The sequence below is a fragment of the Euleptes europaea genome, chromosome 16 (genome assembly GCF_029931775.1).
Source record: "Euleptes europaea isolate rEulEur1 chromosome 16, rEulEur1.hap1, whole genome shotgun sequence".
Taxonomy (NCBI): Eukaryota; Metazoa; Chordata; class Lepidosauria; order Squamata; family Sphaerodactylidae; genus Euleptes; species Euleptes europaea.
Genome location: NC_079327.1, coordinates 28,581,933 through 28,719,963, shown reverse-complemented (window position 1 = coordinate 28,719,963; position 138,031 = coordinate 28,581,933). Strand labels below are relative to the sequence as shown.

Here is a 138,031-nt window from a genome sequence, read left to right as displayed (position 1 = left end):
GTGGAATAGGAAGGCCTGAGCGCAGCAGCGCTCAGCTCTAGCGGCTTGCTTGGATGAGGGTGAGAGGGGGGAGAGAGAGAAGGGAAGTTTTCCCTGACAATATAACTCTAAACATCAAAGAGAACAGGAAGTGAGGGAGAGGTGTAACCAGAGACGACCTTCTGTGTCCTGTCTATCTTATCTGACTCTCTGGTCAGTTCCCCCCCCCCTCTGAATGTGGAGGCAAGTGACATATTTTCCTACACTTTTGCACAGTGCAATGAATTGATGTTGACATGGAAATCACTTTACAACTGCCCTGAAAAAGCAAATTATGGCCATTCCAGACTAAATGGATAGTGTGAAACGATCCTACGTTCCAAACCCTTTTCATCACATGTAAGCCCGTTTCCATCATCATTTTTTAGGATACATATAGGAAGAACACGCTACATGCAGTCTTCCGGTTAAGTACGATGTAATTATCTTTTTTCCTGAAGAAGAGTTGGTTTTTATATGCTGACTTTCTCTACCACTTAAGGAAGAATCAAACCGGTTTACAATCACCTTCCCTTCCCCTCCCCACAACAGACACCCTGTGAGGTAGGTGAGGCTGAGAGAGCTCTAAGAGAGCTGTGACTAGCCCAAGGTCGCCCAGCTGGCTTCATGTGTAGGAGTGGGGAAACAAATCCAGTTCACCAGATTAGCATCCGCCACTCATGTGGAGGAGTGGGGAATCAAACCCGTTTCTCCAGAATCCACCATTCACAACCACCACTCTTAACCACTACACCACGCCGGCTCTCTGAAAGATGCACCAATGTGTATATTCAGCCGTGGTAAATATGTACCAGAATCTTTAAATTCAAAGTGCTAGTACACATGTACTGAAATTCAATACATGTGTGTTGCTCCTTTCAGGCAAAAAGGTAATTACATGTATTGGGAGGATCACATGTACTGCATTCTCCCCATACACCAGGTAAAACAGTGGCTGAAAGGGGGTTTAGAATGCCCCCCTCCCATCACCCCCACAGTTCTGCTGTCAACCTTTACCTGTTGAACTTTCATTTTCAGGTCTTGATTTACCTTTAGCTCTCTGGTTCCCATTTGCCCATCTGATTCTTACACAGACAGACTTCATTCTCAGTCACAATTTTGTGCTGCGCCTCTGGCACATGCTTTTCTCACCAGTCCTGCCCAAACCCTTCCCTCAGGAAGAGCTTCATCCTGCCACTAGGATTCCTGGGATTGACAGTGCTAAGAGGGTCTATTTATCAATTGAGGGGGGGGGCTATAAAACTGCAGGCAGTAGGCTGGTTTTATTAAGGTTCTTTTTTTCTGTTTTATTCCCTCCGATAATTGTCTGGGATCTACGTTAATGGAAATGTAAATTGGCTGCCACTGTGCTAAATGACAATCAGGTTTTGTTTGACAGAGCTGAAAAGTATCTTATTGAGAGTGTTGGCACCAAACAATCTAAATGCAAATTTAAGTTGAGTTAGGGGAGGGCGTTTTAACGTCCAATGAGATTATTTGATAACACAGGGAGGTGGAATGAGTTTCAAGTTCATAAAAATCATCAATGTAACAGTTCAGCGATAGAATCCCATTTTTCTGTACTATTTTAAATGGGCCAGACCACACTATTCTGCCTTCCTTTTCTATTACAAATAAGGTTTTAAACAAGACCCAGAGACAGAAAAATTTCAGTCATATCCCAACAATTTGCATATGTAAACCCAGGAAATGACAGCAGGCATCATTCATCATTTCTAAGCCGTGTCCCCTTTCCTGTTCTTACTTAAACAAGGGGAGAAAGACAACCCTTCTGTGCACTCAACGTGCTCTACCTCTGAGATTAGTGGATGTTTATTTGCAAAGGCTTTGTCAAATTAGGTTGGCTTTCAAAAGCAAATGTTGACTTACCAAAGAGTCACATGGTTACTAGAAACAACCCATCGGGTTTACTATCTGAATTAAAACAATGTCTGCATCTCATTACACACTTAATCCATCCTATTACATTGTTATCTATACAGTCATCTATACATTGCTGGCCAATTGACAAGAGGGTTGTTGGATTAGGAAGGCAGCTGGTTAGGTAGGAAGTCCATTAGGACAAGGCATTTTGAAGATAGGTAGGATTTGGGTGGTGTTCCTGTCAAAAACAGCTAGAAGTTAAAATACTTTCTGTTTCTTGTTATGAGTCTGAATGTCAAACAAGAAACCTGCTTCCTACCTGTTATGCTTTGTGATTTTGGTCTTTTATGCATGGGAGTTTTACCTGAGGTTCGTTGCTCGCTGGACCCACACTTAAGAACATAAGAAAGGCCCTGCTGGATCAGACCAAGGCCCATCCAGTCCAGCAGTCTGTTCACACAGTGGCCAACCAGGTGCCTCTAGGAAGCCACAAACAAGACTTTCCTGTTGGGAAACTATGCACCAGCAGTCTCCAAGCTCAAATCAAGTCCCCACCCCTTGAAAGGCTGCTTTGTAATTGGCTTACTTGTAGGGCTTACTGTGAGAGAAAATTCCCCCCCAAACCCAATTGCCACATAAAAAAGCATTTTAAGGACAACAAAAACTCGGAGCAATCTGAAGGGAAATGGGGGGGGGGATTCAAGCCTCCATTTTAAAAAACTTTTCTTCTGCTCAGAAAGAGCTCTGAAGAAACAGGAAGCATTTCAGTCCCTGCCTCTGGACATGCTGCTTTGTGATTGGCGTTAGAGAAACCAAGCTTGCATGTCCTGCACTTTGCCTTATGCATGGGGATTTCACCTGGGCTTTGCTCAGGGAAGAAGGAAGAGTTGGGTTAACAAAGGAATGGGAAGACCCGGACATTGCGAGGGCTGGGCATGAGGTCATCTCTAATGGGTGGAAAACACATGCAAAACTCCAAGGAACAACCGAGTCACGCTGGGGGCAATGTGAGTGAAAGTACCCATGCATAAACAACCTTTGTTACTGTAATACTGAGAGGGCTTGTGAAACAGAAAACGAGAAACAACCAAATCACAGATACTACTGAAAGAAACCTGGTTCATCTGCGTGGCTTCTATGCAGTCCCACGGATAAGATTGGTCAGCGTCTAGCAAAATCTAGAGAGAGTGCTCCCCCTCCCCTTGTGGCATGCAATCTTCCCGCCCATTGGTCACATGACCCAAGGGGGAGGGCGCACTCTTCCCTCCAGTTCTCTTTCGGCCGCCACGGAGAGATAACGTGTTAGCTTCTTCTTTAGCCATGGAGTCCAAGAAAGCTCCACTTTTCAAAAAATTTACCTCTTGTGGTACCAAGATGGCGAAGACTGACCCTCACCTTGAGTGCCTCCTTTGTTTGGGGGAAGGCCACATCCCTGCAACTTGATAAGGAATGGGGAAGCACATGCGTGTGTGTGTGTAATCCAAAATAAAGCTGGGAAGGATGGTTTACCTTTAAAATAAATTCCTATTTCTACCTATCAACCTGTTACAGTTAAAAGAAAAGTCCCCTGGGTGAGAGAAAAGCCCTTGAGTAATATATCCAAGGCAGTAGTTGAAATTTTTAAAGCTACCTTGTAAACAAATAAAGCCACTCCGTTGTATGTTTGCCACACAGATAATGTGGAACAATTGTGGACAAGGTCAGTCTAGCAATATTTTCCTCTTTGAATTCTCTACGAAACTGAAACACCATTTTCTGTTAATATGCGCAAGCTGCTTCCAGTAGCTCTATATATGAACTAAAGTCTCATTTTGCCCCCAAAATAATTTCAACATTTTCTGACAAGGTCCAATTGGGACTTTTGTTCATATGTAGAACTGTAGGACAGATATCATTTGAATGCCCACTGACAAATCTGTGAATTATCCTGTGAGATAATTTTTACGCAACTTTAAAACTGCTGTGCATTTGCAAACAAGATGAATGGATGACCAACTAATATTAAACATCAGAAAGGGAACTGATAAAGAAGCCAACTTACATAAACAACTAAAAATAAATGAAATTAATTAGCTGTATTATTTATAGTCTGGCTTTCTAACAGAGACTCAAGGTGAGTCAGTTCAATTAACAAAATCGAGCAATCAGTAACCAATTCTAGAACCAAACAGAAATACCTGAAGCATAGCATGAGTATTAACATGACTCATTAAGTGGTGCGAAAAACATCATAATAGGATCACTACTTACAGTAAGCTATACACAGCAGTATAGACCACAGTCCCTGTGGAAAGCCCTCTTGAATAATTCAGTTTAGCATAGTTTCCGGAAACCAGGACAGTTGCAGACCATCCCATAAGGTGGGAGCCATAAAGGAGAAAGCTCATATATGGATAGTTGTTGATTTAACCCATTTGCAGGTTGGCACCCACAGAAGCCCCTGCTAACAGGAGTGACGTTGTCATGGCAGAGCATAGAGGGAGAGGCAGTCCCGCAGATATGAGGGACCAAGGCCATGAAGGGCTTTATATATGATGCCGAGCTCAACTTAAGGTATTTGGCCAGCTAACAAATGGGCAGCCAATGGAGTGGCTGAAGAATGGGAGAAATATCTGTCTAGCTCCCAATAATGGCCACGCCACAGCATTCTGCACCAACAGGAGTTTCCAAATTGCTTTTGACAGGAGACCAACATACACTGCATTATATCGAGCCTAGTCTCGATATTACTTTGGCTTGGATCCAGGTGGCTAGATCAGTCGTATTGTGTATGGGGCCATCCTATGTGCTAGGCGGAGTTGGCAGAAAGCCTTTTTTGCAGCTGCATTAACATGCTTCTCTAGTAATACAGTTGGATCCAGTATAACCCCAAGGCTTTAACTATCAGCAAGGTCAGGTGAACTCCATCAAAAGTGGGGAGAACAATGTCCTTCAAGACCCCTCCCCACAACAGACACCCTGTGAGGTAGGTGGGGCTGAGAGAGTATGACTAGCCCAAGATCACCCAGCTGGCTTCGTGTGCAGGAGTGGGGGAACAAATCCAGTTCACCAGATTAGCCTCCGCCGCTCATGTGGAGGAGTGGGGAATCAAACCCGGTTCTCCAGATCAGACTCCACCACTCCAAACTACTGCTCTTAACCACTACACCATGCTGGCTCTCACACCACACTGGCTCTCACTTAAAGGTTTGCAGCCTAAAGAGCTATGGTCTATGCCTAGGGTTACCAGGTCCCCCCTCTCAATCAGCGGGAGGTTTTAGGGGGTGGGGCTGGGGGTTTAAGTGCTAAAGCAACTGCAGCGATGCAGAGCTTCCAGAAGTCAACCCGGAAGTGACATAATCGTATCATGCACGAGCACTGCTCTGGAGCAGCCAGGTGGATTGACGGGTAACTGCCCGCCAAAACCACCCACCTGGCAACCCTAGCTAGGCCCTAAAGAACGTTAGTTATGCCTAAGATCTGTAGATATCTTTAGCGATCAAAAAGGTAGTATGTGTAGCCATACATGATGTATAGTGTACATGATGTATAGTGTAGCCATAATGGCTTTTCAGCCTCCTCCTTCCAGGAGCAGTTAAGAATGATTGGAGAATCACCCGAGAATGATTGCAATGACATTTTGTGAAGTGTGAGGGGCTGAAGAGAATTTTGGAGAGAACAAACAACCCACCAACAGTCCTGCACATTGACCTCTTGTGATCCAAACCAAGGAGAGTTCAATTAGTTATGATATACTGACCCCGCTGATTTTTTTTAGGTGCCTAACCACATGAACAAGAAATCACTGCATGCCTGTTCCACTTCAAATTGTGGATAGAGATGACATGTTTAAATGTTCTCAAAGGTTGTTTGTGCATGGAAGTTTTACCTGAGGTTCGTTGCTCGCTGGACCCACACTCTCCTGTTGGGAATCTATGCACCAGCAGTCCCCAAGCTCAAATCAAGAAGCATTTGAGTCCTCGCCCCTTGAAATGCTGCTTTGTAATTGGCTGTAGTGCTTACAGTGAGAGAAAAGCCCCCCCCCCCAAACCCAATTGCCACATAAAAAGCATTTTAAAAAACGGAGCTCTCTAAAAGGAACAGGAGGGGGAGGAACCCAAGCCTCATTTCTAAAATCCTTTCTTCTGCTCAGAAAGAACTCCGAGGAAGCAGGAAGCATTTTAATGCCCGCCCCTTGACATGCTGCTTCGTAATTGGTTCTAGCGCTGTCTGTGAGAGAAATGTCACTCCCCCATGCTTCCATGTCCAGTGCTTTGCCTTATGCATGGGGATTTCACCAGGCTGAGCTCAGGGGAGGAACGGGAAGAATTGGGTTAATAAAGGAATGGGAAGTCCTGGGATTCGTGAGGGCTGGCAGCAAGGTCTTCTCTAATGGATGGAAAACTCATGCATAACTCCAAGAAACAACTGAGACTGACTGGGGGCAAACGTGAGTGAAAGTACCCATGCATAAATGACCAAAGAAAAATCCTGCATTTAGAAAAAAAAATCTGCTAATTTTTAACTTGTGGGGGGGGGGAGGAAAACTATTGAGGAGCACTCAAATATTCCACACCTGCAATCAGTGATAGTCCCAGCCCACAGATGCTTATTAGTTCTACTGAAGAGAGGTTGGGAAGTCCCTCTACCCCCAAAAATCAACAGGCTTTACCCAAAGTACAATATATAATGTTGCTGCTGAAAAGAGGCAAATGACCCATCTCTCCTTCCCCAACACTGTACCTGATTGTTTGTGAAGTGACAAAGAAAGGCTTCATTCAACATCTGAAAGGAACGTGTTCCTTGAAAATGAGATCACCCAACTCAAGCATACAAACAAGCAATAATATGTTCCAAAGAAGTCAGATCCTTCAAAGTGTCACACTTTGCATTCCTCATACAATCTCCCTCTGCGCCACTGGATACAACATCCATATTTCAGACTGGTTTTATTATGGTCTTCTGTACTTGGGAGGTGAAACAAAAAAAGTCAATTAGACCAACCATTGAACTGGGACATACTGTTTGAGTAATGGCCTGAATCGGCAGCCTGCGCAGCTGAGCCGGTCATGAAGCAGCCCAGCCGGCCACTTCAGCCGCCTGTGCCACAACTATTAGCACCAATTTATCATTACAATGGCAGAGAGAAAAGGGGAAGGGAAAACCTAGAAAAGCCTGAAAGAAAAGAACAACCTATACAATAGTTCCAGTGGAGTTTACCCAACCGCAGAATTCTCACCTGCCACCCAATAATTGGATTGAGGTCCAATGGTAATTTCCTCAAGGCTCTGGGGTGCTTGTATTTTTGGACTGCAGAAAACAGTGAGCTTTCAAATGGGCATTCCGGAGATCTCTCGTCAATTTTCGCAGCTAAAGCTCAGTGAAAATTGGTAATGCCAGACAAGCATTCCTGAGACACTACCGATCTTCCCCTGCAATGTGCAAAATGGCTGGGAGTATCATGTAGGGGCTGTGGTGGTGTCCAACAGGCCTGGGAACAATGCTCTGTGTGAAGCGTGTAGTATGTGCCACAGAATATTTGTTACCATGCAGGACCCCGGAGCCAGTAAAGTGAAGTAATTAGCATTAGGTCTGGGGAGATCTGGATTCAAATACCTACTGAGCCATGACGCTCATTGGGTGACCTTGGGGTCTTTCCACTCTCTCAGCGTACACAGCATAAAACAGAAAAAAAGTTCAATGACCTATAGCTGTTATTCTTCAGGCAGCCATCTTTACAGTCACACACACTGTTCTAGTGAAGAAATAATTCCAGACAATTTTAAAGCTCAAGCTCCCCCCCAAAAAAAAATCCACGTTCAAATTCCTTTCCTACAAAGGAATGTTTTGTCTCTCTGCACATACCCTACAGTTACCAACCTCCAGGTGGTGTCTGGGGTCTTCCACAATCGCAACTGATCTCGAGACTATAGATATCCTCCTGGAGAAAATGGCAGCTTTAGAGGGCAAACTCTATGGCGTCACATCCCTGAAGAGTTTGTTTCCTTCCCCAAATTCCACCCTTCCCAGGAACTGCCCCCAAACCTTCAGGGACTTCCCAGCTGGAGCTGGCAACCCTACTGGAAGGGAAGAGTGAGTAGGGTTCCAATTGTTGCATGCAACTCCCTCACAGCAGTTCTGTTAAGAAGGTCCAGTAGTGGGAAGGAGAGCAGGTCGTGTTTCTACATTGATAGCTGCTTGAAGAACATTGTGTGTGTGTGTGTGTGTGTGTGTGTGTTAAGTGCCATCAAGTCGCTTTCGACTCATGGCGACCCTATGAATCAATGTCCTCCAAAATGTCCTATCTTTGACAGCCTTGCTCAGGTCTTGCTAATTGAGGGCTGTGACTTCCTTTATCGAGTCAATCCATCTCTTGTTGGGTCTTCCTCTTTTCCTGCTGCCCTCAACTTTTCCTAGCATGACTGTCTTCTCTAGTGACTCGTCTTCTCATAATGTGGCCAAAATACGATAGCCTCAGTTTAGTCATTTTAGCTTCTAGGGTCAGTTCAGGCTTGATTTGATCTAAAACCCATTTGTTTTTTTGGCAGTCCTCGGTATCCGTAACACTCTCCTCCAACACCATATTTCAAAGGAGTCTACTTTCTTCCTGTCAGCTTTCTTCATTGTCCAGCTTTCACATCCATACATAGTAATAGGGAATATGATGGCATGAATTAACCTAATCTTGGTGGCCAGTGACACATCCTTACACTTCAGAATCTTTTCTAGCTCCTTCATGGCTGCCCTTCCCAGTCTCAATCTCTTTCTGATTTCTTGGCTGCAGTCTCCCTTTTGGTTGATGATGGAGCCAAGGAATAGAAAGTCTTCAACAATTTCAATCTCCTCATTGTCAACCTTAAAGTTGTGTAATTCTCCTGTAGTCATTACTTTTGTCTTCTTGAAGAACTTTACCTGCAGGTAAACCACCCGCTTTTCTTTATCTCTGCGCAGTCCCACAAATACAGGTTAACAAGTTAATGTACCTACTGCATCCCCTTACGAGAAGATGGAACCAAGGGCAGTTTGCCCAGATGCTGCATCTTCCCAAGCATAATCAAAGATGAAAGTCAAGGCCGTTGCTCATGTTGCCCCCACCCCCAGCATACCTCTTGCCAAAGCAGAAATTCCTCTTGTTGAATATATACATGGACCATGTGCCAAAAGCTACTACAGTAACAGACAGCACAACAATTTCAGAGAGTAGCCATGTCGGCCTGGAACAGCTAAATTCAAGTCCACTGACACCTTCGAGAACTACAAGATTTTTGAAGCATGAGCTTTCGAGAGCCAACCGTCCCTTCGACGGATCTGATGAAGGGAGATTTGACTCTCAGAGGCTTATATCCCAAACATCTTGGTCTCTAAGGTGCTACTGAACTCGAATCTAGATAGCACAATGGAAAAAGTAGAGGCTGCCCACCATCCTTATCAGCATTCTTTGGATCGCTATAGCACAGCTACAGATTATAAAATCTTATAAGATGGTTGTACAAAGAGAGGGTCCGTTTGACAGCTGATGCACGAAGTACCCTGTGGCCGACACCTTGAAAGTGAGAGAAAAAGACAGATAAGATGATGTCTTGCATAAAGTGAAAGGCAGACACCACTTTGGTCAGAAAGGTAAGGCTGGGATGAAGCACAACATTGCTCTGAAGAAAAATAGTTAATGGTGGGTTTTGCTTCTGAGCACATGATTTACTTGCATGTTCAGTGGATGTTCAGCTGAAGGAAAGCGCCTTTTTAATAAGAGCAAATTCAAATTACCGTAGCTTTAGGTTCGAAGATTTTACTTAAGGATGTAGAAAGAACAAGCAATAAACTCCAGGAAGCAGTCAACTATCAGATTGAAATCTGAGTCTGATTCCTTTGGGGAGAGGGTGAAAAATAGGGGGTTGTCACGGGGAGAAAAGAAATTACTGAGTCAAGGACTCTGTTTAGCCTGGGACAAAGTCTTTGTCTTGCTCTGCTGATTATGAGGTGGATGGCATGGACCACGTATAGTGTCTCCTCCAAGCATGAACATCGGAGAAAGATTGTGGAGAATTGTAATATTGGGACAACTATACCATGATAATTGTCCAGAGAAGCAGCAGGGATAGAGTGACTCCCAGGTTTCAGACAGTCATTTTAGCCTTGGACACCTTCGAGTAACCAAAGTACCATTGGATTCCCATTTATTTATTGCTGTGAACTAATGTGGCTAAGGAGCCCCGTGGCGCAGAGTGGTAAACTGAAGTACTGCAGTCAAAAGCTCTGCTCACGACCTGAGTTCGATCCCAACGGAAGTTGGTTTCAGGTAGCCGGCTCAAGGTTGACTCAGCCTTCCATCCTTCTAAGGTCGGTAAAATGAGTACCCAGCTTGCTGGAGGTAAAGGGAAGACGACTGGGGAAGGCACTGGCAAACCACTCCGTAAACAAAGTCTGCCTAGGAAACGTTGGGATGTGATGTCACCCCATGGGTCAGGAATGACCCGGTGCTTGCATAGGGGACCTTTACCTTTACTTAATGCGGCTACCCAATATGGAATAAGCATTACTTGGTATCTGAGGCAAATGAAATGGATGCAGAATAGCCACAGCTGCAGCTACAATTATCAAATTGGGATTATTGGTGATAAAGTGGCATTCCAGAATTCAGCTGCAGGACCAAAGGAACTGAACACAACATAGGTGAATGGGTTACACATGAAACAGTTTGTATCATAGGTTATGGACTCACATGGAAGAATCAAAATCATAGCAGTAGAACACCTATGGCAAGCTGAACAGTACATCATATTATACCTATACAAACAATAAAATAGTCTCAAAATATTGGATTTTAAAATGTATCATTACTACAAGAACCTCAGCAACAAAATTGCCCTTTAAAAAAAGTTACTGCACTGTTTCTTAGAAAATTACTTTGTGGCTCATATATCCTCTGATCTTTCAAGATATCTACAGATGTCTCCAATCCCAAAATCTCTAGAATATTCAGTTTGGCTAAAAAAATTTTAATGACACTTATCAGGCAGTAACATTTTATTGACAGATTATGAAAGAATTGGACCAGATTTAGCCAACAATGATAGATTAAAATAGAGACAGGCTCCCTCTGAGAACTATCTTCCTAACTTAATTTGTCTTCTTGTATCACCAAAATAACTTGACCCAGTAGGAGGTTAAAAATTTTTTTGATTTTTATCTAGTGCTCTTCATGAAGAGCAAGCTACATGGAAAATGTTGCCTAGCAACCCAATATCTATTCCAAAGCAGAGCAGAAAAGAAATTGCTTCGTGGGAGCCTCCATTACCTCATCATGACGGACACAGAACCACTCCAGTCTAAGGCTTGAGAGATGTAGTATCTTAGTTACAATATTAAATGCATGCCTCAATGTGACTTAATTTGAACTGGATTCATTTTAATGTTAAATATCCTGATTTTTTTATTCTCGTTTCTGTTTGGATTTTGAAATTATTCCAATATTATCATCTTAATTTCCAGGAAAAAAGAGGGGTAAACATTGAGAAAGCACATGTATTTTAAAAGTTAATTGCCTACAGGCTGTTTCCTGTTTTGACAGACAGGCCATTTATGCTTGGTAATTAGCAGCTCGTTCCAGGCTGAATTGCCCCACATATTTTTTTGAGTTCTTCACGCTGACCATCATTCAGGAAGTGACTGCGAAGCCGACGCATAACCGCTTTGCATTTCTTAAGAGCCCCTTTAACGCAACCTTTGTGTTTGCTCTGCCCCCACTGCGAAGAATCCCCTCAAGGAACCATGCAAAATTACAGCTGCATGTTAGCTATGCACACGGCGGATGCTATGTAAAAAGGAATGAAGGAGCAGGCAAGTGGTGGGGTGTAATTTCTCCTTTTGCATCAGGACAGTGAATAGGCATTTTAAAGGTCGCATTTTAAAAAAAGAGCGTTGAGCAAGCATCAAAATTGACCCTGCATAAATGGCCACAGAGTAGCAAGTGCAATCCTAAACAGGTTTAATCAGAATTAAGCCTTGTTGGGCTCCATGGGGCATACTTCCCAGTAACTGTGTTTAGGATTGTAGCCTGAGCCTGGCAGCTGAATGTCACTTCACACTATAGCAGAAGGAGGTCAAGAATAACCAGGTGTTGGTGGCTTCAGTAGCTTTGTAACGTTCTAAGCACATAAGTACCATTGGCTGTCGGTTACTTGTAGGAGAGACACTTTCTGGCATCAGCAAAAAATATTCTGCTTTTGATCAATCTCAGTCCTCAGTCTTTCTAAACATACCTCAAATCCGTTTCCCTGCCATCACCGTCCTGCATAATCTGTATTGTCGCAGTTGTCCTTACTCATTTTCATGCTTTCTATGTGATCGCCAGGTCTCTTATGTCCAGGTACTAGCTAAACAATCAAGGTGTAGATTTTGGGAATGCTTATAAAAAAACAGGCACACAAAAAGAAATTTTCCAACAATGACAAAACCTTTAAAACATTATAGGTCCGAACTATAAGTCATTCAGGACAGTAGTTTGGATCCTGTGAGGTTTTTGCTCACAATAGAGGAAACAGGCAATTTCCGCTGATTCCTTCTCTTTACTACAGCCCCCAGCAGTGGTGGGTTTTTTTTTTTTTTTGGTTTTTTTTTAAGAAGAATGGAAGATTTCTGGTGATCACAGAGGTAGCTGGAGGGAGAAGGCAAGGAAATATCTGTCTCCATGAATGGGGATTTTATAGGATGCAACCCAGAGATTAAGATGGGGCTGAGATCGCTGTCAGCAGAAGTAGCTCAACAGAGCCAAGTATCCCATTTCAGGTAAGGGACCCTGCAAGAAGAGGCAGGCATCCACATTCCATCTCCTTAGATATATTAGTAGTGGGCATAAACCAGACGTGCCATGTGTATGCTCCCTCTTCGCAATGAATTGCTTTCAATAGATTACATATGTGGATTTTTGTCCTCCACCCCCACTGTTAGGGTTGCCATGTCCCTCTTTGCCACCAGCAGGAAGTTTTTGGGGCGGAGCCTGAGGAGGGCGGGGTTTGGGGAGAGGAGGGATTTCAATGCCATAGAGTCCAGTTGCCAAAGTGGCCATTTTCTCCAAGTGATCTGATCGCTATCGGCTGGAGATCAGTTGTAATAGTAGAAGATCTCCAGCTATTATCTGGAGGTTGGCAACCCTACCCATTGTACATTTTTAGGGTTGCCAAATCCCTCCTTGCCACCAGTGGGAGGTTTTTGGGGAGGAGCCTGAGAAGGGCGGGTTTGGGGAGAGGAGGGACTTCAATGCCATAGAGTCCAGTTGCCAAAGCGGCCATTTTCTCCAGGTGAACTGGTCATTTTCTCCAGGTGAACTGATCTCTATCGGCTGGAGATCAGTTGTAATAGCAGGAGATCTCCAGCTATTACCTGGAGGTTGGCAACACTACCCATTGTACATTTTATTTCATTTCAAACACTGGAAAATATCCCCTCCAGTTGGAGCATTACTCCCAGAATTTTCTGTCTGCTTCCATTTTATAAAATTCCATTTGTTTAAAATTCTTAACATGGGCTTGCATACGGAAAGACTCCTTGAATCACTACAACTGATCATCACTTTGTTCTGACTGCTATAAACACACTATATATATTGAACCTGAAGGTGGCATGAAAATCAATCTTTTCTTGGTAAATGAACCAAAGTTAAATATCTTTTTAGATTTAAAGAATGTAATGATATTTGGATATGTAATACGTGCATAATACAAAGATTAGAGGTAGATTACATAAACCTATTTAATTTTTAAAAGATTATCTAGGACATCTCATGCAAGTTTATACTAACTATTCAACAAAAGTATTCTGAGGATGGCTGCTCAGTGCCATCTACTGGTAAACCGCATGCATAGCTATTTTAAAAACACAGGAAAACAGAAGCCTGCCGCAGGAACATTATTGAAAATCCTACCCAACCCTACTAGCAACAAAAATGTTTTTATAATGTTGTAGACAACCCACCATCTTCATGTTAAATAGTCATTGGGAGTCGCCTATTGAAATTATGTGATACAACTCACCATATTTACATAGGGTTGCCAACCTCCAGGTACTAGCTGGAGATCTCCTGCTATTAGAACTGATCTCCAGCCAATTGAGAACAGTTCACCTGGAGAAAATGGCCGCTTTGGCAATTGGACTCTATGGCATTGAAGTCCCTCCCCTCCCCAAACCCTCCCCTCCTCAGACTCCGCCCCAAAAACCTCCCGCCAGAGGAGAAGAGGGAACTGGCAACCCTATGTTTACAGCCTACCTTTAGGAACTTGAGGCACCAGCTAGTAGCATCTAGCAACACGTTCTCAGTATCTAGACCAGGACGCACCCATCCCTGTGTGCCAGGCTATCAGCACCAGCACAATGCCAGCCAAGACCCAGTGTAGCACTGCCATATTGCACAGGAAACTGACCCTCCTCCAAAGATGGGACTGCTGCCAGGAAGCTGAGCAGCCCCTAGTGCCAATTTATGGCAGCAATCAGGGCTGCTGAGAGCCTCCATCGCCCCCCCCCCCGACAAAGATTCCACCTGGGCCCCTCACCTGACCCTGATCCAAACCAAATATTATAACAAAACAAAGCATTTTGCTTGGTTACCATGAATCCACAGTAGGGTTGCCAACCTGCAGGTACTAGCTGGAGATCTCCTGCTATTATAGCTTTATCTCCAGCCGATAGAGATCTGTTCACCTGGAGAAAATGGCTGCTTTGCCAATTGGACTCTATGGCATTGAAGTCCCTCCCCCTCCCCAAACACTGCCCTCCTCAGGCTCTGCCCCAAAAACCTCCGGCCAGTGGCAAAGAGGAACCTGGCAACCCTAATCCATAGCAATAAAAGAATCAACCTGTGTCCCTCTGTCTATTTATTGCAGGCGCAACTCATCAGAAAATAAAGCTAGGAGACTCAAAATTGGCCACCAGCTTCAGGATTACTGTGGGAGTTCCACGGCCACAATTGAAACGCATGGGAATATCCTGGCTCAGGTGAGACAAAACACCCCCATTGCTATCTGCAATGGAATATTAGGGTCTCTGCTTGTGGTAGGAAAACTCATGAGAAAATAATGCTACATGTTTGAAAACTGTCCATCAACCCCAGAATGATGATAGAAGTTGCAATGCCGAAAATGAAGGGAATTGAAACATCCTGGACCAGGTTATCTTCATGGTAGGCAACATGTATATAAAAGAGCTTTTAAGCAACCTGTCAGGCATCTCTCAGATCCTCAATCGTGGCCAGACCTACCTCACAGGATTGTTGTGAGGATAAAATGGAGGACAGGAGAACAATGCAGCTTTGGTTCCCCATTGAGGAGAAAGATTAGGTATGACATTTGTTATAAATCCAATATTCATTAAAATATTATGTTATTTGTCACATGGCAAAGTAGCCCCAACTTTTCAATTCTAGTAGCAGGAAATCAAGATATTTAGTAGACAAGTTCCCAAGGAGAGACTATAAGGCAGAAAAAGCAGAAGTCCTGTTAACGATGATCAGAATGTATTGAAGTTTAGAAACCAGATAATCTTAACTTTTTGAATTAGGTTTGTGTATGTTCAGATTTGTGGAAATTTTTCAGCCTCTCCTTTTTGTTACACCCAATTTTCCAGTGACAGTAACAGGCAGTCGAGACAAATGTAGCTGATAGTTGTGATGGAGGAAGCCCTTTCTTGAATACAAGTTGGTAGATTGGCTATCCATTGCAGTAAGATGAAGCTAACAAGTCATATCTCAGGAAATAGATAACATGCCCAGGTCTTGCATCCTTTGTCTCTTCGATCACAATCCACTTCTTCCAACTAGTTTCAGAGGGTAGCTGTGTCCGTCTGCAGTACAACAGCTAGTTTGGAGCATTGACTCTCGAAGGTTTACACCCTGAAAATCTTCTTGCTCTCAAAACCAGCTTACATGGCTCTAATTACTGTTATGGGTCTCAGGTGCAAACTCTAATAGCAAGGCTCTGATTGCCTTTCTAGCAAAATAGTCTCAATGACCTGAAACAGGATCCATGATCAGACCACTTTACCCTGAAGGCCCAGATTGATATCCTGCCTCCTCCCTGTTTGGGCGGCGAGCAGATTTACACTCACTCGTGGAGACTCATGGATCCAACTGGATTCCAGAGTGCTCTTTGGGATCCAATTCCCCCTGGCAGTTCCTTAGGTAAGCTGGTGGAGGATTGGCATGGCCAACCCTCCGAAGCCCCAATGCCCTCTTCACCCCTCGTCTCAACTGAGCTCCGTGGTATACTGCGGAGCTCTGGGTTAGAAATGGGAGCTTGGACAGCTAGAGCAAGTTTGGCGTCGAAGTCGCAGCGAAGCTACAAGAGCTCATTGAAGGGGGCGTGTTGAGACAGAATCCATCTTGTCTCCTTCTAACTTGTAATTTTCCTTCAGAGGCCCAGTGCTGCTTTTTGGTTTCACAGGTGTCTTATCTTTAGGCCTAGCCAAGGTCGTTTTCCTAGGCTAAATTTAATTAGCTTATGTGATGCAGCTGAGAAAGGAGATGAGAAGGGGACCGGCTCATCTTCTTCTGGGAATGCAGGACCAGCCTGAATCGGCCTGTGCCATCCAGAAGCTTTGGGCCAGACACCCTCATGATTGGATGCTAGGGGTCACCTGTTACTGGCCTGTTCTTCCTGAAGTTTAGCTCATCAGAAGTTAATTTACCCTTCCCTCCTCCCCACCTTTTCATCCCGTTATACTACTTGTCAAACTCTTGCCATCCTCAAGAAACCTCAAGCCTTAACTACTAGCTATGCTATGAAGAAGAAGAGTTGGTTTTTATATGCCGACTTTCTCCACCACTTAAGGGAGACTCAAACCGGCTTACAATCACCTTCCCTTCCCCTCCCCACAACAGACACCCTGTGAGGTAGGTGGGGTTGAGAGAGCTCTTACAGATCTGTAACTTGCCTAAGGTCACCCAGCTGGCTTTGTGTGTAGGAGTGAAGAAACCAATCCGGTTCACAAAATTAGCGGCTGCTGCTCATGTGGAGGAGTGGGGAATCAAACCTGGTTCTCCAGATCAGAGTCCACCATTCCAAACCACTGCTCTTAACCACTACACCACGCTGGCTCCTCCACACTGGCACATCTTTAAGTAGTTAGCTAGTCAGATTTATTTTCAGGGTGTATTTGCCACAGACCTGCAACATGTGTTTTTAAACCTTTTGCTTAATTTTTATTTTCAATAAAGCTTTCTTTGCTATTATGGGTGAGTCACTGGTCCAAACCCCAAGCCGCTTGGTTGCGTTACAAGGGAGAAACATGATCTCTGTTTCCACAGAATCAGCAGAATATTCACAACTATTTTAAACTATCAGTTGCTTTAAGTAGTATGACAACTTTAAAAGTTATGGTTACATTTACATTGCAATTCTGTGCAAGGTTACTCAAAAGCAAGTCCCACTGAGATCAAAACACTCCCCAGTAAATGTAGATAGGAGTGCAGTATTTGAGTCTGTTTTCAGTTATTTTAAAGCCAACAATTTGGTTTTAGTCAGCAAAGTCATAAAACTGGAAGGAGGCCTGAACCCAGGGAATTTTATGTATGACATTAAAAGTGAATTTAAATTGTCAGGGCACTCATTAAAACTGGGCATTGCTTTTTAATTCCCAATCTCCATTTTATGGGCAACATACAACGAAAAACTGCTCAAGCAGAAGACCCTGGCTATCAATATGCAGTTTCGAGTGACAGCTACACTTGCATGAATATTGCGGCACTGAAGGTAACCATGATCCATTTTAATTAGAAAGCTTAGCATTATCACAAAACTAGAAAGTGCATTTATATAAAAGTACTGTCAGGGGGAAAAAAGTAAGTGGTTATTTAAACAGGTTTACATATTTCATACAATTCAGTAAATGCTTCAAAGGTAACATTAAATGGTGTATAGTAAACATATTCCAAAGGGTTCTTCAAAACCATTACAATATATGTTCACTGAATACTTCTGTACTACAGCATTCATAAGTGGAATGAACATGCTCAATGGCACCATGATCTCTGGCACTGCACTTGAAGTGCATGGCAACTTGGCCAGGAGTACAATCTTAAGTGCACATCAATAGCTGCTCTAAAAAAGTCCATTTAAATATAATTAATGCAACGTCAACCTATAATATGGATTATTGATTACACAGTTTAATATATTTTTCCTTTGTTAAGCAGTGGTCAGTTTTCAAGTTAGCCTGTATTATGAAAAAGGGGGGGAAATCCAAGTTCTCATAGATCGCGCCGAGCAAGTTCTTCTTGTAACTTCAGCTTCACATAAAGCCAGAGCTGAAATACACACAGGAAAAAAAAGCGTATTAGTTGTTCTTTTCTCTGTGAAAGAAAAGCTGTTTAGAGTACAGGGGTTTTGGTCTTCAAGAAATCCATTTTACTTTGATAAAAGCCTGCTGACTCAAACGTTCATAAATATGAGACAGAGTTCATAAAGGCTGTACCACTTCAGACTGCAGGTAGGGTTTACACGTTTGAATGCATCCCCACCAATCCAAAATTCAATTTCACACGGTTTTAGTTTTACCTATGGTATAATGAGCTAGCTTTCCACGTGAGAAAAGCAATCCATTCTGAAGTGGAAGAGGGCTGTACAGCATACCATTCTCCTGATCTGAATCCATTCTGATATACGCCATCACCTTCTCCCCACCCATAATTGAGGGCATTCTTGGAAATATACTCACTTTCACATACATTTTAGCCATAGTAAGTAGCAACTCTATAGTTGTATAAATTATACTCTATGTAGTTTTAAAAAACAATTTGTAATGCAAAACCAACAAAAATGTCAGTTTACAACATGGAACATAAAAAAAGGTTGCATCATTGAATTTTTCATTCCAGTATTGTACAAATAAAATTCAGTGTTCTGAAGAAACTGTTTATTCTCTCTTTACGATGTTAGTTGACACCCTCTAAACTATTTTAATCAACAACAGAAATCTTATTTTTCCAGTTAGTCATTGGCTGTGTGTACAAGGTTTATAACCAACTCCATATTACAACTTTCTATTTCCTTTTTAAGTTGTTAGGAACTGTGTTTCAGGCGCATAAGGCATATATAACCTCCACAGAGGCTTCAATATAACTGAGTTTTGTCTTGAGCCTGACAGACAATTTATTCCTTAATCATTAATGGGATTTTGAGGAGAACTGTGGGCTGATCCAGCCGGCTTTTTCACTCAGTGTCACCAAATTCTCCTCCTCACTCCAGCCCCCATCTACTAGTCTTTAACCCATGCAGGTTCTATGATTCCCACATTAGCCTTGTTGGTGGTTGGGGGGGGGGGAAACTACCATCTTCCCATTTTCACCAGCAGAAAAAGTTGGGTGGATCCAACCCAGGGAGCTCAACAGGTTCCACATCCCATTACACAAATCACAAGGTTGTTCACAGATCTGCAGTATTTTCTGCCATGACTAGAAAATGAAGAACTCTGCTGTAAACTTCAGTAACGTTACTAGGAATGAAAAAAAGCTGCAAAATCGACAAGCGTTAAAGACATCATTAGTTCAGGATCAATTCTGTTTTCTGCATCTTTGAAGACTAACGTACCCTAACCACGTAACATTTGTACATTGCTTCCAAATACTATTTGTTGTATTCCCTGTGAGTGAGTCTTTCCCTTTCTAACTTCTCTCTCTCTCTTGCTTCCTGTATATTCACAACTTCCTGATCTCTCACATCAAAACACAGGAGCTCAAGTCGAAAACCTTGATCCCTTAAGGGGGGGAAAAATAAAAGAGAGTTCTCATAAAAAGCACTTGAAAATAACAAGATTATCTCAAACAATTCAAAACAGAATGACTGTCAATCAAACTTACCCTGCATGTTAATACTGCCGAAAAAGGTTGGTCTGAATTGAAAAGAGGTTTTTACTATTAAATCCAAAACCATATGGACTAGACTACTTACTTCTTGCGATCCTTATCTTTTTTTAAAGTAACAGTGGGTGTAGAGACAAGTGCCTGCCCTTGCAGTATGTCTGAGGCAGCTTTTCTTTTATGGAATGCCATAATTTCTTCTTCCAGGAGCTTTCTTTTCTCTTCCACTTTCATCCTCTCTTCTTGGTGAAGCCGTTTCAGGTGTTCAAACTTCACCTGCAGCTATTAAAAGTAGTGCAAAACAATTTCAATTCTGCCACAAGGTGGTAGTGTATCATTGAATTCACTTGGGGAAACTATAAAGACTAATTTCCAAATATTTCTGTACTGAATTCATAAATTATTGATGTTCACACAAAAGTGTAGCATAACCTTTTCATAAGCCTCATGCCTTAAATGGATGTTATGGCAAACAGAATTGAATTTTTATTAAGCCTTATATAAGACCATAAGAAGAACCCTGCTGGATCATACCAGTGGTCCATTAAGCCCAGCATATTGCCTCACACAGAGACCAAGCCCTTGCCCTGGTAGTCAGAGGTGTGCTGCAGGTGTATATGGAGGTCCTCTTTACTTACCGTGGCTAGTAGCCACCAATAGACCTATTCTCTAAGAGAGGGAATATATGTAAGGAATATCCCATAACATAAGAACATAAGAAAGGCCCTGCTGGATCAGAACAAGGCCCATCAAGTCCAGCAGTCTGTTCACACAATGGCCAACCGGGTGCCTCTAGGAAGCCACAAACAAGAAGACTGCAGCAGCACCATCCTGCCTGTGTTCCACCGCACCCAAAATAATAGGCATGCTCCTCTGATACTAGAGAGAATAGGTATGCAGCATGACTACTATCCATTCTAACTAATAGCCATGAATACCCCTCTCCTCCATGAATATGTCCACTCCCCTCTTAAAGCCCTCTAATAAACCTCCCATTCTTTGGTAAATGGGAAAGATGGCAATGCTCTAAAAGATTTCTGGTCCCCATCAATCTATTTTTCCTTGCGAATGAAACCGTGACGGTGGGTCAACAATTTACAGCCAGATAAGGGAAGTTCTTGTTAGATCTTCTGTCAAACCTTGACTTCATTCATCAGGACGTACAGGTTTGTACTGTTAACTATAACCTATTCCACAACAAAATGCTATGGGGCCTTTAAAAATATGAAAAAATCTCATCCTCGTGAACCAAACAAGAGCCTGCTGATTTCAGGGAAACTTTTTCGGAATTAAACAGATGCACCTATCCATTTCTTTTGCTTTGTATTTTCACAGAAAATAGCAAGAAAGATGTTGCATCATTGGAAAAAAATTTCCTACGTGCTACAATACCAAGTTGAAGTGCCAAGTGCAAGGGTTACAGTTTCCCACCACAGCAAATGGCATAGAAGAAAAGGTGGACAGATTTCTGACAGCACTGTGGTAAGGAAATCAATGTTTTAATGAAACTATTAACTGAAGTGCTCTCTGTCAATCACATGAATCTTTGTTAGCCAAAAGTGAGTGGCTGCAGCTACTACCTAAAACACAGCTTCTCTCTCCAGCAGAAGAAACAGCAAATATAGTTGGCCCTAAGAACCCTTTTGGCCGTAAGAACACTTTCTCAGGAGTAAGTTCCACTGAATAAAATTGGATTTACTTCAGCATAGGCCTGCTTAGCATTGCTCCCACAGTGCCAGCTGTGTATGCTGATCTTTACACCCCCTGCAAGATTATTCTTTGAAATTTTTACTGTTAAATAAATATTATTGAATCTGTCCCCAATAAACCCAAAGAGAGCACGAAAGGAAGCACGCTTACCTCTCGCTCAGCTTCTTTCAGCAACGCTTCCTTCTCTTTGACCCTCTGCACAAATGTCTGCCTCATCTCTTCTTCTTTTCGCTGCAATTCCCCGAGAAATTCGTGCCGCTTAGCTTCATAAGTTTCCTGTAGGCTAGAGGCCATAAAATGTAAACAACCTTTATCGTATGATAAAGGGGGGCAATAGCAAACAGCTCCTGTCACATTACACTCATATACCAGCTTTTGCAGATTTTAATTTTAAGGTCTTTGAAAAAGCTTCAGCTGAGATGTTCTGTCACCCGTAACAACTTCGGGTTGCAAGTTCAATCGCCAGTTAAAAGGATCAAACAGTAGGCTATGTGAAAGGGCTCTGCCTGAGACCCTGGAGAGCAGCTGCTAGTCAGAGTAGCTGATAGCGACCTCGATAAGATTAATAGTTTGGCGGTATAAGGGAGCTTCATATCTGTTCATGACATAACTATGCAAGGACTGTAAGTGATCAGAAATAATGTGCATATTGCAGCACATGATGCACATGGTGCACTTTACCTTCTCAAAAGTCATCAGTAATAGGAATCAAGAAACTTGTTCCAATTTCTTTACTGCTCCCTATTTTTATTTTGCCATCAAGTCACAGCGGACTTATGGCGGGTGGCTCCATAGGATTTTCAAGGCAAGAGACATTAAGAGATGGTTTGTCATTGACTGCCTCCGCATTATGCCTCTGGTATTTCTTGGGGGTCTCCCATCCAAATACTTGCCAGGGGCGATGCTGAGAGTGTGTGACTAGCCCAAGGTCACCCAGCAAGTTTCCGTGGCAGAGTGGGGATTCGAACCTGGGTTTCCCAGATCCTAATTCAACACACCCCTCAGTTTGCAAGATCTGAGCAAGGCTGTCAAAGATAGGACATTTTGGAGGACATTGATTCATAGGGTCACCATGAGTCGGAAGCGACTTGACGGCACTGAACACACAAAGTCTGACACTTTAACCATTATACCATGCTGGCTTTCATTCTCTATTGGTATACTGAAACTCTGAATTCCCTCTAACCATTGCTATACCTAAAATATTTGAAAAGTTATTATCTTAAAACATTTGTTATACATAGGTGGCTCCATAAAGCTCTTCACATAATGCTGTCCATGGGAGCTTTTGCAGGTTGCGCGGGGATTTCCACTTCAGGCTACATATAAGCTCAGAAAACATACAGGATTGCCATGATTCTTTTTTCAATGCATTTTGTGGATAAAATTGCCCACATCTGCCACCACCTAGATGCCACAGTTGGTTCATTCCATCTCAAGAGGCTACTGGGGCACAGGCTAGTCCTAGATGTATGGGTGACTTTCACTTGGCGAGGCCTGCTTAGAAGCACGCAGCCAGTCACATCCAGCCTTTATCTTTGCCTCCACAGCTGATACTATCTAGGTGTGCTGAGCCGAGTGAGTCTGGGAAGTAATAAACATCTCTTTGAGGAAGGGTGGTGTTATGACTACTTCAAAAGGCATGGAGGTCAGACCCCTCTCGAAAAACGTGTCCCTGGACCTGAATGACCTAATAATTACTGCCCTGTGGCCAACATTCCATTCTTGGGTAAGATGGTCAAGTGACTGATAGCTATGCAGCCTTAGGCGGTGTCTTGGGAGGTGGATTATCTAGATATGTTTCAATCTGGATGCAGATGTGGATTTTGGATAGAAATATCCTTGGTTGCCCTGACTTGATGGTCTTCACTGGTAAGCTACATCCATGTTGATTCTCCAGGTATCCAAAGCTGCCAAGAGATTCATTAACCAAGATATCCTTTTGAAGAAGCTGTCTAGGTTAGAAGTGAGGAGCACCATGCAGAATTTGGTTTTAGTTGGTTTTAGCTTTCTTGACCAATACTTTTAGCACAACGCACAAGACAGGCTTTCATGAGGAGAAGACGCCTTCTGATCTAACCCTTACTATTTAGTACTACCAAGGATCTAAATCTTTTATCAAGGAAGTCTCTTCACACATTTCACCATATGACGAATTATACAGGATTCAGCCAGTTGGTACACTGATCACCGGAACACAATACGAGCAGAGGAACCAAGTACTCAACTTTTACTATTGTAAGCGCCTTCGTCCACAAACTTGGCCCTAGCCCGCCATCGTGCCCTAAGAGTCAGGTCTTCCTTCAGGCGTCAGAAATGGGCAGGGAGGACCCAGGCTGAGTCACCACTGGTCTTTCCATTCTTTCCCGAGGATCACTCAGTCCTTCCTCAGGCTCAGTGCTTCACTTTTTTACCTCCTGTATTGACAGGACTGCTAAAGGTTGCTTTGATGCAGCAGGCATCTCAGGTGCTGTGGAAGATCTCTTCCTTTTACTGCCCTTCCCAGCCTGGCTCCACCCTCTCCTTCCCGTCTGGACTAATCATACCCCCCCACTTGTCTATCTTCCCAGCCACCTGGTTCTGGCCTGGGCTGATTGCATTTCCTGCCCCAAGTGGTCCTAGTTAGTCCTCTCCTGGCTCGCTCTGGGTGATACACAAGTTTGCTTAGTATTGTTTGCTGCTCTCCTGGCACCAGCCGATGATGTCTTCAGCTAGGGCTGGGAAGCTGCTCCATGCTCTGTCTGCTGTCGGAACCAGCACTCATCCCTGCTCTTTGTCAGGAGAGTGTGCTGTGGCCCACAGCCCTGGCTCCATCAGCTGCTCTCCTTTCTCAGGATGCAGTTGTGAACAAAAAAATAGCACTGATGACTAAATGGAAGCTACGCAAGCAATATACATACATGCAGCAATAAATGAATGGTATCTCAAGCCACAATTGTACTGTGTATTTTTAATTTAAAAAACAAAACAAAATAGGGTACACTACGTATTTATATGCTCTTCAAGAATCGTAACTGACTTGTATGTAGGGTTGCAACAGCTAATACATAAGAGTGCATAAACTACACAAGCCAAAACGCAGCATCAAGTTTGGCAATACACAAACTGAAAATAGGATCAAATAGCAAGGTGCGTAACGTTGCAACCCTACATACAAGTCAGTTACGATTCTTGAAGAGCATATAAATATACACACGTAGTATCAGTTGTGTGTTTATGCAACTTGCATAATAAAGGGAGGGAGAATCAGATTTGGTAGACCAAGCACACTGCATGGGTATCATGTGATTACAGTCAGAGCCCTTGATCCTGCAAGCACCTACTTGGAAGGAAGTTCCTCTAGGGTTGTTACTGCACTTGTATTCCCAGCGATGTATTGAGTTTGAAAATGTTATAAAAAATACTGTTCACACTTTGTTTGGCCCCTTTAGCTGTGAAGACGTCTTCCAACCATTTATAAGCCGTGGTATCCAAAAACCCTTTTAAAGCGATGTTTTTAATAACATTTTCAAACTCTTAATACATCGCTGGAAATACAATGTGTGGTAACCCCCTAGCTTAGCATTTTAATCCTTAATAATGACTTGACATTTAAACTGTGATAGGCTTGCAGGGGTATTAAGGAACACAACTTGTCCAAAAGCGTGCCAGAACACGTCCAGTTCCATGAGAATGATGAATGCAGCTCATACTAACATAAATTCTATTTAATATTCGTGCATTTGGAGACCACCTGACTGGCTACTTCATCTGAACAGCCTTAGCTATAACCTCACTAGAAGGCTGACCGAGTTTTCTGAGAATTACAGTGATAGCTCAAAGACTTTGGAGTTGATGCCCTTCTGTATTGAAGCCATCATTTTGTAATTTGCCGGGCTTTCTAATATTCTTATCTACATCCCAATTTGTATCCTTTTGTCTGATCTTAAGGGCAGAGTGTTAAAGCTTCCTCTCAGATTGTTAGAGGTGCCCTTCCTTTCTGGCACATTGACCGTTTTAAAATGCTCGCTCAGCTGCCACCAGGGCAAAGTCGGTTTCTAGTTTGGGAAGCACTTCTGAACCAAGCAAACAATGAATTTGCTGACCCTAAAAAGTTGAAACGTTGAAAGAGGATTTCAGTCTCGCTGCAGTAAATACAAAGGCAGACGCTGGCACTGTTCCCAGTCTTCCACTCAGGGCAGTGTCAAACAGGAAAGGTGTCTTTTCATTTGGAAAACATTTTCAGCAGCTAAAAACAAAAGCAACTCTGCTATTAAGAAGCTACCAATTCTTCTGTGCCACAACGCTCAGTATAATGTAGTGTTACAGTTTGGCTTTCTTAATTCACCCATGGTCATGTCCTTTCTCCACATCAAGAGTGATCAGTCTCCATGCTCATCAACTTATTTTACCCCTCCTAGAGAAAGATCATGAAATCAGTTACAGCTTCTTCACCCTCTGGCTACCGAACAGGTTGCGGGACTACAGCTTCCTCCCCAAATGGAAGCTTTCTCTCGGATTGTCATCTATCGATCTGGAAGTTGGACTCACTGCCAGCTGCTCTGTATTGACAGGACTGCTAAAGGTTGCTTTGATGCAGTAGGCATCTCAAGTACTGTGGAAGATCATCAATTAAAAAGGAAGGGTTGACTATCAGATTAACTGATATGTGCAAGGTCAATACACAGCGAAGTCTTTTAGCTTTTGTTTAGGGTGATTTAAGCTCAGAACTGGTGCTGGAATCATGGCATTATTAGGTCACGGAAACCCAGTCAGTTCTTAAAAAACAGAATTAAAATATCCATTACCAGACACCAAATTTGTCCAGACTACACTATAAAATTACCTACCTTCCTCTATGAGCCGTCTTTGGGCTATCTGTATAAGGTTTTTGTACTGGGACCCTAAAAACAAAGGTGTAAATTCATCAAGTTCTGCTACTGCTCAAAGAGCCCAATTTAATATTATTCTTACTCGCTACTGATATGGGATGCTTGGTGCTATTCAAGTACTGACATTTACGATTTCCCCAGTTCAAATTAATTCCCTACAGAAATTTCCCCAGTTCAAATTAATTCCCTACAGAAATGTAATACTATTAAAAAAACCCACATATTTCATCTTTAACTTTTTGGTTTGTGGTTTAGTACATACCAATGATGTGTACCTCATAGGACTGTTGTGAGGATAGAAGTGAGAGACAGTGTACACTTTGAACCCTTAAGCACAGGACAGGACAAAAATATGATAAATATCTCAAAAAGGCACGGGAGCATCTGACTAGGCAAGCAGAAGGGTAGGATTTCTCCTCTCTTACCTCCCATTTTATGATATGCTTTGGAAGATGAAGCTTTTCAATCCCTTCCCAAAATGTCATTTTATAATTATACTTATTATGGATAACTGCCCCTTTTTTATACTTATTTTCAGCAACAAAATAAATATTTGTTATACAATGTGTGAACAAACATGAATTTGCAATATTTTGGCATCATTGGGTGCTCCTGGATTATGCCTCAACTACTTTCTATGTAATAATCGGCATTTTAAATACTCAAGATATAATCACAATTAAATCTTGTTCCTACCTGAATTGTTTTTTTACAAGAACAAGTATATAAACTATTCCAACTCTGAATCCAACCTAAGTAAAAATACTGATTAAGCACTGAAAAAAATGATGTCCAAAAATAAGAACAAAGCAACCCATCAAATGGGTAATGGTAATTAAAATTTTAAACTCAATTGTGGGAGGGTTAGGATTAGGCCACAGATATTTGAAAAGAATACGGAAATCAGATAAAAAATCAGATAAAAAACAGAAACTCAGCTTTAGATCAGGAAACCTGGATAACAACTTGTACTTTTGTCTCTCAACACAATGTAATACTACAGATTTCCTGTGCAAACATTATACAATTATGCAAACATAATTACATACCCAATTCATAAAACTGCTTCAGGGAAACATCCACAAAAGCTGTCTTGGCAACTGAATCCTATGCTGAAAGTAGCCCTGACTAATTGCTGCCTCTTCTCCTGAGCAATTTCTTACATGTGCACAAGAACTCATTCCAAATGGATGCAAACCTTAATAGTGACGCTGTCTTATTTTGAAGTGAATTAGGAAACAAGCCTAGTCCCACCTAAGGCCATTTAGCCAGTGAATGACAGAATGTGTGATATACTCCACCCACACTATTTCCTAAATTACTGCCCACATATGGAAAGCTAACACAAAAAAGAAGGCACCAGAGAACTACTTCATACTGCACTTCATTTACAGAAATAAACCCCACTATACTTTTAGGGTTTTCCAAGTCCACTTCTAAATAAATGATAACCAGATCTGTGGAATGAGCAGGGGGTGGCTATATTGTCTGTTCAACAGAAATTAAAGCTATTCAGCAAACTTGCTGGAGCCCAAATGGCTGTGACCAGCAACTGCACAGCACAAAAAGGCAGCTGCTGATTTTTTAACCATTTTAACTTGAAGGCTGGGGCAGTTGCTTTAGGTTTTCTCTCTTTTCAAGCAATTAGAAGAAGAAGAAGAGTTTGTTTTTATATGCCGACTTTCTCTACCACTTAAGGGAGACTGAAACTGGCTTACAATCACCTTCCCTTCCCCACAACAGACACCCTGTGAGGTAGGTGAGGCTGAGAGAGCTCTAACAGAGCTGTGACTAGCCCAAGGACACCCAGCTGGCTTCATGTGTAGGGGTGGGGAAACAAATCCAGTTCACCAAATTAGTGTCCGCCGCTCATGTGGAGGAGTGGGGAATCAAACTTGGTTCTCCATATCAGAGTCCGCCACTTTTAACTACACCACGCTGACCCCCAATTACTATATAGTTACCCTAAGCAGTTGTCATAAACACTATCAAGTCAGCCACCCTTTCCCTATCGGCATTGGACACGTTAGGTCTTTTAAATGAATCCTAAGATTTTAATCATATCCACATTGTGCTCCGCTGAACATACAACTTTTCAAACGATAGAAGCTCGCATCTAAAACCAAACCCATTTTGGGTTATTTAACAGATATCGCTACAGAACACACTTCCTAATAGCCCTTTATCTAACAGTGAAGGCATCACCTCCGCGTGGGTAAGCAAATGCACACACCAGGGCCATCCACAGCGATGACTGAAGATTTCCCCAAAAATCTGACTTTAAAAAGGAACCGTCTGGAGGTTAAAATCATGCACATGGGAATGAAGCTTTTGAAAGATTCCACCAGGACTTAATTTCCACTCCAGCACAAACCTGAGACCAGACCAGTCAACCAAACAAGTTCCACTGACTGGACACTACTGTACTACCACATAATGGACCCATAAGCACCTTCTTATATCAAAAGGTCACCACTACATTTACTTACTCCACTACATTCATTTACACACATCACATTTACCACTACATTCATTTATACACTTTTAGTTACCACCGTGAGCACACAACACAGCTCACTGTCAACGGCTAAGCACTATGTTACAAGTGTAACCATTCCAGTTCATTGGATAGTGAATCACACCGTAAGGAGTTACCATCATTCTTGGGAATACAAAACCCACACGTCTAAATGGGGAAAAAAGACAAAGCATGATTGGTAATCAGAAATTGCATTTCTGTTGGCAGTTTGCCAGACACAGCTCCCGGATCAGAACTGTTCATCATATTGCCAGTGGTCTACGGCCCATCCTGGATAATGGAACTTCTGTCTCAAAAGCCTTGAATGGTTGGCCTTTCCTTGCTTAAAAAAGGTAAAGGTCCCCTGGGCAAGAACCGGGTCATTCCTGACCCATGGGGTGACATCACATCCCGACATTTACTAGGCAGACTATGCTTATGGGGTGGTTTGCCATTGCCTTCCCCAGTCATCTTCCCTTTATCCCCAGCAAGCTGGGTACTCATTTTACCGACCTCAGAAGGATGGAAGGCTGAGTCAACCTTGAACCAGCTACCTGAAACTGACTTCTGTTGGGATCAAACTCAGGTCGTGAGCAGAGCTTCGACTGCAGTTCTGCGGCTTACCACTCTGCGCCACAGGGTTCCTTGCTTACAGACTCCCAATTCAAAAACAGCATCTTGCCAACAACAGCGGACCATCGAATAAAATAATAATAGCAGAGACACAAACTGAGGGACCAGACCTTGCAGGAAAGCCAAATGCGAATTGTCCCCACAACCACTCAGACAATACTATTAACATCAAACACACTACCCAGGGCTCATCATCCAATGTGATACAGGCCATTGTATGTCAATAATGCCTTGTGTGCTCTACACAGAACAATGAGCTTACTTCCCATACACAAGAATAAACCAACATAAATCTCCTAAAAAAAATAGCAATATCCAGAAACCAATGGGAGGAAATGTTTCAATCCCTCAGGAAACATGGTTGCTTAATCTAACAAAATCACCCTTTCTTCAGCATAAAACAGCTAAACTGGAATTCATCATAAAGTCTGATACCATCTCCCAAGGAGATGGGATTGCTCATTCTTTGCAGGTGTTAGCCAGATATTAACAAACCTAGAGAGATCACATTATCGCTAATTACTGCTACCGTGAGTGGTATCTGTACTTTTCTTGATTACATTAGAATTTTACATAATTATGTCCAGTCCTGTATTTCCTGGCCCTTTGACTACCCCATTATATAAATGTCTGCCTAGTTAGAACCACAGAAATGTGATGAACTGGAATCTAGTTCACCATTATCTGATGAAGAGATAGCTACAAACTAGTCTAGGGCAAGAACAAGGCCACTGCCAGCTTCTCTTATGAAGAAACGCCGTTGTACAGGCAACACAAGACTTCCATTCTCCCCTGGTAGGAAGATTTGCTTCGCTTCAAAGCAAAACAATTTTCAGCATGGCCAAGCCATACCCAAACCAATTCCAGAGTTTTCCAACACAGACATGGAGAGCACGGTTAAGGCACAGTTAATGAATCTTAAGGGGGATTCCATGCATAGCAGAATCTTAAGTCAGAACTAAGACATCAAAATGTAGTGAAGGATGCTTTTAAGAGATAATGCAAGTTGCATTGCCGTCATATGAATACCAGGCATCTGATACAGAAAACATCAAGCATGACGGAAAGAAGTGGGTCTATAAACACACAGTAGAGTCATGCACTGAGAAATGCAGCCAATTATATCTCTCTGTGTTTAGCAAGACAACTGCTGCTTCAAGTGTAAATCCTCTCATTGCTAAGAACTGCTGATGTCTGCAACAAATTGCCCAGGCAGCTGTGGAATTTCCTTCCCTGGAGATTAGGTCTTAAGAAAAACTCAGAACAGTATCTGTCAGGAACTATCTTAAGTCTTGGCAAGCCTATCATTGGCCACCCTTCTATAGCATAGGATAAGTTGATGCATGTTTATTAAAACATTTGCTTCTTTTATGCAGCATAACAATAACCGGTATTTCCATCTACAACATGTTCAAAATCCTATCACCGATACCCATCAGTACCTGCAGGGCAAGAAATCTAGCCAGTTAAAAGCGGTGCCAATCTATTTACTCATTGTGTCAGCTCTCTCTGATCTTGAAGGGTATTTGTAGTACAGCTTCTGTTTCAGATGTTAGTAACAGGACAGGAAGAGCAGAAATAAGGAAGCATAAAAGAGAAACATCAGAGAGAAACGTTAGAAAGAGCATAGCTACTTACATTATATGTAAAGACAAAAGAAAAGGAAAAGAAGATAATGCACATGAAGGAAGAACTGGGACTGCCAAAAGGACTTCTGGAAAAAAAAATCAGAAAAGATCTTTAGATCCACCTAACTTGAAAATAAATTAGAATACAAATAAGACGAGTGCTCGGACAGCCTATGATTCACCAGCAACCACCACCCTTTGTGGAAGCCGTTCTTGGCCACAAATTTCTTTTCCAATTGTGTTAGCTACTTACTTATTCCAGAGGCACCAGCGTTGCTGCACAACCACTGAAGGCAACAACAGTTCATTAAGCACACCCTCCAGCACCTGACAAACCAGAGAGAACACAGCCTGCAGGGCAACGTTCAACCCAGCAAGAGACTTGCTTGGCCATTAATCTACCACTTTGGCCAACGGTAAGCTACCTCCCAGCAGATTCAACCTCCTCTATCTCCTGATATCTTTCATTGCCTAGCCACTACTGAAGCGGTGGGCAGGACCACAGACTTAGGATTCAGAAATGAGGTCAATGTTAAAAGTAAAAGGTTATAGCTTTTCTTTAGGTTTTCAGTCATAATTCTGAATGCAAATGTTTCCATTGACAAGTTTTTAAACAATCTATTTTTGACTCGAGCTACTACAAGGAAGAGAATGAATAAATTCTTTCGAAGATGAAATAAAGCAAAGATTCATGGTTTTACCTGACAGGCTGGTTTTCTGGACCTGTGTCTCGGAACCCCATCTCCTCCAATTTGCAACGCCGGTACAGCTCATAATGGCGCATGTGAGTCTGTTCTCTCAGATCTTCCATATTTGTACAAATCAGCATCTCACGGAGCTTCACAAAATCACAGTGATTCTCACTTTCCACTAAGCAATGAAAGAAAATATTATAAGCGTACCATTGACACTTACCTTAAAACTCTGTCCACTCAGGAAGGAAAATGACAAGCATATTTATTTATTTACAACATTTCTATGTCACCTCTCCAGAGAACCTGCCCAAGGTAGCTTACAGTGTAAGCACCTGGTCATTCCTGACCCATGGGGTGACATCATATCCCAACGTTTCCAAGGCAGACTTTGTTTGCGGGGTGGTTTGCCAGTGCCTTCCCCAGTCATCTTCCCTTTACCCCCAGCAAGCTGGGTACTGATTTTACCGACCTTGGAAGGATGGAAGGTTGAGTCAACCTTGAGCCGGCTACCTGAAACCGACTTCCGTCGGGATCAAACCCAGGTTGTGAGCAGAGCTTTTGACTGCAGTACTGCAGCTTAACATTCTGTGCCACGGGGCTCGTAGCTTACAGTGTAAAGCTGTTAAAAATTGACAGACTATTAAAGCCACCATGAAAAACGGCCTAAAATCCACCTTTGAAGTATTCCATTGTTTCTAATGAACTTAAGTCTATACACTTAAGGAATCTGGAAATCTGGTCCCACACCAAGATTTAATCATATTTAATATTACTATGAAAAACAAACAAGCCCAAAAACTAAGGAGCTGTTTAGAACAACAAGCAAGTCGCTATCTGTTTGTGGGATCACCCCGTTTCAGAAAAGGGATGATTAAGGTAAAAGTTTTTCATGTAAACACTAATTAGTCTGTTCAAGTTTTAACTACAGGTAGGTTTGTCAGTGAAAATTATTGCTGAAGAACACTAATTGACTAGAAAACAGACTCATGACACTACCAGCTCTACTGGTTTCACAAGCTACAAATCCAAAACATTATTCGCTTATCACAAATTTGACAAAAATATGCTGTCTTCATTCAAGAATGCCCCAAAACTATGCTTATTAAGGTGTTGCAAAACGTAAAGTTAATCAGTTAAGCAATAGACAGTTAGCCGGATAAAGGATTTGTAATCTGTTGACAACTGAAGGAAACTAATTGTGGATAAAAAAGAATACATATTCACATTTACCTTGCACAATGCCCCAAGGATATTGACGAGCTTTTACTGTTTTGTTTCCAATCTTTATCTCTTCTGTACTCCCAATTACAGCAAATGGCAAATGTCCCTAAGAAACATGAGCTAATAAATACATATTGCTGGTAACCAGAATAATGAAATAAAAAGTTATGAAATACAGCATATAACCTAATTACTATCTAAATATAGTGTAATATATATATAACTCTGTGGTACTATTTGAAAAATTACTGGAGTGGGGGGAGGAATTGACTTACGGTATTCCTATTCCACTCAGTATTGATAGGGAGGTTTTGACATTTTGTGTAATGCTAGGTCAGTTTTCTGATCTTTCTGACTTAACTGAGGAATAGCAGGAAGACTCTCTTCTTGCTTGTTTATAAATACAAACATCCAACTGAAAGTCAAACTTATCAATCAACTTTGACGATGACAAGCTGTGGGGAAAATTGTGGAACATCCCATATATACAAGACTGTACCAGCCAAACCAATCACTACTGCATGGAATGTATATCCTTATGTCCTACAAACATCTCCAAATCCTAAGAAATACATTTGCTGTAGTTTTGAAAGTGCTGCTCAACTGTGTTTCCCCTCTGATTTCTTCTCTAAGCATTAGCTAGTTGATTGCCCCTTTGAAACTGTACCACACCACTTTATGAAACAGCAAAATGAAGAACATGAACATATACACAGGGCACAATCCTTGCAAAAGGAAAATTTAAAAAGGCCTCTGATCTGCACCCCCCCCCATCTTGTTCAAGCAGATGGGCTTCCTCATTGCTTCAGAGAGGCAGCACCCAGGCTGCCGTTTTAGGAATCACCCTTTTCTTCAATAAATACCACCTCACCATTTAAAAATGAAATGAAAATTGAAAGAAGAGCTTAGGAGTGACTGAAGCAGCCCCCCACCCCCAATGACAAAAATAACTGTTCTTAATCAAAGATACATAGACCCATCCCTCACTCAGCAAAAAAGCAACAACAGTAGCACGCAAGCAAACAAATAAAGCTATTTCAACAAGGAAACATAGGCACTACCCTTTCCCAGTGTTCAATTTCCAAATCTTGGGAGGAGTCGAGCCACTCAGTCCACCCCCCCACAGTTTATGCCTATGCTCTACATTTAGAACCTGATGTACTGAGAGGACAGACCATCTGTAGCATAAACCCTTTAAGAGGAACCCTTGGTGAATTTTATAAAAAGAGCATTCAGTTCAGATGTCTCAGAGGAAATTGATAAGCCCTGGGAAGATTCTTTAAGGCTACAGCCTTCAGAAACCAATTCAAACCTCTGTCCTTACATCTGGCAGGCACAGGCTATAGATAAAAACCTGCCGCCTTTCTATGATATTTTCAACAGATATCTATGATTGAATTACATGAATCAATTTTATAAGGCATCAGGGACCACTGGAACTGCATCTTTTCCTTAAAATCAGCTGATACAAATTTAGGAAGATCAGACTTGTAGATTTCCTCTCCCTACTTGGAACAGGTGTATTAATGTTTTTCTATTTCTGATTAAAATTTCCAAGAGTATCTCAAATTTAACAAGATTTTAGTGGCATTAATTTTCATTGGAAACTCTAAAGGAAAATTGTCTCTCAAAACATTTCCTTTAACATTTTAAGTACAATATTTCTGATTTGAAAGAACTAGAATAACGTGGGCATAAAGTTTCCAATTATTTCTTCTACTTATTCCTATGATAAGACCACGTCCCCACCAAGAAATTTCTCTAGAATAACAAAACTAACTTTTATCCAGCTGGACTTGCCCCTATAATACCAAATACCTTCATGATTAATTCATTATAAAACAAACTCCTGGAGAAAGTGTATGTGTGTATGTGTGTGTGTGTATGTATGTGTATGTATATATCTATGTGTATGTATATATATATATATACACATACATACATACATATATACTTTCTTCAGTCTCCAGACTGAAGATATTTGACATTTCTTAATCTCTTTCTTGAAACCAAATTAAATTTCCAAAAGCCTAGTTTAAAATCTCATGATCTCTCCTCATAGTTTTATCTACCCGCGACCAATCCTTTATAGCTGCCAATCTTACTACAGGTTGAGTATCCCTTAACCGGATATCCAAAAAAAACTGAAAACCTGAAGTTTTCAGCTGCCATAAGGTAATTACATCTTTGCTTTCTGATGGTTCAGTGTATACAAAATTATTAAAAATATTGTTTAAAATTACATTCAGGCTATATGTATAAAGTGTATATAAGACATAAATGAACTTCTTGTGTAGACTTGGTTCCCATCCCTAAGATATCTCATTATGTATATGCAAATATTCCAAAATACGGAAAGATCCAAAATATAGAACATTTCTGGTCCCGAGCATTCCAGATAAGGGATACTCTACCTGTACCTGATAGTAATCTGGTTTTGGAAAGGCTCATGCTAAAAGGTCGACCACAACAGCTGTAACAAATGCTAGCCTTTATACACTTTAGAAGAGTCACAAATGATCAGCACAATAATGGCAAACAGTTCACATGCATTGGGAAGACACTATTTGAAGGCTCAAGTAAAGTACTTACATTCATAGTAGCATTGATCTTAGCAATGCCTTCATCATCTGTTGGAAACTGATATATCTGGACTCCATTACTGACCAATTCACTCATTATTTTGATCTTAAATTTCTGAAGTTCGGATTTAGAAATTGCATCAGCTTTGGCTATAATTGGAATAATATTCACCTATTAAAGACATAATTTACAGTATTGTAATTTTTCAGACCACTTTAGGTACAATAGTTCTCACTACTAAACTGAGTATTTTAACTGTTTTGTATGTATTTTAACTCTGCTTTTTAACTCTTTTTAGAGTTCTTTTAATGAGGTATGTTTGGGAGGGGGGTTATGTTAATGGTTTTATAATGTAACTGAGCACACATGTATGTGTTAGCCACCTTGGCAGCCCTTGTAAGAGCAGAAAGGAGGGATATAAATTTTGTAAATAAATAATAAACAAAGACGCAAACTGCTTTTTAAACAGTAGATTACCTATTAAGCAGTGTAAGATGCTACAGAGAAAAGAATGGAAGAAAACCAACTGCGCATGTGGCTTCTATTCAGGTGTCTAGCTTATTTGAATTCTGGTCGATATTAATATCATATTAATATGAAGATTTTAATATAGTTTTAAAAGCAGAACAAGCAAGGACAACTTTAAAATATATCAGTGTTAATTCTACCCAAACTGCACTACCATTAACAAAGACAATTTCATGTTTCTGCAAGAACCTGTTGTTTTGCCTTCTTCATTTACAATACAAATGTATTACAATACACCACCTCTGCAGGACTGACAATGTCTTAGGGCACCTAAAGAAGTCTCTGAAAAATACTTCCAAATATTCATTCTTGATATGGGGGGTACATAATGCAGAAAGTGAAGCTTTATCTTCCTGCCATTCAGTTCAACTTGCAGAGAAGTCTATTTACATTGTTATTTGTAATATATTGTCCATTTCGTAGTTTCCCCATGCTTATAGATATTTCTCTATAAGCAGCTACAAAATCAAACATAAACTCTAAATCTTCCATATCTATTTTTATGCTGGGTTTCTAGCTGACACCATATTGTTTACTATAAGAATGTCTAGTTATGCTGCATGAGAAATTCAAGTTAAGGAGGTTGGTTGACATTGTGCGACTGGGTGGAGGTGAAGGAGAAACTGGAAGGGGCCAAATCCACCCTATTCCTCCAGCCATGACATCTCCCTGTTTTTCTGCTAACTAAGCATTTGATTACAATCTGGACTAATAAAATGTGGGGTTTTTTAACCGTGCCAAAAGCTTGAAGAACTATCAAAACCTATGCTGTGTCTCAAATGAGCTACTGCTTTCAAATCCACCTACTATATTTAATACAAAATTGTACACTGACTAAAATAATTTGTACTTTTTTGAGCAAATCTGTCTGAAGCTTAAAGGCAGCCCATCACAAAAGGAAAGTATCGTTGTTCTCTGTCTCTCTCATTAATTATTCCATGGGTTTAAGCAAGGGCTTATTTCTCTACAACAGTATTAGCTTGCTCTCAGTGATTAAATACTGATTAAAACTTCCAAATATAAGGTTACAGGGTTATTTATAGTGTGGCTTATTTACAGCAGAAAATGATCTCAACACATATCAAAACATAATTTCACAAAACATCTTTATTTAATGTGCTAGTAGTTACCTATTAGATCTTCTTAGAACCACAACAACCAAAAGGGATGGATAATGACGGACAGTGCATTCCTTAATAAAAAACAGAGTTATTGGCTCTGTTTGGAGTCAACTTCTGACTGGTTCAATATTGTATAGGCTATACCACCTAGCTGCAGCTAAGGGTTTGCACCATTACACTCTTCTCCAAAAAACAAAACCAAATATTTTCACATAAAACCGAGACATCGGGGGAAGAGTTCTAGCCAAGCATTTTCACTGGCATGCAAAATTTCTGTGTACTAGGAATTTTGGAAGAGTCGGCATCATGCAAGCAATTATAACCTTGGATTTGAGCTTCCAGCTTGCAGTCTGATATTGTACAATTGAGATGTAGGTTTCTTGTCTCAATGAGAACTATGCCACAGTGAACAGTCAAAAGGACTCCAAACAGGATTGGGGCTATAATGACTGGCAAACAAATTAGGGGTTAACTTTCCTCAGATTATTGCCCTAGAGTTGCATTTACCTATATTTAGAATCATTAATTTATGATAATAAAGTGCAGATTTGGAAAATTCACTGCTTTACATAGAACTAGCTCAAGCACTATGATTTATTAATTTAGAACCTGTGTAACTCTGTCCTTAAAATTACATTTTCACTCCCTCTGAGGAGTACTTGTTTTAGTTAATAATATTTGATCTTAAAACTATGATAAGCAGTTACTTTAATTAGCAAGGAACATCTTGTACTATGAAAGGAGAGCTGGAAAAAATGCTAACGCTCTGCCCAGAACAGCTGCAATATCTAGTAGGATCCACACCAAGCCGTTATAAATATAATGAAGCTGGAAGAAGACAAAGGTCAACAGAGGGACTTGTGAGGGGTTAAGGTGAACTGATCTCTTATCAGCTGGAGATCAGCTGTACTAGCAGGAGATCTCTAGATAGTACTGGGAGGTTGGCAACCCTACTCGTTGGCAGTCATAACCTCAGATGCAGAACAGATAATTCAGCAACCCATGACAGGGCTCTGAGCACACAACACAGCAGGTCATGCACTCTGCCAAACGTAGCCATCTTAAATTAATCCGTTTTTCATTTGGCTGTATTGATACGGCCTCCTGCCACATAGGGGGGGATTGTAAATCCTTAGAAATGTAACCAAATAATAAAAGGTCTCTTGTCTGAAATGGAAACTCTGAGAAACTGCTCCGATACACACCCTGGAAGGTTGATATTAATTCAAATTCCAATAGTCATTAAATCTGTTTGAGCTTTATCTGATTTTAGAGGTCATATGCTTAAAAGCAAACAGCAGACTTCATCAACAGCTGGGACTGCCGCTAAGCAAAAGATAAACTTCAGCATGTGTCTTAGGTCACGGATATGCAGCTTGTTGGTACCAGCTAGTTCCATTTCTTTTCTTACAACCCCTCGCCTCACTGAATGTGAAGTACAATTGTATTAAGCTACAAAACGAACTGGACAGTATAAATGCTGAATGATTGCCATTGTCTTTCACTACAGTGCAGCTTTGAAACATCTGGTATGGGGATAAGGAGATCAGACCACTAGCATGCCTAAAGGCAGTTTATATAGTTGTTCACATTTATTTTGACGATTTATACAATTTAAAAAATTTTTTTTACTTAGGGCATCATCCTAAGCATGCATAGACTCAGAAGGAAGTCCCAATGAGTTTAATGGGATTTATTCTCTAGTAAGTGTGCTTAAGACTTCAGTCTGAGATATGATTTTCAGATTACCTACATGTCTGTAATGGTATTAATATGATGTGGACATGTCCTTAAAAGGCAGAGATATATCTAGGATGTAAATATTCCTAGATTATTGGTGTTGTGATTGATGAATGGATTATTGGTGTTGTGATTGATGAATGGATTATTGGTGTTGTGATTGATGAATGGAAAGGCATCTTCTTCTCCTAAACTACTTTCTCCCTACCAGATGATGTAGTTTCTATCTTTTTGCTATTTTTCTAACTTTTAAAATGTTATTAAACAATTACAGAAAAAAGAAAACCACAATGAGAAATACAATTTGCAACATTACACCAACAGCACAAAAATTCAACACTCCACTGTACAATTACACATCAAATCATATCACAATTACCTATTAGAACCTAGAAATGTTCCAGCTTTAATCCAACCATATCCTAACCAACCTTAACAATCTATAAAGAGCCTCATTACCCTTTTATGTCTCTGCTGTGTTGGACTGAATCCAGTTAAGGCCTGAGCACCATAATTTATCATCACGTTCTACATTTTTTTTGAGCTGCAGGTCTGATCAAGATCTGTAATCCAAAGCCTATTGCACTGTTCACAAACTGTCCCATCCTGTTGATTGTATTTGACTTGCACTATGCAATCTGCCTTGAGTCCCAGTAAAAAAGGCAGACTTTGAATAACGTAAATAAATAAATCACCCTATGACAGAGCTCTGTTCACAATAACCGATTCAAAGTGACCGACTGTATTTAATAAACTTTGGATAAGGACAGCTTGCTTCACCTCCATGATCTGCAATGTTTATTTTTACTGGAATGTTCTTTCAGTCTTACCAGTAACATGATACACCACAAAAGAATTGTAAGTAAGAAAGCAAGTTAAAAAGTCATGCTGAATTTACTTGTATAAAACTACCATATTGGAAAAGATCCTATGTGAAATGTAACAGATAAAGCTATAACAGTGAGGTCGGACTACTTTTTGCTAAAGTTAGTTTAAAAATCTTACCTTGCTATCAAGATTTTTCATGGTTAATAAATCAAGAGTTTTAAGGGAATGCCCCGTGGGAGAAATGCAGTAAAGGCACGCATGGATGCGAGTGTCATGGTAATTATATAAGGAGCGTTTTATTTTCAGCTCTTCCTGGAGATAGGCTTCAAACTGTGCATCTATATAATCCACTATTGGCTGATAGCTGGGAGGAGAAAAGATAGTGTTGAAGCAAGTAAAGAGTTTCATTCGCGTTAACTGCTGTACATAAGCTGCCAGGTGGTTGTAAAATAACAACAGTATAAATCTTATTTTTATGAGCAAGAAATTTACCCGGTTTGTTTGAATGTTGGAAAAAATGTTGTCTTGCAAATATCAGGTTATTTTTCATATCAGGTTATTTTTCATTTCTTCTATCTGGACCTGCTCTATTTCTTTACGAATCAGTTTTATTTCTTTTAAAGTTTTTCTATTGTTTGTTATTTGATGTTGTTTCTCAGATTGTCTCAATTTCTGTTGTAATTCTGCCATTTTCCTTTTTCTTTCTTTCTTTACACTTGCGTTAAGGGCTATAAAACCTCCCCACATATATGCTTTACTGCAGTCCCAAACCATTGTATTGCTTACTTCAAGTGTCTGATTTACACAAAAAAATTCTTTAAGCTCTTTACAACATTTTTCAATATCTGTTTATACAAAATATTTTTGTTTAATCTCCATCAAAACAGACCAGTTCTTGCCCATTTCCATTTCATTTTGCGTTAATTGCTGTACACAAGCTGCCAGGTGGTTGTAAAATAAAAATAGTATAAGATAAATCTTATTTTTAAGGAGTTTCGATCAAAAAACTAATGTGCACGAATGACCCTCTTGGTTAGAATATTGTTATCACAATGCCAAACTTTATAGCCATAAGCCCAAAACAAGAATTTGCAACATAAGAGTTCAAATGGTGCTTTCGTTTCATTCATCCTAGTAACCAGGCATCGTTAACTTTCATGGGACTGTGCTAATTGTTTGGAAGTAAATTACTTCCAAGAAAATGGCCAGGATTCAAAGAATCATTGTTCTGGCCCTGCAAACAAGTTTTTTTTCTTCAAACAGCCAACTGTTGAATGGCCAACTCCCTTTTGAAAATTAGGGACGTTTCAAACACAGATGGCGATTCAATGAAAACAGTCAGCTATTCAAATGAAAAGAGTCAGAAATTTCACTGGCCACATGCAAGCCTTTGAGCAAGCCTGACAGTTATTTTTCAAGAACTGAATTTTTTTAGAAAACTATTAACTTAATGAGTTTACAGATCAACAAATAAAGTCAATTTTACCAACAAGAAACAAATTATGGAAAACCTAACATGGTTTGTTTAAATGTCAATTGAGGCTGCAAATAGATAACATTACATCGGCAGCAAGTGCATTGTGGAAGTGTTCTCACTGTAGCTGCAACCTGTCTACTTGCCAAGACTTGGGCTGGTAGAACTTCCTGTGAGAAAGGAAGCCAGCCTTTAACAGAGTTCACTGGGTGGCTCTTGTCTCAGCCACGAAGAAACTGCCTCCCTTTTCCAAGCTATGTTGGAAACAGTACCAACTTGCTGGCCCAAACACCTCCCAAAAAAGCACCTAATACACTTAAGCAGATTAGCCAGGAAAATACTTGGGAGGGATAGGGAGGGGTCAAGCATCCGTGGCATGCTGAAGGTCCCAAATTCAATCCCTGGAATTTCTAGGTAAAAGGATGAGGAAGTAGGTCACGTGAAAGACATTTAAGTCTTCAGAGAGCTGCTACCTGTCTCAGTAGACAATACTAACTTCGATCGACCAAGTATAAGGCAGTTTCATGCGTACTTTGTAAAGGGGGGGGGGAACCCTCTAAAACAAAGCAGCCTGCCTGTTGCCCCTTCCTCCATTCTCCAATCACTTTGAAATCAGGGATATGTTTCTATATGGGAGCAAAGTTGAGAAAAAGGACACTAAGACTGTCTGACAAGAATCTGCTTGTGGTCCCTGGCCCTAAGAGCGTGCGGCTGTCCTTAACTAGAGCCAGGGCTTTCTCAGCTGAGGACAGCCACAGATACTATCATTACTGACCTCCCCCCCTCCCCGCAGCTCCACCTTCCAACATGAGCCCACAGTTTAGTGATTTACATAACTTTGCTATGGGGTTTGAAGATTTTGTTGCTTCTTTTATTGTTTCATTGGATTGTATGTTATGTTTTAATGATGTCAACAGCCCTGAGCCAGCTTGCTGGGGAGGGCGGGATACAAATTAGAAAAATAAATAAATAACTAAAAGCAGAACTTGCTGCACAACAAGAAACACATACTCACTCCTGTTTATAGGCACATCTATAAAAGCTGAACGACAATATCCATATCAATATCACTACAAGTTTTGATGGCATTTCACTGTGTAATTTCAGATGCAATTACCTGAGTGAGGAGATACCAACCTGTCATCTTTGTTTATCTGGTCACCAAATCCAATTGAACTTATAATGGTCAACTTCAACCTAACGTTGCTTTCCTGAAGCTCGTACGTCTGAGCTTTAAGTCTTACATTTGGCTGGAAGTGTGTTGACGTGCGATCTTCGAAACTGGTATTGAACAAACTATCAATCAAAGTTGATTTCCCAAGTCCTGTCTCGCCTAAAATTACAGAAATAAACATGCATATTTACATGGCAAAATAATCATACAAACTGTATTCTATCATAAAAGAAAATGGCTGTGTTTCTTCTATTAGAAAAATAATTCAACATTTGCTGTAACTTAGGGCCAAACTACAGCAGCATCATGTGCGAGTCAGATCCCCTTCCTTCGGTTCCTCCTGAGCCGCCGGAGTCAGTGGAAAAACCAACAACTAGAGACCAGAGAGCTCGCAGCAGGGCAGGAGGGAAGAATGCATGCCTGCACAAAAACATCGGTGGACAGCAGTTACAGGGAGGAGGAGGAAGAGGAGGAAGAGTTGGTTTTCATATGCTGACTTTCTCTACCACTTAAGGAAGAATCAAACTGGCTTACAATCACCTTCCCCACCCCACAACAGACACCCTGTGAGGTGGGTGGGGCCGAGAGAGAGTGACTGGCCCAAGGTCATCCAGCTGGCTTCATGTGTAGGGAGTGGGAAAACAAATCCAGTTCACCAGATTAGCGCCCGCCGCTCATGTGGAGGGGTGGGGAATCAAACCTGGTTCTCCAGATCAGAATCCACTGCTCCAAACCACCGCTCTTAACCACTACACCAAGCTGGCTCTCGTGCAACTCTGTTTGCATTGTCGGTCCTTCATGCAGTCCCACAATTGGCATTTCGACAGGCGTCTTGAAAGACTGCAGAGCCTGCTGCCACAGGACGGGTTTTAGCTTTGCTGCCCGATCGTTCCTTGCCTTTGGTGTAAATATCTGGCAAGCTTTTGCAGGCTGGGAACGTTGTGGTCCTCCCCCCAGATACAGCAGGCACACGTCATTTTTTGTCAGTCTGGGTGAGTTTTACACTACACCGAGTGCACGTTTTGAACACAAGCTTTTCTGAGCCATAATAAAGACTGCTCTTCACTCCAGAAGGGGAAGAGGCAGTGGCGGGGGGGAGAATTTGACAATGATCTATAGTACATTACCCTTTTCTAAAGTCTGCCTGCTCAGAAGTGATAACATGGTTGGAAGCCTCCCAATCCTCCAACTTGCATAGAGGGAATTTACTACATAGTTTGGCAGCTATGTCCAGCAGACTTATTGGACAATAGTTCTGAGGGACTGCTTTACTGTACGGAAGAGGCCTTAAATATCAACTATGCCAAGACCAAAGTGATTGTCTTTAGGAAAAGGCCTCACAAGTTTAAGTGATCTATAGATAGAACCCCTGTAGAGCAATGCAACACCTTCAAATATCTAGGAGTAATGTGCAGGGTTCAGGGTTCATTTGGCAGTTACTAGAGCCATAGTCTTAAAATCTATAAGGGCTATTCTGAAATTTTACTACACAAAAGGAGGTTTTCTGATTGATCCAGTTCTGAAACTATATCAAAGTAAGGCAATTCCCCAGCTTTTATATAGTGTATAGATTTGGGGTTGGAAAGATGGTCTGGTCACAAAATTTGTTTTTTTTAAAAAAAGATATTTTATTAACATTTTCAGAAAAGAAAAAAACACACAAATTACATATACACACATTCACACCGTTTGTACTCCTTCGGGGAATCTGTCTCTTCATTTCAAATATCCTATACATTATTCTTATAGTCTACTTTTTTAAAAAATAAATTCCTTCTATCCTATATAATAAGTTTTATAAACTAATCTTTATCTCTAACAATCTATCTTTTCTGTTTAACATATTCGAAATAGCATTCCCATTTTTTTGTAAGTCTTCAGTTGTCTTCTCTTTTATCAAACTGGTCAGTCTGGCCATCACCGCAAATTCATCCATTTTTTGATGCCATTTTTCCAAGTCCGGGATATCATCCTGCTTCCAGGATGCTGCCAGTACTAATCTGGCCGCCGTTGTCAAATAGCCAAACAATTGTCCATGATTTCTATCCAAGTTATCAGGTTCAATTCCTAATAGCATAGTTTCTGGGTTCAGAGGGAATTTGATTCCTAAAACTTTCTGCATTTCTTGATGAATTTGTATCCACAATTTCTTAACTTTTTTACATGTCCACCACAAATGTGGTCACAAAATTTGGAATCTATTCAAAATCATTTTATAAAGAGAATTCTAGCTTTACCCAGTGGCACCCCTGCAGCCTTGATGTGAGCAGAACTTGGTTTGCCCTTATTAGGACCCGTGTTTAGGTAGCCTTCTTAAGATTTTGGAGAAAGCAAAGCGATTACACCACCAATTTACACAGCAGGCAATGTTTTAACATGATGCAAAATGATGCTGCCCAGTTAGCTTGCTATAACAACATCCTGCATTGCTACTCCATATTGGATGACACCCAGGGTGTCCCCATGGCAGGTACCAACATTTGTGATTGGGTGTTGAAGTGTGATGCTGCCTCAGACAGGCAATTAATCTCCCATTCCAAATTCTCCCCATGGTTTAAAGAGTTTAAAAGAGATCATGTCAGAGCTTCAGATCTGGTCAGTATCCCCTTCCACAATCTCAGAATAGCTTTCACCTCAATCCTGTTTCAAACCATACCAATGGCTTGCTAGCAGGACTTTATTCCCAAACCCCGTGGGCCTCTCGTCTGTGCATTTGTGGAGCCGCAGTTCCAGTGGATCTAATGCATTATATTCTATTCTTTCCTCTTTATACAGAGCCCAGAACTAAATTTCTTACAGGGCTTCTAAATGACCTAAATCTCTTTTCAGATTCTGAGAAGCTGCTCTTTCTCCTCTCAGATGCCGATCCAGTTGTCTCCTTTAGAGTGTCCCTCTCTGCCTTAGCAGTCAAGAAAATTCGGGCTAAAGCTGCACTTAATCAGGCCATCAAATGCATTAAATTACCAGGATTTTTTAGTCAGACTGCTTTAATGTTATTATTTATTACTAGGTTTTATATGACAGATTGTAATGGCCTTCGGCTGCAGACAATAAACTTTATTGTTTAAATCACTGACCATTATACTCAGTGTGGAGACCCATGAAATTTCAGAGAAGGATGCCCCCAGTAGTGCCCCTTTACCCTTATTATCCATGGTTTCTCTGAATCCCAGACCAGCCCACAGGCTTCATTTATCCAAATTTATACTTTTAATTTAACACCCAAATTTATACTTTCTTCTACTTCTACTTCAAACCCTTCAGTTTCATTTCAGCCCTACTCTCCTCATCATATGGGAAAAGCAGTCAGGCTTCAGTGATTCACAGCAAACTGGTCAACATCAAGAATAAGGTGCCAACTCACCATGAAGCAATTCTACTCTAGAAGAAACAGACCATGGCTAGAAAGCTTCTCCTTTTTTGGAGTTTGGAAATATAGCTCCACTGGCTGTTCCTTGTATTCAGAACACTAAATTTCCTAAATAAATATGAGATGAACCTGATATTGCTCAGCACTGGTCCAAAGCCAACTTGATTAGAAAGACAATCTAAATTGATTGCCACACTTAGAGCAATGTAAAAGAAGGGAGTAATAACTTTATCATATAACACAGCTATAAACAGGCATATCTGTTTTATAACTCACATTACTACAATTACTCACATGGAAAGGTTACTTACCAATACAGAGAATATTGAAGCAGAAACCCTGATGGATTGATTTGTTAACCAATTGATCTGGTAAACTATCAAAACCAACATGACCAGACAAGGATAAGGGTCGACAATTCTGCTGCAGGAAAGGAATACAGGAAATTGGTTTAAGGAATAAGACTGACAAAAAAGTCACAACAGTCAGTGCCAAATCTAGGCAAGATAATGCCCAACATTTTTAACAGTTTGTATTTGGTTTAATTTTTTCATCGAAAGAAAAATCACTGTGGGAAGATAATCTACTAAGGAGGAAGAAAGCACCCACAGTTACTCAGAATTGTGAGGTCAAAGAATTTAAGCTTCTTTCTATGGAGCAGATACTTCCAACTTATTGAGTTCCTGGACTAATTACTAAAGGACAATTCATACCATGGCCTAGGTACCTTAGAAGATTGGGATACACCACTGTACCTTTCTGCCTATTTATTCTAATTCTTCTTTGCACCCCCTTCCATTTTTCCATCCTTAAAATCCCTTTCCCCCTAAATTCTTTATTTTTTCTACCCCTTCAGGATCCTTGTCTTTAGAATCCTTCCTTTTTTTTACCGCCCCGTCTCCCTCTCTAATCTTGTACATTCTTTTCTTTCTCTTTGTCCCTCAGGCTTTCCCCCTCTTTCACACACCATAGACTGCACTCAGATGTCACAAACAAAATCACAATTTGTTTACATTAGAACAAGCCAGAAATTCTCGGGCTTATCATACACACATGCTCTCCTACATCACAGCAAGACTAAACTTCCTTGTTTACCAGGTCTTCAGTTTAAAGTAACTTGTTGTGATGTCTGGATTTGGGCACTTAAACCGCTGTTTGCTTCTTTGGCAAACAAGCTATGATTTTAAAACACAGTTCAATGCAGTTTGCAAGCAAGAAACAAACTGTGATTTGTTAATGTTTATTATATGTACACACACTGTCCTCCTGCAATTAGAGCCCAAAGCCACATAACGGGGTTCCTTGGAGGTTTCCCATCTAAGCACTGAACATACATACAACTGCTTAGCATCAGCAAGGCTGAACTGCAGGAAAACGTGTCCTTCACCCAACAGTGGCCCTCAATCTGGACATCACAACAAGCTGCTGATAGACTGAAAACTTCCTAAACCAGGAAATACTTTATCTCAGTGGAGCATGTGAGGGAAGCAGCACACGAGCCTGAGGGATGGTTTGGTTTGCTCTTATCATGAACCGTGGCTTGTTTGTGACATCTGAGTACAGCCATACAGCCCTGTGGAATGTGGCCACAAGGAAAAGAGAATAAAGTATTCAGGAATTCCTGCTCTATATGTCAGCTTGGAACTGGTCCATTTATGATGACATCTACTGCTAAGTAAAACAACAGTAATCTCCACTAGAAAATGACTGGACATGACAGTAGAAAACACTTCTCACAGCCTACATTTAACATGTGGCTGTCACAGACAAGTACATACACATCTTTAAACACCATCAGGAAACACTACTTTTCCACACATGCATAGAATCATAGAGTTGGAAGGGACCAGGGTCACCTAGTCCAACCCCCTGCACAATGCAGGAAATTAACAACTACCTCCCCCCACATCCCCAGTGACCCCAACCCTTCCCCCGCCATGCATGATCCCACAATCAAAGCACTCCCGACAGATGGCCATCTAGCCTCTGCTTAAAGACCTCCGAAGACGGGGACTCCACCACCCTCCAAGGCAGCACATTCCACCGTCGAACAGCCCTCACCGTCAGAAAGTTCTTCCTAATGTTTAGGAATCGCTTTTCTATTCGTTTAAATCCATTACTCCGTGTCCTAGTCTCTGGAGCAACAGAGAACAAACTTCAGCTGAGACTGGTGTGTGTGAGAGTGAGTTAGTGTGTGAGAGAGAGTGTGGGTGAGGGGTGCTTGGGGCCTGTTGGAGAGGGGTTTCTGAGTGTTTCTCTTTGTTCTTTTGTTTAGTGTGGTTTCCAAAGTGAAGAGGGCACTGTAATTGCTAGGGGTAATTGCTGGCCCTGCCCTCTGCTGTTGGCATTGAGGGGTGGGACTGAGAGTTGTTCATTTAGAAGCCTGCGCTCGCCACAGGCGCGAGCCGAAGGGCGAGAGCACAAGGGCTCTTGGCCTGTGGGTCGTGTCTGGGGGTCTTGAAACAAAGTTTGTATTTGTAGTTTACTCTGAAACCGGGAGTGTCGTGAAGCTTTTAGTACGGTTACCATTGAGGGAGTGTGCAAGAAACCATACCGTGTCTGCAATGAATCAAAGCGGAAAGGCTGGTGAGAGAGTGGAGGCAGTGACGTGTAAGGTTTGTGGAATGTTTGTTTTCCTACCCAAGGGTAACTGCAATTACACATGCAGTAAGTGTAAGTTGGTGGTTCTACTGGAGGAGAAAGTAAGGGGACTTGAAGCACGGTTGTCTACACTGCAGAGTATAAAAGAGGGGGAGGAGTACATGGACCAAACTCTTGAAAACCTCTTGGGAGGACAAGAGGAGGAGGGCCAAATAACTCAGTGTAGGGAGGGGGACCCATCTCAGGAGGAGAATATGTGGGAAAATGTTATCCTCAGAAATAGGAAAGTCAGGAGACATTCCGTTCCTCTGCTGCTTAGCAATCGATTTCAAAACCTCCCTATATTGCTCCCTGGGCAATAATTGTTTAGGATTTCTTTTTTCCCCTTTTTAAAGATGGGGACCACATTTGCCCTCCTCCAGTCTGCTGGAACTTCTCCTGTTCTCCATGAATTCTCAAAGATTGTTGCCAGTGGTTCTGAAATCACTTCAGCCAGTTCTTTTAACACCCTTGGATGCAGTTCGTCCGGCCCCGGAGACTTGAATTCATTAAGAGTAGCCAGGTATTCCTGTACTACCTCAGTGTCTATACTATGCTGTAATTCCCCTATTGCATCCTCTGCTCCATTATTTCCAGGTTGAGGACTATTCCCCTTTTGGGAGAAGACTGATACAAAAAAGGAGTTAAATAATTCTGCCTTTTCTGCCTCTTCTGTTAATAACTCACCATCCTCTCCACACAATGACCCGATCGTTACCTTGATCTTCCTTTTGTTATGGACATAACCAAAAAACCATTTTTTGTTGTTTTTAACTTCCCTGGCTAGCCGGAGCTCATTCTGCACTTTAGCCTTCCTGACTTTCTCCCTACATGTGTTGGCTACTTGTTTGAATTCCTCTTTGTTGATTTCTCCCTTTTTCCATTTTTTGTACATGCCCTTCTTAAATCCGATCTCAACTAAAAGTTCTTTAGTCATCCACCGTGGTTTCTTCAAACCTCTACCTTTTTTCTCCTTGTGGGAATTGATTTAAATTGTGCCTTCAGTATCTCCCTTTTAAGAATTTCCCATCCTTCATGTGTGTGTGTGTAAAGTGCCATCAAGTCACAGCCAACTAATGGCAACCCCTTTTTGGGGTTTTCATGGCAAGAGACTAACAGAGGTGGTTTGCCAGTGCCTTTCTCTGGACAGCAACCCTGGTATTCCTTGGTGGTTTCCCATCCAAATACGAACCAAGGCTGAACCTGCTTAGCTTCTGAGATCTGACGAGATCAGGCTAGCCTGGGCCATCCAGGTCAGGGCTTACATCCTTCATGTACTCCCTTCTCATTTAATATTCTCCCCCACGGGATCACACCAAGTAGTTCCCTAATTTATTGAAATCAGCTTTCTTAAAGTCTAGAGTACATGTTTGACTATTTCTTGCTTCTCCTTTCTGCTGTATAACAAACTCCAGGAGAACATGGTCACTCCCACCTAAAGATCCCACTCCTTCTACCCCATAAACCAAGTCATCATTATTGGTTAAGATCAGATCCAAAATGGCTGTTCCCCTTGTCGCTTCTTCCACTTTTTGGACTATGAAGTTGTCTGCAAGGGAAGTGAGGAATTTGTCAGACCTAGTTGTTTTGACAGAGTTAACCTTGCAACAGATGTCAGGTTAATTGAAATCTCCCATTACTACTACATCTTTCTTTTTTGAATGTTTGGACATCTGTACCAGGAAAGCATCATCTAACGCTTCAGTTTGGGTTGGGGGTCTATAATATACCCCCACAATGACATCACTATTTTTCTCTCCCTTAATTTTCACCCAGATGGTTTCAAGCTGGGTTCCAGTGTTTAAGTCCTGGACCTCCTCGCAGGTGTAATCATCCCTAATATATAATGCTCCCCCTTCCCCCTTCTGATTTGGTCTATTTCTCCGAAATAGGTTATACCCTTGAATTAATACATTCAACTCATGAGACTCGTTTCCATAATGCCTATTATATCATATTTGCTTTTGGCTATTAAAAGTTCTAGTTCATCTTGCTTATTTCCCATGCTCTGTGCATTAGTGTAGAGTATGTATGTATGCTAGTACTAGTATGTTTGCTAGTACTTAAATATGCATGTACAACCATGTACTATGCCTATGCATTAAATGTATATAGGAACCCACAATTTTTAGATAGCCAGTCATTATTTCTAATCACCTACTCCCTTACCTTGGATTTATAGTATGCCCACAACCCTCGAGGGATGCTCTCACTATGCACTTGACTTTGCAGAAGCAGAAACAACAAAAATTACTTGCACAGTGCGGGAAAATAACAATGTACAAAACAGTTCTGAATTATCAATTCATGAGCAGTGAAGCACAGACAACCATCTATCCAGGTTAAAAGATAAAATTAACTGGGCAGAAAAGGTCAAAGTTAACAAGCTGCCACAGATCCCTGCATAGACTCATTTAATTAGCAGACTACCTGGCATAATAGCAATACTAAATCAAGCTTCCCAGCAATCACAACCAGCAACCGAAATAAATTATTGAAGAGGAAGAGTTGGTTTTTATATGCCAATTTTCTTTACCACTTAAGGAAGAATCAAACCGGTTTACAATCACCTTCCCTCCCCCTCCCCACAACAGACATTCTTGTGAGGTAGGCAGGGTTGAGAGAGCGCTAGGAGAACTGTGACTAGCCCAAGGTCACCCAGCAGGCCTCAGATGTAGCAGTGGGGAAACCAACCCAGTTCACCAGATCAGAGTCCACCACTCCAAACCACCGCTCTTAATCACTACACCAGGCTGGCTCTCGAACTAGGATTTCGACTTCAGTTAAACAAAATTTACTCCAACAAACACAGCAAGTGTAAAGTGTAATCTCATATTGATACTTTTCTGGTCTCATGCCCCAAGCGTAGGCAAGCAGAAGAAAAATCCTCTTTGACGTTATTAGACTGTACTTATGCTCTTCTCATCAAACGTTACAGCCCCAAAACTCCTAATTACTACGGATGCAGCATCTCAGACAATAAGTTACTGTGCCTGATCCACAGAGGGATGGTGTAGGGCCATTCTGCCTTGTTTCCTGCTGCTGGAACTGAGAACTAGCAGCAACAATATAGAGAAGGGCCTTAAATCCTCCTGATGCTCCCATTGCTCATTCTCTGGCAATACCACAGGGGTCTTCTTTCCCGTGTATTTCAGGAGTGCTTGTATACGTGCAAGAGCCCCGTGGTGCAGAGTGGTAAGCTGCAGTACTGCAGTCCAAGCTCTGCTCACGACCTGAGTTCGATCCCTGCGGAAGTCGGTTTCAGGTAGCCGGCTCAAGGTTGACTCAGCCTTCCATCCTTCCAAGGTTGGTGAAATGAGGATCCAGCTTGCTGGGGGTAAAGGGAAGATGACTTGGGAAGGCACTGGCAAACCACCCCGTAAACAAAGTCTGCCTCGTAAACGTCGGGATGGGACGTCATCCCATGGGTCAGGAATGACCCAGTGCTTGCACAGGGGACCTTTACCTTTTGTATACGTGCAGTGTCTGAATTAACAGCTCCAGATTATATATCAGATAGATCAACAGGAGTTTCCAGTGAAGGAGGTAACTAGTAAAATTTAACAGCGTATCTAAAAGAATTTTACAGCTCTAATTCTGAGGCTGCGAAGGTGCCAGTACCTTTCCTTTCTCAAAGATTCCCTTGGCCAAAATACTTTTTCCATCTCAAACATATGGATATTATGTTTGTTTATTAAAATATCTATTCCCTGCCCTTCTCACTGTAAAAATGGTTCCATCAAAACTACTGGAACATATAAATAACATTTTTAGGACCAAAGTACTAGGTTCTCCTTCTGTTAAAAGGGCTCCATTGCTTTCTTTCCTTTGAAATACATTAGACTGAATATACTCAGGAGACTAATATGCATGCCAACAGACTACTTTGGATTTCTACCCCAAAAGGTGTTTTTCTTGGTGGAAGCTAAGTTTTTGTGAAAAAATGTGGCTCTAAGTATATACACACCCTGGTAAAAAGCAGTTTTAGTGGCAAACCCTTAAAAATACCTCCAAACGTTCTTCTGAGAGCACATATTTTGTATTTATGTTCCAAATACAATCACAAATAATCACTACGAGAGTAATGCTTAGGGCCTATTCTTGATGCTACTGACAGTATAGTATAGTCAGAATCACTGCATTAACAATGAATAATCTAACTTTACATGATTTAATTTTTTGAGCAATTATTTCAATTTCTGCCTTGCTACACAAGAGTACTGAAATTCACAAAATGCATGTCCGACCAGCTTTCCACCACTGATTCTGATATTAATATCAATGTAATATATTGCCAAGAATGATAATGTACAGTGAATACTTTGTAAAGCTATCGAATTCTTTACTCACTCTCTTTGCATCTTGATTATCATGGGGGGGGTTCGAGTGTGCTCTCATTCCAAAATCAGGTGAATACCGCTGGAAAAAAAGAGAGAGAAAATTAAGAGCACAAAAGACAAATAAAAACCGCAGAATGAGAGAAAGCACCTATTGCTGTACTCATGAAAAATACCAGTAAGTTCTTTTAGAAAACTACTTGTATAAAACAAGCCCTGACGAACTTTCTTTAGATAGAGGAACCAATCTAAAAATTTAGGAGCTAGGCTATTTTTCTCTGAAAGAGAGAGAGGCAGACTGAGCTGGATCTTGGGAGGGGCTGGGGGGAGCAGTTACCCCGGGAGCTGGGAGATGAGGGCCGCCACCATGGGCAAAGGGAGAGGAGGGGCGCCACGGCGGCACAGGCACGGCTGCCCGCCTACCTGCTGCATGCGCAGAACTCAATGAGCGTGTGAGGGTGACTGCTGGCACCACGAGGAGGTGGGCCGGCACGTGGCGCTGCCGAGGTGAGGCTGGCTGCGAGTGAATGCGGCCACCTGCCTGCTTCCCTCCTTCCTTCCCCTGCAACACCAGAACGCCCTGCTGAGCAGCCGCCTCTTCCAGCCCACGCTGGGGCCCTGGGCACAGGAAGGCACTGCAATGGGGAAGGTTTCAGGTGCCCTTTCCAAGGCAAGACGGGGCTGCTGCTGCTGTTGCTGGTAGCCTGGAGGCAGCCTGAGCCAGAACATTCCTTGAGGCAAATGGGGGTCAACGAGGGAAAGAGGCAGAAAAAGGAAGGGGACGTATGAGAGTTCCTTCTTTCCTCCCCTCCCTGTGGTCTCGCAAGCCTCTAGGTAAGGTTGCAATTTGGGGATGGTGCGGAAGGGGGAGTAACAGCTCTCCAAGAACTCGGGGCAATGTTGCCAACTTCCAGGCGGTGCTTGCTGCCTCCTCGGCAGAAGTTCTTGGGGGGTTTCTGGAAATCAGATTCAGTTCCTTCCCTCTCCTCTTGCTTCGGTGTACAAGTGGGGTGCTGAAAGTCGCAATTCCTGTTCCAGGAATGTACTTAAAAAAAAAGAAAAGAAGAAGCCCACACAAGCATCTACTTGCCCGTTGTAAGCGATCTGCTTTGATTTTTGTTTTGCAAGCGTTTTTTTCTTGCAGAGGCACAACTAATGAGCTGTGGAGAAGAGAGGCGTTGTTTACTGCAGCTGTTCAAGCCGGTGACATGTAGGCCACGGCCGGAGAACTCAATCCAATGTATCGTTTGCAGTTGGGGTTCAGTATGCCCCATGCTTTGGAACGCGCTTAGTTTTTCTTCTGACGAATCCAGAGGTTTTAAAATGTGCATCCAGGTGCTGTCCTCACAGTAATGCTGAAGGGTTACCTGGGTGAAGTACTCTGACTTAAGCAGTCTTTACAACAGCCCTGTAAGATAGGTCAGTGTTACTGTCATGACCTATGAGAGATGGCTGGGGCAAAACAGCTTGTAGGCCGCCTAGTGAGTTCATGATTGGAGTGATCCCTGCAGTCCCCTAACTTGCACTGCAAAATAAATTCCTCCAGACAATTGGAAACCATCAGGAACAGCACGGGATGTAGCCCAGAGGCATACAGAGGAAATTGGCTGAAATCACTCTCTTTCCCCCCCTGCTCAAGCTCTACCACAAATGGAGAAATAACTTGCTGGGGAGGGGAGGGGATTCTGCCAATTCTACTTTCTTGATTACCCCACCCCGTGTCACTTCATACAGTTTTCCAAGAGGTGCAGAAGGCAATAGGGAGCTGCAGGGGAAGGGGAAAGTCTGTTAACTTGTCCTGTTCATCAGATCCAACCCATTGGCACACAGGTCTTGGATACCAAGCAAGTACATACAAAGAGATAAACGTTTATTGTTTTTACAACAGCCCTGTAAGGTGGGTCGGTGTTATTGTTATGACATATGAGAGGTGGAAGAGGCAGAACCACTTGTAGGCCACCTTAGCGAGCTCATGATTGGAGTGATAGTTTGCAAAAAGCGTTAGGGCTGCGGACATTTTTAATGGGCTCAGTAGTGGTACCGCTAATGCCCCTTTCATAAACAGCACCCTATCCCTTTATCTCCCGTGTCTGGAAAAGCTCTTCATCCTGTGTCAGCTCTCTCACGGCAGTGGAGCAGGGCTAGTAAAATATATTGCAAACTTGCACAATTTGGTATTTGTGGTCCAGTAATACAGGAGAGAGCCTTTAAGATTGGGCGTGCCTGCTTAACATTGCTGGACGTTACAGGAAGCCTTCAGAAACCCTGAAAGCTGAAAACAGTTCGGTCTTGCCAACCTGGGTTGGGCCAGGCTCGGCCTTGACTTCTGTTTTCCGCATGAGGGTGCAGCTCTGGAATACATGACCAGAGAGTAGATGAAAGCGCCCCCAAGCATCTACGGGGTGCATTTCGTTTTATGCCCTGGCACTGCCCTTCAGGCAAGGGAGGCTGTGGGTTCTTGAAAGCCATGTCCTTCTCAGTGGTTCTGTCACATTCAGCGTGAGCAGCATTGTGGGATTTTTGCCCTGTGACAAGGTACGAATTACCACACCCTACCGGTACAGCAATTATAAGCAAGTTTTTTTTTAAATCCAACTTTCACTTTGTTCTTGAAATGAGATGCTGCTTATTCATGGTGAGTTATCGTGAAGGCCAATATCTTCCTCTTCAGGGACTTGTTGCACTGGGATTTCTTTTGGCATTGAGCCCTGCTCAAAGGGCAAAACCTCGTACATGGAAGACTTTTTTTGAAACTTTGGGGAAATCCTGAAACTCCAATGCCTGGTGGCTGGATTCTGAGGCCTGGTTTACACATGCAGGAGAGGGGAGGGTAGAGAATATTGAAGTGGTAGAGTGAGGCAGGTTGTGGGCCCCGAGTTTTAATGTTCCTTCACTTAAAAAAAAAAAACTCCTGCCAATAGATAGCTAGCACAGCAGGGAGGACGCTGATTTGTGCTGGCTTTCGGTTTGCGGGGAGTTGTTTAACATGGGGGAGCATTTGGAAATGTGAACTTCCATCTTTCTGACATGATGCATTCCATTATTCTAGCCTCCCATTTCCACCTTGTTCTCCAGCGTGTGAAAATGAGGCCTGAGCATCTTGTGGTTATTGGTTATACATAAAAGTACTAGTCTCTATGTCACTATGATGTCAGAATTTCTATAATTGCCTAAACTGTGCTTTGAATCTTTGCAACTGCTGTGGATTCTTTTGGGTGTCAGGCACTTGCCTTGGCTAACCAATAAACACTGCAGTTTTTCTAGAATAAAGAATTTGAATCTATTTTTCTTTTATTTGGGTAATGGGCTCCCTTTGTTAGGAGTTTAAATTTCCCCCATCATGGTGAATTCTCTACCACATTTCAAAATGTAATTATTCATTACCAGTTCATAGAAGTCAACACAATTTATTCTATTGCTTAAAAGAGTTATTGATTATATATGTACGTTACAAACACTGATTATATACATAAAGAAAAATATGCATATAATATAGAAAAGGTGTCATTTTGTCACACACATCCCACACACAAAAAAAGTACATCCAGCACTGGAAACAGATGCCAAGAAGTGAAGCTGATCCCTTAGGGACCCAACTGGGAAAAGGAGCAAAAATAACTCTGCTTATAGTAAGGTTAGAGGTCCTCTCCCAAATGTAATTGGAACGAACTCAATCCTTAATATATTTTTTCTTTAAATAGTTACACATTATATCTTAGTTCATGTGTACATGCATGGTCGTGGGGGAGGGATTTAGTCTTGCCTTTGTCTGACCCCAGCTAAGGATACAGAAGCAGCCTTTCCTCCCAGAGCCAATAAGACTTTCTGCCCATATCAATCAATGAATGGCATCGATGCCCTGTTGGAATTTACAAAAGAACACATGAACACATGAAGCTGCCTTATACGGAATCAGACCCTTGGTCCATCAAAGTCAGTATTGTCTTCTTATACTGGCAACAGCTCTCCAGGGTCTCAGGCAGAGGTCTTTCATATCACCTACTTGCCTAGTCCCTTTCACTGGAGATGCTGGGGATTGAACCTGGGACCTTCTGCATGCCAAGCAGAGGCTCTACCACTGAGCCACAGTCTGAAGAAGCTCATTTTATGCATTTAGCATTACAGGGCAATCCTAAGGGGGGAATGGGCTTCGGAGCCAGCATGACCCTGCGCCAGCGTTAGTGTCACTTGCGCCATGCAAATGGGCACTAATGCTGGCCCCGGGCCACTTATGCCGGTGCTGGGGAGCCTATGGCAAAGGAGGCATTCCCGGGAGCTAGGCTGACACTAGCCATCTCCCTAGGCCCTTTTGCCCTGGGAACTCCCCCTTTTGCCGGCATAGACTTACGCCTGCAAAAATGGTGGCATAGCCTCATGGAACTGCATAGAGCGGTTCCCTGGGGCTTGGGGGAATTTCCCGATCAGCTTGCTCGCCGCGGCACAGCAAACTGGTCAAGAGGTGGTGCGGTTGCGCCGTGGCTGCACCATCCCCAGCCGTGCCAAAACTACCCCCCTTAAGATTGCGCTGCCCACGTAGTGGTTTAGCAGAACTGATAGTCATCTGTTGCTGCAGTTTAGTGGCAACCTTTAAGGCTTTAAAGGAGGTGGAATGATGCTGTTGTCTCCATGCACCTGTGCCCAAATTCCCTTGGACGGTGCACTTCACAGTCCCCCCCCCTTCTCTCCCACCTTCAGGCAAGCAATGCTCTCACCAGCAGCCAGAATGATACTAGCTGCTAGGGCTGAATGGTGGCATAGAGAAACTTTCCTAGAGCCCGTAGCAGCTGGCCTCCACCCTGGGGAGCTGCCACGTCTGTACTTCCGCCTTGATGAGCACCTCCTGTTTGGAGCACTGCCCTGGTGTAAGATCCACTCACAACAGCAGGAATTTCCAGTCTCCTCCCAGACATCCCACAAGACAATAAAGCCTTGCAATAAGATGGGGAGCTTCCTGGTGCATATACAGCATGCCATGGAGGATGCGAAGGGGGAAGGGAGCTGGCCTCCAGCTGGATGAACGAGAGATAAACCAGATGGGAGAGGTGCCACATGGAAATTTCTGCACGTCATAGTAACCAGGATTTGTTGAGCCCTGGGACAACAGGATTGACAATTGCAGAGCCAGGCTTGTGTTTTGGTCAAGAAATAAAGCAGTTTTCCTTTTTTCTACACACTACTCCGCACTGAAACTGACAGGATTATAAAGAGATGCACATGTCTAAGTCACAAAGTCTGGGCAATAGTTGTATTGGATTACCAGCAGATGGTCTGGTACTGCCTTTTAAGACATGTTAACCAGCTTAGGACACAAACAAAAGGTTAACAGCATTACTGAATCGCACACACACACACCAAGGTTCAAACAGATTAAGGTCCCATTTTTACCTTCAACAAGAACCCTCCCAAGTAAGCCTTTTGTTTTATATCTAGAAAATGGTATTCTATCTGTCTATTATACAGTATAAACTGCTTTACCTTTCAATACTGGATCCCACAAAATACCACCTTGCTCTAGATAGACAGACAGACAGAATGTTTATTTGCGGCCCTTGGCCAGATAAAACAAGATACATGGTCTTACCAACAAAGGTTTACAGTCCGAGTCTTAAATCACTTTAAAAAAATAACACCCAAGTTACATCTGCCATTTGGATTAAGAGACTACTCTGTGGCAATGAATTTTCACTGCAGCCGTACAAAATTTTGCTACCTGAGAGGTGATTGAGGGATTATCTCCTTGTAGGAGGTTTTCTATCTTTTCTCTTTCCCTGTCGGGTTCCATTCTCAGTATGAGGGGCTCAATAAACTTAGAACAGGGTATAGTGTAGAAGTTACAATTCAGGAGAACATGTTCAGTGGTTTCTAAATCCCCGGATTTACAGGGACATAGTCTCTCTGCCCTGGGTATCTTCTTGAATTTCCCCTCTAACATAGCAGAGGGAAAGGCTGTGCACCTAGCCAAGGTAAAAGCTCTCCTATATTTGTTTATCTCTAAGTAACAGAGATAGGCTGCTAGTGCAAGGATAAATTTGGAGTGGGGGGAGCCATAAATAGGGGCACTCTTGCTAGATCTACTTGTCGCTCGATATCTTTAACCCTTTGGTTTATAGTTGACTTAGCCCACCTTGCTCTATCTCCATCCTTGCAAAACATCCTTCTAATGTCAAGTTCACAAATTGAAAACAGTTATTTTTTCCTTCCTCATGAAGGAATTGTACCAATGCGTTTGATTTCTCTACAGCAGCGCAGGAGTTAAGTGTAGGAGTTAAGCTAATATTGGGCATAGGAAGGTGTGAGTTCTATTTGCAGACTTTTCCCCTCTAATCAAACATTTTAACTGAAGTAATTGTTGCTATTGGGACATAAAATTAACATTAACTCTTAAATTGCTTTTTCAAAATATAAGTCAAAATAAACACGCTAAATTGTATCGTGCTCAATTTAGGACCTCAGATAATTTTCTATTTCTAGTTTTTTACCCAGAAAACCCACTTCACTGATCCCAGAGGACATTTACAGTACGCCACCAAGGACACTCTCCTGGAAATAAAACCCACTGTGAACAGACCTGCCTAGAACACCACTGTTAATAACACAAATACAATAAAGGCAACCATTTGTATTGGCTCTGCAGAAAAATACAGCAGACAGGAGAAACTTATTTTATTCAGACCAACTTTATCGATGAAAAAAAATAAGATTTTCAGATTGACAGTGTTCCAACTTTATTAGTAAAGAAGATACAACTTGCTCTTTCACAGCTAGCAGCTTGGCAGAACCAAATATGAGAAGAGTGATTCTTTCTGCTACAGAGAGATCATGGAATGCAGTAAACATCTGCAAACAACAGGATGGTATTAGATCGCTAATTGGTTAGATCCAACCATTATTCACTTTACAACAATGATGCAACATTAATATCAAAAGTACCAGGCAGTTTATTTCCCTGAGTTCTTGAAGTACTGCCAAAGAGGATACTTGCAGATGCACATTTTAATCAGGAAACCAAGTGACTCAAAATCTACTTAGAGCTATTTAAATCATCTATCAAGGCTTCTGCAAGCTCGAAAATCGAAATACCCTTGCGACAAATAATCTATAATATTTTTTACCTTCCTTAAGTATTCTGACGGCAAGTGTCACGGCTCACTTTTTATTATTTGTTTTTGTGTTAGAAAGAATAAAAGCCCACATCACGTTTACCAACAGAGATCATTAGCTTGATCTATCATACACACATGTAATAGTTTGCCACAGACTACAGTGACAAACCAATGCAATCCAAATCAGGGTTACACCCTTTTATAGCCACTGAGATCTTGTAAAGCCCTTTTACCGTACTTGAAATACACTCCCCGAACACTATACAATAAAATAGTAGTGCTAACAGTACAATAAAAATCTGTTTGCAACTACATTATAGCTTGAGTCTAAATTTAGATGTCTAGATTAGAAACGTTTGCGCTGTATTGTCCTTTTCAAATTGGCATCAATGAGTCATCTCATGGGTGGAGAGGCTTCAGAGTTGCCAGCAAGACTGAATCAGATCCAAATCTACAACACATGCAAGCTAAATGCTTCCAGAATTCCACTAACAAACATGTCTTGTCCATATTGCACCCCCATTTCAGTGTAGTAAGTTATCCCAGCGCATTTTTCACACCAAAACCACACTCAGTACCGATAGCACACACTTAATTCGAGAAATAACTTTTCACAGAAGACCTCGTGCGATTTATATCATAGTACGTTGTCTACTTGCAAGGGTGACCCCCCTGGAATAGGCATCTACAAATTCACCAGTTGTCCTGTAAGAGCTAAGTGCCCCCAGCCCACTGACAAGAAGGAGTAGATCAAATCCCCACCTTCCCTAACCACATTTGCACTGTGGAAGGAGAAGGAAAGAAACCAGCAGCAGACTTCTTCAAACCTCAGCACAGGTGAGGCAAGAAGAGCCCATGTTTCGCTCCAGTTTTCTGACAGCGCATTCCTGAGCCAAGCTAGCATCCAGGACAAAAGTCTTCAGGAGGCCTGCGCCGGCTAAAGTCCCCACAGCGCTGGAGTCCGGGTGGCCTATGCCATCGTTTGTGACCACAGCGCCACCGTGCAGGCCCGGACGCCGGCAAAGGCCACCATTAGTTGGCCTCCTAAGCCGTTATGGCTTGGGAACGCCCCCCTTTTATTGGGCCGAGATACACCACCTTGGCGCTACAAGAAGGTTTTGGCAGGCCCAAAATCTCCTTTGGAGACAGTATCACTGCGTTGCTTCCAAACAGCGGCGCAGGTATTTCTCTTAGGAATGCACGGTGAGTGTACCAAGAAGGCAAGGGAGAGAAAGGCTCATCCTCTCTCTTCCGATGCAATTTGGAGAAGACAAGAAACAGCGCAAGAAACCTGCGTTGCTGTTTCTTAACTTCTCTATGCCCAGGTACAAAGGTACCCCCTTGCCTCTCTCTAACACTCTCTGTGCATGGGCAATATTAATCTAAGCCAAAATTTGTGGGACCCTGCCACTGAAGAAAATAAGTCAGTCACTTATTTGAGTGCTATCTTTGATCTGGCATTGTCCATTACTGTACAATGAAATGCTGGGCTGCTTTTATTGCTCCTTTTTAAGTGATACTGTGGTCATAACTGATTTTATCAACCACTTGATCAGTTATCAATAGATATTTATAAACTGCCAATCTTATGAAAGCTGGCACATAACTTGTTTAAATGAATATGCTATATAGAATAAAACAGTTGGGGCTGCAATGCTTCTCCCTAGCGTTCGCTTCCTACTGAAAACCATCTTTCTCTAGCTGCTTTTCATTCTAATGGGGAAAAGATAATGGGTACGCTTGCATAAATTTTCCCCAGTGGGAAAAGCAGCTTGGGTGCAACAATTTTCAGCTGAAAAATGGAGAGGGGAAAAAGTTAAGCAGCGCCTCACCCACAATGCCTACTTTCCCCTTCATGTGCAACTTTACGTAGAATTGAGTCCCATTTCATTCAACAGCACTTACTCCCAGGTTAATGCACAGAGGACTGCAGCCGCATTGAATCATTTATAATGTGTAATCTCTGGTCAGATTTACATTCTTTGTGGTTCTACCTTCTACTTTTACTAGCATGTTCCCTCATCTGTCTTGCTCTGATTCGTTCCCACAGACATTCTGGTTCAGGTAAAACACAGGTTGCAGTTGCATCAGAACCACCCCATTATGGTTTGCTTTTGCCCTCTAAAGCAGAATAGGCACTTCAAACTATAGGTTTCCAATTGTAGTTTGCAGCGAACGAACCCAAGATTTGAACCAACAGCCAAACTACGATCTGATTACTGCATCTGAACCAGGCCAATGTATTTGGATAGTCATAATTGTATTTTAAAAGGCAACGAGGGTATACTTTAGCTAAAGTGCCTATATTACATTTACAGAATGGATTCATTCTATCCATTCTGTTTTCAGGTGACTGTGTGTAGGACTGGCAGCCCAGATATGTGCAAGCTAAAACCAGTAATCCCACTGGCTTCAATAGACCTTTCTTGGGAGTAAGTGTATATTAGGTTGCAGCCTTAGAAGTATACATTTAAGCATGCTGACATGCCCATGCAGGTAACCCAAGGCTCTTCAGCTAGTTCAGGCAGTCCCAGTGACTGAACATGGCGCACGTTTATAGTGCACGGAAGCTGAAGATCAGGAAACAGAAGTTTGGCAAAATGAACAAAGCATGAGCAATTACTCCCTGTCCTGTGACTTTAAGACATGGAAATTCTCCCAAACACCATCATGTCTGGGAACGGCAGTAACTTGTAGAAACATTCCATTGGCTTAAAGCTGTAATACGGGAAATTGTCCTAACACCCTATAGATATTTGTGATCTTTAATTTAATTTTCCTTAAATTAATAATAATACCTTTCAAGAAAGGCTGCTATGAAACATTAATTGGAAGTCTTCACACTTTCCTCAATGTATCTACATTATTTATAATGGTCCATAAACCTACTCCCATCCCATGCAACACAGTCCACTCTACTTCTGCACTGCTTGAAAAAGGAAAACTCAGAACATTCCACAGTTTGCATGACAATGAGAATGTTAGAGAGAGAAAAGGGCATCTGAAGCCAAGGAACAGATGGAGAGTGGTTTGTTTATTTTACGGCAAGAGCATAGTGATAATAGGATTAAAGGTGGTTATGCATAGCCCACAAGCAAAACGCAGGATGTGTTCAGAAAAAGCTGCTTTACACAGAGTCGGATTTTAGGTCTCCACCTTTCCTGGAAGCAGCTCTCCAGAGTGTCAGGTCGAGGTCTTTCACATTACCTACTTAAGTGGTCTGACCAGCTACCACAGACTGATCCCGTTGAACCTTCTCCATGCAAATCAGATGCTCTACCACTGAGCTACGGCCCCTACTACAGGGCGAACACGAGAAAACACAGCACAAAACATTATATGATGAGATGCTATTTATAAGCCTCATCTCTGTAAATGAGACAATTTGTATAAATACGCACATTGAGAATGTGTGCTGACTTCATCCATGTAGCATCTGGCATATGCTGTGGAAGTCATGTGGCGGTTTTAGCACATGCCTAAGTCATCACCCACATTTTCTGTGGCATCATAAAGTGAACATAATTTTTGCAAATATTAATGGGTTCCGTTGATAAGTTTGGCATATGTAATAAAGCTGATCATTTCATCGCACCCAGAGTAGCTCTCACAAACAACAGATAAGGAAGGAAATTGTTTCTTGAGTGCATCCTTCAGACTTAGGAGACTCATAATTAAATGCTCCTCCATGCATAAAATGCAAACAAACAGCACTGCACACCAAAACCTCAATGTCATAGAGAAGGACTCTGGCCTGGTTTTCCCCCTGACATCTCATTTTCTATGTGCACATGTTACTGTATGAAAGAGTATTATCAGATCTAAACATTACCATCTTAGCTGCAGGTGTGAGATCTAGATCTGAACAAGAAGCTGACACCCTGATCTTGTATCCGCTTACTCAGAAGCAATCCCCATTATGTTTAATGGGACTTATTCCCAAGTAAATGTGCATGAGATTAAATTATGCTTCTCTAAACCCCCACTAAACACACTAGTTTGGTTGGATGAAATAATACCTAGTGGGGAAAAATAGTAAGGGAATGATGGAAGATACGAACTCAGTCATTTTATTATAGACCAACAGGCAGAAGACATAATAGGAATTAGCTGATGAAGAACTAGAGCAGGGGTCCTCAAACTAAGGCCCGAGGGCCGGATCCGGCCCCCGGAGGGCTTTTGTCTGGCCCGGGGACCAAGGAAGCCAGTCCCCCCTTGCCCCCCTCCCCAGAGCTTTTCTGGGCTTCCTGGCTGTGTACGCACAACTGGAAGCCTCCCTCCCGCCCCAGTCGCCCCCTTCCCTGCTCCCTCTCCAGCCCAAAACCCCTTTCCTGGGCACACAAGGCATCTTGTGCTTCGCGTGCCGCCCGGTCACCCCCTTCCCCCTCTCCCTCCCAGGCCCAAAACCTCCTTTCCTGGGTGCGCGAGGCGTCTTGCTGCCTCGCACGCCGCCCAGTCGCCCCCTTCCTGTCCTGGCGTTCCTGTTTTGGCCACAGTTGGCAGTGTTCTCACGGCTCGGGGCTCTCTCTCCTCCTGGGGGTATCCTTGTGGCCTGGAGGTAATTGTAGGGGCCCCTTGGGGGGGGCTGGGCATATCTCCAGGGAGAAGAAAAAGACTTGTGGCCATTTATGCACAGGAGGTTTTGCCTTGGATTTGCCGCTCTCCAGATGCACATTTTCCCCATCCGAATTCTCAGAACTCAAAAGTAAATCCCCCCCCCCCACCCCAGGGGAGAGTTTGGAGAATTTGGATGGGGGAAATGTGCATCTGGAGAGCGGCAAATCCAAGGCAAACCCTTCCATGAATAAATGGCCTTGGTTTTTACATGCCAACTTTCTCTACCACTAAAGGGAGACTCAAATTGCCTTACAATCCCCTTCCCATACCCTCCCACAACAGACTCCCTGTGAGGCAGGTGGGGCTGAGAGAGCGCTAACAGAGCTGTAACTTGCCCAAGGTCAGCCAGCTGGCTTCGTGAGTAGGGGTGGGGAAACCAACCAGGTTCACCAGATTAGCCTCCGCTTCTCACGTGGAGGAGTGGGGAATCAAACCCGGTTCTCTAGAGTCCCCGCTCCCAACCACCACTCTTAACCACTACAGGGGGAATGACCGGGCTTGTAAGGAGGATGCTTTTCCGGAGAGCCCCCTCGCGCCGCCGCCTCCTCCCCCGAAACAGTCCGGCCCCCAACAGTGTTTGAGGGACAGTGAACTGGCCCCCTGTTTAAAAAGTTTGAGGACCCCTGAACTAGAGCATAGAAGCCTAGAGCTCAACAAGAACAATGAGGGGACTGTATATACTTATTAGAAATCATGGGGTTACAAAAACTTGCATCTTAAGAAAGGAAATGCTCTAGTCCAGGGGTGTCAAACATAAGGCCCGAGGGCCGGATATGGCCCTTTGAGATACCTTATCCGGCCTGCGAGCCAGCTGAGGGGGGCAGCCACCCCTCCATTCTCAATCTGGGCTGGCGAGGCATAGCCCGACCAGACCAAGTGACATTTATGTTGAATCCGGGCCTTGTAACAAATGAGTTTGACACCCCTGCTCTAGTCCACAAAATTCTGCAAGGTTATGACACAACAAAGCTGCTCTCTAAAGGTACAAGAAGGCTCCTTTTCAAAGATAAAAAAAAAAGTTCACAAAGCAACAATTTTGGTGTACTTATAATATGCACAACAAACAGCATAAGGACACTTTGAGAGTATTTAAATATTGCATAAAATGGCGGGGATATGATAAGACCATACCCTGCAGCATGCCCACCAAAATCTTAAAAACTGCTTAATCTGGGAATAAGTTCCATTCTAATCAGCACGATTCACTTCCAAATAAATATATATGGGATCCCGGTTGTTGAACAATCTGCTACGGTTAGTACTACTTTTTGTTTGAGGGAGGCCATAAGGAGACGTTTGGGGGTATCGGTGGGTGGGCATCCTTTATCCGACTCTGCCCCTCGCTTTTAAGAGAAGGGAACTAATTTTTCTTCTTCTCAGAGTGGGAAAACACCCACCTTTACTGGCGACCGCAGGACTGGAAAAAGGCCCTCATGAGCGAGATGGAGGGGGGGTGCCAAAGAGAAAGAGGCGCTTGTAGGATCCCTCCACGAAGAGGCAAGAGGAGACATCTAGTCAGTCATTAAAATACAGCATTTAAATGATAGAATATCAACAAAATAATTAAAATCTCTGACTCTTAAAGTGCTGTGCAGTATATTTAATAGAGTTTAGCTGGGGGGGGGGGGGGAGCTTCGCGCAGCACTCCTAAAGAGTTTTTCCAAGAATCTTGCTACCACCAGTGTTATGTGTGCGTTATTTCCCCTTAATAGGTAGCATTTTTTGATTTATGCCACCACGGCTGCTCGATTGATATATGCAGCTAAATGGAAGACAGTTGAGATACCAGACAAAAAAGACTGGATAAAAAAGATGCTGGAATTGACCGAGTTGGCGAAGCTTCCAGCTTTGATGAATCAGAATGATAGTGAACAATTTTGGGGGGAATGGGAGGCTTGGAGAATGTACTGCGAAAATTATTTTTTAACGGGACCACTTAAAGGACACTCACTGATCTCATCCCTTATTCGCATTTTGTATTTACGACAAAGACAGATTAATTAAAATAATATAGGGATTAGTTCCGTTAGCAAAAGATTGTACAATTTAATTTTAGACGGAGGAGGGAGAGGGGGAAGTCATTTTGATTGTTAAATTAGAAATACTATTTGTCTTTTTATTATTACTATTATATTGTTTTATGGATATATTAAATGAAGAAAAATAATATATATATATATATATATATATATATATATATTATTTTTCTTCATATATATATAATCTTTTTTTAAAAAATAGGTATATATATATATAATCTTTTTTTAAAAAATAGGTAGCGCACTCGGCCCACATCTGTTTGGGCTAGACTATCCTTGAGAAATGGTGGCAGGGTTTTTTTCTGGCGGGAGCGCTTGCAGATGGCAATGCAATGCATCTAGTCAGTTGCAGGGGCAGGGTTGGTTTGTTTTTTGCCTTGAGGGCCAACTGCAGCCCTACAGAATTAAGGGAGCCCCCTTTCCCAATCCATAGGTTCGGGCGCCGCGCTCAGCTCTGCAAGCAGGAGTGAAGCCTGACAGCAGCGCAAGGCTTTCGACGCGCCCAGTCCCAAATGAGTTGAAACGGGTCTCACTCCGGATTCAAGGAGGGAGAGGAGTGTGTGGACCGAAAAGGACCACGGATGCCCCCGGCTCACTCTCTCTCTCTTTCCCCCCCCCCTCTCTCCCTCCCCTCTCTCCCGCGCGGGACTCACCAGCTGCCGCGCCACATCGGAGGAAGCCATGAGAAAAGGGGGAGGGCGACCCCGCGCGCCGAGGGAGGGGGGGGGGAGAGCGAGCCGAGCGCAGGAACTCCAACCCGGCTCCCACCTCAGCAACTGAAACGCAACCGGCGAGAGCCCCGGACGGACAAAAGGGGCGGGGCAAATTCTCAGCCTGCCGATTGGAGAGGGGGGCGGGGCGAGGCGGCTAGCTCGCCGCCCCATTGGCGGAGCGGCGGTGAAACGGGGCGTGGCCCGAGGGGGGGACGTGGGAGGGTCTCCCCCCCCCGACTGAGGGGATAGGGGGCGCTTTTCGTATTGTGGTGGGATGAATTCAGGAAAGTGGGGGGCGGGGCGAGGGGGCTAGCTCGCTGCCCATTGGCGGGGCGGCGGTGAAACGGGGCGTGGCCCGGGGGGTTAGGGACGTGGGATGCTCTCCCCCCCCCCCGACTGAGGGGATACGGGGCGCTTTTCGTATTGTGGTGGGATGAATTCAGGAAAGTGGGGGGCGGGGCGAGGGGGCTAGCTCGCTGCCCATTGGCGGGGCGGGGCCGAAACGGGGCGTGGCCCGGGGGAGGGACGCGGGAGGCCCCTCCCCGCCTGAGGAGACAGGGGGCGCTTTTCGTGTTCTGGCGGGACGAATAGGGGAGAGTGGGGGGGGGAGCGGAGAGACGCTTCGTCCGTTGCCGAGTTTAAAACTCTGTTTCCAGGCGCCGCCTCCTCCTCAGGGTTGGGGCGTCACGTGGGAAGGGGAAGGCGGAGACGCGCGTCTTGCGCGGGGCTATAATGACGGCTGGGCGGGAGGGGAAAAGGGAGACGCCGTGATTTGAGGCCGGCGACGCCGCCGGGGAAGCTCCTCGGGCGGGTTGGCCGCTGAGGCGCGGCGATGCCGTGCCGACGGGAGCGGGTGACTCCGTCCTGAGGGACCCGGGGGGGGTGAGGAGAAGAAGAGGAGACGTCGTGGAGGAGGAGGAGGAGGAGGAGGGGGGGGATGGCCGCGCCGCCGCCGGAGCTGCACCAGGACGCGGTGCTGCGCTTCCTCGCCGAGAGCCGCGGCGGGCGGGCGCGCAACGCGGACCTGTTGGACCACTTCCGCGCCTTCCTCGACTCCCCGGACGCGGAGCGGCGCGCCGCGGCCCGCGCCCGCTTCAAGGAGATGGTCAACGCCGTGGCCGTCGTGAAGCAGGAGCCCGGCTCCGGCGCCAAGTACGTGCAGCTGCGCAAGAAGTACCGCGGCGGCGGCGGCGGCGGCAGACCCGCGGACGACGCCGCCGAGCCGGCCTCGGAGGCCGAGAGGGGGCGCGGCGGCGGCGGGGACGAGGCCTCTGAGGAGCGCCCCTCGCCTTCTCCCCTCAGCGCTGAGGCGGGGGCGCGGCCCCGCGGAGGAGGGCGCGAGGCGGCCGGAGCCGAGGAGGTGGAGGAGGCCCCGCCTGAGGTGGAGGAGGCCCCGGCCGCGCCTCCTCCCGCCCCTCCCCGGGGCGGCCGCGGGAGCTTCCCGAGGGGCTCCCCGCGGGCGAAGCGCGTGGGGGGCGGCTGGGCCCCGCGGCGGGAGCGCGACTCGGACAGCGCCTCGCTGGCCTCGTCGTCGGCCGAGGAGGAGAGCGGCAGCACGGCCTCGTCGTCGTCGGGGGGGGCCTCGGTGGCGCTGGACCCGCTGGAGCACGCCTGGATGCTGTGCGCCTCGGACGGGCGCTGGGAGAGCCTGGAGGCGCTGCTGGGCTGCGAGCCGGCGCTGCTGGGCCGGCGCGACTTCGTGACGGGCTTCAGCTGCCTGCACTGGGCCGCCAAGCAGGGCCGCCACGAGCTGCTGGCCCTGCTGGTCGCCTTCGCGCGCCGCCACCGCCTGCCCGTGGACGTCAACGCGCGCACCAGCGGCGGCTACACCTGCCTGCACCTGGCCGCCATGCACGGCCACCTGGAGGTGGTCAAGCTGCTGGTGGGCGCCTACGACGCCGACGTGGACGTGCGCGACTACAGCGGGCGCAAGGCCGCCCACTACCTGGGCCCGGGCGCCGCCGAGGGGCTGCGCGGCCTGGTGGGGGGCCTGCACGACGAGGAGGGCGGCGGCGGCGCTGGGGCGGCCAACGGCGGCGGCCGCTGGCGGCTCTCCAAGGTGCTCCCCTCCAACCTCATCACCTACAAGCTCTCCCACCTGCACCACGGGGAGGAGGGGGAGCCGGGCGAGGGGCCCGGCGGCGGACAGGGCAAGGGCAAGGAGCTGCACCGAAAGGGCTCGGGCGGGGGCAGCGGCAGGGCCAAGCCCCGGCTCAACAAGATCCGGTTCCGCACCCAGATCATCCACACCACCCCTTCTTTCCGGGGGGAGCCCGAGGAGGAGGAGGAGGAAGGCCAGGAGGAGAAGCCCCTGAAGACGTCCTCCTTCAAGCTTAGACCCAAATCCAATGTTTTTGGATGAAAAAACGGTTCGGATTTGTTGACACCTGGTTGTGGAAGGGTGCGCGACTACCTCCAAGACAGCTTCTTTTTGCCTGTTTGAGGATAGTCTCCTCATGCAGAGCCGTCGGGTGCTAGACTGGTACAGGGCTAAAAATAGGATACACATTTTGAATAGGTTTCTTGAGGCTAATGTTTACTACGGTACGATGGTGGCTGGAGTGGAAGTTCGAATGAATCACTTTAAAATGTGGGTGTTTCGCGTCTGAGCAGTCCCGATTGTTTGAGTTCTGTGTTTAACTTGTGTCGTTAACCTTTTGTACGTTGGTACAGTACAAAGAGCTGCTATTTCTGGAGGTCACACATCTCACTGTGGTTGAAATATGTCGGAGCTGCACCAGATCAGAATCTTGTTGAGATATGACATCATTATGAACTTTTTTCACCTCCGCATCGGTACAAAGATCGTCATTTCCTATGGCTGGCACTTGTTTGCGTGGAGAGCTATTACAATCTCATTAACTCCTTCCTGTGTGTGATATGCAGCCAATACACCAGTTGTCACTTCTACCAAGAACTTGGTCTAAAAAAGCAAAACTATGCATTCACGGCAACCATGTGGGATTGGGAATCCATAATCAAGTTCCTTTAGTTGTATAATGTAGCTGAAAATAATGGGGAGTGGTGATTCCCAGTATGGCTCAGGGCTGCATTGCTAGGAAAGGGGTATTCATTCATTCATTCCCTGTGTCATTCCTTTGTTGAAAATCTCCACCCGTAGGCAGCTTTAGCCTGATAGGGGAAAAACAAGCTCTTGGAGTTACTTGTGTTCCCCCCCTTCCCCAAATACTGGGGTTTAAAACAGCTCAGAGAGATGGTGTGGGAGGAAGAGTTAATCCACCAACCACCTTCAAACGTCACAGCTGATATATATTCCCCCAGCCCATGGCTGCTTTTGCGACTAAATATAGCTCCCAGTTGTGTGTGCTGCTTCTCCCTTACAGAGGAATCAGGTAGAGGAAGCCTTCATGCATGCCAGACCTTTCCTGCATCTGCCAGTTCTCCTTTGCAGGTAGCCCCCTTGAGGTTTTCTTTATCTTGAGGAGAGAAAAAAACTTCAACTCCATGCGAGAACAGGCACTTTATGTGGATAATCATGAATAGATGGGAAAGGTGGAACATCCCCTTCCTTCTTGTGTATTATCCCCTGCGAATGCCCATTTCCCCACTGTTACTATTATGAGACATGATAGCAGGATCCCATTAATTTCCTAGTAACTTCTGATTTTGCCCCAAGGCATGTTTTACCGGAATGCACATGTAAGAGGATTTTTTAAAAATAGCGATATGATATATAGGCTGAGTGTATGACTAAGCCATTAGGAGTCAATTTTAGTGGAATACTGATCGCACCCTAAAGCTTTTTCAAAAGATACATTTTCCTTTATTTTATCCGACTGGATTTTAATTCTTAAATTCTTTATCTGTTGCTTATAATTCCTTGGGGGGCTAGAGCTACAAAGTATACAAATTTAAGCTTAAATATTATGCTGGAGACAGATCAATCCACTGTTCGGTTAAGGTGAAACCAAAATCATTTTGAGTTGTAAGGATGATGTGAATGAAATAGATTTCTTTCAGTGAGTAATTGCATTATACCAGTGGTAATGTGTGGGCAGAAGGACTTCCCTTTTGTCAGTTATGAGAAAGAAAGGTTCTTGCTTGGCAGTGAGATGCCTTGGTAGACAAGGCCTTGGGTCTTAGGTGGTAATTATTGCTTAAGACTCTGCACCCCAAAAAAATCTTGCATACTAAATTTGCGTTATGTAACTATAAACACCTGCCATTTGGGCTTGGCTTGAGGACTAAAGCTAGTCCGTTTAACCATTAATTTGCTTAATAAAGCACTCCCTACACTGAAGGACATTCAGTCAAGGAAAGAATCTTGGGCTAGAAGAGGTGAGCAGGAATGATTCATAGACATAGTATGAAATGTGTTCTGCAGTAGCCTAATGCAGAGTGCTGCGCCTGTAGACAAACTGTGCCCTGTTTACAGTTTGCATGCTTAAATTGGGGATAGGAAACTTATTCTGAGTGTTCGGTCCTGTTATTAGCTACAGTGTGTTTTCCCTGCTAGAGACTTACGTGCGTGTATCCATGAACACGTATATGCTCACATACAACAGTCAGCATGTGGAAATCTAAAATCACATGTTTGGTGAAGTTTGCTACAGAATGTTTTAGAAGTTGTCTTTAAACTTGAGTCAAACTTGGTGAGTAAAAGTCACTAAACAGATTTATTTTCTTTAGGTAGTAAATCTTCCGAATAAAACTTTGTTCGAGAAGTATTGGCAAATGTTGATTCTCACTTGAAACTTAAGATATTTTGTATTTTAGTTTAAAGTTTAAAGAAATGTTAAGAATACTGTCTTAGAAGTCTCTGACATGAAAAGATATTCTCACAGTTCCAAAGTCAGCAATTCTACAAAACCCAAATTACAAACGTGTTTTATTAGCACTTTCTCTTCAAGAATACGGATATTGGGGCTGGTCCTCAGATGCTGCTGATGAGAACATGAAAGTCAAATGCTGCCAAATAAAATTTAAGACTTGCTAAAGCATGTTTCTCAATTAGCGTGTCAGATACTTTGGAGTTGGTAGTTTTACACTGATTTGGAAGTAGCTGGAAAGCTGTTCAAAGACAATGGATATAAATACCTCCACTTCTGAAAGTAGCTGTACCTGTTAGGTTCTGTAAACAGTGAAGCAGATTATGCAAGCCCTTTTACAATGTCACAGCAACTTGCTTTACAGAATTTATGCTGAAAAAATAATGTGCAGGCTGTATGCATTTGTGTCTTTTCTTTAACTCATCCAAAGCCATGCCAACTGGAGTCTGACATGTTTTATCTGCATTGAAGTGAAACTGCTCACAAATGCGCACAACTGGTACAGTCTAAAATCCTTGGTTGATGAAATTAATCATAAAGAAATGAATATACAATCTGCCACACAGCGTAAGTGCTTTTTGACACATAAAAGCTATAGCAAACGTGTAAAGGCATTCTTTTAATTTATAAGCTATAAGTACATGTGCCTTTTGTTAAATTGTGAAAAGACCATTTTGAGCACTTCTGCTCACATGCCAGTATGATGGAGGCCAGCGGCAGCTCCAGCTTTCTGCCCACATGTAACTTATTGTAGCAGCATAGATGTTCCAAAGTATCGGTCTGCACTATAGCACTAGATGCTTAATCTTGTAGCAAATAATATAATTAGACATTTCTGCAGTGCAGAACAGTGTCCAGAGTAGAATATCTTTACACAGATTTCTTTAAAATAACCTGAATATTACCAGCTTTCCTATGTGACCTCCAAGAGGGACATAGTCTACACCATTCTATTTTTAAATGTTGACTATCCACGTATGTAAACTTAGTGATATGATGGACTCAAGGTTGTATTTTTGTAGGTACCGTCTATTGAAATGTTGATCTGTGTCTAAAAACTTGTATACGCCGTTAGTTTCAGTTTGATCAACATAGAGAAATATGTTGTGCTTTAGATTCTTGGAAAGGATTACTTGGTTTTAGTGTAGCAATTTCAGCAACTTTTGTTCACTGAAGGGCTCTGTAATAAACTAGGGATGCCAAGGCTTAGTCATTATTGTGATGTAATGCTTCGTCACAGTATACTTAAAGTACAAAAGCATGTTAATAAAATCAGTAGTAAACGTAAGAGCCTGATTCTAAACGCTCAGCCTGATTCTAAACGCTCAACACTCTGAATGTCTTGGTTTTGTTTTTATATGCAAAGTGCTGCTTCTCCCAGATCTACAAGGGAAGAGGGAATGTCACTTTGAGGTACTGATGTCTTTTGATTTACCAGAAATGTATGTTTGTACACAATACACGTAGACACATTCTTACTAGTAGTATGATCCACAGAAGTCAGATAGACTTCACAAGTCAGTTGCACAATTTGATGATGCTGGATAAACTTGTGATGTTCCACTTCAGTCCCATTCCATGTACTTCCATTATGCACAAAGTAATTCCCCAAACAGGAATCCTGTTTTTTACCTGCTGATTTCACATTCTTTATATGTTCTGCATTTTGTCTTTGTTTCTCATATCAAAAGTGTTTTTAAAAAGGAAACTTTGTACTGGTACTTACGATCTAACTGGTGCATCAAAACTCAATGCGGATAATGTGCAGAACACATGTGGCACAACACAGAAGCACTTCTATCTCAACTGAATAGAGTAGGTGTCCATTTAGCTCGTCCTTTCTGCAGAGACGTAAAAAGAGATTGAGTGTATTCCTACGCACACTTAAAAATGTCCAGCTGAAGTACTAGGAATTTATTTCCCAGTAAACACACATAGGATCAAACTGTAGCTTTTGTTAGCCTGATATCGAATGCTTATGGATGAAGCTGTGTTTCAAACTGTCTTGGCAAAGACCGTTTTTTTAAAAAAACTATGTGCCTGAATGGATAAGTGACTGCTAAACATTTTACTAAAATAAAGTGTCATAGTTTTTCTTTTTATCTGGTTATGGTTTTTCTTTGTGGTCTTGTGACTTGTTTTTATAATAATGACGTACAAACTTCTACTGCTTGAATTGGTTTAAAGGGAGACATTGGTTTGGTTTGTTCTTTATAATAGCCAAAATGTTTGTTAGGCAACTAGTGCTTGACGATATCTTCGGTAGGGCAACCTTGGATATTTCTAGATATCCTTAAAGGGCACGTGAGTGATACTAAATAAAATTATACCCTTTTAAGTCAATTGAAGTCATGGGCTTAGAAAGGTGTTGTTTCTGTTTAGCACTATTAGTCTGAAGTATCACTGTCCTTGTACAGATTTTAAAAATCTCTTTTTCAATTGTACTATGAAGATGAGTCTTCCAGTGGTATGTTTATTTTGAGATTAACAGTTATGAATACAAGGTATGTACTTTGTGTACCAGAAGAACACTGATCTGTTATGTAAAGGTGGTTTATTTATAGGCCACCCTTTCCTGGCCAAAGCCAGGCTCAAAGCGGCTCACAACCTTTTCAAACAATTTAAGACCAATCCATAAATTACATAAAATTTACAACAATAAAACCAGGTGCCTTCAACTATAGCAGCAACAGTATAATAATATAAGCAGCAATAACATTTATACCATTAGCGGGAGCATAGCAGAGGCAGAGAGAGGAGGGAGGGGAGGCCGGCCAGCTTGACATTTGGGATGCTGTGTTCAGTTCTGGCTGCCTGTCTGAAAAGAATAGCATCAAGTTGGAAAAGATGCACAAAAGGGCAAATAAATTGAACAAGGTGTTAGAACAACTTTTATATGGAAAAATGTCAGTTGAGAGAAAAGACAATGGGGGCAGACTATGAGAGGCTTATAAAATCACACATAGTGTAGAGTAAACTTTTCTTCTCATACTGCTAGAACGCAGGGACTCACCTGCATCTAATGGACAGTAGATTCAGGACAGACGTATATTTTATACTGGTGGGATTCACCAGTACAAGATATGGTGAAAGCTACTACTTTAGGCAGCTTTAAAAGTAGATTAGACAAATTTATGGAGAACTGTTCCACTAATGGTTATTTGCCGTGATGGCTAAGTGGGAATTATGTGTTCAGAGGCAGGAAAAATCTTAATGCCAGTTGCTGAGGAACCATTACAAGGGGAGGTTTTGACCTATGTGGGGCTTCTGTAGCATCTCATTGGCCATTTGTGGATTAAATGAACTGTAGCTTTGATCTGGTAGGGATGCTGTTACTATAATTGTTTGTTTCTGGAATATTCATCCTAAGTATCTAGAACTGTTTTCAATGCCCCTGAATGTACAAACAAAAAATACTCATTAATTTCACAATTTGTTTATCTGAGAATAGTATTTACAATGCAGCATTTTACTCTGTGTGCTGGAAGGATTGCCTACCTATTTATATAGATGGGACATGGAGTTTGTATTATAGGGTAATTTTCTATGATGTCTTTTAAATTATTTTGATTTTATTGGTCTGTTTTTAATGATACATTTGGTAAGCTGCCTTAAAGAAAATAGAAAGGCAGGATATAACTTCTGAAGCTAAACACATAGCCCATTTAATGTTTTTAATTAAACTACTAGTTATTGCAATCCAATCCACGACAAAGTCGTGTCATTAAGTCAATTTTCTTCAGTGGGTTTAAGCACACTTAATTGTGAACTGGATTGTGGCCACCAGCCAGCAAGTATAAGATCTATTTGACAGTAAATGCTTTAATTGCTGTAGTAACCACAGTGTTTACTTACGTGTATTTTGAACCAAAAATTAGGCTTTTAAGACACTTGAAAACAGTTTTTTTGGGGTATAAATGACCATTTAATCAGATACATAAAGTGTGTTGCAATTGGCAGATTATACATGCATGACGCAGAGGGAGGAAGAAACAATGGTAAACAGTCTTGTCAAAAGCCAATGAAATGCAAGAAGTACAGCCTGACACAGTGAAAAGTTCAAATGTATATAAGTTCAGTGACCACAACGACACTAATAGGTGATGAATTAATATAGCACATCTAGTAAGATTGTGTTAGCATCTCTTAAGCGCAATGACCATTCAGAATAGCAGTATCTTGCATTCATTTGAACTTTCTACAGAAATTCAGTGTAGCTTTTACAGTTCATTAGCTTTTGACCCCACTATTTATAGTTGTGTCTTTTCTTCTGAATGAACGGATATGTTCATCTTTGTGGCTTCTGTGCAGTCCTGCACTGGAGCGCTCCTAGTCTGCTAGAAAGCTTTGGAAATCTTTCTCTGTGGCTGGCCTGCACATGCGCAGTCCCGATGTGTGCCTGCACTCACTGAACAACAGTTACAGGTAAGTGCAACTCTGATTTGGATATGTAAAAATAACTTCTGGCAACAGAATATACTTCAAGTACGAAGGCACTAGTTCACAAATAAAGTTTGATTGCATTTAACAAAACAAAGGACTGGACTGTTGCTTTCTTGAGCAAGGAAATAAGAAAAAAACACTAACCAAAATATTATAAATTAAGATAGAATTCTTAAGGTGGTACAAAAGGACAATATCCTCATCACTGGTCGAATGGCCTCCCAGTGTGTGAAATGTAAAATACTTTAAAAAAACTTATATCAGTTACCACTGAAGCTCCAGTTCATTCTAATGGAAATTAATCTTTTACTTCACCTCAAAATCTTTCCCATTAAAGCTGTTTTGCTGTGGTGTTGGTCTAGTAGCAAAGTGGCCATGACTCCTGCTTTTGGGAGATTGGATTCCCCACTCCACTCCCTACTTCTTATTTTCTAAAAAGTGTATCTTGTATTTGCCATGTCTCTGTGGTTCAAGAGCTTGTACCAGATAACTGCAGGAAAACATAGAGAATAAGAAGGCCCTGAGGGGGATGAAAGAAAATGTTGGGAATGCAGGCTGTCCCTCAGGATTTTTTAAAATCCTGATTAATATTCAATAGGAGCTTTGTTGGGAAAGTTTTCAGCACCTGGGTTTTGTACGGCCCCTTGTCCTAGAGGTACTGCACATTTTTACTGCTACCTGACTGAAGAGAGCTGCATTGTTAAACTGCAAGAAGCAAAAGGGTAAATCTTGAAGATGTTCAGGAATTATTTTAAATAGAAAATCCGCAAGTCTCAGGTAGCCAATGCAGTCTGAACCATGCTAGCTCTTCAAGGAATTTTATGACTTTTCTGAGAAGTGCTCATTTTTTTCCCTTTAGTTCTGCCTGAAATAGCCATAGGAATTTCACAACACATCATGACTCAGCTCAAACCCAACCCCCTTCTGACTATATATTACTCTTCCTACACACTTGACACTGAGAGACACTGTCCTTCAGTGTTACTCCTCTGAAGATGCCTGCTACAGCTGCTGGCAGGAAAGAAAATACCAAGACCACGATCACACAGCCCGGATAGCCTACAAGAACCGACATCATACAAGATTATAAGGTTCTGTTAAATCCTTGCTGGGTGCCTCTGTCACTTCCCCTCTTGTCTCTTAGGATTGTACTTGCTAGCAACCTTCTTTAATTTAGTTTTGTGATCAGAATAACTCTCAGGCCATTTATTCAGGGCTGTTTCTCCGCGGTTGCCCCCGCCGACTGCTTCAGGGCTTCCTTTTGATTATGCATGCCTTTCTTGACAGAGGTTGCCCCACACGTTTCCGCGCATTTTGCCTGCATTCTCCGGATTCTAGCTAAAACAGCATCCGGAAAACACAGGCAAAATGCTCGGAAACACACAGGGAGAGTGAGGCAACTTCTGATGGTCGGGAAAGGCATGCATAATCAAAAGGAAGCCCCGAAGCAGTCAGTGGGGTGATCGCGAGGGAAACAGCCCTGCATAAATGGCCTCAGCTTTGAATAGGAAGCAAAGTGTACATCACTAAGAAGCTGGAAATATTCCACAGGAACAACTGTCAAACAACTGTGGAAAAACACAAGCTGTGCTTAAGTTCCCAAAGAAAAGCATTGCTGGTGTGTTGCAAACCCAAGCAGGGCATATAGAGAACACGTAAACAAACAGTCAGTTGAATGTGTTGATTGCAATTGTTTACTGCTCAGAAATCCTTAGTCCCAGGGTATGGTCTGAAGGCACATAAAGCAGCTTCCTTGATAAAATGGTCTAGGGCTCTTCACAGTATCTGGGGGAGAGACCCCCCTGAAAACTCAGTGCAGGCCACCATAGGTTCTGTGATGGAAGCAAGGCATGATATGAATTTGACTAATGAGAATTAAAAAGGTAAACCCTGTGCAAGCACTGGGTTATTACTGACCCATAGAGTGATGTCACATCATGAGCCCTGTGGTGCAGAGTGGTAAGCTGCAGTGCTGCAGTCCAAGCTCTGCTCACGACCTGAGTTAGATCCTGATGGAAGTTGGTTTCAGGTAACCAGCTCAAGGTTCACTCAGCCTTCCATCCTTCCAAGGTTGGTAAAATGAGTACCCAGCTTGCTGGGAGTAAAGTGTAGACCACTGGGGAAGGCAATGGCAAACTACCCCATAAACATAGTCTGTCTAGTAAACATCGTCGTAATGAGAATAAAACACCGCACTTTTTATAAATGTTGTAAACTCAAACATTATAGTTGATGCCCTGGGACTCACCCTCTCAGAGGGCCCCCATTTTGATCCCTGTACACAAGCACACCTTAGTATTGGCCTAGCAACAAAAAATGGAATCTGGATAAAACTGATATCAAAAGGACAATGAGTCATGCTGAGGGCATGTAAGGAATGTGAAGACAGCTCCATTAATCATGTTCAATCTCTGGTGTGAGTCAACCAAAGGGCCTTTTCCCCCAAAGACCTAAGAGGTCCTCTCCCTGATAATCTGGATTTATGTAACAACCCAAATAATCAAGACAACGAGCAATGGGGCAGCTCCAGGTATTTTCTCCTTATCTTAAGGACTGGACAGGAAGATCTCTCTCCCTATTCTATCATGTACACACGAACACATGAAGCTGCCTTATACTGAATCAGACCCTTGGTCCATCAAAGTCAATATTGTCTACTCAGACCGGCAGCAGCTATCCAGGGTCTCAGGCAGAGATCTTTCACATCACCTACTTGCCTCATCCCTTTAACTGGAGAAGCCAGGGATTGAACCCTGGGACCTTCTGCATGCCATGCAGAGGCTCTACCATTGAACCCCAGCCCCTCCCCAAATACTCAGCCACCAAGGAACACTTCTTGATACTTTTACCTTTAATGCAAAAGAAGAAAACCCCTCCACAGTGCACACATAAAAAAAAACCCTTTTCAAATTAGCTCAAATTTCTCCTTAGCAAAAATGTATAAAAGAGTTATTTCTCAGCCCATCCAAAGTGTAGTTGGTTTTGGATTCCAACCTGCTACCCCAACTGTATGGTTGGTTGGCTTCTCTGCTTTCCCACCCCATTCTGCTGTGCTTCTCCAGTCTGGACAACTTCCCTCTTTGGAGTTGCCCTGCCCTCTTCAGGAAGCAGGCTTGTATATCTTCGATTCTCCCCCTTTATTTCCTTCCTTAGTAGCAGGTAGTTTGTTAGGGAAGGAGTTTAAACTGTGTTCGTACTTGACATATGCATTTATTTCTTTTCTGTGGCATCTCTATTTTTATTTTTCTGGTTTAACTTGGTTCTTTTCAGTTAATTCAATAAATTTATTTTCTTGTTTAAGAAGCTTATTCCCCTTCATTTCTTTTCAAGTGTTGGTCTGTATCTTGACCCTGGTATACACAGGGTTAAGAGCTTGGTAATTAATACCCCATAATACACGTATTTTCTCCTTGTTAGCAGAAGGGTGCTTTTGCTAGCTACAGGGGCTGTACGTTTAATAGTGATTTGGGTAACACAGTATTCATCGTCATGGCCTCTGTGCGCTCCCACAAAGGAACTGTACATGTGCGGACCAGCCGCGGAGAACTTTCTAGGTGGAAAGCTTCTAGAAGGGATGCTCCCCCCTCCCTTCTGCTTGCGCGCCGCCACAACCAACGGCTCTTCCCACCAAAACAGCCACCTGACAGAGGGGAGGGGGAGCAGCCGTCCCTCAGTTCTCTCTTCCCCACTGTGGAGAGAGGACGCGCGGAGAGCTTCTGCTGGACTTTCCTCACATCATTGTGTGAGGTTTTTTCTCTTTGATTCTTCTCTGTAAGTGTTGTCGGGATCGCAATGGCACTCCAAGGAACATCCTAGGGATTCAGACAAGGACTCTGGTACTACATCGTTGCCTTCACCAGTGTCACCTACTGAAGACATCAAGGCTTACAACGACCAGGTGGTGCAAATGGTGACGGCCTTGGGAATAGTCGTTACTCTCTCAGAACTGAGGAAAGCCGACCCAATGATGGACATACTATATGCTGTGGAAACTGCCCCAATGCAGATTCCGATGGTCAAGGGCATTAGGTCCATTGAAGTGACTAATTGGGCCAAGCCTGCATCTTATGCACCTGTGCCTTATAAGGTGGACAACTTGTATAATGTCCAAGCACAGGATGGCCAGTTTTTGCACCAGCATCCTCAAAATAGTATTTTGGTAGCAGAAACTGCCTTCTAAGGGCAAACCTGGCCCACGCTCTGCCCTCTTGGATAAGGAGGGCAGGAAGTTAGACCTCCTAGATACAAAATTCTACTCGGCAGGATCCTGAGGCCTCCGCATTGCTAGCCATGCTGCATTAATGGCATGATATCAGATGTTGATGTGGGACAAATTCACACAGCTGATTTTGTCCCAGATGACAAAAGGCTAGTTGGTAGGGCAATGCAAGCCAAAGGCTATAGATTGGATTGCCATCAGTTATATGCTGCCCCCCACTCTGCAGATATCACCAGTAAAATTATGGCTTCAGGCGTGCTCCTGCATTGCCATTCTTGGTTGAGGTCATCCAACTTCCTGCCTGAGGCCAAGTCGCTTTTCAAGGATATGGCCTTTGATGAAAAAGCCCTGTTCTGTGAATTGACTGATGATTTCCTTCATAAGTTTAGGAAAGATAAGAGTGATGTCCAAATCCTTAGGGGTGACCCAGTAGACTTCTGCTGCACCTGGAAAATCTACATATCAGCCCAAACAGGGCCTGCCTTACTACCACACAAGGGGCTATTGTTATCACTCTACCCATTACCACCACCAGTCACAGCCCAAATCTATTATGCTCAACATGAGCAGAAAAAGTTTCAGTTCAAAAATAAGGGTAGAAAATCCAACCGCCCTTCTCCTAATGGAGCTCTATCTAAAAAATGTACAGTGTGAGTAGCCCACAATGTACCCTAGGAATCGGCGTTTATGTTTTTTGAACATTTGCACAATTATGTTTCCAAATGGGCCAATGTTACCAAAGATTCTTGGGTTATCTCAGTAATAAAGTATGGCTATTTTTTGGAATGGTGCCTACTTGTGGCCCTCCGTTGTATTCACTTTAGCAGAATCCTCCTGAGTTGTTACAAGAGATCCATGAGATGTTAACCAAAGGGGCTATATCTGAAGTACCTCCTGACCAAGTGGAGGATGGGTTTTTCTTGAGATATTTGGCAAGAGGCCCATCTTAGACCTCTGAGTATTGAACAAGTTTCTGAGGGTTAGATCCTTCAGAATGGTATCGATCCCTGAGATTGCTTTGTTGCTAGTCCCTAACATATAGTTTGCCGTCCTTGATCTTAAGGATGCCTACTTTCATGTATCCATCCATAGTTCATGCAGGAAGTTCTTTTTTTATTGATTTTTTAAATAAGGGATACAGAGAAGAAAAAAGAAGGGGAAAGACAAATAGGGGAAATCTTACAATTCATAGTTTTGCCCATGCCCAAGTTAACGCAAGCCTTTACCACAGTGGTAGGGAATGTCAGGCCCGGGGGCCGTATAAGGCCCGCAAAATCATTTGGTCTGGCCCTTCGTGGGTCCTGGCAGATCTCTAGCTCAGAAGGAACTAAGACTGGTGATCCGCCCCCTCCCTCGGACAGGAATAGCCTCTATTCAAGATGGATGTGAGTTTGTTTCACCGAGAAAAGGAACCTTTTTTCCCCCTTGAAGAGTCGTTAGCTATGGAGCTGCTAAGACCGCCCAAGAATATAGCAGGCTAATTTTTAAGTTGATAAGCTTGTGTGGCCCACGAATGATATTATAAATATCCAAATGGCCCTTGGCAGAAAAAAGGTTCCCCACCCCTGCTTTACCATAACCCCCTTGTATCCACTTCTATAATAATTCTAAAATTAACTAATTTACATATAGAAAGTTCTTAAGATTTACCTGTGATGGCAAACATTATCAGTATAATGTTTTACCATTTGGTTTGGCCACAGTGCCTTGAGACTTTTCTAAGTATGTAGGGGAAGTCATAGGATATCTGGCCACACAAGGGCATACTATTTTTTCACTAGCTTGATGACTAGCTGTTGGTGGCTGTCTCCCCAGAGGCCTTAATTAACAGTGTATTGCCTATTCCACATTTCATTTCAAAATCTTTGGATTGGTGGGAAACGGAACATAACCTAATGGTTAATGTTCCATTCGGTGTCCAGACTCACGACTGGCAGTTGTTCACAGATGTATCTTTAGGAGGCTGGGGGCCCCATTGGGAATGATTTACTGCCAAGGAGAGATGGTCTGATTCAGAGTCCAAATTAATCTGCTAGAATTGAACACTATAAGATACTTTGGGTGCTTTTATACATGCTGAATAATGCACTTTCAATCCCCTTTAGCAATCATTTGCAAGTGGATTTCGCCACATAGAAGAGTCCAGTTTTAAAGTGCACTGAGAGGATTGAAAGTGCATTATTCAGTGCGTGCCTATATGGAATAAAGCAGCATCTTGGTTTACTCATTGAGTCATTTCGAGTCTTTCAAAGGAAAGCAACCCCATGCAGACACAACATTTGCCACTTATAGTTTGTGATAAGTGAGGTTCTTTGTAACCATCAAATAGAAGGTCAGTGCAGTAGGCCATTCTTTGGGGATTCATGTGCCCTATCATTCCTGTCCAAAGAGGAACTGTTCCTAGTGCCACATCCTCCTCTAGCTTAACTTGATGTGTGATGGAATGACATGATAGACCAGGGTTTCCCAACTGTGTTGAACCTGTTGGAATTTTGAAAACAGGTAGCGGGAACCATACCAAAATGGCTGCCTTGGGAGTGTGGAGAGACGAGTCACAAAATGTTTGGAGATTTCAAATCAAGCATTTTCCTAGGATACTTTGGAGAAAAGTGAATGGTCACCAAGAAATATATTTGGTGGGCACCATGTTGGGGATCTATGTGGTAGACATAGACCCTATAGCTCCCATGTTTCAGTGAGTTTTCTATTCAAAGTAAAACCACCATAGGTCAGTCTACTTTTAATATTTACCCTCCTATGGGAGACATTCCTAAATATATTATGTAAAGCCCAACATAGTGAGATGTGCTTAGGCTGAATTTAACTTTTCTTTTGCTCCTTTTAGTTTTAATAATTTGGCACCTGTCACCTTTCACACAACTTTGTGTCATTCTGTTAGCTTGCACAGGTGATGAGGTGTTGCAAGGAGTTTGGTCTGATTTCATAGCTCATCTTTTACAAAGCTTATTTTGCTTATCACCACTATAATCGTTTTGGAAACCTCAGAGGTACAAAGGGTACACAATCCTTCTGCTTCCTGTGGAACTGGCAGGCACAAAGAAAAACCCAGGTGTTGCTAGATGAGATTCAAGAGCAGGTCAGCTTGGGTATAAATATTCAACAATTGTTTGAAGAACAGCTGACTGTAGATTCATCATCGCACACGGAGTAACATTTCACTTAGAGCGGGGCATCCTGTTGTTTCCCATTTTCATTAAAAAAAACTTGACTACAGTTCTAAGTAATTAAAGCAGTCTTCTTTTCTATAATTATTCTGAAAGCATAATTTTGATTAATTTATTAACAAGTATGTATTTTAGAGTGCCTTGGGAATGGTTACAGCAAAGATGTAACATGGAATCTATGAATAGTTAAAGCAGGAAAATGATGACAATTCACTCATTGTAGTCCATCTTTGGGAATTATTACTACACCTACACTCTAAACAAAGGAGGCATTTGTATGTTAACTGAGGTGGGAGGAGATGGTGAACATTGCTACTGGGATCCTCTGGAGGAAGGAGAAAACTTCAACAGGCTGGTCACTGTTCCTTCAGTAACTAATATATCTTTTATGATCCATTGAACGTATCTGAAGACTTGTATTCCACTTTTATTATGAACTCCTTCATGAGGATTTCTTTTCCCATCTACTGATTGAAAACAATATGCAAATATATATATATATCTCTGAACTCTCGAATGAACTACCAAAATTCCTAACTCTGTGGGTGGAGCTCAATATGCTAAGAACCACTAAAAGTGTCCCTCGTGTGTCTACCCTATATTTGAACTGGGGCTTTTATTTTTGTAAACACAGACACACTCAGGTGACACACATTGGGACAAAAATAGCCTTGCTAATGCTGATGGTATCTGAAATGGTAGTAGCTGATCAGAAATAGATCTTGTGGTCATGGTGAACAGCTAAATGCCAACATCATCTCGATGTGCAGTGGTGTTAGAAAAGCTGAACGCTCTGGTACGGGTTGTGAAGGAAGGCATTTGAAAACTAAATGGCCAGTATTGTTAGAGTTATGGGTCTATGGTGTGGCCTAATTTGGAATACCACCTCTGGTCATTGTATCTCAAAAAAGGTATTGTCCAGTTGGAAAAGATACAGAAAGGGACAACCAAAATAACTGGGTGGAGCACCTTCCCTCCATAGGAAGGCTAAGGGCTGTTTAATTTAAAGAAAAGAATAATTGAGGAAGAACATGTTAGAAGTTTATAAAATTATGTTTGGGGCAGGGGAAGAAGATAGATTGCTTTTTCTCCATCCCCCATAATACTAAAACTTGTGAGAATACAATGAAGGAACTGCTACAGGATGTAGCAATTATAGTTAGCCTAGTTGGCTTTACATGGAAATGAGACAAATTCATGGAGAAAAGGAGAAGAAGAAGAAGAGTTGGTTTTTGTATGCTGACTTTCTCTACCACTGAAGGGGGACTCAAACTGGCTTACAATCACCTTCCCTTCCCCTCCCCACAACAGACACCCGTGAGGTAGGTGAGGCTGAGAGAACCCTAATATAGCTGTGACTTGCCCACGGTCACCCAGCCGGCTTCATGTGGAGTGAGGAAACAAATCCAGTTCACCAGATTAGCGTCCACTACTCATGTGGAGGAGTGGGGAATCAAACCCGGTTCTCCAGATTAGACTTCACTGCTCCAAACCACCGTTCTTAACCACTACATCACGCTGGCTCTCTATATCACTAGCTATTAGTCATGATGACTAAATGGAACCTGCATTTGACTAATGGGGGGAGCAATAACAAGTTGGGGGGCCATGATAGGGGGTTCCTTGCCTTGCTTGCATGCCTTCCATGGGCATCTGGTTGGCCATGGAATGAAAGATGGGTACCCAAGGTTGGGTGAAAAGAAAATATATATAAGTCTATGTATAAATACTGAAAGTATAATTTATTGGAAGAGCTATGTAAAAGTTAAAATTATTTAAAAGCATTAAAATAGCACAATGGCATTTCCTGAGGTTGATAACTTTGGTATGTGTTTACAGTTATCAACCTCAGGAAATGCCATTGTGCTATTTTAATACTGACTTTGATGGACCAAGGGTCTGATTCAGTATAAGGGAGCTTCATGTGTTCATGTGTTCAACAATGCAGTTCTTGCAAATGCTTCCAGGAGCGCAGGCAATCCTATGATGAACTTTGGACGAGTGTTTGTGTTACTGCTGTTCAGAAGTTTAACATTCATCCCAGTGATTCACAAGAGGAATCTAATAGCCCGTTCTCGACTGGCTGAGAGTGGAGGGGCACCTCGCCCACACTGCAAAACAAGCCAAAAGCTCTGAGTCAGATTGTGTTGTTACCACAGTAACCTTTTTTTTTTTTAATTGGCTCCACCCAAGCAGTGCAGTAATTTCAGCTGCATGAGCACACCCCTGGCAGGACAGGCATGATGCTACTTGAATGATTTCCTATCAACAAAACTTGAATGGTCTTCTCAAGCACACACGGAAGCACTGCTCAAAAACTCTCAAATCCATTTGTTTAAAAAAAAAAGTTTTTAAAAAAGTTTAAAACCCCCACTAAAGAATTCTAAAAAAGTTAGCAATTAATCAAGAAGGAACCAAATATTATAACACACAACATCCTAAAAATGTCGACTTTTTTCAAGCCCAACTTTCTCTGTTTGCTGAGAATAGTGTTTGCCTGAGAGGTATATTAATATATATATTTCAGAGATCCTGATTTTGATATCATTAACCAGCTTTCCAGCCTCATCTTTGCACCAATGAAACTTCAGCAAAGATAAAGCTGTTGCACATCAGTTAAATCCAACATTTTAGGGGAAATGCCCAGAACAGTCTGTTGAAATTCATTGCCATTCAAGTCCCCCAGATGCCTCTAAATTCCAGCATAGCTTTACAATTATGTATTTTGATGTGTGTCCCAGTTTCCTCAGATGCTTTTTCGTTTCTGACTCTTAAAAGTATTCATACTTAGAAGGGGCTAAGTATACATGGGGAGAGGCTGTGTGGAAGGGCCTAAGCATGGGGTTGGGGGGAAGGGTAACCTTGACTGGGGCTCAGAATGTAGGGCATTCTCATTACCTTAATATGATCTATTTATTAAATAGTTTTCTTTCCTTTCTTGACCCATGAGATAGCACATGTGGTGTGAGATCAGCCATAAAAGGTCCACATTACAGGTTTGTCCTGGGTCTAGAGAAATTATGCTTGGGTCCTAGTCTCAAGTTCTCTCCTTGGCATTTCCTGTTCAGAAAGTCTTTTCTCTTTTATTAGGGGTGCCTTTGCTAATGAGGTCTTATGATCTGGGAAACCCTGACTCCTATTTAACCAGAACTGTATACCTTGTGATCCATGAATCTGAAGGCAGACCACTACACACGTACAGTAATCTCCCTCAACCCAGAGCTGATTCATGTTACAAAATCCACATGGTGGTCTGGGAGTTCCCCGAGTTGGATTTTGACCACAGCACATAGGGGGCTTAAGTCCTTGTCTTGCTTAAGCCCCCAGGGAGCCACTGTCTGCTCTGCTGGGGAACCTTATGTGTAGCCATCAGTACATATAGGTTTCCCCAGTGGGGTGAACAGTTGCTCCCTAGGGTCATTTCAGGTCAGGAAAATGGCATGGGAGGGAAGGCATAACCCCCTCTGCCTCTGCCTCTGCCCACTGTAGTTTCAATCCAGGACAGCCCTCCCATGCACCTGAGAATTGAGTTCCCCTTAGAGAACTCCTGGCACCATCTAATTGAAAGTCTTTGGGGTGGCCACAAGGACTTTGTAATATGCGGATCAACCCTCAATAAATCTATTTTGCTGCCTAGCTGGAGATTCAAAATAAGGGGCTGTCATCAAGCAGGGCTGTGGCTCAATGGTAGAACATCTGCTTGGCATGCAGAAGGTCTCAGGCTCAAACCCCAGCATCTCCAGTTAAAGGGACTAGGCAAGAAGGTGATGTGAAAGACATTTTTGCCTGAGACCCTGGAGAGCCACTGTCGGTCTGAGTAGACAATACTGACTTTGATGGACCAAGGGTCCGGTTCAGTATAAGGCAGCTTCATGTGTTCATCTTCAGGCCACAATGTGTGCCTAATGGGCTGTGTTCAGCTAGTTGAGCAATAGTGGGCAAGCCTGTATTAACCCTATTGATTTCTCTGGGGCAGACGATGTAAACTTGACCACCTAAGGCTTTGCGACCAGTTACAGATGAAGAATGCAAGGACAGTGTTCCTTGGACCCAGTGTTTGAGAAACAGCACAATGTCAGGAACACATTCTTGCAGCTCAAGAATGAATGAGGGGGTGTGGGTTTGCTGCTGCTCAAAGCAAGTCAGAAAATGCTTTAGTGTCTTAGCTGGAAGTTGCAAGTTTTAAAGTACGTATACCAGTCTTGACAGCGTTAATATTGGTTCTTCTCACTCTGTCAGTTGCTGTCTCAGTGAAATTTACAACAAACCCAGTGCTCAAGGATTGATATTTTCAGCTCTGTTCTTTACCACGATTGATTGATTAAACAGTGGAGCTTATTCACCGGAGTCTTCCTATTTCGCAATAGAAGGAAGAACTATCCACCTCTCATTTTTCATTGTGCAACATTTAGTGAAGGCTTCTTTGACTGGGAAAATAGAATTTATCACACTTTAAAAAGGCAGAGAGACTCTCAGGTTGTATTCTGGCAATGTATAGCTCCCCCGTTTTTCATTATGGATATTGTCAGCCTTACTAAGAAGGCTTTCACCATTAAAAAATAATAATAACTATTCTGTTATCTTTCTAACTTAAGCTTGAAATAATGGGTAGCTGTTCTTCAAAATCTGTTATTTCACATATGATGAGGATATTATACAGAAATATTGGGTTGGATTCTATTTGCTTTTCCACTTGATCTTGCCTGATGCCCGTCCTCACTGCAGCCCTTATCCTACATGGCTTCTGTCCATGTGGGTTCCTCAGTGTCAATGTGCATGATTTTGCATGTAGCCAACATGTACACAAATGTTGCATACTAAATATTTTACCAGCTGTAGCAATACATGTCAGAATCTGCTATCTGAGTAGAAGAATCTTCACACATGGGGGCAGTATCAATTGCTATACATAAGACCACAAGAAAGGCCATGCTGGATCAGACCAAGGTCCATCAAGTCCAGCAGTCTGTTCACTCAGTGGCCAACACAGTTTCCTTTATTCATTTGGATGCACTGGGAGATGTATGACAAGGTGTCTCACCACCAGTGGTGGACCTACATTTCTGGGGCCCTGAAGCTTGAACTGTTATGGGGGCCCCTTTGCAACCAGCAACAATAGGGGAACATCCAATAAGGTCCAAAGAGCCTTGCTGCCGTTGCAAAGACCTCAAGGCCCAAATGGCAGCGAACAGGGTGGTGGGGTGGAGTCCTTGAAAATGGGCCATACAGTGATGAAATAAAACTATCGAACTACTAAGCCGTAACCAACGAAGGATCTGAGGATCCAGCTGCCAAAATGTAGGCTATGAATAGGTTCTGGCAATTACAGGGACATTTTGAGGCCATATGAAATGGGTTTTAGAGCATATTCTAAGGTCAATATTAAGCACTTCAACCCATTGGCTTATGATTCTATCGCTAAAAAACTCCATTGGTTTTGTTGAGAAATTCACTCATTAAAAAAAGTTGCTTCGGGGGCACCTCCGGGATTAGGGGCTCTGAAGCTGAAGCTTCATTAGTTTCACAGTAGATCCGCCTCTGCTCACCACTACTCACCTCCTGTTCACAGATCCTGGAACCCCTATGCCAAGCTCTATTTTCTTGTTCCATGCATTCCTGGAGTCTTGTGGAATCCTAAAGTTCCTGCAGTTTTGCCAGATATAGCCCAGTTCAGGGCTTCCAACTCACTCCTGCCACAGTCCTCAGTGAACCTTGACCTCATCAGGTTGCCCCTAATCACTCATCCATGTCACATGCTTGACTCCAGATAAACCAGACCCCTTTCTTATGTCTGTCTGGTACCATCATGGTCCTATTGAATGACATTTTATTATATCCTTGCAGCAAGCAGTCCTCTGTCTTTCCATCACACCCTGCTAATTCTGAGCAGCAGGAAGACACAAGCTAAAGCCCCCTCAATCTACTGTTGCAGCACATGTGCCATCTGGTACGAATAGCAGTTCTGCACAGTAGTCTAGGGTTCTCCAATGGGAAAACCTGGTAAAGACATCCCTTTTCACATTCAAAGGATGCTATTAAGATGTTAATGGTTGAGGATGTGATGTCTAGTGCCATTAGTGTTGATAGTGGCAAATTATAATGTGCATTGTATGATATAAAGGATAAAAAAGATCCTCCCCTTACTTCCAGAGCCCTGAAGGTTCCATATCTCAAGAACCAATGCTAACTTTAAAAGGAAAGAGCAAGAGTCCAGTAGCACCTTAAAGACTAACAAAGATATTTTCTGGCAGGGTATGAGCTTTCGTGAACCACAGCTCACTTCTTCAGATACTGTGGCTCACGAAAGCTCATACCCTGCCAGAAAATATTTCTGTTAGTCTTTAAGGTGCTACTGGACTCTTGCTCTTTTCTACTACTGCAGACGGACTAACACGGCTACCCGCTGTGAATTATTTTAAAAGGAAAGTTGTAGAAGCTAGTAACTTGGAGGAAACACAGTCTCTATTCTTCCAAATAGTTTACAGTCAGAACACAATGGCTGGCAGGTATATGACATCAATAAAAGCCTTATACCCCATGAACATAATACAAATGTTTAAAATGTCATGGGCCAAAAATATCATATTAAAATTATTTCAGAACTCTTTTTTTAATCACATTATACTTGTGGTGTAGTGCCAAGGCTGACAAGCTGACACAGCCAAATGCAGGCAGTAACTTTAACAAATGCACAAATATGTCACATGAAAACAGAAAACTCCCCATGGTAAATGAATAGAACAGATGCTCAGCATCCTCCATGTTTCCCTAGCGGGGGCAGGGACCCATAGGCATCCAACCTGGGAGAAAAGGGGTTGTTTTACTTGGTTCCTTCTCCTCTTGGTCAGCACCTCTCTAGAGAGCTCTGACCTTTGCCCTCCCTGGCCTGGGGATCAGCTCCCTTTTATCCCTCCCCTCTCTGCCCATGCTTTGCCTATATGTGGTCCCCGAGGCCCCCTGGTCAATGGGATCCTCTCAGGGTTTGGGCCAGTCCTTCCAACCCATGAGTGTCAGCCAATATGATGCCCTGGGACTTCCCCATTTCAATCCCTGTACACATGCACATCTTAGCATAGACCTAGCAATGAATAATGGAGTCTGGATCAAACTGATATGAAAATGACAGTGAGTCACGCTGAGGGCATGCGAGGAATGTGAAGACAGCTCTGCCATTAATCATATGCAAGCTATCTCTGGTGGGACTCAACCAAAGGGCCTTTCCCCCCAAGGAAATAAGTGGTCCCCTCACTAATATTTTGGACTTTCATGAAAGTGCCAAATAATCAAGACAATGAGCAATGGGCCAGCCCCAGCTATTTCCTCCTTATTCTAAGGACTGGACAGGAAGACCTCTCTCCCTATTCTATCATGTAAAATATTCAACCACCAAGGAACTCTTCTCCTTGATAATTTTACCTTTAATGCAAAAGAAGAAAATTCCCCTCCACAATGCACACACACCCAAAAACCCTTTTCAAATTAGTTCATCTCCAGAGAGATTGACTTTCCATTACTCCCATATTCCAATGCCAACCCCCTTTCTTCTCCTCAATCTTAGCAAAAATGTATAAAAAGTTATTTCTCAGCCCATGTGTAGCTGATTTTGGATCCCATCCCGCTACTCCAACTGTATGGTTGGCTTCTGTGCTTTTCCACCCCATTCTGCTGCACCTGTCCAGACTGGTCAATTTTACTCCCTCGGAGCTGCCCCTCCCTCTTCAGGAAGCAGGCTTGTATGTCTTTGTTTCTCCCCTTTTATTTCTGCCCTTAGCAGCAGGTAGTTTGTCAGGGAAGGAGTTTAAACTGTGTTTATACTTCACATACTCATTGGCTATTTATGCAGGGTCAATTCTGCTCCTCGCTCAATGCTGATTTTTTTAAATCCGACCTTTAAAATGATTATTCACGGTCCCTATGCAAGAGGAGAAAGTCAAACAAATTCCACCACCCCCACTTGCCTGCTCCTTCGTTTGCATAGCCATTAGCAATAGTCGTTTGCATAGCTAAGCCATGGCTGGTATTCTGCATGCTTCCTTAAGTGAATGCTTCAATGCGGGGGCGGAGCAAATACAAACGATCACGTCAAAGGGGCTCTTAAGAAATGCAAAGCAGCTATGCGCTGGCCTTGAAGTGATGTCTGGAATGACGGTTCACCATGAAGAAATTAAAAAAAAACACGCTGGGCACTTCAGCCTGGAACGCGCTGCTAATTACCAAGCATAAACGGCCGTTTATTTCCTTTCTGTAGCACCTCTATTTTTATGTACCTGATTTAACTTGGTTCTCTTTCTGTTAATTCAATAGTTTTGTTCTTGTTTAAGAAGCATATTCCCCTTCATTTCTTAAGAGTGTTGGTCTGTATCTCAATCCCAGTATACACAGGGTTAAGATTTACACAAAAACAACACAGTGAGGGACCACACTTACCTCTCTTCCAACAGGCACATTCTAGCCCAAAGGTAAGCCTTTGGGGATCCATTGTTTTGACAGAAAAAAAATTGAACACATTCTTAACAAGTGCACACATATTTACAAATGCTCATCTGGGGAGCCAGCGTGGTTTGGAGCAGTGGCTCTGATCTGGAGAACCGGGTTTGATTTCCCACTCCTCCACATGAGCAGCGGAGGCTAACCTGGTGAACTGGATTTGTTTCCCCACTCCTACACACAAAGCCAGCTGGGTGACCTCGGGCTAGTCACAGATCTCTCAGTCCCACCTACCCCACAGGGTGTCTGTTGTGGGGAGGGGAAGGGAAGGTGATTGTAAGCCGGTTTGATTTCAGTCTTCCTTAAGTGGTAGAGAAAGTTGGCATATAAAAACCAACTCCTCCTCCTTCTTCAGCTTCTTCTTAGTCTAGATCATAATCAAAGTCTGCCAGTTTACTTGAGAAGTGAATTTTCTCTTTGCAATTGTGGGAAATGCATCTGATTCTTTGTTTGCTTCTTCTTGAATCACTTGTCAAAGGGGAAGGATGCCCAGTTTAAAAAGCCACTGGACCTTTTCAAAGCATCCTGTTTGTGTGCCAGCAACTGTATCACATCGGGCAGCATCGTACCTTAGGCTAGAGGAAGTTCCTCTAGCCTAAGGAGCCTTCCTCCCCCTTAAGCGGCTCTTCCATTGGAGGAAGTCTCCTTAAGGCGGAGGATGACTTCAAACTTTGTTTAGACGAGGAAACAGGTTATTATCCAGGAATATTTTTTTTGTTCCCGTGCCAGTATTCAAAACCTTGGCAGGTAAGCAGACATTTTGCCAAGCTGCCTACTCTGTATTTATGATAAATACAGATTAGACGATTTAGCCAAATTAACCCTTTCAAATACACTCCTGATACTTGGATGTATTAACAAGTGATTGAACAATTGACTGTATTAATAAAATCTGATTTGATTTGAACACTCCCGATACTTATATAATCAACCTATTTTTCTGCTGCTTGTAGACTATGATGTTAACCAAGTGTGTTTATGATAATGACTTCGCCAAGCAGCTTCTAATTTTGTAAATTATATGTTTTTATGTTACATACCTTTAAAAAATCATTATGAAAGAGCCCAAGCAGCCCCATGGGACATATCCTTTTTCTGTACAAAAGTAGTTGAGGTTTTCACAATTTCTGATTAAAATGAGTATGGAAAACCTGCATTTCTTACATTCCTCAAGAATTAAAACCAAAGAGATAAAAGCCGTAGCCCTCCCTGTACTCTTTGCTTTATTAATTAGTATTGTTATTCAAATTTTTTATCCTGTCCTTCCAGCAGATCACAACATTATATACAGAATTTTAATTGAGACGTTCATGAAGGCCTAGCAACACAGCTCACACAATAGGGTGATGAAGGTTTAACATTGTGAGTTCAATTTCTTTAATCTGGAGAGCACTGAAGCGTGTCCCTCATGCGGCTCAGCGGGACTTAAATATTCTGAACCTTGACTGGGTATCGCCGCATCAGGATTTCTGCTCTGTCCCTCGCTGGAAATGGTTTGGACTGGTTCTCTCAGTGGCTTCACGTAAATGCTGGACACAGTAGAGATAAAAGTGTGCTATCTCACAGAGCTCTCAGCAAATCAAGTCTGCCGCGTCCCTCCAGTGATAGCAAAGGAGACGGAAGGCACATGGTTATTTAGTCCTTTTAAAATATAGGTAAAGGTCCCCTGTGCAAGCACCGGGTCATTCCTGACCCATGGGGTGACGTCACATCCCGACGTTTACTAGGCAGACTTTGTTTGCGGGGTGGTTTGCCAGTGCCTTCCCCAGTCATCTTCCCTTTGCCCCCTGTGCAAGCTAGATACTCATTTTACCGACCTCGGAAGGATGGGAAGCTGAGTCAACCTTGAGCCGGCTACCTGAAACCGACGTCCGTCGGGATCGAACTCACGTTGTGAGCAAAGGGTGGGGGAGGGAGGCAACAGGAACCAGGCCAGTACAAATGTGCTTGGCAACAGCATTCCCTCAGATTCTCTGCTGTTTGAAAGCTGAAGGGAGATGGATGAGCTGGACCCTCTGGAGCAACAGCTGTGGTCGTTGTTAGGATGGTTTCATTTAGGGGCTTTCAGATTCTCTGCCAGTTGGCTACACTTTGTCCTTCGACATGAATGCCACATGTTCTGGGGAGCGCTGTCAGTTTATGCAGTGCACTGGACATACTTATCTGTTTTTATTTTTCCCCGTGTGATCTGAGACCAAAACAGACCAGATGGGAAAGATCCATGATTGGGCTCTTCCAAGGATTTTTTAAAAAAGAGAGAATTAGGAGCCCTTCATGGCTGTTTTCAAGATGGGGAAGGGGCTGATGAGTTGAGAGGGTGAGGAACCCTTTCCTTCCATGCGCCTCTTTCATGCCAACTGCAGCATGTGGTGATGATCTCTGTGTGTGAATTGATCATTGTGTCACAGTAATAATAATTCAGATCACACTAATTACACTGTTTTGCAATTGAGGTAGACCACATGTTCTGCTGCAAGGCATCCACTGTAAAATATTGGTGGGAAGAAATGTAAGTGGCGAACACACATGTGGATGAGGAAGGGCTGTGGCTCAGTGGTAAAGCATCTGCTCGGCATGCAGAAGGTCCCAGTTTCAATCCCCGGCATCTCCGGTTAAAGGGACTAGGCAAGTAGGTGATGTGAAAGACCTCTGCCTGAGACCCTGGAGAGCCCCTGCCAGTCTGAGTAGACAATACTGACTTTGATGGACCAAGGGTCGGATTCAGTGTAAGGCAGCTTCATGTGACCATGCATTTTTGTAGAATATGGTTTCTTGTACTGAGCCCTCAGTACAGGACAGACTGCAATAGCTCCTGTTAATCTCACTTTCCCTGCAGAATTTCAATTAATACGGATGTATTTTTTTTATTAAGGGGGAAAGCCCCAATTCTATCACTCACACATTTTTTAACATGTTCAGATCTTGGTTGATATTTCCTTTTTCCAGGCTTCTGAGCGTCTGTTTGCAGCCTGAATCAAGGTCCCTCCCAACAAAGCAAGGCTGTGCTTGTTTGCATAGCAGATGGAAGCTGTCATACCAGAAATTGTAAAATGGCAAATGAGATTCAATGTGAGTAAGTGTAAAGTGATGCATATTGGGGCAAAAAAATCCCAACTTCACATATACACTGATGGGATCTGTGCTGGCAGCAACAGACCAAAAAAGGGATCTTGGGGTGGTGGTGGACAGCTCAGTGAAGATGTCAACCCAGTGTGCGGCTGCTGTAAAAAAGGCAAATTCCATGCTGGCCATAATTAGACGAGGAATAGAGAATAAAACTGCTGATATCATACTGCCCTTGTACAAACCTATGGTGAGACCACACTTGGAATACTGTGTACAGTTCTGGTCACCACACCTAAAAAAGGATATTGCAGGGCTTGAGAAGGTGCAGAAAAGAGCAACCAAAATGATTAGGGGACTAGAGCAACTGTCCTATGGGGAGCGGTTAAGACGCTTAGGGCTGTTTAGCTTTAGCTTGGAAAGAAGGCTGCTGAGGGGAGACATGATAGAGGTCTATAAAATTATGCATGGTTTGGAGAGAGTGGACAGGAAGAAGCTTTTCTCCCTCTCCCATAATACTAGAACACGGGGTCATCTGCTAAAGCTGGAGGGTGAGAGATTCAAAACAGATAAAAGGAAGTATTTTTTCACACAACGCATAGTTAAATAATGGAACTCCCTGCCCCAGGATGTGGTGATGGCTGCCAGTTTGGAGGGCTTTAAGAGGGGAGTGGACATATTCATGGAGGAGAGGGGTATTCATGGCTGTTAGTTGGAATGGATATTAGTCATGCTGCATACCTATTCTCTCTAGTATCAGAGGAGCATGCCTATTATTTTGGGTGCGGTGGAACACAGGCAGGATGGTGCTGCTGCAGTCGTCTTGTTAGTGGCTTCCTAGAGGCACCTGGTTGGCCACTGTGTGAACAGACTGCTGGACTTGATGGGTCTTGGTCTGATCCAGCAGGGCCTTTCTTATGTTCTTAAATTCCATTATGACGGGGGTTTACTGAAAATGCAGCACATAATAACCAGCTATCATGCCAGCAAATAAATAAAACCACAGGCCAATCTTCTCTATTAGCTATTTAAAGAAAACACCCCCCAAAATCAAGCATTTTCTAAAAAGGAAGTCAGTGTGGAGGGGGGGAAACATTCTTTGAGTTTAATCATAGCCTTTTAAAATGAACGTATTATTCCCAGGGGAGAATTCTGCTTAATTTACCAGCATGCTGTCCCATGCAACTTTTCTAGAATGAAACATTTCTCGATTATCAAGTCTCCTTTGCTCATTCAGATATCCCCCCTTAGGGTTTCCAACCTCCAGCTACTAGCTGAAGATCTCGTGCTATTACAACTGATCTCCAGCCGATACAGATCAGCTCCCCTGCAGAAAATGGCCGCTTTGGCAATTGGACTCTATGGCATTGAAGCCCATCCCCTCTCCAAACTCCACCCTCCTCAGGCTCCTTCCCCAAAACCTCCCGCTGGTGGTGAAGAGGGACCTGGCAATCCTACTTATAAGCCCTGCCCATCTTCCTAGAGTTTTAGAAGGCATCTGGGCTTCCAGCCTCCCCTGGTTAGTGGCTCAGTGGTTGTGGCTCAGTGGTAGAGCGTCTGTTGGCATATAGAAGGTCCCAGGTTAAGTAGCATTTCCAATTCAAAGGATCAGGCAGTACGTGATGTGGTCTGCCTGAGACCCAGGAGAGCCGCAGCCTATCAGAGTAGACAATTCAATTCATTCATACCCCGCCTTTCTTCCTAATGCATACCCAAAGTATCTTACAGCATTCTCCTCTCCTCCATTTTATCCTCACAACAGCCCTGTGAGGTAGGTTAGGTTGAAAGAGAGTATCTGGCCCAAGGTGACCCAGTGAGCTTCCATGGCACAAGAGGAGATTCAAACCCGGGTCTCTGGGATACTACCCTGACACTCTTACCCACTACACCACAATGCTGACCTTGATGGACCAGTGGTCTAATTCAGCAAAAGGCAGCTTCATGTCTGTGTGTCCCACTCTGTCCAGCCTGGCCCATTATTTTCCTGATGGCTGGGCTATGTTGGAGACGGAGCGGCTACCTTAGCAGTTAGCTCTGCTTCCCCTTCTATACTGCAGCTTGGCGCTCTGATCTCAGAGCTCCTTCGGGCTCTTCCCTTCTGTTGCAAGCAGCCTGCCTTCTGAGGCAAGGATTTCCACCAGTGTGATGGATGCCAGGGCTCCTGGGCAAATGTTGCAAAAGTTTATTTGCATATAGGTCCTCAAAGAATGCTTCAGGACAAGGGTGTGCATTGTCAGCCTTGACTGTAAGCATTCCTTTTGACAGACTCCAGGAAGACCAATCAAAGCCAGATGAAGCATGCACAGTGATGCATCTCTGGTGACCGGGCCTGCTGACAACGGCCTTGGATAACTAAGGGTACTATTATGAGCCTGGAGCAGAAGTGTGGGGGAAATAGAAATAAAATATTAATGTGTGTGTATGGGGCCATCAAGTTGCTTCCGACTTATGGTGGCACTATGAATTAATGACTTCCAAGACATCCTATCGTTAACCGCCTTGCTCAGGTCTTGCAAACTGAGGTGTGTGGCTTCCTTGGTTGAGTCAATCCATCTCATGTTGGATCTTCCTCTTTTCCTGCTGCCTTCAACTTTCCCTAGCATTATTGTCTTTTCCTTATTTGTGTGTGCAGGCACAGACAGTATATTTTTACAAGAAATATTTCCCAAATTATTTGCAATTGTTACACATCCTATCCGTTCCTTAAAATTATCTGTTTGATTAGGAGAAAGATATCCCTTACATTTCATAATCCACTCGCCAACTGTAGAACATGGGTCTGATTTCCAATATCTTGCAAATACTAGTCTAGCAGCTGTCGACAGATGTGCAGTTAAATCCCATTTGTCTTTTGGGAATATGGCTGTATAGCTTAGTAGCATGACCTCGGCAGAAAAGAGAAAATTTATATCAAAGCCTTTTTAAAGATAAGTTGTAATAAAGGACCAATAGGTTTGTGCTCTACTTGCAGGTGCAAGTAGTCTGAATTTGGTAATTTACAGAACCAACATTTATCCTGCACATTCCCATAAATGTTAGCTAATTTAAGTGGTGACAGGTGCCATTGATGGTCCATGGCACGTCTACCGGGCACCATGTGCCCCCGCCCATATGACCCTGATCCAAACTTAATATCATATCAAAGGTAATCACTTGGCAGGCTGTTACCATGTCCATCTGTCTGTCAATTATACCTACTAGAAGACCCCTACTGGACTGAACGCTCTGAATGGACAATCAAGATAAAAAAGAAAATTGCCCAGATAGGCATCGACCTGGACTCCCTGCTTCTGTCCAGCGAGAGTTATATCCTGTCTAATAAAACAAAGACTAGTCGATCACGAGTTCCAGCGCAAATTTCCTTTAACGCCGCCAACTTGCTCACCTCAATACTTTGGACTTCCACGTACTTTCGATTTAAACTACTTGGACCGTCTTGATAATCCGAAAGTCTTTATGCAAGCTAGGACTAATTCACTGCCTTCAGCGATCCTCTGTGGCAGATTCCTGAAAACACCTTACGCTGAAAGAGTCTGCAGATGTGGCGCAGGATGTCCTGACTCCCTGTCTCATATTCTTTTGGACTGCCATCTTTATGATTCCCCAAGAGGAAACCTAATAAAACCTATAGTTTTGAACTTCTCCTCAAATACTACGAAGATACTTCACAAACTACTAGCTGATAAGGACCCTGAGATAACCGAAAACGTGGCAAAATTTCTGACTATAGTAGTTAACCGATGGGAATCTATTCGAAAGTAGAATCACAACATTAAGGAATGATTTATATTAATTTTATTTTACTCTAACTTTTATCCTTTTATATACTGCAGATTGCACTATGCCAATAAAGGTATTTGAAATTTGATCTGTCTGTCAATTTGTGACAGGCATAACTCATCTGAAAATAAAACTAGGAATCTTAAAATCAGGTGATCATGGGAGTTCCAGGGCCAAAAATAAACGGAATCAGAATATCCTGGTCCAGGTTATCTCCCCCAAGCTATTTGCAATGGAAGCTGAACAAAAGATCTAACTTCTGTTCCTTATTTATTACCACTAAGGTGGTATAACATTTCATTATCATGCATGTAAAGTGTGTGTGTGTGTGTGGGAAGAATACTTTTACTGCTTTGACAGATTATGGGGAAATATGAACTCCCCCTTCTGTTCATAATATTGGCTGTTACCGCACTAGGTGTTCCCAGCGATGTATTAAGAGTTTGAAACTGTTATAAAAAATACTGTTCGCATTTTGTTTGGCCTCTTTAGCTGTGAAGACATCTTCCAACCATTTTTTAGCCGTGGCATCTAAAAACCCTTTTAAAGCGACGTTTTTAATAGCATTTCCAAACTCTTGATACATCGGTTCTTGTAGGTTATCCGGGCTGTGTAACCGTGGTCTTGGAATTTTCTTTCCTGACGTTTTGCCAGCAACTGTGGCAGGCATCTTCAGAGTAGTAACACTGAAGGACAGTGTCTCTCCACTGTTACTACTCTGAAGATGCCTGCCACAGTTGCTGGCGAAACGTCAGGAAAGAAAATACCAAGACCACGGTTACACAGCCCGGATAACCTACAAGAACCAATGAACTCTGACCGTGAAAGCCTTCGACAATATCTTGATACATCGCTGGGAACACCTAGTGCGGTAACAACCAGAGACAAAGTTTCACTGCTATACTGCTGTTCAATATGTTCTAAGTTGCCAACCACGATAGATGAGAAGGAGATGAGACCAAAACAGAAAAGAAAAATTTGAAGTGGGGACAGAGGAATGGCAGATCATGAAAGGATGAGAGTAAAATGAAGGAGGAGAGAAGTGCAGGAGGAAAAAAGTGTGGAAAAGAGGAAGAGAAATTAAGGAAAAGACAAAAGGTTGTTGCTTTTTGTTTTGTTTTTTGCTACAACACACTAACACAGCTGCTCCTTTGTAATATCTGGATGTGTAGACAAAGCTAGGTGGAACTAAACGATGAGGGAAAACACAGATTGCTGGAGAGAATGACCTTGTTAGGAGGCTGCATCCTGGCAATGACTGTAGCTTGTCCTGGCTGGTCTTGCCTTGCTCCAATGCTGGCTTGGCTGATGGGTTCAGCAGGATCTGAAAAGCAAGGGTTTTCCCTCAGCCTCCTAGTAAAGATTGCAGGAAGGCCCAGCCATCAGAATAACTCCTGTCTACTGTGTTCTGACTTCCCTGCACCCCTAGTGACTGCAGAGTGGAACTGCATTAGAAGTAAAAACAAATAAATACATTACAGGACAATGATTAGCACATTACTTTTGCAGGACAGTACTCAGCTCAAACCCAACCCCTTTCTGACTATATATTACTCTTCTTACACACTTGACACTGAGAGACACTGTCCTTCAGTGTTACTACTCTGAAGATGCCTGCCACAGTTACTGGCGAAACGTCAGGAAAGAAAATTCCAAGACCACGGTTACACAGCCCGGATAACCTACAAGAACCAATGAACTCTGACCGTGAAAGCCTTCGACAATATAAATAAATACATTGAACACATGTTTTGAACACATGAAGCTACTTTATACTGAATCAGACCCTCAGTCCATCAAAGTCAGTATTGTCTACTCAGACCGGCAGTGGCGCTCCAGGGTCACAGGTAAAGGTCTTTCACATCCCCTACTTGCCTAGTCCATTTAGCTGGAGATGCCGGGGATTGAACCTGGGACCTTCTGCATGCCAAGCAGATGCTCTACCACTGAGCCATGGCCCCTCCCCACTCTGGCTTCAGGGGCTTTCTAGCTGACTTGGGTCCAGGGAATTTTGTCCTCCCAGTCCCCTCCTCTCAACAGCCCTGACCCTTGGTATTTGTAAAACTCCTCCAACACCACATTTCAAATGAATCAATTTTCTTTCTGCCATCTTTCACTGTCCGACTTTCACATCCATACATAGCACTGGGGAATACTATAGTATGGATTATCTTGCTCTTGGTCACTGGCGACACATCCTTACACTCCTTCAAGGCTGCCCTTCCCAGTATCGATCTTTTTTCTGATTTCTTGGTTGCAGTCTCCCTTTTGGTTGATGATTGATCCAAGGAATAGAAAGTCTCACTTTCTTCATCATCAGCCTTAAAATTGTGTAATTCCTCAGTAATCATTACTTTTACCTTGATGTTTAGCTGTAATCCTGCTTTGGCATTTTCTGCTTTAACCTTCATCAGTAGTCGTTTCAAGTCTTCACTATTTTCTGCCAGGGATGTGGTGTCATCTGCATACATCGAATTGTTAATCTTCCTTCCACCAGTTTTCACGCCACCTTCGTCTAAATCTAATCCAGCTTTCATTATATGTTATGTATATAGATGGAACAGATATTGATCAGATAAAACATTAATACATGAGGTTAAACACTCTGCCTTCTGTTGAAAGGAAACAGTTGCTAACAATATGTTTCCCCAGATGAAAAGGATTAAGTGAGAACAAAGAAAATCATACCATGAATGGAAAGAAGCGCCACTCCCTATGAGTGGCTTTGGATGGCATAATGTGTGCATTGTTTGTTTCATGTGCACAATGATAGGTGCATTCAGCTTTACAGCCTTTACAAGCTATGTACTGTACATGAATAACTGGGTTGGATCCAGTGGCAGTGGGTTTTTTCTGCATTCCCCTCCTCCCAGCAATCCCAGAATAGTTTTGTAGGGTTGCAGGATCCCTGTGGATTAATAGTCATGCAGGTTGGTGAAGGGGAATCTCCTCCTCCTCCTCCTTTCATCGGTGTAGCTGTGTTTGTGGGAAGAGGGGATTTTGCCCCCTTCTCCCTCTGCAATGCAATCTCCTGCACCCTAGCAGCTATTAGTGACCTCAGGTCTGCTGGGGGAGGGAGAGCAAATGTGACAAAGATCTGCATCCACCAGTACCTTCCACTCACAGATCTCTGGATTCGACCCAATAAAACAACAACTCTGCAACAGAAGATGACTTGCTACATATCACACTCTTAGGGTTGCCTTCCTCCAGGTGGTGACTGGGGATCTCCTGGTTTTACAACTGATTTCCAGACAACTGAGATCAGTTCACCTGGAAAAAATGGCTGATTTGGAAGATGGCATTATACCCCATTGAAGTCCCTCCCCAAACCCCACCCACCTCAGGCTCCACCCACAAAATCTCCACATATTTCCCAACCTGGAGCTGGCAACCCTTTGCTCTCTGAAGATGTCAAAGAGAGAAGGCAAGTCAGCTATACCCCCCACAACACACACAAAGCTGCATCTCTAGCAACTGAACTTGTCTGTAAGGCAAACAAATTACATCATCAGTGTTGTATATTCTTTCCACACATTTTGTTAAACGCACTAAAGGTCATTTAGAGTCAACTCAAGGGCTGTCTTTGGGAAATAGTTTGGGGTGAATTCATGGAAATAAAGAAATATAAAATGTAGACAGCAGCTGTGTTTCATCAAAATAAGAATGCAAAGTTAAAAACCACTAGCTGGTAAATCAATGCATTCCTACTTATATTTTACCCTAATGTTGGAAACAATTTTAAACATTGTTATGTGATATGGGGGAAAAGATTTGTTCTTTCAGAAATGCTAATCCAAAGTATCACCAGCTCATCAAATAAATAGCATGGTTGCTTTCATAAAGGCCAAAGTGATCTATGAAGAGAATGCTGGAAGATGCATAGTGAAGATCTCTCTTGGGCCATCCTCATCTTTCTTGCTCCTCATACAATTCTTTTCTCTGTTTCCCCATGACATTGAGAAGAACATGAAGAAGATGCTTGATCAGAATAGGTATGCTGCTTCTATCTCCCAAGAGCACTGTGCCTGGCTCCCTGGGTGACTTCCTTCTCAGACCGCTGACTCAGCTTAAAACAATATAGCAAAGGAACAGGGGAGGTCTGCTATGTTTAAATCTATGCTGGGATGTGAGGATGAATCTCTGTGGATTTACTGGGGTCAAGGCAAAGTGTGCAGGGTCCGAGATTCACCCTAGGTGCGGCATGCTTATATTTGTGAAATGAATAGAAGAGCCACATGGATGCACCCTCCCATGGGCTAGTGTTTGAGGAGACACTTTGGAACACTGAGGGTGCTTGAGGATGATTAGTAATAATGAGAATCCTTACTTTACATTTACTTCAATTGATTTCCTTCTAATGCTAGCTAGGCATGAGTAAAATCTTATACCATAACTTAGACAAAACTTGTAATATAACTTATAACAAAACTTAGACAGATCCTATTTTCTGGAAGGGGCAATAAGACATCAGTTTTGTTAATTAAAAGGTAAAGGCCCCCTGTGCAAGCACCGGGTCATTCCTGACCCATGGGGTGATGTCACATGCCGACATTTCCTAAGCAGACTTTGTTTGAGGGGTGGTTTGCCAGTGCCTTCCCCAGTCATCTTCCCTTTACCCCCAGCAAGCTGGGTACTCATTTTACCGACCTCGGAAGGATGGAAGGCTGAGTCAACCTTGAGCTACCTGAAACAGATTTCCATCAGGATCGAACTCAGGTTGTGAGCAGAGCTTTTGACTGCAGTACTGCAGCTTACCACTCTGCACCACGGGGCAGTTACCAAACCTTTTTTGACATTACTTTTTTTGTTAGGCCCTCCGCTCTGGTTCATTTTTTACCTTTTGAAGAGGCATTTAAGATTTCTGGAAAAAAATATTACCATTTTACCATGAGCCAGTTCAGCTTTTTCTGAATTCCCCCACTCCATCCCAGAAAGCAGAGATGTTCTGTTTACAATACTGATTATTCTTAGCTCAGTTGCCATGTAGCAAAGCCAAGATAAATCCCTGTGTTGAATCTAGTACAATCTTTTAATTCTTTTGCTGCTGAACCAGCATTTACACACACCACACAAAATTTTTTTTACAAGGAATTGTCATTTCATCACAGCTGACGAGAGCTAGTGCTTCCCTTGCAGAGTATATGTTCATAAAGGCATTTTTAAGGACCTATTTGTGTGTGTGTTAAGTGCCAAGTTGCTTCCGACTCATGGTGACCCGATTAATCAATGTCCTCCAAAATGTCCTGTCTTTGATAGCCTTGCTCAGATCTTGTAATTGAGGGCTGTGGCTTCCTTTATTGAGTACACTGTGCTTTGACCTTAGTTTTATGTCTTCACAAATAAGCTTTGTTAGATAAGCAGTTTGACAGTGACTGGACAAAGCATGTCTGGATATAATGCCATGGCTGGTATGGTTGTACTGCTGTTTTCTGTTAGGCTATTTTTAAAAATGTTCTCAAATGTCTGTGTTAAAATCTCTGATACAGTAACTGTCCAATTGGTTTTTGGGTTGGATTATGTAATATCACCACCCCAAATAAAGATATCTTGGTGTTGACTCTTAAAATGGCCCTTGGGAGATAGAGCCTGTTGGCATTTGGAAGGGGATAAGAGGCAGCCAACATCATGGACATCAGGAAAATAACTGGCTAGCAAAAAAGTTGGGTTGAAGAAATGGACACCATGAGCAGCCGGAATAGCTCAGCTTGCCAGAGCGTGGGACCTAAATAGAGGTGGCTAACATCAGTACTTGGATGGGAGACCACCGAGGAAGCCTAGGGTTGCTATGTGGAGGAATGCAATGGCAAACCACCTCTGTCTCTTGTCTGGAATGCCCCACGGATGGGTTGCCATGAGTCAGTGTGACTTGACAGCACGTTATTCTTCAAACCCTCCTTTCATTGTATGTGGTCGGGAGATCTGTATATTCTAGATAAGTGCCACTGTGAATGTAGCCCACTTTCAGATTTGAGCTCAGTTTCACACTAAATTTCTTGAGCACAAGGAAGAAAATTGTTCTTCCACTTTCTCTGTTTCACTCCTATGATGAAGGAGCTTCTGGTTTACGTACCACACCTGACTTAAAGGAAAGCTCGCTGTGTGGGTAGTGACTCAACACAGTGGCAATAAGTGATCTTTTGTCAACGTGGTAAAGCATTGCTACAGACTTAGAAGGAATACTGGGAGAGAATTTGAGAAATTCTTAGAGAGAAGCAGAAACAAAGCTTAATGCAAATATTTGTGCTAGAAAATGAGCAATCTCAAGTAACTGAAATAATATTAAAGATTCACATGTCAATATTTAATACTAGGAGCCCATGTCAAAATCCAGTCACTTTGAACATTCAAACAAAATTACTCCATTCAAGAGGGGAGGCAAAAGACCAAGGAGTAAAGCAAGAGAGATAAGGCAGCACTAGCTATATCTACATATGCATACAGTTTTGGCAAAAGTCTGATTTTGAAGGAAGGAGTCTAATAATCTAGGCAGCAAATTATTCAGAATAAACCAGACAGTATGTCATGACACTGATATACGGGGTTTAACAGGCTGCACAAAAATTGTTTGAGTCAAAAGCATCTTTGGGGACAAATTCTGGCCCCAGTTATAGGATAAGCAACAAAGTTCCCCCCCCCTTTCCCTCAAAAAATATTATTTTCTTTCTGGGCTTGGAAAAATGAGAGGGGACAAAGGATACTTCAAGTGTGTAACCTGACAGGTTAAAGGGGAGAATGAGCAGTGGTTCACATTTCCAAAAAAAGGAAGAAGAGGGGAAGTATCCAGGTCAGAAAGCAGCGTGTTTGGAGGCAGTCTTGGTTTCATCAAAAGAGCAAGCTTGGACAGGGAAGGGGGGAAAAATCAAAATTTGAACAATCTGACACAAAAACCTTTTCACTGGAAAATACTAATGTGTGCGATGCATGCTTTCTTGGCTACTGCTAAAACAATATGTTTCTTTGGGGCTGAAGGCACACTGATTTATCATTGGAAGACCTTGACTAATTATCTGATTGCTTAAAGCCAGGGTGAGGTAGGCTACTCCCTGAGAAAGCCTTATTTTATTGCAGTCAGGATGATGAAGTTTGACATGGCCCTGCTCACTTTTCTGGTTAGCCGGACTTTGTTGTGGAAATACCCAGAAATACTTTTGCTGGCCCATGTAAAAGAAGACAGGAGAGAAGCTGGTCCCATGGCAAGATGGTGGGGGCAGGCATACAAACCCACATAGAAGCTTTGTTGGCAACAATCTTTAAATGAATGTTGTGTTTAAAAATTACCTTTTCACATCTCCTTTGGAGTCCTATTTTAGACCACTGTTTTTTTAAAAGAAAAGAAAAGAGTGGTGCACGGAACCTTAAATTAGAATGCCATTTGTTCCTGTAATTTTCTTTCCCTGTCAAAGAAAATTAAATTAATTCTTGGGAACCCTTCAAGATTTCTGAATAAAAATTAGATCTATTGACACCAAAGCCTTAGTTGTGTTCTGTTTTAAAGTAATAACAGAAAAAGGTCAATCTAGACAAAACCACATTGTTTTCTGTTGAGACAAAAAAAAAGTTATTTGAATTTAACCCACCCTCATACTGAAATGTCTGTTCCTAGAACGTGGATCAAAATATCCACACAATACGGCTGGGAACAGACAAGGGAGATTTTTGTACAAACATGGGGAAGTTCCAGATTTGCAGAGAAATCTGAAATTAAAACACACACACACATGGAGGGTTAACACCCTCCAGAATCATAGAAGTAATGCTTGCAACTTATTGAGAATGCTAACAAAATCTCACAAGGCCATGTGGTGAGGCCTTGGCAACCATTTGCAGAGTTGCTGTCAATGTACTTTTTTGCCTTGGTGGATGGAGGAAGAGAGGCTGAAAAGTTGATAAAATAGCAAGAAAGGAAGGAAGGAAAGAAGCAGGGAAAGGGAGAGGGAGAAAGGGGATTAAGAGGAAGAGGAAGCAAAAAAGGGTAGGTGGGTGAGATAGAAGAAACGGGGATAAACTGGGGGGGAAGCTGAAGATGATGGGGACAGCTAAATAAATTTATGTAGCTTGCTTGTTGAATATTTCACATACATAGAAGCCAGCATTTTTAAAGTACTCCACAGTTTGAAATCATCAGATAAAATGGGATGTGAACTTTTCTGGTTTGTTTTAACTTAATTGATAAAAACTCAGGGTAAAACAAAAGTCACCATACTTAAAAATTAGTGTAGGATTCTGAAAGAGGACATAATCTTTCTCAACAAACTCCATGCAGTTGTGTGAGGATTTATTAGCAATTTCCAAGAAGTTGTTACATAATCAGGGATGAACACTGTTGTTTTAGGGGATAATGGGCGAAAACGCACGGTCGCTTTAGCCTCCTTTCTTCCCTGTTCTAGCCAGGATTCAGCCAGGATTGAACGTTCGTGCTTTCGATCCTGGCTGAATCCTGGCTAGAACAAGGAAGAAAGGAGGCTAAAGCGACCGTGCGTTTTTGCCCGATGACTCATGATCATCATGCGGAATTAACATTTGGTTCACATCAGAAAGTAATCCCAGGGCATTTCAGACACCAGCTCTTTCATTGTCACCCTATTTCCAGAGGCCCTATAACATTGGTTATGTTATTACACTTATATCCCTCCCACAAGAAGCCTTCAAATTGGTTGTAGATATACAACTGAGTGGCCTGTTCCGCCAACTTTGTTGAGTTCTATGACCTGATCCTAAACTTTACTGCAGCAGAGTGACACAAAATCAGGAATAAATATCTCAGCATAAGCCAATCCTTTGCTTTAGTGGTGAGATCTGATGTTCCCCCTGTACCACAGTTGCTTCCATGCCCCAGAGTAATGCTGTTGTGCCATGCAAGGGGGCAGAGAGTCAGAATAAACAGAGTGCATGCAAAAGAGCCTCACTTGTCCCATACTTTGTGGAAAAACTGTGGGCCACCACAAAGACCTTTAGCAATGAGGGAAAGGAGAAGGACTGAGCTGAGTAAATGAATTCCAGTTGGGTCTGTTATCACAAAACCAAGAGTCATGTTGTGATACCGTGAAGAGGTTTATTGCAAAATGAGATTTTGTGGACTAGAGCCCACTTTCTCAAACACATTAAGTGAATTGCCAGTAAGCAAGATTTCTTTACCCAGGGAGAGGGAAAACAAAATTGTGAAAAATGAGTAAATAGGCCTAGTAGGGTTTTGCATAGAAACATCATAAAGTGTGCCCCCAGCAGTAGCACAACGGGGCTGTATATTAATGAAGGATTTGTAAGCTGCAAGGACCCCCAGGGGACGCAGTGCCATCTCTGCACTGAGCCACATGGAACACACCCCCTCCTCAGAAGCACGTTCTACTACGCTGTCCATTATATTAAGAGGTTCGTTCGAAGTTTATCTCCCCCTGGCTTAGTCGGCATTCCGACCATTCAGGTCAGGAGCATACTAAAATGTTGCTTATAGACAAAAATCCACAGGTTACATTAGGAACGGCTACGTTTTGTGCAGCGGCCTGTAAAATTCGTCAGATGCCGCTGAGAACACCAGCATGTCAATAATTTTAATGGGTAGTTTATATAGTTTATATAGTTTGCAAAGAGTACAAACAGCTTTTTACTATTTGTATTAACCTGGGGCTAGAGCGTAACACTAAGGGTTTTGATGGTAAATTGTGAAGAGCTGTGCTGGTCTACGACTGTTTTTTAATAAAGATTGATTGATTGAATAGCCACCCTCCTCAGAATCCTTGTCAGTACGGTTTGGGGCCATCTACTGTCAACATAAGACAGCACATTTTGCATTCATCACAGCATCTCCATCCTAAGACTGTGATGGAAGATTGGTAATTGGCTTGTGTCAGGAGAAGCATGAGTAAGTTTGGCATATTTCCCCCCCTCCATTAGTACTTTTAACCCCGTTAGACACTACAAGTAGCCGGAAGGTGAAAGATGAACATAAAACCTTGGTTTGTAACATAAAATTCCATGAATTAGACCAATGGTTCCCAAAGTGGGCAGTACCACCCCCTGGGGGGCGGTGGGATTACCTAGGGGGGCACTAAGAGGCAAGGGAGCAGCAGGGGGGCACTAGAGGTGGGCCCCTCCAACTGTGTTGTTCACTAATTTACAATAGATCAGGCTATGGCACCATGCTGGCAAAATTAGGGGGAACTATCAGAATTTCCCCCCCAGACTTTGAAGAGCTGGTACCACTGGATCAAGTTCATCAGTTCTGTTGAATAAATTTCAACTAAAAAGTTTTAATTTGATTTTGAATAGATGTGCAATTAATTGTTACTGTTTTGAAATGTTATTGTTCTTATCTTCTTTAGGGAGTCATGCAAACCCCTATTTTGAATCATGCTTTGGATAGGATAGGGTAGGGGGTGCTGGGGTTGAGTTTGTGGCCCCAAGGGGACAGTGGCCCGAAAAAGTTTGGGGACCACTGGATTAGACCTTACAAGATTTCCACTTGCACAAGATTCCACTCCCCCACTTCTGTGCATTATATTTACAAGGATCATCCAGTCCTGAGCTGAGGATTCCTGGGGTCAGAGGGGGCTGTTAGAGAAGGTGGGGAAAAATGCAGGCAGTTCTTAGGATACAACCTCATATCTACCTCAAGAAGTATTGCTTCATGTATTTATCAGAAATGAAGTCAGCTTGTGTGGATTAGGTTTAAGAAACTCTGGCCTCTTTAGATAACACTGTTACAAGTAAAGTGGGGTCGGCGGCAGCTGAACATTCTTAAGTGTTCTGCTCTGGCATCGCCTGTCTGGAAATTCCTTTGCAACAAACTCCCACAGATTGGCAAAATGTTTGCTACTTTGAACTTCCTTAGCATAGATATTTTTTTTAACAAATTAAATGGCAGCTGTGAGGAAATTACCATCTCAGCTGAAGACCAATTTGAAATATTTTATCTAATTGACCCAAGTGATTAACTGACGGTTGTTCTTTGAAATCGATGATACAACCTCCACCAACTTTAGCACAGTTTGATCAAGGCAGCATTGACAGGAGCCTGGAATTGTATGTGGCTGCAAGCTCTACACCGGTGGTTCCCAAAGTGGGCAGTACCACCCCCTGGGGGGCGGTGGAATTACCTAGGGGGACACTAAGAGGCAAGGGGGCAGTTGGGGGCACTAGAAGTGGGCCCCTTCAAGGGTATTGGTGCACAGGGTAGGGGGTGCTGGTTTGTGGAACCAAGGGGGCAGTGGCTCGAAAAGTTTGGGAACCACTGCTCTACACCATGAAGACTCATGCTCTCAACCCCCATTTTCAAAGCGTGCATAAACGAGAAGCACGGCAGTCTTTTACAATTCCTGGAACACGTTTAACATATCAGTGCTTCAGAAAGGAGAGTATACTGCAGAAGGAGTTCCATAATTTGCAGGTGGAAGGTTATACTGAAAAATGTTTATTAACTATTCTCTCACTCCATTTCTACCCATTCTAAGACAAATGTGTGTGTTTTAAACAAATGGATTGAAGACCGAACTGTAGAGTGCTGACACAGTCCTGCTTTCCAGTTTATCCTGTGAAAACAGAGACGGGCCAGAAGACTTCAGCAAACCTTAACAATGGTAGTGCAGCTGCTGTGTTGGCACGCATGGGCACTATGGCAGCATCCACCAGTGGGTTTCCTGAGGCCAATTTGCTTCTTCTCCAAAGCAACTCTTTCTCAGAACAAAGAGTCAATCCTGATTTTCCTCTTCCTCGTTGGAGCAGGAGGTCCTTCAAAAGAACCCAGGAAGCATCACCTTCCTCAGAAACTATTTCTTTCATAGTAGGAGGATGCTCGGCTTGCAACTGCCCAACATTTTGGCCTGGATCCTATGAAAGAGTTCTGCACATAGATAGTCTCTGCAGTGCAGTGTGATTCTTTTTCCGCAAAAAAAAACTTCCATTTGTACAAGGGCCCACTGAAAACCATTTAAGTTTTAGCAGAAGAGAATTTAGGGTTGCCAGCTGGTGTGGAGAAAAATGTCCTGTCCTTTCAAAAGAGGCCTTGGCGTGTGTGTGAAGTGTCCTTAGGTCACAGCCAACTTGTGGCAACCCCATAGGGTTTTCAACGCAAGCGATATTCAGAAGAGGTTGGCTATTGCTCGCCTCTGTGTCGCAACCCTGGTCTTCCTTGGTACTATCTTATCCAAATACTAAGCAGAGCTGACCTTGCTTAACTTCCAAGCTCAGAGGAGACTGAGCTAGCTTGGGCCATCTAGGTAAGGGCAATAGAGGCTTAATGTGTGGAAATGGGAATGTTGAAGGTTTTTCTGGCATGAAGTAAATAACTTCACCTGATAAATGTCTCATTAATGCTCTATTAAAGGGACAGGACATTTTTCTTCAGGCCAGTTGGCAACTCCATTTAGAACTTAGTGGCAACATTAAACTTGCTTAATATGACAGAGAAAAATGCATATGGTATGGATGTAGGGTTGCCAACTGCCAGGTAGTAGCAGGAGATCTCCTGCTAATTCAACTGATCTCCAGCCAATAGAGATCAGATCACCTGGAGAAAAATGAAGCTTGGATTTCTCCCCCCCCCTTTCAGTTTGCTTCATTTTTTTGTTTTGTTCTTAAAATGCTTTTTTATGCAGCAATTGGATTTTGGGGAGAATTTTCTCTCACAGTAAGCTCTACAAAGAAAGCAAATTACAAAGCAGCATCTAAAGGCGTGGGGACTTGATTTGAGCTTGGAGACTGCTGGTGCATAAATTCCCAGCAGGAACGCGTGGGTCCAGAGAGCAATGAAGCTCAGGTAAAACTCCCATGCATAAACAACCTTTGTCACCTTTTACAGTCCTTTCTTCCTTCCTATTTCTCTGACCCTCTTTCTCTCTCAAGTTGTGTCCTCAGCCCCTCACCTCATGCTTCTTCTCTGGCAAGCTTCCTGGCATACTAAAGGCTTTGGGAGGACAGAGAGGTTGAGGTGATAACACTGGAAGTTTTGTGCAGGGTGGGAAGGAGTTAAGCTCTGGGCAATTCACAAGAAGTCCAAAGCAGTGACTGCAGCTTAAACAGTAATGGGTGCCTGAGCTTGCAGATCACCTTAATCACTTTAATTAAAGGCGTGCTTGAAATTAATCCACAACAGCTCCACCACCATCAGGAAGTGCCTATGTGTGCAGAGGGACCCTCACCATGACAACTGGCATGTAAGAGTCAAGGAAAGACACTTTATGCTCTCCCAAGGAAACCCACCCCACCCTTCTACCACCAATCATATCCACAGCATCTTGTCTCCCGCTCCATTGTGCTTATAGACTCCAGTACTGGCTGTAACGGGATGATGGTAACTTGCAGAAAGTAACTGAGGTAATCCACCAAAATTTATTTCAATTGGATAAACATCAGTAAGCTCAAGCAATCACACTATTACACTTATTTACACAAAAGGAAGTCTAGGTGTCCCCCACCCCGTGTGTGTGTGCTATCAACAAAAAGAGAGGGGCAGCTTCCTTTTAGGTAAATACAGTACCTGGATATTTTCTTGGCATTGATTCTCCACTTTGAACTTTCCATTTAGTTGCTTTTTATTTTGAAAATATGCACGGGGAGGCTTAAGGGTTCCTATGGTAGCCATTTTATCATAGCATCCACTACCCTATCTTGAAGGTGCGTATAGGCTCAACATCATGACACATACCAATTCTCTCCAGGATCAGAGGAACATGCCCATTATATTAGGTGCTTTGGAACACAGGCTATCCTGCTGCTGCAGTTGTCCTATGCTACTGCAGTTGTCTTGTTTGTGGGCTTCCTAGAGGCACCTGGTTGGCCACTGTCTGAAGAGACTGTTGGAATTGATGGTCTGATACAGCATGGCCTCTTTTATGTTGTTAACATTATTGGGGATCCCTGTGTGCTTAAAACTATATAAAGCCATCAAGATGCACTGGCTGCAGAATGGCCATGGAATTACCAAGTTACCATAAATTTCGTAACAAAATTTGGGAACTCTTGGAAAGTAACACTCTCTCTGCCTAATGCACACCACAGGCTGAAAACTTCCCACTTGAGATATACAAATGTAAGGAAGACATTTATCATCTGTCATCTCATTGGTTATATTCATTCATTCATTTGTTTATTACGGTCAAAGACCAGTTTTTACAAAAAGAGATATCATAATAATTAAAACAGAATGTCTGATATTTGCTCAATAAATCGTAAATTTAGTTACAACAGCTCTTAGTAAAATAGCCTGTTTGACGTAAAAGTCATTTTAACAGCTTCTTCTGCCTTATCGCACATGCCCTAGCACAGAATCTCGCAACCTGATAGGTAATATCTTTAACAGAATCATCTAATAATAAAGTGGTATAGCGAACTCTGTCTCTATCTGGGAAGCTAGACAAAATTGGATCAATGAGCGTTTTGCGTATGTCTTGATAAAATGGGCAGTGTAATAGCACATGTTCAACCGTTTCCACCATTCCAGATTGGCATGGACAGAGGCGGAATTAGTAAGGGAGGCTGGCATACCTCCCGTCAAGAAGAGCAGATGGAAGAGCATTAAAACATGCTAAGGTGAAGGCTCTCCGATGTTTAGGGTGTTCTAAGGTATTGAGATAATTTGGAGTGGCCGAAATTTTTTTATGGTTCTCCACTACTGGGACCGAGTAAGCCCTTGATCTGTCATCTTGAAGGGCAATGTCCCAAAGCCTCTGTTTGACTATTGTTTTTGCTCCTTGATAGCCAAGATTTAAAAGAGTTGTACTTGATAAACCTAAATGTTAGAGTTTGTCCTCGGTTAGATTAATCCATCTTGAGGAGAAATTATCTGCAAAGATTAGGGGAATTAAACCAGATGAGGATAATTTAATCTTTAACCAATAAGAAATGGCATGGTACCAGGCATCTCACGTAACAGACTCTGGAAAAAATTAGAATCTTCTACTTTAGATCGGAGACTGCTTGTTCTCATACGTACACTTCATGAGAATAATCATTTGGCAGTGAGATGTAACATCCATGGCCATTTATCACACAAGATACTAGTTAAAAGAGGAGTGAAGCAAGGATGTATTTTAGCTCCACTGCTCTTTAATTTTATGTAAACTCTATGGTACAATGCCTATCTAACCCTAATTTCCACCCACCCAACATGGCAAACAGACCAATCTCCACACTCTTGTATGCGGATGACACAGTAATCTTAGCGCATACAGAGGTAGGACTTAGAAGAGCCCTTAGAGCTTTGGCGTTTTACTGCAGAGGAGCACTTATTATTGGTTATGTGAATTTTTAAGACAGAACGTTTAGACAGCAAAACTGATATTTTAGTTTTGTAAGTTTACACATATGAATTTATGTTTTAAATTCAAAGGGGGCTTGAACCTATAACTTCTGCTAGGTGAGGTCTTGCTACAGAAGTTCTTTCCTCTAGAGCAAGAATCCTTATTTTGTGGAAGTGATAATATCCAGTACCATTTTTATATCCCTTAGACTGCTTTTTGGAGGGCTTTTAGGAAAGCTATAGTGACAGTATGGATTCCTCAGAAGTATCTGTACCACACTTCATTCTCCTTGTGATTATAAAACCTTATTTCTCTACAGCACTGTACACCTATAGTAATCCAAGCAGCACCTATTTATAGCATTGTCATGGAAGAATCCAGTTATGTAGGTTTTGTTTACTTCTGCAAGGACAAATATTCTTGTGCATTTCAATCACATGCCTCATCTATGACAAAACAAAATGCAGATCGTATGCCTTCTTATGTAAGGGATCACTGTGACCTCTGGGAATTCAAGCCGTTTAAGTTTACATAAAGACAATGGGTCTGTTTTCTATTAAACCCAGATGCTGTTTCATTCTTCTCAATCCCAACTAGAATGAGACTGATGAGGGTGTAAGCAGTCAAACCCCTCCTGCTGCTAAGGGGTGCTACAAAGCATGGGGGCCATACTGGCATAAGAGTAAGACACTGCTCTCCTCAAAACGGATGCCTCTCAGTTTTGGGATCCATCTTGCGTGTCAAGCCTTGGCAGGAAGGTGTGCCTGGCTAGATAAGGGGAGGCAGCTAAAACACCCCTAAGGTGTTTTAATTAGCGCTCCGAGTAGACCATTACTGACCCTATCTGCACCCATCCCTGCAATCAAGCAGTATTCAGAATAACCTAGGCATTCCCTTGGGTGCTGATGACTCATCAAGCCTCTCCTATCTTTTTGTTGGAACCCTGGAAAAGCAGTCAATTCTTTGTCTCTGGCTTTCCTGCCAGCTTACCTCATACCACTCCAGGACCCATTTTGGGGTATAAATATTGGTTCTTTGGGCATTCGTAGTGTGTATGTTCTGAATCTGTGCGCATGCCCCCACATGCATGTGAGCTTTTTCCTTTGCTCCTGGAAACGCTGGTTGTTTTCCTCTTCAGAGCTGTTTTCCCTGGACGTCCCTTCAAGACTAGTAACTATCACCCATCCCTGAAACCCTATCCAACTTCCTCCATTTTCTCTTAGTCAGCTCTTGTATGCTTTGTGTGTGTATGTTCATTGCTTAATATATTTCTTGTTTTACTATTTTTATTCTTTAATAAAAACAATATTAATTACACAACTGTCTGATCATTTGAGTTTTCACCCAGGAGTATCCTGGTTAGATACAGGTTATCAACCTCAATTAACCGTTACCTCTTGCTATCTCCAGCGAATTCCCCAAACAAAAGTGGAGACTATGTACTTAGTGTAACAAGGGTTCCTGCAATTATTTTTATAGTTGCACATTTTATGCCAGCAACCAGGTAGAAATTTTTTTAACAATCCTTTAAAGGCAGGTAACTACTTGATTAATCTGAAAAATTGCTCATCTGTTTGGCAGCATAAGCAACTGTGATATAAACTTCAAAGAAACTTCCAGCTGCTTTCATTTTTTGTGTACCTGCTGAGCTAGCACTAACAAACTCAGTTTCATCCAGACATACAAATCTTTTCCATCGATACCAATGGAATTTAACAAAGCCTTTCTATGCATGGATTATACTAATAGTTTCAGGACCCTATTATCACACATACTGCATTCAAAAAGTCTACTGAAGGCAGGCCTGCTCGAGCGCAGTCCCATATGTGAGCTGCAGTGAAGGGACTGAAGATGAATGATACTTACTCTATTCATCATTATTTGAGTTAAAACAAACTAATGAAACATTAACCCATAAAAATTAACAATCCCAAATGAAACTTTTTATTGTTAAAAGAGTAAAAAAATGTATTTAAAATGTACTTTTCCTGTGATGTAAAGAAGCATACAGGGCACAGCACATATGCATTTAAGTAATACATCCGACATTAATCTAGCTATTTCACACTTATTAATTTGAGCTTGATATGAAGATGGAAGCACTACTACTTCAAAAATCTAAGCAAACAATTCACTGAGGAGAGAACTGGGATTTCTCCCCAATAAATACTTAAACATTATTACAATTTACAATTCCAGCAATCTAATACTTCATGCAAAATTTAAACAGATTACCATCTGATGACATTTAACTACTTCATAAAAGAGCTTGCTAAATATTTTGCAAATACAAAATTAAGCATTGTACAGTTGAACTAGATGGACAAGGCCAAGCATCTGCTTTTCTAGCTTCATATTTTAAATTTGTAAAGAGTTTACTTTCTTGGTTTAAAAATTGTGACAACTGGATACAAGCTTATTAATGTAGTGAAGCTTGAAGTCTGTTACTATATCTGCTTCCTAAATATAATGGTCACCATCTTATATGTGGTCAAGCATGCCAGTGTTCATTAATCAATGGTTTAAGCATGCTTAAAATGTTCTTAGATTGTGCCCAGTGAATTTAGGATGATTAACATATCTCTTTGTAGTAACAGCAGCTTCTTTTCACTTTGTTATATAAGCTCCAAAGTACAATGCAACACGTTTGGAGGCTTCTCAACATCTAAAACAAAAATCACTGATTTGGTTCATTAAGTGGCTCAGTAAGCGATTCATTCAATGGTTCGGTGCCATCCACGGGTATCTTACTGGCCTCTTCACTGGGACCGCTCTGGCTAGGTGGCTCTGTTGTTTCTAGCTGTTTCTTGTTGGCCTCTTCATTATGACGGCTTTGACAATGGGTCAAATGTTTCTTAAAGCCTCTGGGGAAGTTTGACTCAAAACTGCAGCGCGGACATTTAAGCAGACTCTGGCCATGAGCAGCGACATGATTTTTCAGGTGAGATTCCAAGAGAAAAGCCTTCCCACAAATATCACACTTGAACGGGCTTTGGACATTGTGCTTATTAACCAAGTGATGCAACACGGCACCTTTTTTCATCGCTCGACAGCAACAAATTTTACAATAGTATTTGCCTTTGCCACGTTTCATGTATTTTGCTATTTCTTCTTCGGAGATAAAAGCTTCCTTCTCTTCCGTAAACTGCAGCACGCACTGAGGCTGTGTTGTAGTAGTTGCATCAGTCTTAGTCTCTTTACTGAGATCAGATGATTCTGCATCAAACTGCTCTTGATCACTGAGGGATTCCTGCTCTTTCACCTCTGATGTATCCATCTCAGTGTTTCCACTGTCGCTATTCAGGTCTGCATTAGAAGTTTCCTGGTTTTCTTTCTTGGGTTTCTTCTTTGGACAAGTATACAAAGCATCTTCTACAGGTTCCTTATTTTGCACAGGCTGTTCTTTTGGAGCCAACAGGGCACTGAAAGGATTCTCACCTTCTGGATTTTCAGTTAAGAAATCTTTATTACTAGACTCAGTACAGGCCTGCAACTCTGAAAAATCAGGAGCAGAAGGCTGGCTAAACTCAGAGACAGTTGTTTTGTTGACTTCAGAGGAAATAAGAGGCATGGATTTGAGGACATCAGAACCGAGGACCTGCTTCTGATCAGAAGGCACAGAAGGGGAAGGTTTCTGGAGTTCAGGAGAAAGAGAACATTTTGGAGGCTCTGTGAAGAAAGTCTGCCTTTGTTTCTCAGGAGAACCAGGAGGTGGCTTCTGGGGTTCAGCAAAGGCAGCAAGTTTCTGGATTTCAGAAGTTACAGGTTTCAACACTTCATGAGAAAGAACAGGCGGTTTCTGAGATTCTGAGAAAGGAACATGCTCCTGCCTTTCAGGAGAAACAGCAATATGTTTCTGGGGTTCTGTGAAGAAGGCATGTTTTGGGGCTTCAGGAGAAACAGGAGTAGGTCTGTGAGATTCAGAAAACAGGGCATGTTTTTGCACTTCAGGAAAAGACATATGCGTTTCATGGAAGAAAGGTCGCTTTTGTATCTCAGCGGCAACAGGAGGAACAGATTTTTTAGGCTCAGGAAACAGGGGCCGTTTTCGGGGTTCAGAAAACAAAGCACGCTTCTGAAGGTCTGGGGACACAAAAGTAGCAGATTTCTGAGTCTCTGGAAAGAAAGTAGATTTTCGAGGCTCAGAAGAAAATTTCCAGGGATCAGGAGACACGGAAGGAGTTGGTTTACGTTGTTCGGGAAAGAAGGAAGGCTTCCAAAGATCAGATGACATAGGAGGACCAGGCTTTCTAAGCTCAGCTGGCATGGGAGGAGGGGGAGGTTGTGGTTGTGGTGATGGCCTCCAGGTATCAGGAGACAAAACAGGTTTCCAGCCTTCGGGATAAACTGAAGAGATGGGTTTCCAAGGTTCTGAGGAAGCAAGACTAGATTTCTGGGTCTCTGGTAAGGAGCTAGATTTCCAAGGGTCTGCCACAAACTTCTGAGGCTCTGCAGACATCATACCAGCCGGCCTTCGGGACTCTAAGGCAGGCCTTCTGGACTCAAGCGACATAGATGAGGAAGGTTTTGAAGACCAAGGGGAGATATTAATAGAAGACTTCTGTTGCTCATGAGAGGTACTAGGGGCAGGCCTCCAGGGATCTGGAATATTGGAAGGCCTCCAGGGATCTGCAGAAAGTGCTGTTTCTGCTTTCCACGGCTCAGGGGAAAGTGCTGAAGTGGGTCTCCGCATCTGAGGAATATGCCTGCGGGATTCTGAGGGCAGAGTAGTGGCAAGCTTCTTTGGTTCAGGGGACACAGCCGGAGAGTGTCTGCGGGGCTCGGGAGATGCAGCTGGAGAAAATTTCTGTGGTTCGGATGGAGCCACAGGCGGAGAGGAAGGCAGTGCAGACTTCTGAAGTTCTGGGGATACAGGTGGAATTAGTTTCTGCGGCTCCAGGGAAACAAGTGTTGTAGGCTTCTCTGGCTCTGGGGCAGAGATGTGTTGTTCTACCTGTACCGCAAGGAGGGGCTTCTGTGCCTCAGTGTATATAGCTGCGGCAGATTTCTGTGTCTCTGGGGACATAGTGGATACAGGCTTTGGTGGCTCTGAGGACTCGGTTAGGGCTGGTTTCTGTAGTTCTGGAGACAAAGACGGAATCTGTTTCAGTGGCTCTGATGACAGTAGTGGAACAGGTTTTGGCGGTTCTGGAGCTAGTAAAGAGATAGGTTTCTGTGGCTCTGGGCCCGCAGCTGGAACAACTTTCTGTTGCTCCACAGATGTAACTGGAATGGGCTTTTGCAGCTTGGGAGATAAACGAATATCAGACTTGAGGGGTTCAGCAGGAGCAAGCTTCTGAGGCTCAGGAGACATGGAGGGTTTTTGTGACTCTGGAGACACAGAAGGCTTTGGAGGCTCCACAGAGATAGCTTTTTTCAGGGATTCTGTGTCTAACAAATCTTTCCGCTCTTCATTCCATTTGTCTGGCATGGCATGTTGTGCTGTAATGTGATAATAAACATTACTATACATCTTGCTGGTAAAAAAGCATTTGTGGCAATGGAATAATTTTGCGCTTTTCTGGTAAAAAATCAGTTTCCCCAATCCAGCAGTATCCATTTCATCACAAAACTCAGGGTGGATAGTACCCATATGTATCTGTATATTCTCATAGTCGGAGCCTCTGAAATTGCAGTGATCACATTCTAAGCTGTCTGCTGGTTTACGCAGAATCTTCAACATGTCCATTTTTCTCTCAGCTTGCATCACACTGCACATGATTCCAAATGTGTAAACTTCAGTATTCCTGAAATAAATGTTAAAATAATTAAGCTCATAAAATATAGAAATATTTATTCTTATTAATGTAAAATTTGGATTAAGCCATCAAGTTACATACACACAAGCACACTGGATCAATTGTAGAACTAAAACGAGCTCTTTCACCCAATTGTATGACTGTTTGCACAAAGCTTTTCTGAATTAAAATCTCTTCATGGTTTACAGTGCTATCAGTTCTGTTTAAGGCAATTTAAGCTGTTTACCCGTCCCAGCTGGATCTTTCTGTTGCAGAAGGACTAACAAAATAAACTATCTGTAGAGAAAGAGCAGCTAGTTCATAGTCATGTTTTTTCAAGGTACCAAAAATAGCCCGATGTACATCCAACTGACACCAATGGTAACGATCAGAATTAGGCTTAAATGGGCCCTTTGGGACTGCTATTATTTGTTCTTCATTCTGACAAGTAAACAGGTTGAATGTTTCTATTAGTGAAAACAGAAGAGTATCACCATAAGTCAGCTGTGACTTGACTGCAAAATAAAAAATAGAAACGTAGAACTAGTCCTACCACCTGTACAATGCAGGAAATTCACAGCTACCCTCCACTTCCCCCAGTGACCCCTGCTCTATGTCCAGTGGCATGATCACTTTGTAGTGATATTAATTTCAGCCATGTTACTAATAGTTCTAAAAGTTCCAATATGGTCAAATAGACAGGACAACAGGTAATTATGTATGCTATTCAACAACCGGGGACCAAGATTTGAACAACTGTTGAAGAAGAAGAGTTGGTCTTTATATGCTGACTTTCTCTGCCACTTAAGGAAGAATCAAACCAGCTTACAATCACCTTCCCTTCCCCTCTCCACAACAGACACCCTGTGAGGTAGGTGGGGCTGGGAGAGGGTGACTAGCCCAAAGTCACCCAGCTGGCTTCATGTGTAGAAGTGGGGAAACAAACCCAGTTCTCCAGATCAGTGTCCACCACTCCAAACCACCACTCTTAACCACTACACCACGCTGGCTCTCCACACTGGCTATTGGTCAGTGGCTAACACACATTCTTCAGCAAGATGCTGATGTACGTGTGGCATTTAAGCAAGATAGTCTTGAATAAGACAGATTACCTATAGCCATTTAAGTCCAGATACAGTTTTGGTTTTGGAATGGAAATAACCTTGCATACCTGGATTGACAATGATTAGTGGTTCTCCTGAACCTCTGAGATCTTTTTGGTACCATCAAACATTACTAGATTAGTTGAGTTGGAGATCAGGGGCACTGCACTACAGTCTCTTCTCCCCAGGAGATGGTATTACGGGATTACTGCTCAATCCTCTGGACATTTATGTATGCAGCTCTGAAGGTTTCTATTCTGTCTTTCAGGCCATTTAAATATCTATATGAGGTGACTGAGGATGATCATCTGAAGATCTGAAGTAAGGTGCTATCAGTATGCTGTCACCCAGCTTATTGTCCATAACAGCTCATTCAAACAGGTCTGTGGAAGTCTGGAAAAGATAATTGGCCAATAAAGCAACGCTCAACGTAAACAAGCCTGAGGCACTGTTGGTCAATAGTAGAGCTACTCAGGGAACTGTTTGCACTCCCCTTCTGAAAGAGCAGGTTTACAGCTCTAGATCACTGTGTGATCCAAGCCTATATTTGAATCTCAGATTTTCAATGTACCACATAGTTACTTTTTCCAACTTCAGCTGGTCTGCCAGTTGTGGCTGTCCCCTGAGAAGCAAGGTTTGGCTATGGCAATCTGATCAAGCCACATTAGATTCCTGTAATGTGCTGTACATGGAAATGCCTTTGAAGAATACTAAGAGGCTTCAACTTATACAAAATGCTACAGCTGGCTTACTTTCAGGAGCTGTTCATAGAGAATATTTCTTCCCTGTATTGAAAGAGTTCCCTGTCAGAAATTGGCTGACCAATTTGCTTCGAGGTACCATTCTTGCTTTTAAAGCCCTAAACAGATTAGCATCAGAACACCTGGTCTATACTGTCCTATATCACTAAACTCAGGGTTGACAGGCTGAGCCTGGGGTGGAAAGGTTGGGGGCAGGGACGTTGGGGGGGGGGAGTGATACATTGTTGATGCAGAATAACGCTAGAAACTCTATGATAACAATTCCTAGAGTTTTGTAAATACACACACACACACACACACTACACCTATTCTCCAAAAAGTCCTCAGAAGATTGGAGGAATAGTATACTTCCTTTCCTATTGTAGATCTTGAATCTGAAACCTTGGATAGTTCCCAGATTCTGTGCAGCTGCGAGTCTACTGAGATACTGTGTTGATCCAGTGACACATATTTGTTTTTAATATATATTTTAATGGAAGATTGTGTGTGTTTCTATATATATATATATATGTTTTTTCTGCTGATCCATGACCGTTATATATTATTTGGTCCATGCCCATAATAAATTATTGATTGATTCTCAGAACTACCCTACATCAGTTCTGGGTTTCCCCTGGAAATAACTTAGCATCACCACTACAGCAGGAGACTTCCCACCAGACAGGGAGGCCTGGCAACCCTAACCATGCCCAGCATTAAGATCTTCTCAAGCTCTGATCCACTCCCATCACTTGCAGAAAGAGGAGTGCATTTGGGGAGGGGTGATACCTCGCCACCGTGAGGTAATGGTGAGGTAGAGAGCTAGATTGGTATAGTAGTTAAAAGCAGTGGTTTGGAGCGGTGGAGTCTGATCTGGAGAACCAGGTTTGCTTCCCCACTCCTCCACATGAGCAGTGGACACTAATCTGGTGAACTGGATTTGTTTTCCCACTCTTACACATGAAGCCAGCTGGGTGACCTTGGGCTAGTCACACTCTCTCAGTCCCACCTACCTCACAGGATGTCTGTTGTGGGGAGGGGAAGGGAAGCTGGTTTGATTCTTCTTTAAGTGGTGGGGAAAGTAGGCATATAAAAAACAGCTCTTCTTTTTTTTCTTCGCCTCAAAATCTTTGCCTGAAAATGCCTCTCTCGAGGTTCATTTGATGCCTAATATATTATTGTTTATGCTCCAAAAAATTATATTTGCATGTGCCTTTGGCTGAATTTATTCCTGGCCATCTTCCTCTCTGATTTTATGTGTTCTGTTTTATCTGGTATTGCCTGTATGGCTTTTATACACATAATAGCACTTACTGCTGCTTTTATATTATCGTACTGATTTTAAGTCATTGTTTTTACCGCTGTTGCTTTAGTTAACCACACAATAATAAATCAACAACAAAATGTGTTGTACATTGTTTAAAAAATTTCTAATCTGCCTTGTGAAGTTCTCTGGAGAGGCAGCTAACAACAAATATATAAAAATTAAAATATTACTGGTTCCATCTATAAGTGTGTGTTCCACCAAATTACATATCAAATACAACTCCAGAGATGGTCTCACTACCTCTTCTGTCACTTATAAGGCTAGCAGTATCGATGCCACAATTTTTGTAAGATGCTTAAATAGCTAAATTGTGTGAGATAAATTACTAGGCTTAGACTCCTGGACAAATTCCTTAAATAAATATCTTGCCTTGTGACAGACATTTTTTTGGAAAGACAAAACACAAAGTTTAAAAATGCCCACATCTATCAAGATCCTAGGTTAGCTATCTATCCTGTATGCTTTAAGGATGGCCCATCAGAGAGTGAGCTGGCTGAATAAATTCCTGTGCCTTACAGAGCAACATTTTAGGTGTACAAGAATCCCCTGTACAGACTACATGTCCACACACACACACCCCGCCAGCTGGGCCTAACCGTATGATCTCAAAGCCGGGGATCTCATATTTTCCCCAAATCTGTTTTAGGAACCTGCCCTGCCATTTTAATATTCTAAGTGGTTTTAGTAAAAATTGAAGCTTTCTAGTAGATTTAGATCACATCAGTAAAGTGTTTACATCCATAACCAAGCATAGCAACAAGTATTTACTTCGTTTTTATACATAATAGTAACATAACTTAGAAATATTAGCTTAGTTTGATCTCCTGTATGTTTCCGAATACCTGTAACTTGTAGCAGGCTAAAAACACCTTTCAGGAAATAAAGAACTGTGATTAAACAAAGAAGATGTAATATTCAAACATATGTTTCCGTTCTGACCAACTGGGATAAAATCTTCACGCATTCGAGAATGCAATTAGTACTAACAGAATCAAGATCAGCTGGATCAACTCTATGACCAACGCTTAACAGCATCACTTTAATAATGTAATAGAATAATAGCCTGGAGCATGCTGTTGTTATTAACTGCATGTAACTCACATCCTTTCAGCTGTAACTTCCCTTCTCAGGGAGATTTGTCTACCCCTTTTGATTATTGGCTTCCACCCCGGGAGGGGTGGGATATAAATCAAATAAATAAATAAATAGAAAATGAAGAATTTTCTGTTGTGTCTGGCATTCTCTTGCTGACCCTCCTTCTTGTTTGATTTTTTTTATTATGAAGGGTTTTCAGTAGCTGATTTTTAATGTCTTTTTAATTGTTTGCCATCATGAGGGCCCCAATTGGGTGGAAAGGCAGCATACAAAGGTTTTTAATCAATCAATCTCTATAGACTTCCCATTTTATAAAAAAACAAGTTGCACATGGACATTGTTTCCAACAGGTTGTTGCAGCTACTTTAAGACTTTAACAGAAGCTGCTGTTTTTTTATCAGCATCAGCATGGCGTAGTGGTTAAAGTGTAGGGCTAGTATCTGGAAGACCCAGGTTCAGATCCTCACTCTCAGCCTAACCTACCCAACAGGTTTGTTGTGAGGATAAAATGGAGGAGAGGAGAATGATGTAAGCTGCTTTGGGTCCCCACTGGAGTAAAAGGCAGGATATAAATAAAAACTAATAATAAACCATTATTGTCAGGAGATTATGGCTATTTACTGAACTGGTATTAGTTTCCAGAAAAGGCTAATGGTTGAACAATCTGATTAGAAAAATGGTTGAACAATCTGATTAGTTAAACCATCACTGCTGACCTAAACATGTGAGGGCCTGGTGGGGAGACCAGAAACGGGGGGGGGGGGGGGGCTCTGTATTTTCTGAGGCCTTTTTTCACTTTTTCTAATGGAAAAATTGGGACATTTAGGGGAGCAATGAAAATAAAAACACCTTCCTATGAAATATATTCTCTTTTTGAGTTAGAAAACATCTTACAAAGCGTTTCACTCATTCCAAATGTATAGTATGAAAAAATCTTACGATTTTCTCAGTTTTTCCAGTGGAAGAACTGGGAAATTACAGGGAACACGGAGGGGGAGGAGCCCTCTTATAACTGTAGACATATATAATATTGTTTACATGTCAATAATTTTGGTCACAAACATTAAAGCAACAATGTTTTAACGCTAATACGTTTAAAAGTTCTGTGCTTTCAATGTTATCAAATTAGGTTAATATCCACTAGGGTTGCCAACCTCCAGGTATTAGCTGGAGAACTCCTGCTATTACAACTGATCTCTAGCCGATAGAGATCAGTTCACCTGGAGAAAATGGGAGCTTTGGCGTTTGGACTCTATGGCATAGAAATCCCTCCCCACCCCAAACCTCACCCTCCTTAGGCTCCACCCCAAAAACCTCCCGCCGGTGGCGAAGAGGGACTTAGCAGCCCTAATATCCACACATGCTGGCAGCCCTGTTGTGACTCTATGAGAAAGCTTCTGTGCAAACTATGCACTTTCTTTTACTTACTAGAGAATTTGTCCAACTTTTCGTCTTTCCTGCCTCTCAGATGGCAAAAAAAGATACACGCGCTATGGAAGTATACGGTATAGTAGAGGTTGCAACTCTTTCTCAAGTGTTGGACATACCAGCAATTTTTCCTTATGCAAAAGGAAGGTTCAATTCCATAAACATGCCAATCGGCTTTGAAACGGGGGTGGGGGATGGGAGTCAGAACAGAATCCAATTGGCCAAGCTAACTGAATTCCTACATGGAAAAGATATGGAAGAATTTAAAAAAAACTTGGGCAAAGGCCGCCACATATTGGGATAAACTGGCAAAAATGGATTTTACTAATTTAATTAGTGAGTTAGAGAAACTAGTTTTAATATTTTTATATCTTATTGTTAATAGATACTTTTAAAACTGTTAAGACACTTCTTCGGAAGTCGGGTCATGGGTCGCTTTTTTAAGGTGGGTGGAGGGTTGAAGGGGTATCTTTTCTGATTTTTATAATTTTTTAATCATAAATGTATGAGTAAGGATAGATACTCTTGTTTTTTTGTTATTTCTTTTATTGTTTTTGTTTGTTTTTGTTTTATGTTATAAAAATTAATGTGTGTATATATATATATATATATATATATATATATATATATATATATATAAATTAATATTTTATATCTTATTATTAATAGATACTTTTAAAACTGTTAAGACACTTCTTCGGAAGTCGGGTGATGGGTCGCTTTTTTAAGGTGGGTGGAGGGTTGAAGGGGTATTTTTTCTGATTTTTATAATTTTTTAATCATAAACGTACGAGTAAGGATAGAGAGATACTCTTTTGTTTTTTATGTTATTTCTTTCATTGTTTTTGTTTGTTTTATGTTATAATTAATATATATAACATAACAAAAACAAACAAAAACAATAAAATTTATATAAATAAACAAACATAAATAAATATAAACAAGAACAGAAGCCAATGAGGGCTTATATTTTTAACAAGCGTAGACCCCGTGTGCTCCTTACGGGTCTACGCTTGTTAAATATATAACCCGCTTTAGGCGTCCGCCCTAACGCAACCGAGGAGCGAGCCTGCAAGCCGTGCGCGCCCCCGACGCCGGAAAGGAACGCGGAGCGCCCGCTAACCGCGCACGCGCAGTCACGCTCTGCCACGGAACGGGGCGGGAGCTGGCCAGCCTCGCGGACGCGCGGGAAACCGGGGACGTGGGGGGGAGGGGAGGAACAGACAGTGATCGGCCCCTCGTCTTTAATCCGAAAGCGCCTCCTCCCCCCCCCCCGGGTCCTGTCTCCGTGAAATTCATACGACTGTACGTTTATGGCGCAAAAAAAGGACAGGCGAAACGGCAAATACGTACCCGAGAGTGGGGGAAAAAATCGTACGGAGACGCTCCCGCTGGGGCGCTTCACTTAACAATGGCGGCGGTTTCCCACAGCTGAAGTGGAACGGGTGGGGGGCGGGGACAAGGGGAACGGTGGAAGAGACAAAGAGGGGCGCGCGCGGCGACAGACCCGCTTTTTTATTGGCTCGCGGCCTCCGAAGGGGGCTACTCAGAGCGGCTCCTCCGTGTTTGGTCCCGCCCCCCCCGTTGTAGAAGTTGGCGCAGGCGCAAGGGGGCGGGGAGGAATGTCGTTGGGAGACGTAACGGAAGGGGACGAGGCGGTTGGGGGAGCGCTGGTGCCGCTAGGTGGCGCAACGCCCCCTCCGCCCAGTCGCTTCCGACTGTTGGGGCCGTTTGTGCACGGGCGGTTTTGCCTGGGAATTGGCTGCTCTCTAGATGCACATTTTCCCCATTCAAATTCTCAAAACTCTGCATGGAGGCTGATTGTTGAGTTTTGAGAATTTGAATGGGGAAAATGTGCATCTAGAGAGCGGCAAGATCTCCTGTGCATAAATCGCCATGGCGACCCTATGCATCAATGCCCTCCAAAATGTCCTAGCTTAGACAGGCTTGCTCAGATCTTGCAAACTGAGGGCTGTGGCTACCTTTATTGAGTCAATCCATCTCTTGTTGGGCCTTCCTCTTTTCCTGCTGCCCTCAACTTTTTCTTGTGTTACTGTCTTTTCTTGTCTTCTCATAATGTGACCAAAGTACACATGAACACATGAAGCTGCCTTCTACTGAATCAGACCCTCGGTCCATCAAGTCAATCTTGTCTACTCAGACCGGCAGCGGCTCTCCAGGGTCTCAGGCGGAGGTGTTTCACATCACCTGCTTTCCTAGTCCCTTGAACTGGAGATGCCGGGGATTGAACCTGGGACCTTCTGCATGCCAAGCAGATGCTCTACCACTGAGCCACGGCCCCTCCTCAAATGACTAAACTGATAGCCTCAGTTTAGTCATTTTAGCTTCTAGGGTCAGTTCAGGCTTGATTTGATCTATAACCCACTGGTTTGTTTGTTTTTGGCAGTCCACGGTATCCGTAACACTCTCCTCCAACACCACATTTCAAAGGAATCTACTTTTTCCTATCAGCTTTCTTCAATGTCCAGCTTTCACACCCATACACAGTAATAGGGAATACAATGGCATGAATTAACTTGATCTTGGTGGCCAGTGACCCATCCTTACACTTCAGAATCTTTTCTAGCTCCTTCATGGCTGCCCTTCCCAGTCTCAGTCTCCTTCTGATTTCCCTCCATAGACAGGATCATTTACGCCGTAACTTCTCTCTGAAGAAGTGAGCTGTGGCTCACGGAAGCTCATACCCAGCCAGAAAATATTTTTGTTAGTCTTTAAGGTGCTACTGGACTCTTGCTCTTTTCTCTCTGATGGGGTGAGCCTGTGCCTGGGTTGTAGAACGGAGATCAGCTTCCCACATCAAACCAGGCTCAAACCTCAGTCCACCAAAATACAATGCAAATAAGAAGAATGGTTGAGCTAAGATCAACAATATTTATAAATCGATAAGATTTATGGTTCTATAAAGAGTTCAAAATGTATTACAAGTAGGTAAAGGTCAAGCACCGGGTCATTACTGACCCATGGGGTGATGTACACATCCCAATGTTTACTAGGCAGACTGTGTTTACGGGGTGGTTTGCCATTGCCTTCCCCAGTCATCTACATTTTACCCCCAGCAAGCTGGGTATTACAAGTAGACATATGGAACTGTGTTCTAGTCAAAACGAATATTAGTCATGATGCATACCTATTCTGTCCAGGATCAGAGGAGCATGCCTATTATATTTGGAACACAGGCAGAATAATGCTGCTGCAGTCATTTTGTTTGGGCTTCCTAGAGGCACTTGGTTGGCCGCTGTGTGATCAGACTGCGGGACTTGATCTGATCTGGCCCTTGATCTGATCCAGCATAGGTTTTCTTATGTTCTTATGCTCTAAGTGAAAGTTTGTTTGGTTTGAAAATAATGAGGGTTTTTTCTTCCATTTTAAAAATGAATTTGTATGAATTTATGTAGTGTAGTGTACGGGAAAAAATTGATTTTGTAATTACATAATAAAAAGGAGAACAAAGTTATCCGCCATACTAACTGACTCCTAATTATGTGCTACCAAAAGCACATGAGAAAAGCTCCAAGTAGAGTCTCCAAAATCTTTGCAAGATTATAGCTGATTGTAAGTAATAGTAATAATAGTTTAATACGGTCCAAGACCAACAATAAAAACTTTTAAAAACTTTTACTTTATAACTGATTGTAAACTTGGACTTGCGTGATTGCCTATTCCTCCATATCGCCCCCCCCAACACTGTACACATAGAAAATCAGGGGGAGAGTGTTAGTCTAGCCTTTCCTTGACCTAGTTTTCTATGGATACCTAGGTTCGTTTTGTGAGAGTGTATTCGATCATGCACACTGGTGCCCCCATCTGCAGTATGATGTGGTACAGACCAAAGAGAGCCTTACCACCAGCGTGAGATCTCAGGAGAGGGCACCAGTATTTTTCAAACTTCTAACCTCGGAAATAATCACATTTATACACCTGCTGAAAAATCTGTGAGCTTTAGCCACAGCAGCCCAGTGTTTTGCTGTGGAATCTGTGGAATGACCTGGGACACACACTTAGTTGATGCAGGGTCTCACAGTCCCCTTTTGCAAACTTTCAGGAAGTTTGGTCACAATACAGATCTTATTGGTGCTGGTTTTGATGTTTCAAGCCCTAAATGGCTTTGGCTCAAGGTACTTCACTGTATTGTAAAGTTTGTATCATTTTATCATTGGGTTATTCCTGTTTTCTTGGGAAGACTCTTGCATCTTTGACCACTGTATGATGGGCAACTAATAAAGGTCTCTCATCACTCATAATTGGCAATTCTACTGATGAGTGCACAGAAGATAATTAGTTTTTAAATGTTTGGCCATGTCAAATGCTAATTTTCTGATTTTAATTTACACACATAATATGCATATCTAGATATAACAGTACATTTTGTGTTATTTATTTTAACTACAATGATTGTTCAAAGTGATGTTTGCTGCCATCTAGTGCCTGTTGACTGAAAAGCAGCAGTAAAATTACTCTTGAAGAGTGATGTTTGTAGGGGAGAAAATTAAACATATTTTTTCTATCTCTAGGTATACATAATAAATAATGTCTATGGCATAAGCATTATTTTCTTTAACCAATCAATATCTTCTACCAACTCTGGAAATAAAACCAGAAGGCTATAAAACTTGTATGCTATATTGTTGATTTCATGCCAAAAGCAAAATCTTAAATTGTGCTGCTGTCTCTTGTCTGTTCATTGGGAGACTTGCTGTGATGTATTAAAAATCACACAGGTGCATGCCTGCAATGGCGTGGGGTGTCACCGAGGTGCAGACCCGAGCACAGGGTGTCTTGGGTGACCTATCCTGCTCTTTATGACCCCTGCTCCAGCTGCAGCCACCTCCTCACTGCAGCTGGCGCCTCAACCTATCCAAAGGGGTTGCCCTCGCCAGGGTGGGCACCCCTTTGACCACCAAAGTCACCGTTGATAACCTGCCGCCGCCCCCACCCAGCTTTGGCCCTTCCTCTTCCCCCCAGCCTCCACCCAGCCTGCTTTGCTGTCTGACATTTCAAAGGTGACCAGGGTTTTGGGGGTTGCATCTGCAGCATGGGATGGGGAATTGGGACCGGCAAGGCGTGTGCCGTCACAGGTCCATCCTATCCCCCTGTTGGCTCCTGCTGTGTGCAGGGCTAGTGGTGTTGGCCTGCCACAGTCCCCTGTTGTGTGGCTGGGGCAACCCACCTGCCCCCAACTCTCTTCCGCCCCTCCTCGGCCTCTGCTGCACTCCCCGTGTGGGGACGGAGCATTCCTCCCTCCTCCTTTGCCTAGTCCCACCCTTCCCCCTCCCTTCCCTCTGACCCTGGTGGGTGTGGGGGTGTGCCCATCCCATGAGATGCTTTGCCTAGTCCCACCCTTCCCCTGTCCTCAAGTGCCCTCTCTCTGGCCCTGGTGAGTGTGGAGGCATGCCCACCCCATGAGATGCTTTGCCTAGTCCCACTCTCTGCCCCACCCTCCCCAATGCGGCAGCTCTGCAGCCCTCTGATGGCCACATCCCTCCATGCCAGCCTGGTCCCCGGCTCTGCCCCCTCCACCCTGGCGCACCCACGTCGGTGTCTGCCTCACTGTTATTTTATTTAAATTGCCAAATTTACCGAGTTAGCCATAGCACAGCAAATGTCTTAGGAAGCGGCTCAGCTATGCCATTGCTGCGCTATCCACAACTGCGGCGCAAGTACCCCCCTCAGGATTGGGCGGAGGGTCAAGCTGTAAGTTCAGATAGCCATTAGCTTTAAGCTGCAGCTGCTATCCAGACTTTTCTGGAACGGGTTAGAGTTTGACAGTCCCTGGTGACTTCTGTGTTCTCTGATTGCTTCAAAGCTGACTGGTGTGGGATGGGAGACAGACTTAAGAGAGTAAGAGGGTCAGAAAAAGGGAAGAAAGGAATGTGAAAGTGCATAAAAGGAGGGAAGGTGAAGGAAGAAAAGGAACACAAAAAGGGATGAGGAAGGAGTGTTAAAAGAGTCAGGGAATCATAGAATCATAGAGTTAGAAGGGACCACCAGGGCCATCAAGTCCAACCCCCTGCACAATGCAGGAAATTCACAACTACCTCCTCCCTCCACACCCCTAGTGACCAGAAGATGGCCAAGATGCCCTCCCTCTCATCATCTGCCTAAGGTCAAAGAATCAGCATTGCTGACAGATGGCCATCTAACCTTTTCTTAAAAACCTCCAGGGAAGGAGAGCTTACCACATCCCGAGGAAGCCTGTTCCACTGAGGAACCGCTCTAACTGTTAGAAAATTCTTCCTAATGTCTAGACGGAAACTCTTTTGATTAAATTTCAACCCGTTGGTTCTGGTCCGACCTTCTTGAGCAACAGAAAACAACTCGGCACCCTCCTCTATATGACAGCCCTTCAAGTACTTGAACATGGTTATCATATCCCCACTCAGTCTTCTCCTCTTCAGGCTAAACATACCTAGCTCCTTCAACCTTTCCTCATAGGACTTGGGAGTATGTAGCAAGCAGACATCAGGAAACTGATTCATGGGTCTACACCGGGGATCAGTGGACTAGAACATGCCCTAAAAGCATTCTTGTTTCACCCATTTATTGTTATTTTTTCAGTTCCAACGGTTCTTATTTCACCTTTTAAAATATTTTTTATTCTATCAGATAAGGGTAGCAATTAAGTGGTCTAATGGAGGCATACCATATTATCATATTCTTTTATTTAAATATTTTAATATGCTTTTTGTAGAAACTGAGAGCAGTTAACCTAGTAAAACAACCAACTTTGGCACAGAGTGGTAAGCCGCAGTATTGCAGTCAAAAGCTCTGTTCACGACCTGAGTTTGATCCCGACAGAAGTCGGTTTCAGGTAGCCGGCTCAAGGTTGACTCAGCCTTCCATCCTTCCGAGGTCAGTAAAATGAGTACCCAGCTTGCTGGGGGTAAAGTGTAGATGACTGAGGAAGGCACTGGCAAACCACCCCATAAACATAGTCTGCCTAGTAAACGTCGGGATGTGACATCACCCCATGGGTCAGGAGGACTACCTTTACTTTTATGAGACTGCCATGGTACTCATGGGTGTCATATTGGTGAATCACTGCCTTAATGACTTGTAGCTGCTTTGTGCTATATATATCATACCTGCTTTGGCAGGAGCTGAAGGAACCCGTTTGGCTTTGGGATTGTAATTAGCAGAAGTGAGAGTTTTTGAAGCTAAGTAAATTGGGGGCGCGGGGAGGAAACGACTACTGCATCTTTAAAACTAATATTGACTTCTGGGTGCTTGTTTGCTGCTCCTCTGTGTATTTATAAATGAATAAATATTACAGAAATGCTGTAAGCCTGAAATACTGTTTCTTCTTCCAAGGTGAAATTTTTACTGTTCAGGTGTGCAAAATATCACTGAAGTTAATGGGAGTTGCTCCCTCCCTTCCCCCATACATGCATAGGATCAGGCAGTTAGCATATTGTTCCTTACTATTGACTAACTGATGTCGTTGTCAACATTGCACACCTGAATCCTATTGGGTGAAGAAACTGACCTCAAGAATGCAAACACTAATGGGACGAGGTGAGCTCAAGCCCTCTTCATATAAAGTCCATAGAAACAACTTCGAGAGTCTGATTTCAGTAGCAAACTGCGAACCAGCAAGGAAAACCAAAATGACCTCCCTACTGCAGGATAAACTGTATGAAGTTCAAATGCAGGCACCTCCCCCTAGCAAAGACTTTCATCACTTGACCATTACAAAAAAGGAGGTAAAAAGAATTGGTCTCTTATTATTTTGGGGGTTGAATGGGGGAAAGCTGTACCTGGTGAGCTTGTGCCTTTCGTGCAGCTTTTGAAGACAGAGGGGGGAAAGGTAGCAATCCTAAATTGTGGGTTGTGTAGGCAGCCCAGAGATTTGCCTTCCTGCGACTGTATTCATAAAAGGGGGGTAGGAACATACTAGTCTCTCTTTAAGCAGTGTAATTAATTCCTATGCAAGTCCAGTTTGAAAGTAAGCTCTCAATTCCTGTTTTAAGTCTAGGTTGACAAGGCTGTTGACAAAAAGAAAACGGAACAGCATGCACAACCTGATTCATTCTTTTAAATACTGATGCTCCAGGTTATCTGGAAGTCATGGAGAATCTCTTTTCGACCTAATCAAGAAAGGATTTGCCCAAGAGAAGTGAAGAAACTCCATAAAGATTGTGTCTTGGATGAGCAATTACACAGCAAGTATTGACTGGCCCCAAAAAAATTCCATCAAACTTTGTATTTCTAGTCTCATAGGGTTTGTGCTTCCATAAGTCACTGTACTACATTTACTTGATCTTTCGTATGTTTTCTCAAAATAAGTACTGCTGAGTTCAGTGGGGCTTATTTCCTTGAAACAGCTCAATCATACTTATATATACTTGGAAGCAAGTTATATAATGTTAAGTATAGTTTACTCCCAAGGAAGTATGCCCAGGACTGCAGACTTTGATGATCACTTTTGGGAGCTCCAATGCTAGCCATACTTCCTTCAGAGTGATTGATGAAATATACACAGAATTAGGCTCTACATCTTCGTTTTGGTTTTTTCCATTAATAAATAATACTTGGCTGTGATCCTGAGCACATTTGAAAACATGTTTGTTCCACTAAAATAACTGAGGCTTGCTTCGGTAAACTCAATGAGGTTTACTGAACGAAATCATCAAAAATAGTGGCAATACTAGAGAAAGGCATGACTGAGCATGCATTTTCTTCAAGCAGATGCCTGAATTATCTATCAAAATTGTAAGATTCTCAGCAGACCTGATTGTTCCTTTCCTGCAGCCAGACTGAGAATGTGTGTGAGAGAGTAGAAGGCAGTTACTATAGCTTAAACCTAGAGAATAATCTACAGGACATTAGCTATCATGAAGCTATAGATTTGTGTATGTACAGCATGACTACATGATTTTTTAAATTTTATAATGTGCCCACAATCCTGTGTCAAAATACCAAAGGTGCCAGCAGGCTCAAAAATGTTGGGGACCCCAGCTGTAATGAATATTCCCAGAGCAATGTCTTAGATTTCCATATACCTATTTTCATCTGTTTTCATTGTATTCCAGAAAAAAAATAAAAAGGTTCCATATTTGTTTGTTTGTTTGTTTAAAACGTTTCTATCTCACCTTTCCACCCAAAGCAGTGAAAATGAAAACATTAAAACATTAAAAATATTAAGGCAGTATTTAAAAATAAGGTGCATATAAAATATTTAAGCAATTAAATTAAAACATATAGACATACAAACACAACCATGGAGGAGGGCTGGTAAGAGTTACTGGGAGTATACCAAACTAAAAAAAAAAAGTCTTCACCTGCTAGCAGAAGACAATGACAGAGGGAGACAGACAGATCTCCCCGGGGAGGGAGTTCTAAAGGTGTGTCACTATGAGCGAGGACACCCTTTCTCAGGTTGCCAATATTCTAGCCTCAGATGGCATGAGGACCTGAAGTAGACCTTAAAAAATGACCAGAGTAGATGGGTAGGTTCACATGGGTGAAAGGGATCCTTCAGGTATGCTGGCCCTAAACACCTTGAATTGAACCTGGAAGCAAATTGGGAGTGAGTATAGATGGAACAGCACTGGAGTGATATGGTCTTTATGACCTATTCTAGTCAATATTCTGACTGTAGCATTCTGTACCAACTGTAGTTTTCGGACAGTCTTCAAGGGCGGCTCCACATTGAGCTCATTGCAGTAATCCAATCTCGAGGTGTACAGAAATCACATGCTGGCAGAATTATGTCAGTATCGATGGTAGCATCTGCATACCATTCTGCTGGCATTGCAATTACATAAGTATTACATTCCCAGTACTGGCATATCTTGAATGTTCACTGGCATAGGGGACTTTGCTCCTTTCCAGATGGTATAGCTAGAGCATACAATCACTAGTTGATTTATTTTAAAATTGGGGGTGCCATTTCTAAGTGGTGAAAACAGATTTAATTAGAACTGCAAGTTAAGGGTTCTGGTTTATTGTAAAAAGGAAAGAAAAGAAATTTTTAAAATTTGACATGCATTGTATGGTCACCTTTATTGTATTGCAAGTTATCCAACTTGCTTCATTATATCAAAAAGGCACCGATAGCAAAGATTTGGTAATATGCAGGTATATTTAGCATTAATTGATTAGTTAAACATTTTAACTGGTTGATACCCTCATTTTAATGGAAGCTGGACTACACCCTGCTAATGCTGTGGTGATTGACTATATAGACAGCATGTCTTAAGTTATAAGGAACTGATATAATGGCAGCCTTCTTCACGGTGCACTGAATTCTTACATTGTCGCAAGTGGAGTTTTAGGGAAACAATTGACACAAATAGTGCAGTACCAAAGCAAGACGTATATTCACGGCATAGGGTTAGTTTAATCTCCTTCTGTTTCATTTGTTTTTAAAGCGGTCATTCACGCTTTAGAATTAGCTGTTTGTTCTGGTTATGTACTTAATGAATAGGGCTAGACCACATGATGGGGTAGCTATGGAGAAATCCATTTGTCATTCCAAATACTTTCAGTACAAACAGCAAGCTAAGTCCTTCTGATAAATATGATAATTATCCTTTAGGTCAATTTTATTTATATTTGGGATCTGAAAAGCTTTCAGAGCAGAAAGGGCCGTGGTGTATGAAAAGGAAATGCCTTGTACCTAACTGGTAAGAGACAACAATGTGCCTTTCATTGGCTTGCCTAGGCAACTCAGAATTAGTATTCTGCTTAATAATTACCATGGCAGCTTGCCCTCTCCCGTGCACTAAGTCACCCATTCTTACTATGGTAATGTAATTCATTGGGATGGCTTTGGGTTGTTTGGAAAGGCCTAGGTATTGAACACCGCAGAGAGGGGGAGCAGAGAACAGGCAATTCTGACGGGAGATTTGCATGACCATGTGTTCCCACCATAGCTTGATGTTTTGCAATCCACTTTTGTGTCTGGTGGCATAGCTGCTGAACTTTGGTTGAAATAATTGAGTTCTGTACTGGAGTCTGTTGATTTTATGGTTGGCAGAGGCCCCATTATGAGGGTACTTTCCCCCCAAAATATATTCCTCTTACCAGAAGTAGGGTTGCCAGGCTGAGCCTGGCAACCAGCAGGAGACTGGGGGGGGGGGGACAGGGACATGGAGTGGCTGTTGGTGAGACATCATTTCCAGGAAAAATCTGGTAGTGATGTCACTAGGGTTACCAGTTCTGGGTTGGAAAATACCCGGAGATTTTGGGGGTGGAGCCTGAGGAGGGTGGGGTTTGGGGAGGGACCTCAGCAGGGCATAATGTCTTAGGGTCCACCTTCCAAAGCAGCCATTTTCTCCAGGTAAACTGATCTCTGTCGCCTGGAGATCTCCAGCAATTACCTGGAGGTTGGCAACAATAGATGTCACACATCTCTAGGAATTGCCAGAAACTCTATGGTACAACCTGAGTTTTCTGCAGAAGTGGGCAGAAAAACCCTGCAGCTGTCACATTAGCTGACCAGACTTTCAAAATTAAGCTACTAAAAGCTGGGGTTTTCCTGGTCACACTAATACTCATATTTGGTTTTCTAATGTAAGTGCTTGACTAGACATAACCCTGAAAAGTGATATTAAACTTCCATCCTCTTGCTTTCATTTTAGCTAGGCTTCTGCTTCCCTTAGTGATTTTGTTCAAATAATACAAAAAAGTAGGTAGTCATATTGGTCCATAGCAAAGTCCAAGAACAAAAAACATGTTATCAAGACCAACTAAAATAAGACATCCTAACTGTGAGGATTTTCCATGATGTAAGCATTGTTAGAAGCAGGTGGGATGTTTTGGTGCATTGTTTCTGGTTTTCTTCCACACATACATATAGTGGAGATTTTGCATTCTCCAACAGACCTTTAAAACCACAATATAAAGTTTTTAAAATGTAAATATACCATGTTAAAGGCTGAGGTATGTAAATACATTGTTTGCTTTAGAGTTAGAAATCCTGTTAATGTTCAACACTATTTTTTTAATCATCTGTACTTTTGACTGTACTGGTGGCTGAGTTGATTTAGGTGCATACAAGTTCTTCATATCTGCCAGTAAATGAAGGTGATTCCTTCTTTGCAGCATCTCAGTTCTGATGGCTTTTCATACTACCTCATTTAAGACGCATTTGCCTCTATATTTTTCCC

The 138,031-nt window shown here is 42.7% G+C and overlaps 4 protein-coding genes across 5 annotated transcripts in view; 2 read left to right on the top strand and 2 right to left on the bottom strand.

The window, feature by feature from the left end:
* Window positions 1-17,929: 17,929 nt before the first annotated feature.
* SEPTIN10 (septin 10) lies at window positions 17,930-67,257 on the bottom strand. Of its 2 annotated transcripts, none has more exons than XM_056861837.1 (11): window positions 67,207-67,257; window positions 52,808-52,876; window positions 46,129-46,240; window positions 42,411-42,606; window positions 39,977-40,163; window positions 35,592-35,753; window positions 33,009-33,105; window positions 31,785-31,953; window positions 21,584-21,716; window positions 19,815-20,005; window positions 17,930-18,172 (listed from the first exon to the last, which is right to left on the bottom strand). In XM_056861837.1, the coding sequence occupies exons 1-11, from the start codon at window positions 67,234-67,236 to the stop codon at window positions 18,157-18,159; spliced, it is 1,362 nt and encodes a 453-aa protein (XP_056717815.1). In that variant the 5' UTR covers window positions 67,237-67,257; the 3' UTR covers window positions 17,930-18,156. The 2 variants fall into 2 exon arrangements, with proteins under 2 accessions (XP_056717815.1, XP_056717816.1); XM_056861838.1 differs by having other exon boundaries at window positions 46,129-46,237.
* A 946-nt stretch (window positions 67,258-68,203) lies between these two features.
* SOWAHC (sosondowah ankyrin repeat domain family member C) lies at window positions 68,204-69,628 on the top strand. The gene has a single exon (XM_056862148.1). It carries the CDS (start codon window positions 68,204-68,206, stop codon window positions 69,626-69,628), a length of 1,425 nt encoding a protein of 474 aa, XP_056718126.1.
* A 47,518-nt stretch (window positions 69,629-117,146) lies between these two features.
* CHAMP1 (chromosome alignment maintaining phosphoprotein 1) lies at window positions 117,147-120,214 on the bottom strand. The gene has a single exon (XM_056861679.1). It carries the CDS (start codon window positions 120,186-120,188, stop codon window positions 117,147-117,149), a length of 3,042 nt encoding a protein of 1,013 aa, XP_056717657.1. The 5' UTR covers window positions 120,189-120,214.
* Window positions 120,215-133,510: 13,296 nt separating this feature from the next.
* Window positions 133,511-138,031, top strand: part of LOC130488104 (F-box only protein 36-like) — a 5,233-nt gene continuing 712 nt past the window's right edge. Inside the window, exons 1-2 of the mRNA XM_056861683.1 lie at window positions 133,511-133,621; window positions 133,972-134,080. Of these exons, the coding sequence (XP_056717661.1) occupies window positions 133,526-133,621; window positions 133,972-134,080 (205 nt within the window). The 5' untranslated portion in view covers window positions 133,511-133,525. The remainder of the gene's footprint in view (window positions 133,622-133,971; window positions 134,081-138,031) is intronic.

Coding starts and splice junctions, on each gene's coding strand:
- SEPTIN10 (XM_056861837.1), bottom strand. CDS start 67,236: ATGGCTTCCTCCGATGTGGCGCGGCAGCTG. Junction 52,877..67,206: donor CCGATGTGGCGCGGCAGCTG/GTGAGTCCCGCG, acceptor CTTTTTTTCCAG/CGGTATTCACCTGATTTTGG. Junction 21,717..31,784: donor CCAGAAAACCAGCCTGTCAG/GTAAAACCATGA, acceptor TATGGCCTCTAG/CCTACAGGAAACTTATGAAG.
- SOWAHC (XM_056862148.1), top strand. CDS start 68,204: ATGGCCGCGCCGCCGCCGGAGCTGCACCAGGACGCGGTGCTGCGCTTC.
- CHAMP1 (XM_056861679.1), bottom strand. CDS start 120,188: ATGTGCAGTGTGATGCAAGCTGAGAGAAAAATGGACATGTTGAAGATT.